Source organism: Ctenocephalides felis, unplaced genomic scaffold (genome assembly GCF_003426905.1).
Source record: "Ctenocephalides felis isolate EL2017-DRISC unplaced genomic scaffold, ASM342690v1 CF-g0.4_SCAFFOLD_01604, whole genome shotgun sequence".
NCBI classification, from domain to species: Eukaryota; Metazoa; Arthropoda; class Insecta; order Siphonaptera; family Pulicidae; genus Ctenocephalides; species Ctenocephalides felis.
Genome location: NW_020537758.1, coordinates 24324694 through 24446589, shown reverse-complemented (window position 1 = coordinate 24446589; position 121896 = coordinate 24324694). Strand labels below are relative to the sequence as shown.

Below are 121896 nucleotides of genomic sequence, written 5' to 3'. Positions count from 1 at the left end.
AATTATTCCATTAGTTTAGACAAATAGTCTAAAAGTAACAATAGTGTGTTTTTTTAATAAAAACTTGATATCAATCACCAATACATGGACTGCTTAAGAACATATTTTGATATATTAAACTGTATCTTAATTTCACTTAATCATGTATTTAAATTTTGCGCCTTTAAATATATGCACAGGTTCGTGGTGTTCTCAGCACCTGATTATGTCAACACTGCAGCGTCTACCTGTCAAACCGTGTTGGATCATTTTAGTTTTCTCATTAGTTTAGTTATGTTATTTCATCTATATTTATCTATAATAAGTAACATATTAATTTTTATTCTGTTGTGCATCATCATGTACGAGTGTCGTGTGTGTGTTCATATAGAAATACATCATCATGTATTATAATTGTTATTGAGGAAAACTGTGGGGCTATTAACATGAGTGAGTAATAATAATAAATAGTTTTATAACTTTACTTTAAATGTATGACAATGCTTTGTTGTGCCATATCTAACTACTCCATTTCTTAAACCAACGTAACAAATTGTTTGTTACTGTAAATCTTTCAAGTACAAACTCTAGCAATAGAACAGTACCGTTCGCCTTATATCTTTCTGCAAATCCGGGCACCCAACATGTCGCGGGGCAAAGGTGGATTAGATCCAACGATAGCAAAGATAGTTTCGGTTGTTGAACTCTTCACAGTCATTTTCTCCTATTCGTTGTCTTGGATGCATATCACCATGTCGGCGTTATTTCGATAGTAACTTTATATAATAGATTATAAAGTAAATAATTTATCTTCAAAATTGGGAATAAGATTGGGAATTAGAGGTCCCGGGTTTGATCCCGCTTCGAGGCGCCTGATGTAAAGCAGTAGTTACACCGATTTTCAATATATTGCTATTTATATTTACAAGTAAAAATAGCCTTTATCCGGCATTGCTGCATCATTAACACTTACGGGACGGCACCGATTTCAAAACAATTTACTGTACCGGCTGTAAACTTAATTTAATTGTGTATGTTATGCAATTTGTTTGATAAAAGTGTGTGATCATTGAAGGACATACATTTATAAGATTAATTTATTTTTGATCATTTTATAAAGAATCGCGACGTTCAAAACAATTTCCAAAATACATAGCTGGTTGATTTTGACATGTTTTACAATAAAATGTTGTTCGCCGCCTTCCAGAATATGCCACTGATTAGTCAGTATATTTGTTCATTTTTGTGCTGCCATAATGGTTCGTTTTTTCTATTATATTGTCTAATAATTCATTTGTAAAATATAAAGTAAAATAATCTATTGGATGTCTTATATTGCTTAGTATTTGTAGTCGGGTTGTTTGTCAAACTCGATTATTGAAGCATATTCGGCACATTCACTAATGTCTTTCCGCTCTTTATTTAATTTGTCGAACTTCTTCTTTTTGTTGGTTGGATAATATCATCATCACATTCATCACTATTTCGGTGCAAATAGTAATTTCGTAAAAATTGTCTGTATGAATGTCTATTTGAAACTCATCTTCACTACTGCTTACCAGTCGTTTTGCCATATTTAAAAGCGTTCGCTCGTTTCAAAGATTAAAAAAAGTAACTGAGTCATTGTTTATAAAATAGCCTCCTGTGCCTCACAAAGCATGTTTGTCCACTCAGGTGGACAGCCGTCCCCAAAGTGTTAAAATATTCGCCCTAATAGAGAAATTGTAATGAATATTTCATAATACATAGATGGGACAACTGTTTGGGTTGCCATCTTTAGAACCGAATAGTTTTAAGTCATATTATCACAATATATCACAGGACTTGTAAGTTCTAATTGTCGTTAAAAAATAATAAAAAAAAAAATATCTGAACAGCAATCAGAACTTAAGAGACCTTTAGGCTGCTGTACTGAATTGACTTAACACTGCGTTGGTTTTATGGCAACCCAAACAGCTGTCCCATTTCTATGTGATGAATTTTTTTAATACAATTTCTATAAAAGCGCGAATATTTATTGATACAGTAATGCCAGATCAGAGTAAATCACTAGTAAATAAAGACAGCAATTTATAGAAAACTGACGTCACTACTGCTAGACAAGAGGCTGTCCGAAGCGGGATATTTTTTTTTTTTATTTATATTTTTTAACAGCAATCAGAACCTTACGCGCTATGAGCTGTTGGGCTCAAACTTCTCCTCACTTCGTATTTTTTAGATGGTAATCCATCCATATTTGATGAGTTTGTTATAAGAATTAATCTAATAGGACTGACTTTTTATTAGTGCCGGGCAAGTGCTATTTTCACTTGGAAACATATTGCTATCTATATTTCCAAGTGAAAATCGTTGTCACTGCAGCCTGACAACAGCCTGCTCGAAGTGGGTATCGAACCCGGGACCTCTGATTCTGGTCCTGTTGCTTTTAACCGCTTACCTATGGGCGATCCTTTAGATACAGAATCTGGAAGATTTTTTTTATACATGGTTCTAACCAGTAGGCCTCGGAGGTACCCTAAGTTCTAATTGATAATAATTAAATAATTGCAAGTGACTTGATAGTAAAATCTATCCGAATAAACTATAATAACTGCTTTCTGATCACCGATCGTCGTTTATGTAACACTGTGGGAAAATATCGCGTGCAGTTTTAAGCAGTTGTATTTGTTAAATAGAGAGCTAATGGATTAATATTTAATTCTCATACAATGTTTTAATCAGATTATGCTCTAATTTAAATTCGTGTTTGTCTATTGACGGACACCGAGGACTATAAAACTTTTAATTGTTGATTTAGAAAGTTATATCCAAATAGGTTTAATAATTTTTTTAATACATTCAAAATTTACACCCGTATGCAAATTTTACACCGTTCAAAGATGATACTTGCAGCTTTCTTTGTACAGTTGCTTCTCCGTACTAGGTCGACTGGGTTACATAATTGTTATTACTATTTGCACATTTTGCATGTTTTATTAGCAATTTTATATTTGTTTAGTAAAGTATTTGTTTTGGCTACTTGTTTGGCATGTTGATTGTTAAAAACGATGGTTTTAAATACTAAAGGTTTCTTAAGCAGATATACGAGAAAGTATACCTTGTATCATCATATAGAATATTATATTATTAATTTCCCTTGTGGTAAGTAATAGTAATGGGCCAAAATACGAAAATGAAAATTTTTGCAAATCTTCACGTTTCAGAGATTACAAAAAAATTTCATAAATATTAGACAAAGTTACTGTATTTTTAATAATCTATTTAAAATGGATGGATTAACGATTGGGTTTCCATCTAAAAATACGAAGTAAGGAGAAGTTACAGCCCAACAGCTCATAGGACGTAAGGTTCTGATTGCTGTTAAAAATATAATGAAAAAAAAAAGGATTTTGAATAAATGTATTATTCATTTTGTGAGACGAGTTTCTAATATAAGTCATTTAATGAGTGACTAAATGGTACCTACATTTATTTATTTCGAACTATCAGTTTCCATATTAAAGTGATTTAATAAATAAATAACTATAAATGGCACAACCAGGCTAATATGCCAATCTGTGCAATCATACACATTAGTTAATTAAACTACGTCAATTATATTCATTAGACAAGTTTCTAATTTATTTTTACATCAAGCAAGGTTTATTGCATATTTAGCATTACCAATATTTAATCGAATTAAACTCAGTGGGTAAACAAGATAACATAAAACTAAATACATCGATCAAATGTGTATTTCATGTTCTTAATCTAACTCATTACTAATAGTTCCGCAAATTGAACACACGTACAGTACATTTTGTATTTGTAATAAATAAATAGCATACAAATGTGGATTTATAGGAAACTCACGAAGATCAAGATAAATTGTGGGAAGTTTGCACGGCGGAATGAGTGCAGATCAAGAGTTCAAACTTAGAATATTCTGTAAAGCATAACACGTATATTTTATGGATTCAGTTAATTTGTAATTGAATCTTACATTAGACTTTATTCATAAATTAACAAATTTTAAAAATATATTTTATTAGTCTCCAATACCTAAAGTCTTGTTTTTTATTATTTATTCCCCAGCACTACTAGTATTACGCTATTTGCTACCAGAGGATCGTTAAAAGACGATTAAATTCTCCAAACATAGTTGTATTAAGATCTACTGAATTGATTAAGATATTAGCATAGTTACTGTTATCAGTCCTTTCAATCTAGTGGCATTAAAAATTTATTACTTCAGAAACCTCTAACAGCACTGCTGCATGTTGACTATTTTTTTGTTGCAAAAGTCAATAAAATGGTTAACTTGTTTTTCTCATTGAGGAGGATAAACAGAAATTAGTATACAACTTGAAGAGAAATTTGTTTCTGACAGAAAATTTGATTATATAATTTAATATTTTATGTACATTTCAACTGATTCTAAATCATTACACCCCAAATTGTGAGTCAATTATTGATCTTCTGACATTTTCTCGGCTTCACCGATTTCAAAAATTTAAAAACAATTTGATGCTATCTTGGACTAGGGGTGATCAGTTTATAGCAAGACGATTAGCCGAACAGTTTTTTGAAGATTTCGAGAATTTTGGAAAATTTTGGAAAAATTTTTGTCAACGTTTTCCAAATAATCCTGAACTGAATAACTTAAAAACCGTCCGAAAGATGCTAGTTGGGAATCGTGCTGATTAGTTTTTGGTAAAGATCGGTCGGGATGTTTCTTCGTTATTATTTGAACAGTTTTATTTGACGATTCTAATGAAACTTCGTATGACGCAAAAGGCGACTCCGAATTAGTTCAATATTAGATTTATGCAAAAAAAATTTGAAATAGTGTTCGTGTTCGTTTTGTCTGTAGATGTTTGGGATTATCACTACAATTTCGTTGATTTATTATATGCCTATGATAGTAACTTAGTTCTGATATGATAGGTTCACTGCTTTATTTGCCTGAAAGTTTTCAACAAATGATTTAGACGAATAAAGGATGTAAAGTAAAGTTAAAAAACAAATAAAGTTTAATTATTAAATGTGTCTTAGACCAAAATTGCTTGATATTCGAGTTTAGTTTTTGGATAATTTTCGACATACATTTGTATAATTAGGCGATATTTATGAAAATACCAAGATACTGTAAGTTGAGCATGTTATAAATTAAAGTTCAGCTTAACTCCTACTATCGCAAATCTACCATTTTACTACAATTGCTATAAATAAACGTTCTCATAACGTGCCGGCTCAATTATAATTCCTTATTATGTTCGATTGATACAAACCCCGCACACAAGTACGGTATTTTATTATATCCATATTATCAACAATTTATTTTATTGGCGCTGTCAAAGTGTAATTACCTGTTTAGTACACGCATGTCGTTTTCTATGCAAATTCTTCTCGGTGCAAATCAAATTTTGTACTCAACTCTCAATGGCCATTCTGCGCAATAATGTTTTCACGGCGCGAGCTAGAAACTTGTGTAATTTATGTCGTTACCTACACCACCTTATTGTTAGAAGTATTTATATATAAATATATATATATATATATATATATGTATATATAAAATATTATATACAAAAGTTTTATCCCGGGCTGCAAAGGATTCATTATCATAATACTAATAACTACATAATGTTTATATCTATATCTACACCTGCATGCTATCCATAAGAAAATGTACGCAAAGCTACATATCAAATAATGAAAAAAATCACAATTTTACATAATTTATAATTTTATAATTGTATCTTTTAGTTTATATAATATTACTATTAAAAATTATATAAGCTGAATTCTATAAATTTCTTGCAAATAAACATATTTTTACTTTCCCGAAGAAGGTTGTTTTCACGAAAAAATCCGGCATGCTAATTTTATGTTTTGTCGACGTTTCAACTCATTCTGGATCGCTTGATACCAAATTTGGAAGAAGTATATATATGTATGTACGCCTAGTTTTTTTATATAAATACTAGAATATTTTCTTAATTATCAGTTTAAATGTTTCTCTCTCGTCAATTGAACTAATTGGGAATAAAATGTACTAGAAAGAATTTTGTTGTTTTTAGGTTTTATTCTAATTTTTTTTATTATAAAATTATCGAGTATTTCACATTTTACAATCCCGATCAAATGTGCCATTTTTTATGGAACTTGTCTACACACTTTAGTACATTTTTATTGAAGGAGGGCATCTCAAAGTCGACCGATTTGAAATCTCAAAATTTATAGCTCAACAAAAAGTCTTAATTCTTGAAATCATAGGGCAACTGGGGTTACGGTTTCAAAATTTAAATGAACAAACTAAAAACTGACCACAATAACCGAAAAATGGTCATAGTTTCACCAAAGCTTTAGATTGCCAGTTTGATCTGGGATATCCTGTATGTATATGTGTATATAAGAAACATATCGATAAGTATCGAAAATATAGCGTATTCCTTTCAACAGCTTTCAATTTTTTTGAATAGTGAAATTTTCACCTCACTTGCATTTTTGACAAATTATAATTTATTATTTACTTATTCCAACTTGCAGTATATCGTATGAAGATCCTTAATCATTCTGAGTCTGATTTATTAACTACATATATGCGACGATTTATTAAGCAAACACGGTAGGCGATTTTTGAATCGTTCGATGTTACAAAATAATATATAGTCAGGAAATATTTTATGTATGTTAATATATCTTATTACTTTGTATTCAAATCCGAATCAAAGAAGAAATGCTGTAATAAATGTAGATAATAATAATCAATAATGTAATAAATTCTTTATCTTGATCCTAGTGCCATTTGATAAATCGGTTTTATGAAAGGAACTGGATTCACTTAATATAGGCAATTCTGATATAATATCTTTTATATTTTTTTATAATGAGCGATGCGTTGTGTAACGTAAAAAATACTTGCGTATACAAAAATATCAAATACCATCATTACTAAGAACGATTCGAGAGTAGCCGGAGAAATTTACAAAGGAGACTCGATATTTTTTTCTCCTGATGACCACTTTTTATTTTATGAGTTGGATCATCTTTCGCAAAAGGCACTGATGATCATATACGAATATGAAATCCCTTTTCACTTCGATATTAATTACAGGGCCCCGGAGAACAAACTTTCTTCTTGTCAATAACAAGACGGCGAGGCTCTTCTTTTGCGTTCCTTCGAATCTACCTACATACCGTAACGGAAGATAATTACTTTTCATTGAATATTTATTCAACAATGAGCGTCGGATTAACAAAGAGATATTATCGAATCATGCTACTTGCGATTTTATACTTATTTGAATTCTCGGACAGTTATTAGGGCTACTTATTAATTAAAATTTGGTGTTGGTAATGGTAATGCATCGTTACACCCGCTTAAGGACATATAGCACATAACTTCAATCTAATTTTTTTATATAACTCTTAGGTATTTTTGAGAGCTTTGGAGAATAGTGTAGTTAAACCTGAAATTTGTCAATTCCAACATAATCATAGCAAACCAAGTCTGTCACAACTTGTAGATTAAATTAGCCTAAGACGTATTTGTTTATTGTATATAATTCTAAAACATATTATTGGTTTCGAACATTGAGGTGTCATATTCATAACTTTTTTGATTGCATCCTTTAACAAAACTAACAAAATTGTAATTGTCACTGCAATCGCAATATAATGATAAGTGTTCCAAAAATCAATGGAGACAAACCTCACCATATACCATTTACGTTAAGGATAAATATCCTTTGGTGTCCATTAATAATGAAATTATCCCAGAATCTGTTTTTGTTAAGTAATTAGTAATGCATTCGAATAGCAAATAAAATTTGATTACTCACATTGATAGTAAAACAAAACATATGGAAAAGAAAATGAAATTACTGTTCTAGTTAATTGGAGATAAATCCAGGAGATCACGAATTTCATCTATCCAAAGGAAAGAGACAAAAATTTTGAGGTGTATTGCAAAATGCATCTTGGTATATTAGTAACCTAATAATGCACAATTATCTTATAATTGACACTGTCCAGGAAGTAGTGATAAAAAGCAGAAGATGAATCCAATACGATTAGATCTAAATCATAAAGGGGTAAATCTAAATTATCATAAGAAATCAATATACTACTATATAAAGCGATAATAAAACCGATGTGGCTTATCGCGTTGAGTTGGGGCTGCGCCAGTAGATCAAAAATTTCAGCAATTTCAATTTCACCAATTGCAAATGCACATTGGTGTATTAGTAATCAAATAATACACAACGATCTGATAATTGACACAGTCCAGAATGTAGTGAAGACCAGTCGTAGAATCTATCATGATAAGATTATCAACCACAATAGTCAATAACCCTGCCTTAGTTATTATATTAGAACCATCAGCAATTAGAACATTGAGGAAGAACAACCCCTTAGACCTAATGCTAATGTTTTGATATGGAGTAGTCTACTGTGGTGACCTCCATCCCGTCATGTATGTAGAGTTATATTAGAACCATCAGCAATTAGAACATTGAGAAGGAACGACTTCTCCAATCTAAAGTTAATGCTTTGATATGGAGTAGCCCACTGTGTTAACCTCCATCACATCATGTATGTAGAACTCCAGTACTATTACTGGAATTCTAATAACCAGCACAATAGCATATAGTTTGTTTGTTTTTCTGATTGCTGTTCAATTATTGTTAGAATTATAATGATAATAGTAATAGGTCTTTTTACCCTCTTGGGTCATTTTCAATTACCCTTCGCTCAGTTCATGAGACGGTGCTTTTGCCAGTCGGCTGTCAGCTGTCAAGCATCTGTCAAACGAATATGAAGACATAACTATCATTCCATCACGAGTTCCAGGATTGACGTGGCCACTGATTAAATTCCGCATAGTTCGCACTTACTAAAACAGATTCAGCAGACGCATTGCGACAAAGGAAAAGCGTTATTATAAAGATCTCTCGAATGTTAAGAAAGGATCAACGTCTATCGGAATAATGATGATAAAATATTATCCATAAATAATTCTTTGATCAAATTTCTAAACTGAAAATTAAATTTTGCTTGAGATCAGTCAATTAATTTTTATGATAACTATCTCATTATCTAATAGATGGATTTACATTTTTAAAAATAATATTGAAGGGCTTTTTATATCAGGTAGATTATCCACTTCATGCATCTATGCCAAATCTTAATATCATCTGTCTATGTATCACTACGCTTCCTATCAATTTTAATACTGACTATACGGTTGTATAATAGCAAATTATAATCTATGAACCAGATATACATACCAACAAATCATGTATATAAATTCTGCAGGCTCCTCTCACCAGAACCTCCTACCTCATTCTGTATGCACATTCTGCCCGTTATGATATCAATGTGCATATAGTATATTTTAAATTTATATTTATATACATATATATATATATATATATATATATATATATATATGTGTGTGTGTGTACAGATAATATGTAGGAAAAAAATTAATAATTATTCTATACACCTAAGTCTGTTTTTACACGGGGATTGGTTCCAGAAGAAACCGTGTAAAAAAAAACCGTGTAAAAAAAGACATTGATCTTATACAAAAATGGGTAATTTGTCCTACTCTTTAAAACCTATTAAAATTAGTAAAAAACAAGAATTTTCAAGAACAAGAATTCATGTTTATTTTAATAATAATTCCTCTAAATTAGTGCTATTCACATTTGCTTTGACCAGTAAAAATTGTTTGTACGCGCTAAAGGGGAATTCACTTAAATCTTTAAGCTAGTGTTCGCAAATTATCGGTACTATCGATGGTTTCAGACTTTTTTCTTTCATAAATACTTTTTTGTGATATGAACATACATCGCAGAAAATTAAATTTGACAAAAAAATTTAAGTACATAAAATTTCAAATCGTGCTAAATGGAATAAAATCGTGTAAAAAAATTAAAAATATTCAATTTTCAAACCGTGTTATATCAAAACCGTGTACAAAAAGACCGTGTAAAAACAGACTTAGATGTATTTTATCATCATTTTGTTATTTGTCTTCGATTTAGTCATAAAACGCCCTTGAATATCTAGTAATTAGATCTGATTGCACAAATTTCTCAGACGTGGTATAAACAATATAATCACATCAACAACTTAGGGTGCGATAATGTAAAACGTGAATGGTCTAATTTGTTTGTGCATTTTAAAATATTATAGTTTATTGTCTTGTAGAAAATGACTTTGACTTCATATCTCTATGTCAATTACTTCATATCAAGGTTCTTTGTCTTTTGTTGTCGTGCAAATGATTATACGACTGTGCATAGGCATAACCCTACCTGACCCTTTATTTTAAGTGCAATTGCAACGATATTATTATCTAAGAAAAAAGAGCCCGGGGTTGTTGAAACGCAGAAATAGATCGCAGTACATATTTCACGCTCAATTATCTAATTATATTTGAGTCATTATAATTTTGTCGTGGTCACGGACAAATTTAATTACAGTAATTTATGTGTATAATGTTACTCTGTAATTTTGTACAATTTTATCGATGATTTATAATTACTCATATCAAAAGAGAAGAATATTCATGCACTATGTACCATAATCAGAATATATATATATATATATACTCGTATATATATATATATATATATATATATATATATATATATATATCTGAACACTAGTAGTATTGAGTTTGGAAGTTTATTGATAGCTTACATGTTCCATCATTATATTTCGTCTACTTCAGCAGCATTTACGATTATTGTTGTCTTATTACAATTTCATTGTTTTACGTGCCATAAAGAAACTATTAAATGCGAATGCTTTCCGGTTTAATGAGTTTAATGTCATAAAATTTTAACAATAACATCACATTATGCAATCAAACGTAAACAATTTCGAGATTCAAATAACCGGTATTGACGACAGCGATAATTTATTGTTTTATTTAGGATTTATGCTGCTCTTAATAAGCCAGATTTCATTTCGGAAACGATTTGTTAATACATTTTTAAGTTTTTGCAGTCTTGCACTTTTGTTTGTCTAGTTTTAGACCATAGAAATTTGAATAATGTTTTCAAAAATATTACTTTTCATGTGCTTTTTCGTGATCTAGTAGATAGAGCAAGATGGATTTAGAATCAGAGGTTTCAGGTTTGAGACCTGTCTTAGACATTCTAAATTTGAGTAGATATCGGTTTTCATTTGAAACTGTGTTTTGAAATATGTTTATATGTTTATTATATTTGTTAAACTATCAATTTTGTAGATATGAACGTCACTTTTTTCAAAAAAAGGGCTTCACATTTGCTTTTTTAAAAAAATCCAAACGTTGAGATCTGAGATCGCCGGCATTAATACAAAATTCGACAAAATGGTAGGTTACGTTTAAACACTTAACGATGAAGACATTGCTATTGCAAGAAAACTTGTTTTTTGGTATCAAACCAAATCTATAAAGATGCTAAAGAAAATTCTAGCATTTACTGGATTTGCTAGACCATACCCCAGTATAATTCACGATTATATGTTGGATCTTCGATTTTGCTTCGTACTTATGTAAATATATCGATTCAATTTTGTTTGCTTTCTGACAAAATAAGATACTCATATGCATACAATGGACGAAATGACATAGTGTAATTTTGCAAGAACTACCGGGAAATTTATTAGAGGTCAAGAAAAAAGAAAATTGACACTTTTCAAAGGTGATTCGCTTTTAACTTTTACTCTATTTCTAAAAATTAACAGACTTGTATTTATTAAAAACCTTTTTTCATTGTGAGACCGGCAAAGGTAATTTATTCTCTTTGGGCTCATGCCGTTTGTGCTGATCTCCCAACGATGACTAAACGTAACGGTCTTCTTAAAACTTTATATCTCAATATGTTTCTACCTTATGCCATTTTGTTCGTACTGTACGGAAAAATTTATAATTAGTTTCATTTTTTCATAATAAATATGTTATTATAGATCTTATATTATTAAATATCTATGTTACTGGTTATCAATGAACTTTCTCATTGAGATGAGTAAAAATATTTTTGATTGATTAAAATATCATTAAAAACCAAAGCACCATGCCATCTTGTCCGTATTCCCCCTACTATATCTATGTGTATGTGGTTTCAAAAAGAACACTTTGCTCAATACTTTTTAATTTAATTTATTGTTTCTTTTAACTATTATCAAACAATAATTGATAAAACAAACTTTTACAAACTATGCTATGAATTAAAGTCCGTTTTGCTCAACGTCTTTCGGGATCTTCAACTGGTGGTGCATCCTCATCAGGTTGGTCAGATGGTGCGTCGTCGCTTGGATCACCACCCTCGGCATCGCTTTCGCTGGCAGCTTCTTCCCCGGTTTCACCTTCTGCACCTGCATCCCCTGCTGTGGAAACACACATACAAACATATATATATATATATATATATATATATATATATCCTTTATTACTGAAATGAAGTGTTAATTTCCTTACCACCTTCCTGCGGTTGGGCGTGTTTCGCTTCCTCGTCTGTTCCCTCGTGGTTATTTTCGTATTGCAGAAGCAGTTCGTCGTCATCAAAAGCAAACCAATCATGACCACGTGGAGAATATTGGCGACGATAGTTGTAAGCCTAAAATTTATGTCAATAGTCATCCAAAAATTACAAGGCTTATTTTATAACTTGTAATGATACTCACCACGTAGTGATGATCGTTCAAATAATTTTTTTCTCCATCTGAAAAAATGGATTATTGTGTGTGGTATCATATTAGTCTTCCGTTTTAATCATACCACAGTATTTTGAATTATGAAGTTTACATCAATATTTTTTGAATTTTCAAAACTAGATAATTCACAATTCTACAGTTGATTTTGTTCAAACTTTAGTGTTCAATTCCTTCTTATAACGCTCAGGATTAATTTTCTTTATAACTTTGAAACATTTATTCAAATTTTGTTGATGATCATGCATGTCCATGAAGTCAAGATAATTTTATTAGCATTGCAACAGTTCTACCCACTATTTTATATTTCAATCTATACTATTTGTCATTCTATAATTTCATTTTCAAGATATTAACTTGTTTCAACTGGTTGATTGTATCTTTTAAAAATAATTAAATATTGTTATAATACTTAATTCAATTTGTGTTGAAGTTTTGATTAAATTAATATTATTACTTTTGTAATAAATTTAAAAATTATAGTAGGTACCTTGCGTCGATCCTTGTGATTCAACACCTAAAAAACCCAATAGAATGCAAATCATATTTGTATCTTTGAGGATATTAGTTCAAATTTAATATAATTCTTACCTTGATATCCATTAAGATTTTTTATAGCTAGAAAAATAATAAAATAAATTTAATAACTGATCAAGTATATTATTATTTCATTTGCCGCACGACTATATTTACCTATTTGGTGCACAAGTGGAGAAATTCCGTAAGATGGTCCTAAGAATAAAAAGAGCAATATTTTATTAGTAAATTATAAACCGTTTGTCAATCGATACTTTTTTTTTAAGCATTTGGATTTGTTCCATTAACGTTAATTTAAGCAAAGTTTAAGAAGTTTGTATGAAATTCAAATAATGTACAAAATACCTCGGTCTACTCTTACTTAAAAATATACTTAATTAGAAAAAGAAGTTTATATGTTGTTACCTCGACTTTTGTAAGTAACCATTGGATTTGTATTTTGGTGACCTAAAAATGTAATATATAATAACGTTATTTGTTATAATTTTGAATATTTAATAAATTCAATATGTATTGAAAGTAATAGAAAAAACATAAATATATCAAATCTTCCTACAATTTAATAATATTATTAATTTAATATTTATATTTTGCTTACCATATGTATAACCACTCGTTGGAAGAACAGAAGGATGGACTGAAAAAAATGTTTATGCAACTTGTAAAGTAATTACATAATTTATAATTACAGTAAACATTAAAATATCAATACCTTGAGGTGAACGACGATCAATAGGATTGACAGCTTTTTGGCCATAAGTTTTATTCAATAAATTTGATTAATTAGAATGATGGATGCATAAATTATTATACTAAGTTAAAATGAATTATTTACCTTGACCCTGGCTATATCCATAATTAGTGCTAAGTGGTTGTGGACCTGCAAAAATAAATATAATATTATATTTTATTGAAGATGGCCAAAATTATTATATGTTTTATTTTATTTAAATAAATGATTGAATAGAGATTATATATTAAACATATTACCTTGTGGATAACCGGTGCTAACGGGTTGTTGATTTGCTAAAAAAGAATTAAAAAATTATATAAGTTATATATATATATATATATATATATATATATCTCAATTTTATAAATATTTCTTTGATTTTATTACCTTGCATAGGATTTAGTGGAATTTGACCTAAAGATTTTTAGACAGTAATTAGCATCTTTGAAACAATATTCAAAACGTTTTATTTAAACTTTACCTTGCGGTAGGACAATTATCGTTGGATTTACTGGCTGTTGGTTTCCTAATAATTGGAAATATATTTATTACAACGAAATTTTACATGTCAATAATACTTTGTACAAGGTGATTACCTTGGGGTAGATATACATATGTAGGATTTGAAGGTGGCGGACCTAAGAATATAAAGAATGTCAATGCACATTCAATATATGTATATATATATATATATATATATATATATATATATATATATTTTATATATTTATAGATTGGATTTTTTTTAATAATTAAATTTAAATACCTGGATTTGTATGTCCAGATTGGAGAGCGGAAGGAGAAGTGCCTCCTGGTCAAACATAATAAAATTAAAATAATATATCAATTTAGATAATTCATATCAGTTATTTTACCATTACTGTGACCTGAAGGTGATTTCACCAATACATTTTCAACATATTCATGAGATTCACCTGAAATATTTGAATACAAACAATAATACCACATTATTTGAATCAAATAATGAAATTAGTTGAATTTTATCATAAAGCAAAGGCATCAGCATTTTATTTAGACAAAAATTGATTTCTGATTTATGTAATTCTCTTTATTTGTGCTTTCGATTAATGTCTTAGTTAAATTTTAAAATTAATTTTATAGCAATAAAGTAGCTTACCGTCATGGTGGTGTTGGGAATGCTTTCTGCCTGCATATAAAAATTGAATTTTACATATAGATACTTTAGATATAAATGTGATAAATATTTAGTTATGTTTATAAGGAGAATTGTAATATTTGGAGTATCTAATTACTTTCAATTGAAATGTGTCCAAAATAGAAACAATTATACAGATTAATTTATAGCACAATTTATATAGTCGATTTTGTATTTCTATCTACTATATTTATTATAACTTATTCTACTTACACTCAATATGCCCCAAACACAAAAATAGCAAAATTAAAACCTTGCTAGTGAATTTCATTTTTTCTTAACGACGTACTGAAAGGTGTTGATACATTGCATGTTTTTATAGTCCACTGCAATTAGACAGGATTGTGCACGTGAATATTAATATAAATCATTATAATTTACATTAGGTGACTAATTCTCCATAGACTACCATAATCATCATTAGTGATCTTTGGTCACTAAGTATTTAAGATTTTTTTCAAGTTTTCAATAGTATCTGTCTCGTTAAATTAAGAACTACCGAATTTTAATTATCCGAAAGAAAAGTTTATGTTTTCGTCAGAAAAGCCGATCTTGACAGACGAAGATGATTTTCTGGTGAAACTTTCTAGGGTTATAGAGTTCCTGGTCCAAGCGATATACCCTACATTAAACATTATTATAAGTTTACGACTATTTATCAGAATTTATTTATTTATATTCATATTAAACTATCTGTTGAACATAACTAACATGTTTGGAAAATTTACATGAATTTGATTGATCTGCAGTAATTCCTCGATTAATGAGATCATATAACCACTTTGTATACTGAACACTACAACTACTTTGGAAAATTTCTAAATAACTTTTAAAATGATTAAACGAATTAATATATCTTATATTTTTTCTAATAGTCAAACCCTGGTTTCAAAATCAGTTTAGTTTGTTCTAGTTTCAAAACTTCTTTGTTTTGTATATATGGTAAAATATAAATACTTATTTCAATTAAAAACAATAACTAATTAATTTCATAATTGTTGATACAAGGTGTGTACCGCTATTTGACGTCTTTGTTTAATTCAACAGCAATGATGAGATAAGGACTGTTTTTTCTAAACTATTTTACAATGTGTTGGTAAAATAATTTTCTATACTGATAAGGAAACTGCTTTTATATAAATATCTAATGGGCTATATAAAACGTAATATTAATCCAACACTGGATTTAAAATCTTGAGTAGAATTTATATTTATAGTTATGAAAGTATTTTGGGCTCTTCCACGAACCAGTGGATTAAGCTGTAGACTTCAGGCTCTAGACTCGACACCAGCATCGGATAACCTCATGTCAAGTAGTAAAAACGTGAAAACAGTTTTTACTTGAAAATATAGATAGCAATAAGTTGCCAAGTGATAATAGCCCTCCCCTAGTTTGCTGCATCAATAAAATAAAAACATCAGTATCACAGACATTTTAATAATAAATTCAATATAGCCATCCATTAACATTTAGAGAATAGTAAAAAGAATTTTTTATATTCCTTGATATTCTATCAAACAAACGTGAAATTGTTTTTAAGTAGTGAATGTTCCTATGTGTTGTTACATTATTTCAATTGCTTTGAAAAACAGCTGAACAATTGTCTTTAATAATTCATAATTCGTTACTCAAGAAGGCTTGGCTGAGAATTCTAATGCATATCACAATTAACATTTCCTTTAATTGCTCCGGACCACAAGACACGGTATCCTGGGGCGAACGTTGCTGAAACATTGTTAAGTGAATTTCGCAATTTTGCTATTTCGCATATTGAGGAATAAATAAACGTTAATTACCTTATTATTCATATTACTGTGATCCCACAGAACGCGAATGAGAAACGTGTGTAATTAGAATAAGATATATATGGAGAAGGCACAATGGATAAAGGATTATGTAGTAAAACCCAGTTGCTACATTTTTACTCATGTTTGTTTTTATTATTTATTTGAACGGCGATCAGAACAAAGAGTTGTATGAGCTATTCTGACGAACTACTTACAAACTTTGTTGGTTTTTATTGATGGCAATCCGAACAGTTGTCCCATTTCTAAGTGACCAATTTTATTATTACAAATTTTGACATACTGGCGAATTCATTTTTATTGATGAAGGGCTGATTTCACTTGGAAACATATTGCTATCTATATTTCCAAGTAAAAACCGATGTCACAACTGCTTGACATCAGAACTTGTTTGAAGAGAGTTTGAAGAAGAGGGTATCAAATCCAGTAGTTTTGTGGTACTATCCATTTATCTACGATCGAGACTTTTTACCCATATAAGCTCAAGTTTTAATTTTACTTCAGTAATCATAAACGATTTTGATTACAAGTCTTGTTTTCTTCAGAAGCACTAGTAATTAAATAAATTGAACAAGTGATTAAAATTGTTGATAAATTTGATGTTGACAATACCAAAGCAAATAATAAATAGCAATTTTTCTGACAATGGTTATATAACTATATGTCGTTCTGGTTTATCAAATTAATATTCCTAATTATAAAATTACTAGTAACTAACTCTGTATTACAGGGTCCTGTGATCCCTGTATTAGTTTTATACAAAAATGACTACACATCTAGTAATAAAATCAACAGCTGCTTATAAAGATGAATTAAGAAAATAGTTTAAAATAGTCGGAATTTTATATTTTACCATTTTGATAGTTTACAATGCTGATTAAATGTGCCTGCATTTGATATAACTTGCTAACACACTTAAGCATATTTTTTAAGGAGGTATTTTCAGGAGTTCAACAAAAAGTCTCAATTCTTGAAAGCTCGGGGCAATGGTATAATTTTGACTGTAGTTCTAGAAATGTTATTCACGGTTACGTCTTCAAAGTTTAAATGAACAAAAGTGATAAAAATTAACCACAATATCCAAAAAATGATCACAATTTCATCAAAGCTCTAGGTTGCACTTAAAAGTTCATAAATTACAAACAACGCAAGATCATTTTGTTTTTGTCTTCTCAGGACAGTCAATACTATCACTCTATTTTGACTTGACGTTGACATCTTGTATATATTTAAAAATTAATTAACAGCTAAATTCAAATGCAACAAATTATTATAAGATTTCCTTACTCGTATCGCTTCCACCCGGGCTCCGCGGTTACTTCAAACAATTATCGCCCAAAAAACATTTTACATCCAGCTTTTTTGCGAAATTAAGTCTTTTAATTTATGTTATTATTATTTAAAACCAACATTCAATTCGTTTCGAACAGTTGTAATAATTGTGTAAATCATACATGCTGTTGTTCTGTTTCGGCGTGATTGTAATTGTCGTGCTAACTTTCGCCTTAAGAAAGAAAGCGCCGTGGCCCTTTATCATCTCCAATATTGGGTCTCGCATGATGTAGACTTTGATTAAACTCAATTTATTCCGCACAAGTGCCCTCAGGCTAAATATTATATGTCATTTCGCCAATTTGAATATCCACTTATTCGTTGTAAGCAGTTTTTAAAACAAATCGACATCGAGAATCGGTATATGGTCATTTATACTTAACTAAAACTGCCTTAATGTCTCTACAATAATAACATATATAAATCGAATTAAGATTTTTAGATTTTAATTTTTTAAGGTCGATATTAACTTTATAAATGTTACTGATGCATACAGCTTTAATATGAATAAATATATCTATTTTTGGTTTACAACTTTGGTTTACCGGATTTACAACTTCCTTTACATTAGACTTCACTGATGCATTTTTATAACTTGTGCAGGATTCAATACATTTATAAATTATTGTAGATATGACAAATTTTTTAACAAAAACTTTATTCAAGGCATGAAATAGTTTAATTAAAATTTAAATATATACTTTTATTTGTATGCTTGAAGGTTCAGTATATAAAGTACAAGTTAGCCATTCATCACACCTTATTATTTCAATTCTATTAAATCTCTTCGTCATGATGTTTCAGTATCCTTTCCTTGAGATTCTTTCTGGCTTTTCTTTTCCGCGTTCTCGAATGTAATTAAAAATTGTTATATTACTCATTTTGAGGCGAACGAAGTCTCATAAAAATACTAAAGATGCCACATAATAAAAGAGACATTAACGCGGCCCGAGCTTTGTCAACGACAGCTTTGAAATTGCGCCGCTGAGAATTCTGATTTCACCGCCACAAATAATAATTACTAATTAAAATTGAGCTTTTTGCGAGATGAAGTGCTTGTTTGTAGTTAATGGGAAGATAGAATAACCATTAACCAATTAAACTGTGACGAAAGAAATCTGTAATAATTAACAATTCTGTGGTAATTGATAGCGAACTGCCCGAAGGACAGACTGGTTATGAGATTAATCCGAAAGAATTATAACCGCCCTATATTTTTCTAAGCAATGAATGAATTTATTAATACAATTTTTGCAATGCTGAAAAATGCTTTATTGATGCAGCAATATCAGACAGTTCTATTTTCACTCGGAAACATTTTGTTATCAAGTGAAAACTGATATCACTGCTGCTGATGCTTGACATCAAAGATGAATATTGGAATCTCGAATATGAAATTTATAGCCCTAAAAACTGGGCCACGATATTCGGAATATCATTTTTTGCGATTATTTATATGTTCATATATACAAAAAATTTGTATGTAAACGCAGCTTAGAATATATATCATAACTTTTGCAAACTCGGTTCTTATAGACATAGACAGTATAAAATATGTGGGCCAAAACTATTAGACATACATAACAAGAGGGTTGTCTTTTTGAGAATAATATCTTAGTCAAGATGTACGTCTAAAATAGACGTAAAATATGTTCAAAATTTAAAATAGTTCTTCACTGGCATTAAAGCATCAAAATAAAAAATTATTACCTACTTTTTACAAAAAAAAGCTTTAAATATTGATATATCAACTGTTGAGTTGCCTTTTAAAAGCGGTATAGTTAAGTACTTATTATTATTCTGATGGCTGTTCAAAAAATTAAAAACAATTATAATAATGTTGCGCCAATATGGGCTAGAGTTTTCTTGTTGGCTTCGCTTTATTTTTACTTCACACTTACTTTATTGTTATTATTTAATATTATTCAATTTTGTTTTAGGTTTAAGTGTTACCTGTTGCAAGTAGACCGATAAAACATGTGCTGCAAGAAAAATAAAAAAATGAAATTGACTTCTTTAGCAGATCGTCAGTGTGAGTACCTAATATATTATTTAATATATATATATATATATATATATATATATATATATATATATAAAATATAGTCACCTGCATTATAGTATATTCACTACTGTCCTATTCAGTATACTACCTTTTGGGCGTTTTCTTTAAGCAATTGGCTTTGCTATTGGCGGTTTTATGTTAATTTGAATGCCTTCTTAATTTTGTTGATTATTTATATTAATTATATATCATTTCTTTTGACTTATCTGTCCAAGATAGACATTATATGCTATAGTCACCTACAAAATTTAACGAGCAAATATTATTTGACCCGGTTAACTCTGTATAATTGGCTTTGCGACTCCTCTTCCGCGCTTGAAATCTTCCTGCTTTAGATTTATTATACGACGTCGCTGTAGCAATTTTGCATTATACTAAAGTTCTCATTGTTTCCTGGTCGAGTAATTTATATTTAAAGTTTTCGAGATATTTATTGTACGTGATTATATCATTTTGTTATTGCATAAATATGAATGAGAAAATACTGTAACCATAACTTTATCATTTTTGCGGAAGTATTGCAATTCGAAGCGTCGACGACTAGAGGATTATAAAAGTCGAAGAAATGAGCTATCATTCGGTTCTCAAGAATATTGTATTTACTTTAGTGATTGACCTCGATTTCGTGATAATTTTTATAGGAATTACATCACTCTGAACATTCGTTTATTTTTCCTTATTCCTTGAATAATTGGAATAATATACATACCCTTATATATGTTGAATGATTGCGATACTACATTTATCTATTCGTATTATTTTACATAAGTGGTAATTAAGTTGCTAAATATATATTACAAAACCGTAGGTGGCAAACAGATGTCGGATTATTTAAATCGCAATATTTTACAATTCTAATTCCCACAAAATCTCACATCCATAAATCACTTCATATATTTGTCAGTGTAGAAGAATCATTATTTAAACTACTCAACCGAATACAGAGTAGTATGTGCGCCGCGCTAATAATTCCTGGGTGAATGATGGTCGATTAGGAATATAATGAGTGTTCATTTAAGTCGGAGGAATGTTTCGTTGCGAAATGAGTGTTTCAATAGATCAGAGTAGCTATTAGCATATACCTATATTTATACAAGTAATTCAGAATGTATGCACGCTTTGTTGATGATGGGAATTTTGATTTGGGATCATGGTGAATAATGGTTTTTCTAATTTCCCGAAACATAAGTTTCCAATTTTAAGTTTTCTCTATATTTTAAGTGAATCTTTATCCTTTTACATCCAAATTGCACATATTGCACGAAAAAGTGTGTGTGTATGTGAGCCAAAATTTGACCTTTCGTCTTGTGCTTTAATGGTTCAAATTTAATGTTGCTTTTAACTAGTTTATTCATTATGATGTAATAAGTTTAGCGAACAATAAGCGTATAAGATCTTTATAAGTCCAAAAATATTGCTGCTATGTGAATATGTGCTTTTATACATTTTCATCAAAAAGTGAAATATTTTTTTACTTTTCCGGTCCATATAGAAACATTATATAGGACCTATATGAATAAAATAGTAAAATATATATAAATGGATATTAACATGGTGTTATTTACTAAAGCAGAACCCCATTTACATTTTTTGTACGATAGCAGACCACACATTTTTTTTTAGCGTAAACCTCTTTAAAGTAGTCATGGACCCCTAGGTCTCCACTCTAGAAATCACTGGTCTAAACGATCGTCCTATAATATTATATTCCTGCAAAAAGCTTTATTTTCACTTCAAATTTACTCCTAATATTGTTCAAGTAGTTCGAAATAAAAAATCCTGCATGGTATAATCGCAACTAGAAAAGATGCATAATGTCAATTCTAATTGATTAAGTTGATTATTTATAGTTATCAGGAATTTAATCAGTTGAAATTCAAGTTGTTGATGTAAAATCATATGCACTTCCAGTGCGGTATTACGTAGTAACGTAGACATGATAATCCAATAGAGAATTTCAAATGCGATAAATCATCTTAGATTATCAAACACTATTTTTTGGTTTATTTTGCATTCGATACAATTTTCATTATTTGAATTGATACAGTTCGTATTCGTAAATATTTTTTTTACTTTAGTCCTTCTGTTCAAATTGGGATGTACAATATAACCTTCAATGATGATTTACAGTTGATCTGAAGTCCTAATTCATATATATAACTTAAAATCCGTTTTCAAAAACTTTTATTTATTTCATACATTTAAAATTCACACAGGTGATAAATTATCTCAATATCTGTCGCGTGTAAAGTAATATTTAAGTTCTTTCTCTCGGTACTTGTGCGTACGTCGTCGTAAATCGCTTGAATGACCATTATTTGTGTAACTGCAGCGCTTGTTTATTATTGTAGGAACCCTTGATGTTCTTTTGTTGAAGTCTCTTTATAAGGTGTAGATGTAGCTTTAAATTTTAACTAGCCATAAAGTGTTGGAATAATTTAGTATAGGTTGTAGTTTTGTTAAATTTTTTACAACTGCTCGAAAGGGATTTGAAAACTTTGCTTAATATTCATTTATGATCCTCTTGATACTAAAATATAATAATGTTCTTGTTGGACAATTACGGATAATTTTATTAGAGTTTAAATCAAATATTTTAATAATATCCTATGTTGTGTTCACTAGCAGAAACGTCGTGACAAATTTATTTATGAATTTTTTAAATTATATCAGATTTTGATAGTTGATGGACGACGTCTCAAACTTACAGAATATTTGATAAATGTATTGAATTTAGTTCATACATGTTTTCAACAATTGAAAATAGTAAATTAATTCATTTATCAGATAGGGAGCGATTTGGGTTTACCTAATTATGTGCAAATTTAACTTCAGCATTTCATAAAATTAATGGCTCTATTTATTCCTATAAATATTAAATCATAAAATTAATGGCCTACATATATTTTGTCATTCAAATATTTTTTTCATTCCATTTTTAACTATCCGAAGGAGAAGATGATATTGTGTTCTCAAAGTTTCATGTCATTTTGAATATTTGACATCAGAATTGGTGCCAAACGATAGTCAAAAAAGTATGTGTCGGTTTATGTATATGAGCCAAAATTTGACCTACCGCCTTCCTCTTCCCAAAAACTGCTGAAACATTTTAAATAATTCGAAAGGTTTTATATGAAACTTTTTAAGATTAGTCTTTGCGACGATCTGCCAAGCTACTTCTATCCAATTAGCAAATAAATGCAAACGTTTTCGTCCTTGTCTTAGCGAAAAATCTATTTTGAAAGCTCAAAAACGGTTCAATCAATTGTTGTTGATTTTTTCTAAAATTTTGATGAAACTTCTTACGATGATAGAATTCATGGTCTTGGAGGACCTCTTGAAATATTATAGTTTTACGGTGAGTGGTTTAATCATAATAATTCCTCAAAGTTTGAAATAACAAGAGAACTCAAATTTTAAATAGTACTAAATCTTAATTCGTGCTGATTATATCGACTACCTATAAATTTCGATATTTTTCTTATGCAAAATGACTATGATACCTAATTATTTTACTATAAAATAGAACTCTTTTGAATCCATAAAGTACAATCCTTGTAACGCAAAACTTCTTTGATTTTATTTCGTTATGGGTTGGGAACAACATACAGAAGTTTTTCAATTCTGATTTTGATAATTTGCACTATTTCTTCGTAATCATTTGGCAATATGGTAATTTTCTTGGATTGAACGCCACTGCCCCAACTTTTTCTTCTTCTGGCCGTCGCTATTCTCAGCCGACACCTTCTACGTTGTGGGTGCGGAATTGTAATCATTGACAGTACAATCTTCTACATATGCATTTGCAATAAAAGATTCTGTTGCATTTCAAAACGGATCCTATAAATTTTATTGGTGTTAAACGACTATTGTCTAAGTTGATTCACTAAAACTACCGTATATAAATAAAGTACTAATTTACTCTAATAGAATTTACTATTGAATGGACTGTTGGAAAATTATTTCAATACCTTTTACCGCTAATATATTTATATAATACAGTATTAAAATGGATTAATCAATGTTTATATCCAATACCTGATGGAAAAATGGTTTGTGATTAATTTAGCAATAATAGAACACGCCAGATTCCTATTAATGGCGCTAACTTGTTACACAGACAGGTTTTTGAGCAATAATTTAATGATTACAACGTAATGTACAAATTAGACGGGGGGCTGGAATAAGAGTAGATTGAAATCATTACATATTGTATATGGAATACAATTATTATTTTACACACAATTATTTTCATTCCTTGAAATTTTTTTTTCAATTAGCATAATAGGCAGTACTGCCCTATGGCTGGTCCGTAGGCTAAGTCAAACTCCAACTCGATTCAGAAAAGAATAGGGTGAGATTTCCCATCGATATTCCAAGCTGCAGTACCCGAAATAGGCTATTTTCAATTGGAAACATATTTTCGATCTTTAACTTTACGTAGACAACGTTTCCACATTGTTTTTTATTTAATTTTCTCAAATTGTTTGATTGATTTCATTTTTGAAATATTCAACGAAATACAAGAAAGACCAGCTGTAGATAAGTCTAGTCCAGTTTTCTTTGGTCTATTTTCAATTTTCACTTATCATATTCCGCGTTGCCGAGTGATTGATATGCGAGGAAAGATTATGCCCGAGTACCTAGTACGTGTTCGTCTGGGTACAAGTGTATTTTATCGAATACATCATGCTTTTGTGAAAGCCACACTTGTTGTTGAATCAAGTTATTACTGGTGAACTGTATATATGTATCAAAGGAAAATATGTTACAACATCGTGTTCTATACATAGTTTGATTTTATTAACAATAAAATTTACAATTTTGTTAACAATATCCTTTTTTCTTAGAACGTAATAACTTATTTGCTCATTCTTTGATAGTGCTATTTATGTACTTAGTTTCGGAACTATTCTACAATTCATTAAATATTTGGTACACTTAATATCAAACTTCTGTTATTTTGCTTCAACGTCATCTTTCCTGTAGATACTAATTTTCGCAGAAGTCCCAAGTTGTCTGCAGTTTTGTCGTTTTCAGTACTTGCAGATTTTTTTATATCATAACATTTCGCAATTGGTTCGGCTATCAATGTCATCTAATATATTCAGGAGTTGGTAATCAGAATGGACCATCCTTCAAATCGGTGCAAACTGTGATACGGTGAAGATATGATGAGTTTCTCACTAAATAATGGGGCCAGACTGGAAGACACATAATATTATACCTTTTGTTAAATAGCATCAAGAAATCTGACCTGGCTTTAAGTTTGTTCCATCTTTTACGACAACCCAGAGTAAACTATGGGTGATAATATAAATACGTTGAAAAAAGTAGGGAGCTTTTGGACGCGATTTAAAGGCGTTTAGATATATTTGGGATGGTCCACTTAGGTTGCCAACTCCACATGTAAAAGTACATTTCAAAACTTAATTACTCCCGAAACTCAATATGCTAATTTTATGTTAAATATATACAGATACCAACCAGAATTTCATTAGCTGGTTTAGACTATCCTATATTTTATATTTAACTTAGAAAACAATAGTATAAAAATGAAAAAATTGTCAGAATAAAGTATACCCTTACCGATATATTTTTAAACCTATTCTTTAATTTTTACAAATGTTAATAGGTCAAAAACACATAATTTCAGATAAATACATTATTTTATTACATCGAGAAATGAAATATTAATTCTATGTGCAAATAAATATTTTTTTAATCAGTTTATTGTATCAGTCTCTGTGACTTGTGACTTGTGATGTCCGAATCGAGGTAAAAAGTTGTTTTAAGGTAAAATGCCACTTACAAATATCTTGAAATTTGAGAATATTATTTTTGTTTATATTCGAATAGCCAATAGTCAAAGTTCTGTACTCATGACGAGTATACTCAAAGTTTTAAGTCAATTTGAATCGTTTGACATCAAAATTAATTAACGATAATCAGAGAAAATGTGTGGGTGTATATATATGTGCCACAATTTGACCTATTGTCTACCTCTTCTCAAAAACTGCTGAAACATTCTAAATAATTCATTATATGAAACTTTTTAAGATTAGATTTTCGCGACCAAGCTGTTTGTTTTCAATTTGCAGATAAATGCAAACGCTCTCGTCCTCGTTTCAGCAAAAAATGCTGAAACGATTTTGAAAGCTCAAGATATTTGTCAAGAATTGTGCTAATTAGTTGTTGTTTTGAGTATACTCGTCATGAGTACAGAACGTTAATACACAAAATTCTGCCACTTCTCAATGACAAGTATATCGACCAATATCAGTGAACTGGTTAAAATAAAAATGATTTCATCATGATCATCCAAAATGATGCGACATAATTGTCATAGCGGTACAAGTCAACTGCGCTTGATACTATTTGCTCAAATCACGAGATGAGGCAAATCGTTTGAAGAGAGAACACCCATTATGGTGCATGATAGATTATTTTGATGCCATGCAACATAATTCTAGTCATTTTTCACCTGAAATTAGTGAGCAAGCCTTACATTTTATCTTTTCGTTGCTGCAACAACAGGACAGGTGACCATAATTCAGATCCAGGATGTATTATTTGTTAATTAACTTGTCGTCGATAACTTCTTCGCGAGCTTGTGAGATAATTTAATGGTCGTTCGGAATAAGATGATGTATGCATAGAGCAGTGGGTCGGGTCGGACGTCGGACGTTGCATCTGCATCTTGCGGGATGATATTAGATGATCGCTCGTGGCGTGCACTCTTTTGCTATGGGACTATCGGTTGTTTATGTGGGAATTATGCATTCATTTGTTATTGGAAACATTGCTAATTTTGCAATTCTTTTATGTACAAATTATACATCTGTCTGCATTATAATTACACAGGGTGTCCCAGACTTTGACGTCAAGTCTTAACTGTCCTGAAAAGAATTAGAAAAAATATATATCTCAATTATGAGCTTTCAAGTGATACCTAGAGCTTTGGTAAGATTGTGACCATTTATCGTTCACTGCGATTAATTTTTACCGATTTTGTTAATTTAAACTCGGTTGAACTAAAATTTTGCAAGATATGGGTATACTGCTAAGGGTGCAAGATTTTTTTCAATCAAGGTGCCGATGTTGGATATGTTAAAAATTATTATTTATATTATTTGTTATTTGTTATTTCCTTTTTTCGCATTATATTTGTCATTTCCGATGTCGTCTTTTTACTGGTTTTACTATAATTCACAAAGGTAACATTGTCAAAAAGATAAAATCAAAAATATATAAGGTTGTCTCTTTACTTATGTTGTTTTTCTCTTGGTATTAGGTAACGGACAATTGATTACTTTTTTGGTCTGTACATTGCATTTACTCTTATGTCCAGATAAAACGATTTATATGTTTGTATAAGAAAAGATAATTATATGAAGATATCCGTTTGTACCACACACAGTGGTCGAAAGGTGGTGTCTTGCTTATTCAAGAGTAGATAGGTATTATAAAATGTAATTCTTTTCTAGAAAATTGTTAAAAAACAGTTATTGATGATGGGAATAATATTGGTGTAAGACAAGTTTTGCAAAAAAGTTGTGAATAATGCATCTATTGTCTCAAAATTATGTTTGAACAATTCAATACTTTTCAGGACTATCATTATTGATCATTGTTAGTTTAACTTATTCTAAATTTTTTAAAGATTCTAAAATAGCAAGTTCAAGCTTTTGCTTTTTAGATCAATTTTCGTTAAAATTCATACATATTTGATGTATTGATGCACCTGACAATTCATCACTTGAGATTATTTATTTAACAAATTTGATATGAATTTAGATACTTTAACTTGTAAGATGCTTGATCGTATGGTTTTTTGAATATGTTGATCTGTTTTTTATCTTCTTGTTGGTGCTTTTCTTAGCATCTGAAGATTTTAAAGCATTACCTTTTAGTTGCTTTACTGTACTTTTATTTGGTGCAAACCAAATTGAATGCAAACTTGTTTAAACAATTTGATCCAAATCAAAAGAATAGATTTTTGTTATAACTTGCCGATTTTTTTATTTCTAAAAATTCCTGTTTAGATACTAGTATTCTTTATCCCGTTTTAGCTTCTATTACCATTCCAAATCCTAGTTTCCAGTGCCCTATCTAAGTTCCACTCGATGTTTCTATCATCGTTGTATTCGCCGGTTGAAAAGGGGATAGTTCTAAGGCGTATGAATTGTTTGTGCCGTAAACAATGAGGCATAAATTTTGTACTGAGGCAATTACAAATGCTATTTCTCGGTTCCTCACATTCCAAATCGATCACGATGAGAGGGACTCTTGCAAGAATAATGCGATATATCTCCCGACTCGAAAGCAACTATTACTATTACTAGTTAGTTTTGTTCGGCTGCTTTGAGCCATATCGAGGCAATCGAATTGTAGATACATCGGAGAAAACGTTTGCTTTGGGCACTCTGCAATTCATCAAATGTGTGACCAAACTAATATATAGTAGGCGTTTAATTTAATTTTTATTAACAACAAGTTTTGCCATAACATAGACTTGAATAATAACACTGTTTGCAAATTTCTGGTAGAAGCTAGAAAGGTTGCAGTAGTTTGTTGCATGGGTTAAGGGCTAGGAAACGCAGAAAATGCAGAGAAAAAATTGAGAGGAGAGGTTTTCGACATTTTCTATTATCGTCGTTACTTGCATTTTGACCCCCGAATTTAGGCTTGAGATTCGTATTCAGCGGTAAAAAAAACATAGCCAAACTTTTGTCGTACATCCACAAATGACAGTTTTTTTAGAGACATAAAAAATCTCAAAAAGCTCAAAATAGTCAATAATTTTTAAATGTGTAGTTACTTGTGAACTTTGAAATTTACATTATTTATACCCATAATAAATTTTTATTTATTTAAATAGTTCAAATATATTTATGTGTTACCGTTTATTATTAAGGGGCCCCATCTGCTGAGTCTTCACGTTTTCTTCGGCTTTTTATGCAATACTCATCAAATGGGCGGCGACCAGGCAGTTTCGCAAATACTCGCTTCGAATAGATGTTGATAAAGCACTGTAATTGAACAAGAGAAAGTTTTCGATATTTGTAATTAAACACCTCTGGTGTTCGCACACGGTTCGCTTTTTCTACTCACCCGTTGGGTGAATACTTAACACAAATACACATGCGAATTTGATGTTGAATTTACAAAATACTTTAAATTTTTGTCAATTTTTAATAATTGATTTGTTACTTACTTATACGCATGTTGTGTGCATTAAGCAAAGTCATTTTTGTTAATGATATTCGAAGAGACATTAAATGATTTCTTAATTCACTTTAATCTATATAATAATACTGCATTATAAATATGATTAAGGACCGGTGCAGATTAAATGCAGAACATCAGTATTTTACTCTAATTATACAACTCTTCCAGTTTCAGTTTATTTTCCCATAACATCTAAACTGACGTATTTTACATATATAATCCCACGCATATCTTGATCACAGGACATAAGTCGCATATCTTGAACAGTTATCGATAATTAATGAATCTTATGATTATCTCCAATCGTACTTGTCATAATATTATCCATTTCCATATAATTTTATCTAAAGACAATCTTTCCAGCCGCCATCAAGGTGAACTCGGCAAATGACATCTTGCTCTGAAAAATCTGGAACGTGTAATTATTTATGGCGTTCTTTAATCGTCTTTAGTATTTATGAAATTCAATCGCGTATCAGAAAAAATTTAGCCAAAGAAATTTATTTTATAATTATAAATCTTTCAAGAATCAGAAGCATAATCATTTGCATAGTAACTTTTAGGAGGTAAAGTTGGTTTTGCCAACCTTGATATTCGACTTGATCATTTTTTTCCCGACGTTCCAAGTCATTTTGGATCATTCGAAAGCTGGAAGAAGTATTTGAGCCAAAATTTTACCTTTTGCAAATTATTAACAAAATTTACTATATATCTTAAAAAAATTAAAAATTTGACATAATTTTAAGGAGTATTAAAGAAGTAGCAGTAATATTTATTAGTATTCATTATTATTAAGAATTATTATAATTGAGAAAGTAGCTGATGTTCATCTATATGCTGGTCTTATAAGAGCATTTTATACACCAATACCTGAAGTGGGTCACCAATTTGAAAATGGGCTCCGAATGCTAGAAAGCTGTGATATTACTGATACTTTTATTTATCTAGTTATCTAATGATCTCAATTATTATCATTGAAAAAGTGGCAGTAATATTTACTGATACCTTTAGTTATCTAATTATCTAATATGCTAAAATTCGAATCCCATTTTTAAAATGATAATCCCCTTCAGGTATTGGTGTATTAGATGTTCTGATAAAACCAGCATACAGATGAACATCAGGATCAGCAGATTTACATCCTTTCCCCAAATAAATCGCAGCGGTTTTATGATCAGTTGTTTTCACAGCTTTACTCAGAAAATAGTAGATACCAAATTTGAAACAACATTTACCATGTCCAAAGCCATCAAAATTAGTTTGGTAAACTTTGCCAGATTTTTTGAAGACTGTTTTGATTACTTTGAGACATAACTTCGAGCTCTGCTTCTTCATAACATTCGAATCTATATTCTATACTATAGAATATAGATTCTATATTATATCTATATTCTATACTATAGATCAAGGGTCGGCAAGCTTTTAACTGTGGTGTGCCGAGCCACTCTACCAATATGATTCAGGATGCCGCCTGAAATATATAACCAGTTTCTGGGGGAGAAGAATTATAACCAAATTTATCTTTTAAACATTTTTATTAACTAGTGGGGTGCATGGCATCGTGCCTTAATTCAAATTGCTAGAACTTCCCATACTGAAATTAAAACATATGTACACAGTATTAAAATCTCTATAAAATATCTGATAATTTGATGTACATAAGTCCAATGGGTGTAAAATTACTACAATGTTTGTAAACAATACTACAATGGGTGTAAAATTACTACAATGTTTGTAAACAATACTACAATGGGTGTAAAATTATTACAATGTTTGTAAACAATACTACAATGGGTGTAAAATTACTACAATGTTTGTAAACAATACTACAATGGGTGTAAAAATACTACAATGTTTGTAAAAATACTACAATGGGTGTGAAATTACTACAATGTTTGTAAAAATACTACAATGGGTGTAAAATTACTACAATGTTTGTAAAAATACTACAATGGGTGTAAAATTACTACAATGGGTGTAAAATTACTACAATGTTTGTAAACAATACTACAATGGGTGTAAAATTACTACAATGTTTGTAAACAATACTACAATGGGCGTAAAATTACAACAATGTTTGTAAAAATACTACAATGGGTGTAAAATTACTACAATGTTTGTAAACAATACTACAATAAGCGTAAAATCACTACAATGTTTGTAAACAATACTACAATGTTTGTAAAAATACTACAATGGGTGTAAAATTACTACAATGGGTGTAAAATTACTACAATGTTTGAATGGGTGTAAAATTACTACAATGTTTGTAAAAATACTACAATGGGTGTAAAAATACTACAATGGGTGTAAAATTACTACAATGGGTGTAAAATTACTACAATGTTTGTAAACAATACTACAATGGGTGTAAAATTACAACAATGTTTGTAAAATTACTACAATGGGTGTAAAATTACTACAATGTTTGTAAACAATACTACAATGTTTGTAAAAATACTACAATGGGTGTAAATTTACTACAATGGGTGTAAAATTACTACAATGTTTGTAAACAATACTACAATGGGTGTAAAATTACTACAATGTTTGTAAAAATACTACAATGGGTGTAAAATTACTACAATGGGTGTAAAATTACTACAATGGGTGTAAAATTACTACAATGGGTGTAAAAATACTACAATGGGTGTAAAATTACTACAATGTTTGTAAAAATACTACAATAGGTGTAAAATTACTACAATGTTTGTAAACAATACTACAATGTTTGTAAAAATATGGTAGTAAAAATGTATTATGGCAGATTAATAATGATTACTTCTCCTTTTTCAATACTCCGAAAAGTTATGTCAAAGTTTTTATAAGATCTTTATTAACCTTTAATTATTTTTAGATAATTTGCATAAGATTCGAGTTAACTCGAATATTCTCTTTTTGATAAAATCGTGGTAGTAGCATAAAAATTAGTCTTAAAAAGTGTGCACTTATATTTATTGTAAGGCCTATGCTTGTTTCACTCTACGTCTTTTTGTCGTATCTTGAACTTGAAGCGGCATAATGGTGTATAAATATGATCACTTCGATCTGGCGTCGTTAGACTTGAAATGCTCGCACGGCCTACCAGAACATTTGAATGCAAATCCGATTGCAACGCTCTCAAACTCGGAACAACATGCACGCATAATCTACATAATAATGCACTATCATAGATGTAATAGACAAGAGGCTGAGTACTTTTATTGCATTGATTTGCTTGAGATTTTATGCAATTAATTTTATGTTGTTAAGATATTTCTCTGACAAATATTGTCTTATTGTCACGCCGCAAAATATAATTTATTTGCTTTGTCCTTGAAAAGCTGTTATTTAATCAATACATAACAATAATTGTCTCAAATAAGCATATTTACGGCGTAATTTTATGTTTTAGCTTTTTGAATTAAAATTATGCAAATTGCATGTCACATATTTTATGCTGTTGTTATTATTTCCTACATCTGACTCTATTTCTAGAATGTTGCATTCATAAGAATCACAATCTCTTTTTATGATAAATTAATGATATGAGAATTTCTTAATTTTATATTTTTAACAAGTAGAGCATGACTTTGTGAAACGCAATGGCAAATTGGATCCTTTCGTACCGTAATTAATTTTTTTTTAATCTTTAAAAATTTTTGAAAGTTGAAAAAACTTGGACTTTTTTTAAAATCACTGATTTACCATTTTGCACTTGTTTTCCGTAACCGCTGGACCTGCCTTTGCTGGAAACTAATCATGAATGTTTTTTGAATCATTCAAATCAGTTGATCCGTGCTCTCGAAATCGTCTACAAAAATTTCTCTGCGCCCATACATAAATACATACTACTCTCACTCGCACACATACATTCATAAGGTATGCAAAAATGTTCAGAAACCTTTAAAACGTAGAGATATGTAAAAAAATTTCATTTTCAATTTTTTTGCGATTACTATAAATTACTCTACGGGAAGTTAATAAACTGACCATTAGATAAAAAAACATAATATTTCAAAATGTTATTATTATAATATTTTATTTCCAATACTTTTACATAATTTGCTTGTGGTTCGCTCAAATAGCAATTATGTGCAACTGATCTCTATCCACATAGTATAATTATGTCAAAACCGCAAAAGTCAATTAATTCATCTTTTATGTAGTAATTTCTACTGCTAACATCGATTTTATATGCAAATTGCATATTTATAGAGTAATTATTGGGTTTTTTACAAATGCGCTCTGGTTTTGTTGTATGTCTATAAAATAAATTCAAGTCTATAAATATATATTTATGCTAATATATAAATTTCATCATAAATAATTTGTCACACGTTTGAATTTGATGAAATTGTTGTAGCTGTTGTGTAACATATTGTTGTACTATGGTAATGTATTTTTTTCTTTGATCGGCTTTGTGGTTACATTTTTATATTGTGTCGTTTCGTTGAGATGGATGGATTTATAATTTATTTGTTGCATTTATTTGTTGTACCTCTTGAAACTTTCTAACCGTTCGTTTAATATAAATGTATTATGATAGATTTGTTGTACAAAATTATAGATTCTATATTTCCTAAAATTATTCTGATCGCAATGCATTTTCAAATTCACAAAACATTATAAAATGAGCTTACAAGTTCATGATAACAAATGAAGAATTATCTCAAAGAGGGAAAGTAGCTTCACAGGTTTTGCTATTATTTTTAACTACTAGTTTAGTATAGACTTGCTCTCTTATTATCATTTATTAGTACTTCTACTAAAGCATGTATTAAACTAGTTGTAAGGGGTATTTTTTGGCTTTAATTGATGAACTTGTGGAAATATTTAAATTATGAATTTAATCAATAAATAATCGATACATTATTTCATGAGTGATTCATAAGTGTACTAAAATGCTGCATCATTATGTGAGAAATTGTGTACAAGTTTTTTATTACACATTATTGAAAAACGTACCCGTGCCGTAAATATATACACAGATTATTATCTTAAAGCGCTGCCGATTAATTCAAATTTTAAACAATAAAACAGATTTTTCCAACTCCATATTATTTTAGTAAGTTCATCAATACTAGGTGCTCTATCGGTATACAAATTTTCATTAAAATTGAATCGAAAAATTATTAACGTTTAGAAAACAAATAGTTGTTTTAAATTAAGCTATATTTATTAATAATATTTATTCCACCAATAAAACTCTATTATTTATTTTATGAATAAAAATCATAAATTTTAATCATAGTTAGTTTTTATCTATAACATATTCATAATCTAATAGGAATTGTATGCTCTATTATTAGCTTTTTTTAACTTATTACCTAGATCTGTTTAAATATATTATATACGTTACCTAGATCTGTTTAAATTTTAACTTATTTATTTTGCAAAATAGTCCAATAGACCATTTAACACGTTTGATAAAAATAAGGAAACAAATGTTGAGACATGCTTAAACAAATGGGTGATGTAAACATTTAGCAGCATTTCACAACACAAAGGATGTCATGAATACTCTTAATTGGCTTCTATCATGCACTAATATTGCATTTATCAAATTAGAGCGGATAACAAATTTCTTAACCTGTTGCTTATATTTATTTATGTCCGTGTATTTTTTTGAGAATATAAAAGAGATATGCGAATAAATGCGCCTCTTATATGTATCACTCACACCGGCTCCATTGATGTAGGTCACTAATGGCAATTTGAGTGCCCGGATCGTTTTTCGAATCTGGTTGGTCTGGTTACGAAACTTCATGATATATTGGTCTGAATGAAATTGGCATTTTTATTTGTTTTTTTTTCTTTGTGCATTTTTATACACTTTGTTGTATAGATAGAATAGAATTGGTATTGGAGATTGTTGGTATACTTCCCACATGCGTTATAGACAAAACTAGTGTGCATCGTGTTTTGCGCCAAATTGCTGTACTCGATTTTTTGCAATTACTATAACTTCGCCTACAAGAAATTATAAAAATTTATTGAGTTTTATATTGCATATCAAAATTTCATTGAGAAGTTATATGTAAAGAAATCCTGCAATACCAAGAAGTAAATCCATTATCTAGAGTCTAGATTATTTTAATAAATAATTCATCAAGTGTTTTGCAAAATCTTTTCATCAGCAGTGATGTACCAATTGCAATTGCATATCATTACAAATATATCCGTAATACATCTGAAAAATTCAATACAGTGACCTGAGGACCTAGGAAATTTGAAATTTACTTATGGTGCAATTTTTTCCGAATGTTTTACGATTTATTAAAATAGCGTACTCTATCAAAATTGGTTTGTTATTTGTCAATTTTTTTTACAGATACAATAATTTTTATATATCTTATTAATTGCGAAAAAAATAGGGGGGGGGCGCTGAGTAATATTTTTTCTGGAAAGGGAGCGGTAGGTGAAATAAGTTTGGGAATCTCTGATCTAGACTTTTATAATTAGTTCTGTTGTAATTTAAAATGCACGATAAAAATTACCTAATGCGCTTTGAATTTTTAAATAATGTGCAATCCAGATTATAGTCCACAATCATAACCGTAAGTTTTAATTGTTGATTTATTAATTAATCCACATTGGAAACCACTTTCAACTGTTAATAGTCTAATAAATATGACACTTAATATGCAAGTTTGCGTCGTAAGACACCCACAACTCAATCCATATGAAGAATTTCGAATTGTTTTATTTATACTAATGAATATATCAGGATTGTTGCCAGGTTAATATCTGCACGAGCGATATAAGAAATGATTTTGATAATATTGTTATGTGATCTGGATTTTGCAGCTTTTGGAATTATAAGTTACCCTTGAACTAGTTAGTTTACACTTCTCATTTTTTTGCTCTGCTTCGCATCGCTTATAATATTAGCTACCAATTTCCTAAGTTTTATTTGAATATTATCACTTTGTTATTATATAATATAAATTTTAAATTAGTTTACCATTTAAATATTTAATATAGGCTTTGTTTAAAATGGTTTTAAAATACTAGATTCACTATTGATATACTCTTCATTGATACTACGATTTGAATTTTTCCTATCATATTCACTAATGACAGTCATCACCCAGAATTGATTGGTGCCATAGCTAGTTTGGTTTGAGCTTTTTGATTATATCAGATATAGTTTTTCATGCCAGGATATTTCATGATGAATGAACGAATGTTTATTGATATTTTTCCATGTCACTTATTTGTATTACAAATTTTCATTTGCATCTTTTATCTAGTGCATTGCATAGATGCTATCCTCCAATCTTTCGCACTCCACATGTTTTCAAATACTTACTTACAACCTGACGCTCCGTGAAGTATGGGAATCGATACATCATGCACCGATAGCCTTTCAACGAAGTCAACCTTTTATTTTAATTAATAAATATCATATGATTGATCTTCAACGTAATTGAATTGCTATTTCGACGTGTATATGCATGCGACCAACTTGCAATCGACATCTTTAAAGTGCCGTCGATGTGCAATCTATGATTTTAATAATAAAATTCCAATATTCGCAGCGGTTGGTCAGGCTATATAATTAAGAAGGCGGCAGGAAAAGATCATTTAGTTTGATTGATAAAGATAGACTGTGCTAGTAGGTAACTTTTTCTTATTTTACTACTTAGCTACAACCGTAATTATTAAAACAATTGTTTCATTAATATATTTTGATATGCAAAGACCCGATGATGGATCTCTCTATTTGAGATCTCTACATACGTTTTATCCTTGGATTTTATTCTATTCAAGTTTCTTGCAATAAATCTAACGGTGTTACAACCCTATCAATCATTTCTAATCGTGAATCTGTTCTTGAAATATCAATACGCTTTGAAGCTTTATTATTCTTGAAGAGAAAAAATAAATTGTTCCGTGCAATGCCGATCACATCTTTAACTATCACCAACAGATTGAAATATCGTTTCAAATTAATCTTAAATCCCTTGACATCCAAAGAGTACTTGACTCAAGGATACCAAGTGAATCGTAGTCCTGTATCCTGATGGATGAGATTAAATTGTCGATCGAGGAGTAGTCATTTTTGCAGAATGTTAGATTAAGTACTTATGCGATGTGGTGATCAAGTTGTTAAAAGTAATATGTAGACTTAAGCGTATATGGAATGTTTATACGATTTAATTTTTTGAATACACAACTTCTGATATACGATCACTTAATTATAACGTTACGTAATAATAAAATTGTTTAAATATTATAAAGAAATATTTTTTGCCCCAGCTATAATTTAGGGTAACCATACCCCCCGATTAAGTCGGTATAGTCCTGGAAGTCAACCTTGTGTCTTGGTTTTTCTACTAGCAGTATTTCTTCCGGATTTAGATTTTTTTCCCCCAATTTTTCTGGATTTTCGTAAAATATAGATTTGAATTCAATTTTGGCAATTACATGATGATAAAATTACAACTATCCTCAAAATATTTGAATGATATTTACAATGATCCTTATATTTGCAATCATTCTCATATGAAACAAAACGTTATGGATGAGAAAATTGCCGAATGCAAAATTTCAAATCCGGTTTGAATAGTTTCTTTCATTAATAATTTAGAATTTTACGAAAATAAGCAAAAATTACAAAAACGACCTTTTTGACTGCCTAGCACAAGTGCTAATTTTGATACGGTCAGTTTGGACATAAAATCTACCATTATGCCAAGTTTCATCAAAATCAGAGACGAGCTACGCGCGGGTTCTCCTTGTGAGTTCATTATAAAGAAAATTGAATAGTATTTTATAAAAGGCCTAAAAGGGACAAAATAAAAATCTAAAAATACAAGACGTTATTCATATATAAATATGAATAGGACTATTCTTGATAAATACATTTTATCGAATATCAACAAGTTGTAACTTTATGCAACAACTACTATCTCGTCTGTGGTTTGAAAAGAACACATTTAATTCATCCCTCTATTAATCTCCCAAACATTTGTCTCGGTTTTCAATACAGCTATATTCTTTTACATCAGTCTATCATTTCATATTTCTATTTTGATGACGTCCTGCAGAAGGTGCCGATTGTACACTGAAAGTCCAATCCAGTTTTCATTTCTCATATTATTTCATTTCAAGATAATTTGTTTCTAGTTCGTCATACATTGGCACAAAGTGAGTTCATTATTATACCGTAAAATGATTAAATCATCACATTTTGCCCGCGAAACTGAACGCTACAAGTCCATTAAATTTCATTGTTTTGCGGGTAAAAGTCTTCCGTCGCCTTGAAACAACAAATATAAATATGAGTGTCTGATAAAAATAGTAATAAAATATCAGTATAATAGACATTAGAGTTGCTGCTCGAAGTTAATACACTTAATGTGGTCCGCTGTCGCGCGAGATCAAGGTTTTGCTATTGACTAATGCCTCGTTTGTGCATAGGGCGCGCCAAGAACAAAGACTGATTAAAATAACTGAAGCTCATTTCGCTATTCTGATTCAATCGTCAGTTCATTGGATTTCGAATATCTTTTTGTTTTCTTCAATTACTTTCAAGTCTAATGTAAGGATAGTCCGTAACGAGATATTCATTATTATACTGTTAAGTTTGCATCACTCGATTTTGAATATGGGATGGCAAGGAATTTATTGCAGGGGCATCATAATTGAATGTTCGGGCGATCACATGTTTTAGTAGCGACTTTTGCAATATTTCTTTAGTATATTTAACAATGATCTATCAATGTATTTCTTTCGCTATAATGATAAATGCACTTTGCTGCACGGTTGAAGTCTCTGGAGCCAATTCTCGGAATGTCTTTACTGTTCGATCGAGAGTTTTACATATACAGTAGAACTCCAATTATCCGAACTCCGACAATCCGAATCGCCGATTATCCGAATCACTTTCAGAAAAAAAATTGACCAAAAAAAGTCTAAGTGCGCTATTATTCTTCCACCGGCGAAGCCAGTGTAGGCACATTGTTTGTTTTGATTTGACGGAGATGTTTACAAAACAATGATTTTTATTTCTAAACTTGTACATAAGTACATTTTATTTATATTTAAAACATGTGAAAATGTCATGTTTCTTTCATCTAATTCAATAAAAAAATAGTGCAATATCAAAACGTAACTTTTTTTCTCTCCAATGGCAATTTAAAAATCAAACTCCGATTATTCGAATATTTGATTATCCTAATGGGTCCCGGTCCCCATTAATTCGGATAATTGGATTTCTACTGTAAATCCTAATCTCCAAAAAGGTCTAACAACAAAGTATTAAGTTTATTAGTTCAACTTCACGTATGTGTTCTCTGAGAAACAACAGAAAGTTGCACTTATTATAAAATTGTTATATGAAATTTTGGTCATTTGCAAGTTATATTTTGGTTGTTAAACGCTTTATCGAAGGACAAAGATGGCAGTTCGTGATTACCAACTCATACGATTATTCAACACAAGAGGCGCGTAACATAACTTTTTTACTTTATGCCAGAATTGGCTTCTTTATGTATCGGTAGTTCTAAAAATATTTATGACATATCCTTCGTTTTGCGTACAGTGCAGAGCAATTTAATTTTACATGCCGCTAATATAATAAATTCCGTAATATAAATTATCATGCCGAACAGCATCGTAAGTATGAACATACATGTTAACACTGGTATGTTCACACGGAAATACACAATAATCAATTATAATATTGGTATATAAAATAATGCTTAGATACGATGGGGCATGTTGCACTTTGGCGAATTTATGGCGTCACGGTTCGCGGTACACAGGTACGCCGCGAGATAAATGCACAGGCCGCGTGTGTGCTCTCGCAGGTCACCTGGAGGCAGGTGTATGCAAAAAGCGATACTGGAATTAATAGAAAAGTTAATTCTGGAAAATATTTTTTTAATTTTGTTTAAGTTATGTTCTACATAAATATACAACAATACGTTTATTAAAAGGTGGCATTTCGAAATATTTTTCAGTTTCCAATAGAAGAGTCAATTGATTCATAAGGTCTTTCATTGTTTTCTTTAGCAATAGTTGCTAATTATGTTACCAGAGTGATTTGAAGCTTCCATACATTTTAAAAAATAAAAACACATTTTAACCAGTCAACTGTAATTTGACAATGACGAATATATTCGTCATGAAGAAGTAGCAAAATATCAATAAACATTTGAAATTTTTGAAAAAAAAAAATTATATTCTGAGAAGACAAGTTGTTTATAATATGTCGAGGCTATGACTGTACGATTTATGTTATTGTAAGTGACATTTTACCTTCAGGCAAGTTGCGTGAACTTTCCAAAGTTTGAAATAATATACCTAATCATTGAGATATGATGTAGCTAATTAAATAAGTCTACTACTACTACTGTCTATTTTACATTCCATCAAAAACCATTGTTAATTTCTTAAATTTACATGTATATTATACATAATTAAATTTCATATATTTTTAGTTTAATACGTTTTAAGTGCTCACAAAGCAGAAAAAATAGTAATAAAATATTTCAGTTTTGTAAAATAAGCCTTTAGAATACCAGCACAGTTTATCAGCTCGATTGACATTGACAAATATACTCGTCATGAGCTCTATTCTGATTTGCGAGCGATTTGATGTAAAAGCCACAGTTAACTGGTTAGTTGCAATTAAAATATGAATTAAAATTAAATGTATAGATAAACTTATGGTAAATTTTTAAGCACAATCTTCAAGATTGTTTTAGATCTTTGAAATCGAACAAGTTCTAGAAGCTTATAGATATTTCTATTTCAAATTTCCTATGTTTATATAGCTCTGCCAGCAGCTCTCCGTCTAAAATGTTCTCTTACAAAATGTATAAATATTTTTGCTCGTACATATCGTACGAGGCAGGCAAATGTATTATATTAGCCGCTCTCGCATAATATGTTATGTTCAAAACTCGTACAGAAACGTAATGCACGGGGTGTCTGCCAAGCGTTGTTGCATAATAACGAAGTTACATGAGATGTTACATAATCGAATATTTAACTTGTATGAGATCAGGTTTATTTTTGAAGAAAATTACTACACTGGGTCCCTTCGGTGTAAATCTACAAATGATGGGTCTCTAAATTTCTGCATTTATCAGGTCTTAAATCGTATAAGATAGAATAGATCTATGACATTCATAGTCATAATAAATAGTTGTCAAGTAGGTCCATGGTGGAAAATCACCAAAAATCAATGATTTTTTTTCCTTTCCTGGTTCATTAGGTCCATTTCCATTACCCTTTTATGCATTTTCCTTTCCGCTTTCATGCTTCCTGGTCCTGTGCTTCGGCTTGCAGTTTCCTGTATTTCATGTCTTTAGTAGTAACAGTAGCAATGACAATATTGCGCAGGACGGTTTACATGTCCAATCAAAACAAAAAAATATTTTAATATCATTCAAGATCATATTAAAAAAACGCCTATTACTACTTACCCCTGTTACATGAAGCACCTAGCTCCCCCACATATATCTCATATCAAATTTTATATCTCTAGAAATACCATCTCTATCGCCAGTTAATTTTGTAATTACATACTTGTGCATTATAAATCTATTCTACCAATGAGACTACTCAGACCCTCCTATCAAAAGAAGTTAAAAAGTTACAGGTCACGTTTCTCCACTTTATTTACCTAATAAACTGCAGAAGTGCGTTCGTGTTCATTTTGTATGACTAATAAATAACACAGTAATTGACACGTTTGAATACTTACCGAGGTTAATAGATTCTTAAAGTAATAAAATAGACGTACATTCCTTTGATATTTTGTTACGTACAATTATTACAATCGATAGCTGCACTATCGACGATCAACCGTGCGTTTATTTGAATTGCATTTATTTGTATAATTACTTTAGGATAAAACAGTACTACTATAAGTGCCACTTTATATCCCTTATTTGAAACCCATTCGCAAAAGACAAAATAAGAAATCATGAGCACAAAATTTTTTTAATTGTGGTATTAGTAGTGGCAATGAAATCTGATATATATTTAATGTGTATTTTTCAACCAAAAGGTCCTATACCCATAACCAATTAAAAACCATCAGAATTAGAGAAATTCTAATAATAAATATATATATAAGATAGAGATGAGCCAACCTTTGGGTTAACTTCTAAAAAGCTTCATAGTTAAGCTCGTAGGAATTGTTAAATTTTGATTTTGAAGCTTTTGAGTACCAAGAAAAAAAATTGGCACACTTGTATGTTCAGTTAATAATATTTGCATTTACAGTAGTTTTGTTTGAATAGTTATTGTTTACACAAAATGTTGATGTATATATTGCATATATAATATTGCTTATGTAACGGAATTTCTTCTATATAATTTTTTTTTAGCTATTTTAGACACATTCAAAGTTTGGAATATATTGTATTGTTTTTAATTTTTTATTAACTTCACATAAAATAAATTTGGCAGTTTGGCAGAACACACTAAAATAAATTAAAATGCGATCCATCTAAATGAGTTACCGTTTTCTATTTTTTAGTTTCTCTAATGATGAATATATTCTACGTTCTATATCTGACAATAAAGTAGTATTATGTTTTTTTTATTATACCAATACAAATACACATCCAAATCGTATTCGAATTTCATCTCGTGGCATTGTCAATATTCCACCAATCGACTACAATTCTAAATTATGCATGAATTAATTTGCACTTTGTTCTGCTAATTTTAGTTTGAGACATGAAGGTCGGTTTTAGAATAATCTAGTCATAGTAGTCCAATACTATTTTTGTAGATATTCATGAAGCTTAAGATTCAAAATTTCTTTGCAAGAATTGATTGATTTTTAGTAAGGAGCATTCATTACATAAATCATAACGCATTATATAAAAAATGTTAGTAAAAATTTAAATGTTGAGCATCTTAATAGTAGTAAATTAAATCATTGGTTCTATTATTGTCGAATGTTGATTAAGAAACTTTTTTAATACAATTTTTCAGATATTTTTTTCCTAATTTTAAATGGACACTAAAATAATTAATTATTCTACTAACGCCAGAATAAAGTAAAATTTCAAATTTTCAATAATAATAGTAAAATAAGCATACGCGCTAGAGATTTTTTTGCTTAAAAATGTTGTATTAAGTTTGGTATAAGTTTCAAGTTTTGTGAAATACTTTCAATTTCCTTATTGCATTCCTTAGCATATTTTTACGATTACCAAAATAAGTCAGATCTGTATATGGTGTTCTGTAAAATTCGTCTCAGTGTGTCGAATTATCTATTCTGTTTCGAATTTAGAATAAATAGCGCGTGTGGCCTGACAAATTTTATTCGCGAACGTCATCGCTCAAAGTCACGCCGTCGGCACGTGCGTCGTGCGTAGTCTGAGCCTCTTAATGGGCATCTTAATATTTATTTGAGTTTTTGAAACATTGTAATCATATTATCTACATTTTCATATATTAGCTTTAATTAATATTTGTATGTTAATTATAATTCGGTATGTGCCCTCCGTTGCGCGACTGTCCTATGCAGCACAATTGTACCATCCACAGCAAATGTAAATGCGCTCTTATATTTTCATTTTTCATTTAGATGAACTTGCTTTATCAACCGTTCACATGTACTAATTAATTACTAAAATGTATGCATAATAAACTATCATTTGCGATGTAAACTTATTTTATTACAAAAACGACGTTAAAGGATACCGTAATAGCGTACTTCTTGCGTATATTAATATACTCCAAGAAAGCTCAGTAAGACGATATGTTTACAATGCCTGTATCTCTTGTTAGCAATTGAGAAATGGCTCACAGCTATAGTAAGAAATATCTCTTTAGAATGCACGTACAGGTACGATTATAAATGCTGCGTTTTATTAAAATATTATATTACAAATAGATCGAGTCTTGGTGCAGTCAGAATATAATTGAGTAATTAAAGTTGTGGGATGTGTACGTGTAATCAATCAGATATCTTGAAATTCTAATCATGATTAGAAGTCGGTTTTACTTGATACAAAATGTGTTTGTTATTGAAATTGTTTTGGTATGAAGAATTTTATGAATTCGTTTCCAATAATTTTAAAATAACAAAATCTTTTAGGTATTTAAGGGTATTTTGACATACCTGTTATGTATATTCATAACATAAGTTTTTTTTAAAATACAAGTAGTATTTGCTGACATTTTTATTATATATATTCAACTATACCCACGAGAAGCGATTTTCACTTAAGGCTTTATTTGAGATCTTTAATCTCAAGTGGAAATTTGGCGGTAGCGGGAATCGAACCATCGAACCCAAGGCTAGTTGGTGCTAGCCCATGTTCGATCAGTAAATTTTTCATTCAAAAAAATAGATGCATTTAAAAAATAAATTGAATTTTTTAATACACTTAAATCCATTGATTGCAACCTGTGGGATAAAGCTACTATAAGGCGGGCGTGCTGCTGTTTCTAAAATACATTATATTTATCGAATTATTATTAAAAATATCGAAATATTTGAATATAAATTTAAAATATCAAAAAATCGAAAATATCAGTTGAGTAATTATAAAAATAAAATTATTCAAAAACTCGGGGGCAGGGTGCAGGGGGCGTTACGGAAAGAGTGGGAACCACTGCCTTGAATGGTATTCAATATGTATGTACGTATAATTTTTCAAACAATCAATTATATAAACAATTATTAACTTCCCGTAGAGCAAGTTATAGTAATCGCAAAAAAATCGAAAATGAAATTTTTTATATAGCTTTACGTTTCAAAGGTTTCTGAACATTTTGGCATGCCAAAGCAGTACGATTACTTTAAAAAAAAGTTCAAAATTTCCAAAATATGTCAAAATAAAGAAAACATTTTTTTTCAAAAAAAATTTTTTTTCAAAAAAAAGTAATTTTTTGTCGAATTTATATTTTCTTTTTTTCAAAAATGTTAACCGTTTTTAAAAAAGTAATAATTTTTGGTACGGTAAGTTCCAGCAATTTGCCTTAAGGCACGATGCCATGCGCCCCACTAGTTTATAAACTATTTAACATGATACACTACCCTGCGCTACAAATTTTTGTTCTGAATTAAAAATATGGTCATCTTAAGTTTATAGAGAAATTCCTAAAGCTTCGTGTTTTTAGTTACTTATTAATTGAATGATAAAAAACAAAGAGATCTACAATTGAAACACTTTGCTCATAACACAGTGGCATTTAATTTCAACATGCCAAGTAATAAATTGTATGTTAATCTTCATATAAAATATTTAATATAATAATCTAGTATTCATTCTGTGTATTTTGATGAAAAAATATTTGAAAAAAAATAATTTAATATATTAGCTTAACACATCCCCTAGCGCTGCAAGTTTTCTTATCGAATTTGAAATAATGAATATGGTCACCTTAATTCTAGGCCTGTAATATTTTATAGTGAAATTCATAAAGTTCCATGTTTTCAATTACTTATTAATTTAATGATAAAGTACAGAGAGATCTACAATTGAAACACTTTGCTCATAACAGTGTTACTTGATTTCAACATCGCGATTATACAATCGGATCGCTCCACTCCGGACTCTTAACTATACACTTTGTATTGAAAACAGAAATGCACAAGGAGCCCGTCCGTCCGTATCGGCAGACTGCCGGAGCGGGCTTTCGACTTTTTCTCCGATCGTCGTGCTCCACGATTTTGTTATTAATTTTCGTTCACACGTTTCCTACTATGAATTTCACCCGTAATTTTCATTTTACCTTACACAGTAAAATACATACTAAATACATATTGGCACTTAGTTTGAGGCCGATACATTGTTGAAATGCCATTAATGCAATAAACCATTATTGATTTTGAAATAATCAGTAACAGATAAAAAAGGATTTTGTTAACGGAAAGTTTGAAAATTCCATTATTAATAAGATGGCCATACGTCGCCGGGATAGTTCCGGATTTCCATTTTGTATCCCTGGCTTTTCTAAAAGCAAAGATCAAATTTTTCTACGAAACAATACGTTATGACTTGTCGAATATAACAGCCTAATTCTTGTTAGGAAACTATTGGGGTGTATGGCATCGTGCCTTAAGGCAAATTGCTGGAACTTCCAGTACCGAAACGAAATGTTCGAGGATTGTAACATTGTCTAATATTTATAAGAATTATATAAACTGAATTGCAAAGTTGAAATTATTTGTTTAAACTATATTAGAACTATAGTCAGAATTAAAAATAAAATCTGAATTATTTTCGATATTCAGAAAAATAAAAAAAAATATATATATAAAAAAGTTGAAACAAAATTTATTTTTCAAAATCAATTATTTTGTTAAAACAAGCGGAAAGTTCTTTGAATCATTTAAATCGGACGCTTAGTTCTCTCAAAAACTGCCATTTTTGTACATTTAGCTCCGTATCTTCGAAATAGCTGGGCCTGCCTTTGCCAAAAACTAATAAACACTTTTCCCAATCATTACTAATTGACTGTTTTTTAGATGATTTAAAACGGATGCTCCGTTCTCTCAAAAATTCGTTTCTACTTTCTGCACTTTTTGCTCTTTATCTCCGTAACTGCTGGACCTGCCTTTGCCAAAAACTAATCAGCCCTATCAATAGGAATCGCATGTTTTTTGAACCATTCAAATCGGTAGATCCGTGCGCCCGAAAAAGTGATGTGTGTATGTATGTATGGATACAATTTTCCAAACACACACACATCCATTTCTTTTTTTCTTTTCTGAGGTATGCCAAAATGTTCAGAAACCTTCAAAAGATCGAGAAATGTAAAAATTTTCAATTTCGATTTTCGGCCCATTACAATAACTTACCCTACGGGAAGTTAATAAAAAAAGAGCAATATAGCCTCAAGCTAAATTTAAATAAACTAGTTTTATACAAAAATGCTATATTATAATGTATGTATTACGATTATTTTGTTGAAATAATTATGGAATAAATCTTATTAACTATGTTATGTTTATATATGTAATTTTTATATAATATATTATCTAATTTAGTTAAATTTTAGTTCGTCTGTTCTAATCTATAACGAATTTATAATGTGTTATTTCATTCAAACTTTGAAGGAATCCAGATCTATTGCGTTTCACAGATAGCTATAAATTATAATCCTAATTATATAGGATTTCAGTGTCGACCATTATTTGAATATATTGCCAAACTCGTAGACCTTGGTTACGCAATACGGAACTGCGATAATGAATTCGTTTGAATCGACTCGCCATAGAAAATTTTATTGCCAAATTCAAAATTCAAGGTCGCTTATCTCAAACTAGATTCGCTGATTTTGATTTTACTATTGACAGTTATAGATTCTATTGATATTCTATAAATCAATGCCAAGATATTTAGTGAATGCTTGTTGCATTCAAACCAGTTGCATGGATACAGAGAGAAAATGCAAATAAATAATTTGAATAATTTTAATTACTAAAAAAAATGCATCTGTGCCCTTCACTGTTCATTCCCACTTTCTAAATCTTTCTAGGTATATATAGAAAGCATTTGATCATTCTTTCAATAAAAATCAATCGGAAAAGTCTGAGTTTGAGGTAATTTTGTTCACGTTGAAAAGCACGTTATTCCTAATAATAACACGCATATGTGGTAGTACTAAAGATAGAACAAATTTGTATATTTTTGCTATTCATGTAAATGATTGAATCGTTAAATTGCCATAACTGATCAGATGTCGCTGTAATATATTAGTTAGCAGACCTTGGAAGCGACAGTTATTTCTTTTATAGTGAATTTAGAAGTTTCTTCTAGATAATTATTATTCTATTTTAACAGTAAACTAGCGAAGGTTACCTTAGTCATCATATCATATATTTATTTTAGTGTAACGTAGTTGCATTATTAATATTTCATATTATTATACATGGGTAAATAGAATCAGTTTATAGATCTTGCAATTATATTCATGTGTGTGAAAAGCAGATGTACATTCTTTAATCATTTTTTTACTCATACAATTATTATATAAATATGTAATGCATATATATAAATAAATAAATAAATATATATATATATATATATATAATTTAAATTTCAATCAAAATAAGTACGTTTTATTGTGCTTAATGTTCTAAAATTAACATTAACATTAAATTTATCCAAATATGACTGTCGTGGCCGCTTATTCAGATGCCCAGTTTGAACATAGTGTATTCAATTTTAATAAGCAATATTTATGACCGTTAATCATCGATAATCAAAATAATTATATACTTTTCGACACGACCGCGTGATCGATAACGTTCCTTCTAATTGGTAATCTCTTCATAGATCGTACTTTGGATCTATTATCCTCTGATCGATCTCTTGTGCATGAGGTAATTTTGTCCTGTGGGTCAAATCGCGTGTAATAATAATTGGTATATTCAAATTCAGCTTGTGCAAACGCTAAATGTTTAGCGTAGCATTGCATACAGGCCCGCATTTTGAAAAGAATCATAAAGAAAAGATTCGAGAACTCTATTTTTAAAGGTTTGTTTATTGTATCCCTGTTAACTCAAAATGCAGGTACCATTTATCATATGCTTTCATTGTATATTTAGTCAAAACCTCTGGAGATTAAAAGCAAAACAACAAAGCCAAGATTTGGTACTTTCATAATTAAATCTATTTGATAACCTGAAGTATTTACAAAAATTTCTAATATATGATATGTAAATAAACAATTTTTTTTTTTGAACTCAAAAAAATATCATCGATTTTAAATAATTAATTTTCATTTTTTAAATTCCTGAATTTAAATATTAATAGAGACCAATATATATTTATTCCTGACTCTGCCTAATCTAACTGATGGATAATGAAATAGTGGGCGGTTGCAAAGATTTTTCAGCGGTCGCGCCGGTATGTGGCGTTTAATTTTATTACCGGTAATGTGTGTTATCACATTACAAAAGCATTGTGTCAGGCCTCAGGGTGTGCGCTAGTAACAGGGCCCACGCAACTTGATACCGTACGAGAAACATCTCGAAAATATTTTGACTATTTTCACAGTCAGAAAGATATATGATGTAGCAAAATTGTATTTTGCAATTACTATTTGTTTGGCGAATAAATAAACAGTGCGCTGTGATATAAAGGACAATTATCTGATAAAATGAAAATGTTATGGCAACGATATGTTGCGGGTCTATCTTCGTATGAATGGGTAGTGAGAACTTACAAAAAGCTATGTATTTGCTGTGTGATCATGCGGTTTACACATAAATTTTAACTTCACAAATATGTTAACAATGAGATATCAGAAATTTGCACCTATGATACAATTGTAATTTGACTTTTGTGCGTTCTGTAAGTTAGGTTTTATGTGTGAAACGCCTAGTTGTGCAGGAAATATATAGCTTGTTAATGCCAATTCATTCGAAAATAGACCCATAACATAGAGCTACCGTAACATGTCTATTTTATCGGAGAATTGGTCTCATAGTGTTCATGAAGCAAAATATCTTGCTAATTTGATAGAGGAACATCTTGAAAATATTTTCAGTCAGAAATAACTATGGTGTAGTGTTTTATTAATTCTAAATTATTATTTTAGTGGCAAATAAATAAGTAGTTCGTAGTGTGATTTAGTGTTCGTATAAGATATCTTGCTTATATAACCAGTTTGCCATTTAAATTTATGGTTTGTATTGCTACTTCATTTTGTCGTTAGTGTACTATACATAAGTATACAACTCGATAATCATATAATTTTATTTGGTAATAATAATTTTATTCAAGATACGATAAATCTTTATAACTTCATCAACTAAGCACAGTATCGTGGATATCAGCCTACCTTTTCGTATATGGAACGAAACCCGCCATCACTGATATCCATAATTTGTTCCGAGTTTAACATTGTAATTTATTTCCGTTGTTGATCCTGCAAACTTCTATTTCAAACGCATTTTCTTTGCTTATTTATGGCAAGTAAACCGTTTCATAACGTCTAAGATATCATTGATATGATACATTACCTAGTAAAATTCTCTCATCAATTCCTCCGGCTGAGTTGTGAAAACCGTTGATAATAATAATTTCATCTCGGTCTGGTACTCTAACAACGTTGTATATAGTGTCTGTAGGGGACTCTGTATGCAAAGAGCAAATGCAAATTATCAACTTGGCGGGTAAATCTATTGGACGTATCGAATCCATGTAATTCCTATGATTACATTGCGCTGGTAAAATAAACTATGATGCAATGTGCCAAATGCAGAGGTTTGTTTTATGTGCATAGTAATTACAACTGAAAGCTTGTATTAACACATTACGTCCCACACGATAAATTTGATGTGGATTCTCAGATAGTATTTCGCCTAAGTAATTTTGTAAAACAATTATGCATGTTGTTTAAATTATATTAGATTCCTATAAAGTGTATCTAAATTGGAGCGGACTGCGGCGAGCGATGATGCGCACGTTCGCCCTTGAGCAAAATGCGAACTGACACTCGATCTGACCGTATCGACGCCGCGTCCGCTATTATTACGGCATACGGTAGTGAGACGGAACTTTTGATATCTCGATACCCCATGGCATAGCTGAATCATTTTTCACTTTTATCCTTCGTTTTTCCATTAAACTGCCACTGCGCTGAAGGCAAGCATTTGTATATCGGTGCTGAAATAAAATGATCGAGACGATAGGTAACTAATGCACTTACAGTAATATAATGTCTTTTAATCTAGCCGCAGCGGCTTTATAGACAAAGAATTTCAACACAAGCGAAAATTCCAGAAATTTATATATTCTATAAAAATATCTCCTAACATATTCTCTAATTGCGTGAGATCGTTGTCAATAGCCAGGCGATGAACGCAACAGTCCCGCACATAGAGTAGTGTTTTATTAAAATAAATTCTTTAAATTAAAATTTGATATTGTAATTATTTCAAACAAAAATAGTCCTATTTATCCTACTCTGGTACGTTTTTTAAAAGCTCTAACATGGACGGAGAAATGAGACCATCCACCTTTGAACTCAGTACTTTTATAGCACGGTTTTATTTTAACAGGGATCGATAATTGAGCAAAATCCCAACGAATATAAAATACCATAAGAGCTATTAAAAGCAAACTTTATCAAATTTAAAATTGGTGAAATCGCTGTGCAATAGCCCAAAACTAATGCAATAGAGACAAAATTTTAACATTTTTTATTGGAGTAAGTCTGCTCAAAAAGTACCCGGAATTTTCGTTTTTTCAAAAAAATATTTATTTATTCGTCTACATTAATGTGGTCCCCTTCAAAGTAGTCCCCCCCAGATATAATACACTTATGCCAGCGTTTCTTCCAATTTTCGAAGCACCCTTGATATTCACTTTTTGATATGTCCTTGAGCACTCTCAGCGATTTTCTTCAATCGAGGAAAACCGCCGTCCTTTCATGGGTCTCTTCAACTTTGGGAATAGGAAAAAGTCACACGGAGCCATATCTGGTGAATTTTTGCACTTTGCAACACTTTATTTCATTTTTTACGCAAAATTTAATACAAATTCTTTGACTTTTCAATTCTTCCATTGTAAAAATCGCCGAGCTCAGAAAAACACGTCGAACCTTAGCGACTACCACAGACAAAGTAAACAGTGAATATAGCTGAAAATTTCATCATACTTTAGGGGCATGCAGTGCTGGATTTACAGTAGGGGCAATCGGGGCTACTGCCCAGGGCGGCAAATTTTGGGGGGCGGCAAAATTTGGATAGTGAGAAAAAAATTCTATACAATATAATCAACTTTTTTAACAACATTTTTTATTTCAAGAAATATAATGAACAAAACATAATACGATTACAATGCAAAATTTGGGTTGAAATAAACGATAACTAAAATTTATTATTTTGCCTTGCCTCCCTCTCCGAACGTAAATTATCAAATTAGTTAATAAGTTATCAAATTTGGCAATTTGGCTAATATAAAGATCCTTAAACAAGCTGGAAGTTTAAGAAAAATATGTTCTTCAGTTCTCGAGCCCTCTTAAAATGACGTATTTGTGCACTTCCAAGCTTATAGCGTCGAAAAAAGTATTTAACTAGTGACTCATGGCATTGTGCCTTAAGACAAATTACTGAAATATCCTGTACTGAAAATTACATTTTATAAAGAGCTTTAAATTTTATTGAAAAATGAAAAAAAGACTTCTAAAACACATTTTTGTATTTTGAAATTTTTTGAACTTTTTGCAAAGCAATCGCGTTGCGTAGCTGTTTCAGAGAAGAAATATCAAAACTAAATTATCATTTTTCGTAATTGCCTGTACCAAAAGCTAATCAGCACGTCTCCCCATCAATACAAATCTCATATTTTTTAATCATTCAAGTCGATTTTGAGAACACGGATCAACCGATTTATGATTCAATTCCTATTGATAAGGAGTCGTACTGAATAGTTATTGGTCAAGGCAGGTCCAACAGTTTTGATGATACGGGCCAAAATGCTAAAAATGATTATTCAGTTTTTGAGAAAAAGCGTCCAATAACATTCAAAAAAATTTACAAAATAAATAACTGCTTAAATTTGTGGGGGCAGGTTTAGCGGTTTCGATGATCCAATAAAAAAAATTGAAGAAAAAACATTTGGCGGACAAAAGTGATCATAAGACATATGCACATTAAATTATCAGATATTTTAAAGATATTATAATAATAAGTATAAATTTTGTTTCCATTTATATAAGTTCTGTAACATTGTTTATCCGTTAGACTGCGACGCGGCGCTTACGCGCTTCTATATTTTGTCCCTCGCAGCTAAAGCAGCGCCATTACTTTAAAAAAAGTTCGAAAGTTTGTAAAATTTCAGGGATGGGGCGGCATTTTTGTCAGTGCCCCGGGGCGCCAAATTTCTAAATCCGGCCCGGGGGGCATGTATACCAACACAATAAAAAAAAAATTTGACAATCAGACACTCCAGACCCGCGAAATTTAATTATTAGTAATTCCGGGTACTTTTTGAACACACCTCGTACATTCTATCACAAAAAAGTCTAGACTTATCAGAACAGTTGGTTATATTTCTTAAACGAATATCCTTTGAATAAAATGAGCACACAATTTTACTAATGGTAACTTGGGTTTGTATCAATAAAAGAATATATAAATATCTTTTCACCAAACGTAAACAATCGCAAATATGCAATTTTTTGTCGAAAATTGAGCATGAAATGAAGTTAGTATAGTTAAATGTTCAGAGAATTAGGATATCTTGCCAAAAAGAAAACAATCGCTTTTGATAGCACTTACTAGTTCTTAAGAAAATTTAGTAAATATTATATCGGGAATATAATATATATTTAATAAATCAATAAATGCAAGTCTCTTCTCTTGTGGAGACCTTTGATTTATTTTTAAAGTAATCCGAGTAGGAGTTAAATGCCAATCACCATTGACAGGTTCAATTTTTTTTTTCTTGGACTCAAATGTAATATCCTGCAGTGCTTGAAAAATAGTGCTATGATATTTTGTCCATTGCATAAGAATCATTGGTTCAAAAGAAACAAAAATTAATGAATCAAATCAAACAATCGCAAATATACCATTTTTTGCCAAAAATTAGGCATAAATATGGAAGTGGTACAGGTAAATGCGAAAAAATTATGATATCTTAGCACTTGCTAGTTCTTAAGAAAATTTAGTAAATATAATATCGGGAATATAAAAATTTATATATAAAAGTTTATTGATTTTTATTTAATAAAACAATTATTTTTTCCAATTGCATTCGAACACGTGTCTTCATCCTGGGTACGATTTGTTGACGTAACAGCCCGGGATTGCTGCGTGACCAATTATGACATCAATGCAATCGTTATTCGTTAAATTAATTATCGTAAAATAAAATTCGAAGAACGTCTGGCACGGATAAGTCGGTCAGTTGTATGAAGTTATGTCTTAATAACTAGTCTGAGACTGTACTAATAACGGAGTAAAACATTGCCGCCCTCTTCAACTTTGTTCGTCTTAATTTGATCCGTGAATGATTTTCAAGGTAAATTTCAGAGAAATTGTGTAGTTTGGTATTAATATTCTGCAGTTGGAATTGTTGAATTGAATTGTTGTTATTAGGATCAAATTTATAAGAAAATTATTTAAATAATAAATAAGTCCCCAGAAATTACTGAGTTAAGACTGTGACAATGACGATCGACATCTGACATGTTTGTGATTATGGCTTTCTTTATGGCATACAGTCGCAAAAACGTTAATAAAACTGTCCAATTTTTTAATAAGGCCAATGTGTCATTTACTTCATATGTACCATTTATATTCCATTATTGTCTGTATTTCCTCTATATGAGTGTTTTACTATAAAATAATCAGGATATTGAATCCAGCATTACAATATTCAATCTAAAAAAAATTACTTAATTTAGCAAATTATTAAGTTAATGAATCAGATTCAATTGAGATCAATGTGCCAGATTACTGTTCGAGTTGCATTTGCACAAGGACACAGCCTATGAAATTGAGAAATCTCGGCGGCTTGTCTAATAGGATAATATGCAGTGCGTGCGAAAGATAATTCCTTATATTTCTGCCAGAGATTTTGAAAGCAAGCTTATTTGCTATTACATTGGTATTGGTCAGATCAATGTGTGTAAAATAATTTAATAGACGAGCTTGCGATTAAAATTAGGGTTTGTGCTTTCATAACACTACAATTTTATTTTAAAAGGTATAAGCAAAATATGTTAATAACATCATGTATAATAAAAATTTTACAGAAATGAACTTAAATTTAATTGTAATTTATCCAATATTAACTATTGAATTAATTCGAGAAAATGTTAAAAAACTGCATATAAGAATTTATTTGCCTAACTGTTTTACAATCTTCTAATATATTACTTTTAGATTGTATTAATTTGACTTACTATATCAATAGCTTACTGAAATCGTTATGCACACTTTTTTAAATAAATATTAGGGATTTGATAGTTCTATTGTTTACCTGATATCGGGCTTGTATCAGATTTTTACTTTGCTCTTGGTTTCAATGATTTCCTTAAATATTGTCTTATCAATGATTTCAATGATTTTCCTTAAATATTGTCTTAACTGATATATTTTAATGTCTAATATTTATTAGTATGCTAATTAATAAAAGTTTATGGTTCAATGATAGTATTTTGAATTTGACTATCTCGATGATCCATTTAAACTTCTACATTTCAATATAATTGTATTGAATTGTTTCCAGTATATGCTCTAGAAAGACTTAAAACTTACAATGTCTGTAATATTAAAAGAAAAATAGATATCATATTATCATTTTGATTTTCCACTTGTATCAGAATACAACACTTGAATAAAATTATGACCAGACAGAATTATGTACATTAATTATAATATTTATGTATGAAGTATATTTTAAATTAATATTTATTTAATTAAAATATTTTTTTTGTTTTTTTTTTTTTTAGTTTTGACCCAATACGCGAATGGACGGCGACAGAAATAAATCGTTAGTTTAGTGATGCTGGTTTGCTTGTTTCTGGAGAACAACAGGTAATTAATTTTTTACACTTAATTTTATTAAATTTTATATTATTCAATATTTTCAACTAAATTCGCTTAGTCAAACACATTTACTGAGAGTATAGATTTTTTCTTACTAACTGGCGAAACAAATATGAAAAGTTTATGTTAGAAACATCAAGTTGAAAATTTTGAAATTCTTAATCAGATGTGTAATTTGAATTTTACAATACCGATATAATATTGCGAATTGATTATTCGATCCGACTGCTGAGTGTATCGGAAAATGATCGATTTCATTTCACTATTGCGGGGCGTACGTGTGCCATTATTCAGAATGGATATGGATATGGATAACTTACGGACTTCTTATTTCTTATTTTTGTTATGTAACAACAATAGGAATCAGTTGATCGCCTTAGATAATAACAAACTCCATACGGAGTCTAGAGTAAAATTTACTTCAATCGTCATATAGCTATTAGTTTATGAAGTGAACTAAATTTTTATAACTATTTTTTTATGAACTATCAAATATTTATTTTATATTTTACTATATGAATACTTGTTTTATAAACTATCATAATGTTTGACTAATGCAAGTTTGTTACTATATCCATATTTGTGTTATAAATAAAGCAATATTTGACTCTAAAATTCTACGTTCATCTCACAATCTCATCATCTGCCATTGATTATAGAAGATTGTATAATAGAATATCTAAAATGATTTTAAATTAATTTTAAACAGGAACATGAAATATACAATGTGTATTGATTACACACCTTTCTTTTAAATTATGTCGATGTAGTATTGATGCACAATTGATATTGTGTTTGTCTTGACTAGAAAAAGAAATTAAATGAACTTCGTTTGCCAATTATTAAATATAATATTTATCAAAAAACCTGCTTGAATTCTGGATTCTAAGAAAAAATTACGACCAATAAAGTTGATTTTTTTAAAAGAACTTAATATGTCTTTTGAATTAATTTTAGTTTTTGAATTAAAGAAAATGGTTTGAAAAAATGAAAGTTAATTAGATAATTTTAAAAACCAGTTTCTACCACTTTGAACACAATTATTATTAATAATATCTTTCTCAATAATTTATTGCTTGCTATATATTCCGCAATACACACTGATCAATCAGGATTAATTAAGTCTATAATTTCTTATAATTTATTCATTAATTCAGACTCACATGTGAACGCGTCAATATGTCAAATTTGATATTTATATTGACTATATATTTGCATAAACACAATCGCATAAAGTCTCTAAATTAGGATTCTCGATTTTAATCCGTTTGCCACCACACAATTAAAAAGTTTTAATTGTGTCATTAGTTTGATTTTAAATATATGTATATATATATATATATATATATATATATACTCAAATGTGGACGCGTAAAAATGTCACTGAATAAAAGCTAAGACTATAGCCTAAACATAAGAATTTTAAAATATGTTTCTTAAAATTATTTTTTTATTGATTTTGCTCTATTTTATTAAACTGATCTGCTGTATATATAATAAATACTTTTAAATTCATAATTCTAAATTTCAATTCTTTTAGAATAAAATTTTTAATAAAAATGTAATACATTTTATGATATGCGCTATATTACGCAATTAAAATACCTCAAATCTGGTTTTATAAAATTAGATACGCATTGAAACAAATGCATTGGTTTTATGATTGCGTTGATTAACATAACATTAAAATAAAATACCATTTTATATACACATCAATTTACATAGAAGATAATCCTGATTATGACATCTATCGCGTGCACTGATACTTTCGCCTAAAGGTTAAGTAATATTTAATTAATCGAAATTAATTTAATTAAAAATATTTTATTATTATTCTGGATCAATTATGATTGAAATTGGTTTAAAGATTAGACCGGATTTAGGCTACATTCAAATTAAATTTAATATCATATTATTACTGAGCATGTATTCATATTATACATCTTTCTACCTTTGGACCCTACGTCAAAATTAGTATAGTTTAGCTGTTATGGCGACTGTCGCTACCGGACCCTGTCACAACCGTACCCAGTCCTTCCTATTTAATTAAAGTATCAATTAAAACTGTCTCTAGTTATCAATTGATTCAATTTCTTCATCGAATTTCTAGTATTACCTCTCGATATAAGCTGACGTAAGTGACTCGGATCTTCGTCTTCGGAAATAGACCATAAGAAAACTACTAATAGATAGTAGGGTTTGGCCCTAGAGCGCTGACTGCGCCAATAATAAAAGCATTAAATTCTGCATTGTAATGCCTGGGTTGTGTATATTGAAATAATATTTAATGTTTTATTATAATGTCGACGCAATAGATGAGCCTCGGGCATATCGTAATATTGCGGACCGTTTCTAAATAACATGGCACGGCGTGCGGGGAATGGTCGACTATAATTTTAGGATAAATCTTTAACAGGCGCATATTCGAGAAGTTAATTATACAACAAATTAACTTATTGTTAATATTTATTATTAATAAAATTGCATTATATTTGAAACTGCTGTTCGCTACCTAATTGTATCGCTAAATGTAGTATTTATTGATGTAGAGAACTTCCGCGGACAGCAATGTTGAATTCTATGATTTGGAAAGCTGATTGATCATATTATTAAATATAATGAAACATGAATAATTAGGGTGCCATTTGGGCATACCAAAACACATGTCAACTCTTCTCACGTCTGTGTAAAATGTGGAAGCACAAGACTTCCATCTGCATAACCTAACAATAAGACAATTCAACCACTTGCGATCTTAGCAGCAAAACTAACTTAGCTATCTATGAAGGAATTGGAATCAGTTATAAATATTTAACGTCTAAAAAGAACTAAGATAAATCATAGTAGTACCACCATCTGGCATCTTTAACCAGCCCACAACGTAATAATGTGAACGATCAGTTGCCAATCATAAATACTTCAGACTTTGCAAAGAGATTTTGAAGATATGTTTAAACAGCTAATGGATCAAAAATCAAACCATACTTAATATGCTTACCATAATAGCTATGAAATAATGTGTAAGCTTCTCAGAAGTTCTCATTGAAACGATGCTTTAAACCACAAATTTATATATCTACGTCATTGTGGTTTCTTCAGTGTGCGGTCCACTTAGAAACAACTTAAAAATTTGAAGATTATAGTAGATTGGTGACTGACAGCCTGAAAAAAAGTTGACTCTGGTGACAACAAAACAAAATTTCTTCCTTTTATCTTCTGAAAAAAAGTAAAAGATATTGCCATGAGCAAATATACTGGGAAAGGGTAAAATATATAATAAATGATAAACAAAAAGGATACTGTACCGAAGTAGATAAAATGCTGCCAAATAGAAACTACAATTTACCAAACCAAAGAAACTCGTTTTGTAAATTGTCGTACTATAGAAATAATTTTTAACATTATTATATATACTGTTAAAAGTTAATAATGTTATACTAAAAAAATATTTTGTTCTTCAAAATAAAATATGATTTCGTAATATTGCAACATTATTACAACACCAATAATCTTTTGTGTAGAGATAATTAACTTTTAGTTATCCGACCAACAAATAATTTGGATTTAGAGTTATCCTACTTCCAAAGGTTAGCGAGTCAAATATATATTTTTGATTTTGTAGCAACTTTTATTTTATGATTATGTATTTGACACAAACGTGCAAGATAGTTCAGAGAAAAAGCATGCACGAGCGAATCAAAATGTAATGTTTGCAATCTTACACTATAAGAAATTACATAACATCGAGTAAACCGCATAAATATAGGTGGATAAGTGCAAATTTTCGATTAGTATTTACAGAGCTCGTGATAAGCGGAGGTCTCAATAATAGTTTATATATTTACATGATCTTCAGTTAGATGATGATGCATGGTCATTTAGAAAATTGCATCTGCAATGACTATGAGAACACGACGATTACTCAAATGTTTGAACACGTCAAAAGTTTATTGGAATCTCTTGGACAACAAAGATATATGAACACTCACCAGTTCAAAAATGAGTGTCTCCTTTTTTATTTGCTTTCATAATTCACAATCTGTCGTTAAAAAAGGAAATAACATTCAGTAATTTTGGTGGATAATTATATTAGGGGGAAGGTCCAGTGACAATCCGTTTTGTTGTTGAAATGGTGAGTGTCTGGTGTAAATTATTCGGAATTTGTCGCTTCGTTACATATCTATAAATCTGCAAAATGCACAATTTGATATGCTTCTAATTTAAATAATCAATATTAATCGCAAACCGTAAGGACTTGTCCTGCAATAAATGCCGCGTAAATTGATATCGCTCTTGCTCAATAGTATTTTAAATAACGAAGGTATAATTTGCATAACTTCGTCGAAAGAGGCGGCATTACTGTCTCCGTATTAAATATTGCGGCTATTAAGTGATTAAGTTAAATGTAAATGGCGCTTCGGAATAATTCAATTTTATATTTACATTGGAAAAGCTGTAATTATTGTATTAGATATGCGACAAGGTATTCTATTAGATACGCTCGGCGTCGATACTAAGTAAGTTTTGAGTTTCGTTAAGTATAGGATACGATATAGGCAAGTGTTTGCAGATTTGTAATATTTACGCGCCGTGTTGAAAATTATGGTCACTTAAGTTTTTTTACTCGATGCCATAATAGTAACTTCAGTTTATCAATAACGAGGTCCATAAAACTTAATGCAATCTATCAAATTGATAATGTGCTTACCTGAGTTTTGAAAAAAGTTATTAAGTTTATTAAAGTTATTAAAGGCACAAAGGTCCAATTTGAATTTGAGCAAATATATTGTGAAAACCAAACCAATTATTTATTACAACAAGTAACACATAACAAATAAACTACTATCAGACTAAGTTCAGTAAAACTGCTAATTCGTCATTGCTGAATTTTTTGTACTGTTTTTCAATAATATGTTATCTAGCTAGTTTTTTCTGCTCCATTGGCGGGGTAAAGTGGGACAGCCAGGGGGCAAACATGAATTTTATTGTTTTCACCTTTTCCAGGGTAAAAGCTCAGATGGCTCTTTTTAGCCAACCCACATTTAAGAAGTTATATGGAAAAGTAAGCATTTATAGAAGTTATACAAAAAAGTAAGCATTTATAGAAGTTATATAAAAACTGTTGAATCTAACTCAAAAATAACAATACAACTTATAAAACAATCAAATAACGTATACTTAAAAATTATATCAAGGTCTCGTAAACTAAACAACCATGCTCACAACCAAAAAAACTAGCAAAGGAAGAAACTGCTTTTGTTATGGATTTTTAAACATTGCTGTTTATCTCCCGAATACGTCTCCCGCTACATCGTAAGAATCAATGTGATGGCTGGTTGTACATTTTTTCCCTCTACTTTCAAATATTGTTTTTTTTAAATTCTTAACTTCACTTTTTATCCGCGGACCTTTAAATCCCACTCTACCCTACTATTCATATATTTTTAACTTCCCGTAGGGCAAGTTATAGTAATCGCAAAAAAATCGAAAATGAAAATTTTAATATATCTTTACGTTTCAAAGGTTTCTGAACATTTTGGCATACCTTAGAAAAAATGAATGTATGTGTGTGTGTGTATGTATGTATGTATGTATGTATGTATGTATGTATGTACGTGTGTGTATGTATGTGCGGATACAAATTTTCGTCGACGATTTAGGGAACACGGATCAACCGATTTGAATAATTCAAAAAACATTCGGTTCATATTGATAAGGAGACGTGCTGATTAGTTTTTGGCAAAGGCAGGTCTAGCCGTTCCGAAGATACGGGGCAAAAAGTGCCAAAAACGGTAACTCAGTTTTTAAGAGAACGGAGCGTCCGATTTGAATAATTCAAAAAACATTTTACTTGTATTGAAAAGATGAAGAATCGATAAAATTTTCATGAAGGTAGGTCTAGCGGTTTCGGAAATATGGAGGAAAAAGTAAAAAAATGAGACATTTGGCGGTCAAAAATGATTATTGGATATATGCACATCAAATTATCAGATATTTTATAGAGATTTTAACAATAAGTATACATTTTTTTAACATTCCTATGGGTTCCGTACCAATGCTTATGCGTTAGACAGCGACGCGGCGCTTACGCGCTTTATATTTTGTCCCTATGCAGATAAAGCAGTACGATTGCTTTGAAAAAAAGTTCAGATCTTCCACAATATGTCAAAATAAAGAAAAAAAATTTTTTTTTCAACAAAAAAAAATTTATTTTTTTATTTTTTTTTTAATTTTTTTTTATTAAAAAGTTATTTTTTGTCTAATTTATAGTTTCTCAAAAATCTTATTTTTTCAAAGTAAATTTTTTTCAAAAATGTTAATCGTTTTTAAAAAAATCATAATTTTTGGTACGGGAAGTTCCAGCAATTTGCCTTAAGGCACGATGCCTTAATTGCCTTAAGACAGAATTCCACTTACAGCTAGTTCATCCATTTTTTGGGCATTTTTACTCGTGAAATCTTTAAGCGCCTATAACTTTTGAACGAATCATCATAGGACATTGATGTTCCCAGATGAAATATTCGAAATCAAAAGATCTTTGACCCAGTATAACAATTTTTAAAATACCTCTTACCGTTCGCGAGATATACTCCAAAAACAGTTTCAAATTTTCGAATTTGAAACAGTTAAATGCCCATATCTCGGAAAATATTCAAAATAGGGTCATGATGTATATGAATGAAATATGCGCATTTAAAATATGTATCTGCAGGTGCAAAAATTTTTATGATACCTCTAACCGTTCCCGAGATATTCGCTAAAAACCATTCGCCTCCTTTTCAAATATTAAAAATGCGTTTTTCTCGAAAACTATTTGAAGTGCGATCGAAATTTTTTAATAGCATTTTCCTTATGTCATAAGGTATCAACGTTGTGAAAATCATCAAAATCGGAAACAAAAAATTTTCATCCAAAATCGGAAAAAAAACGTGACCCTAGCATCATGCTATAAATTCAGTTTTTTCTTATTTATTCGGCAACCGTTGAGAATATTAAAATGCAGTTTTTTTCACGTTATTCTAGCCCACAAGACAATTCACCTGACGTCTAATTGAAGCTTCTACGTGCCCGGGAAGTGTGTGAAAAATTAAAAAAACTAACTAATTTTTCGTCCATTTTTTGGGCATTTTTACTCGTGAAATCTTTAAGCGCCTATAAATTTTGAACGAAACATCATAGGACATTGATGTTCCCAGATGAAATATTCGAAATCAAAAGATCTTTGACCCAGTATAACAATTTTTAAAATACCTCTTACCGTTCGCGAGATATACCCTAAAAACAGTTTCAAATTATCATGTTTGAAACAGTTCAACGCCAATATCTCGGAAAATATTCAACATAGGATCATGATGTGTATGAATGAAATATGCGCATTTAAAATATGTATTTGTAGTGGCGGGATTAGCTCAAGAGTAGCGTTCCCGATTCACATGCTGGAGGTTCTGAGTTCGAATCCCCGGCAAGAATTTGAAAAATATTAAATTAGTTAAGTTTGAATAATAATAGAATTATGAATTGTAATAAAAAGATTTGTATGTAAAAATAATCAGAATGTATAAAAAATTAGAGAATTAGATTTAAAAATGAATTGAAGTAAGAAGAGTTTAGAAGATGAAATGAGAAGTATAGAAGAAGAACATAGAAGTGTTTAGAAGATACTAAAGAAGAATTAAGATAAGTTGAGAAATATAGAAAGAATAGGATTATATGAACAAGATAGTATAAAAATTGAAAGATTACATAGGATATATGATTGTATAGAATAATGTAGGTGGCTAAATGCTCGAGTAAGCGAGGCCAATGAAAATAAAAAATAAAAAAAAAATATGTATTTGTAGGTGCAAAAATTTTTATGATAGCTCCAACCGTTCCCCAGATATTCGCCAAAAACCATTCGCCTCCTTTTCACATATTAAAAATGCGTTTTTCTCGAAAACTATTTGAAGTGCGATCGAAATTTTTTAATAGCATTTTCCTTTTTTTAAAATTTTTTAATAGCATCATGCTATAAATTCAGTTTTTTCTTATTTATTCGGCAACCGTTGAGAATATTAAAATGCAGTTTTTTTCACGTTATTCTAGCCCACAAGACAATTCACCTGACGTCTAATTGAAGCTTCTACGTGCCCGGGAAGTGTGTGAAAAATTAAAAAAACTAACTAATTTTTCGTCCATTTTTTGGTCATTTTTACTCGTGAAATCTTTAAGCGCCTATAACTTTTGAACGAAACATCATAGGACATTGATGTTCCCAGATGAAATATTCGAAATCAAAAGATCTTTGACCCAGTATAACAATTTTTAAAATACCTCTTACCGTTCGCGAGATATACCCTAAAAACAGTTTCAAATTATTATGTTTGAAACAGTTCAACGCCAATATATCGGAAAATATTCAACATAGGATCATGATGTATATGAATGAAATATGCGCATTTAAAATATGTATCTGCAGGTGCAAAAATTTTTATGATACCTCTAACCGTTCCCGAGATATTCGCTAAAAACCATTCGCCTCCTTTTCACATATTAAAAATGCGTTTTTCTCGAAAACTATTTGAAGTGCGATCGAAACTTTTTAATAGCATTTTCCTTATGTCATAAGGTATCAACGTTGTGAAAATCATCAAAATCGGAAACAAAAAATTTTCATCCAAAATCGAAAAAAAACGTGACCCTAGCATCATGCTATAAATTCAGTTTTTTCTTATTTATTCGGCAACCGTTGAGAATATTAAAATGCAGTTTTTTTCACGTTATTCTAGCCCGCAAGACAATTCACCTGACGTCTAATTGAAGCTTCTACGTGCCCGGGAAGTGTGTGAAAAATTAAAAAAACTAACTAATTTTTCGTCCATTTTTTGGGCATTTTTACTCGTGAAATCTTTAAGCGCCTATAACTTTTGAACGAATCATCATAGGACATGGATGAAAGGATGAAATATTCGAAATCAAAAGATCTTTGACCCAGTATAACAATTTTTAAAATACCTCTTACCGTTCGCGAGATATACTCCAAAAACAGTTTGAAAAGTTTATTTCAAATTATATTATAAACACTTTTAAATGTTTTAAAATTCAATAGAGTTGAATAACTTCAATGACTCTGGTACATTTATACATACGACTTTAGGACTTCGCAAATTATTTCGATTTTTTCAAGTATCAGGAGCCCACGCGCACTCTAGATATAATGGCTGTGCGAGCCATTACTTTCTTACAAATATGTTATAAAGAACTATTATTAAAGTAGCAAAATGTTAAGTATATCAGATCCTAAATTGAAATAAGTTAGTAATAAGTTTAGTTATCATTGAATAAAAAATCGATAAAGATATATGTCAGAATCATTTCATAGCTATTCAACGCAAGTATATAGGGTGTTTTTGTACCGGCAGAGCGCGTACTAGCTTAAGTTTTTCCAACTTTTCTCCCAAAGTTCCATTTAGATTTAAATGAATTTTTGAATAATAGAAGAAAAATGTACAGGCTTTCGAATGATGCTAATATAAAAGTAGTCAAATAAGCTGCACTGGTAGAAAATGGAAAATGAAAAATCATTTTTACTTTTTCACGCACTAACAAATAATTTTTTCGCATTATCATTATCATTATCATTTATCAATTATCATTATCACGAGTATAGTATATATTGTTATACCCAATGTATCACTAATTAATTCGTTATAAGCGCGCCATGTTGTTCACTTAAGTAAGTTTTAACTTTGAAATAAAAAATGTTCAAAATTTACAAGAGTAGTTCGATAATTTTGGTTTCAATAGCAATTTGAATCATTCTGCTTCAAAACTAATTACTTCTTCTTGAAATATACGATTCGAGGAAAAAGCTCGTGCTCAGACATATGAAATATATGAAGTAAATGTAAAATTTAAATCTCACTGCATTTTTTCAGATACTCTTCGGAGTTTCCATATAATTATAATTTAATTTGTTCTCGTGCCATGTGGGATCCCCCGAGAAGAAATTGCTAAATAATCGCGCACTGTACAACAGCCCGTGCTTGATTTCGTTTTGCAACACGGTGTATCGAAACGGAACGCCCCGCCCGTCTTATTAATTTTTCTTATGGGTTCCGTAATCGATCTGCAATTGCCCGATAATGTCGAGATCGAGAGTTAATATTTGTACACGGTCAAGATCTCAAAAATATATTACAACTTATCAGCACTTAATAACAATAATTCTTCATGTCAGTACCAGGTTGTTGTGAAAATCCATTGAATTAGTTTCGAGCTACATGTGAACCTGTTATGTTATTTATTTAGCTGGCTGTTGAAGTTAGCCACAATAAATGATTAAAAATTCTTTTTATATTCTAATCATGAATAATGCTGGAAATAAATTATCTGATATTTAATATTACACTTGTAAAGAAAATACCAATTATTATATACATATTTCTAAATAAAGCTTTTACGTAGTGCTTGCTGCTATTATTTAAATCCTGAAATCTATCTTCTCTATATATATTTCAATCATAACATCAACTAATTATCGTTTTAAATACATAATTGACTTTGATTGACAAGTTGTGATGATTCAATCACTTGGTCGTAGCTGGCGGCGGTGTGTTTTTTAGATATTGGATTAGCATATTAAATATTTTATATAGTTATTAGAGATTATTATATTAAAGCGTATATTTTATATTTTACTTCTTATATCATTGCACGTGTGTATTGTCGGTTATTTTTCAAGCCTTTAAATTGGTATGAGCATAATTGATTAAGAAAAGTCTGGTGTGACTGGTGAACGATCCTTTAAATGTTAAGCTTTTCAATTATTATCAATAGTAAAATATTTGATTTCTTTGCTCAAAGCTAGTAAGAAACTATTGAAAATTATATAAATTGGTCAAAAATTATTTTTCATTCGTTCTCCTCAAATGAGATATTTTTCATCTGGTATCTACATATTATACTTGAGTGAACCATTCCATAAATCTAGGCAATCTGAGATAATGGCTTTGGGATGGTCCGCTCTGGTTACCAGCTCCTCATTTATTAAAATTTTTGGATATAGGCGTACAGTGAGCTAATGATTGATCTTCGACGACCAAAAGAATTTAATGAAAGTCCTATAACTGCAGTTTATCCTATGTCACCTATACTATTTTCTGCATTACCTATATTCGTCACTGATGGTTTATATAGTCGATAATTAAAAATAACGATCTACAATGTTGTTCAAGAAAGGCGTTCAGGCAACAAGCGTGTTATATTGGCACGATGCTTTATTATCTGCTCGCAAAGAATTCGCTTATGTTATTTTATTTCGGCTGCATTAACTCAAGGCTCGATACAACTTTCATTGTGTATTGTTTCAAGCACTTCAACATAACTCACGATCAGTTTATTTACATATAGATAAGACATCCATTACGAGTTACGTATTAAGTTTTATGGCAGCCGATAAAAATGTGAAATTCATCGCGAAAAGAATTTAACAGTTTTATAAAATCATTAAGAAACACGCACACCGGCACATCAGACAAAAAGAGATTTAAATGATTATAATTTGTTATGAAACATATATAGCCAAACTATTATACGGATTTGAACCCTCAATACAATATTTAACAAATTTCAACAAATTTTCTTCTTCGCTTAAAATGCATTTACCATTATGGAACGTACTTTATATAATATCAAACTTAAAGATTAAGCATCAAGGTATCTCAACTGTTATGAAATTATAATGTACAAGTCCGATTTCTCTTCAAAGATGTTATTAAATTAAGATAGATAAGTTATACTCTGAATGGAGTTATTAGTGCAGTAAAACCGTATGACGAAAGAATGCATATATAGAGTTGCCGTGCAGAATGATGGATTTTAGTCATTAAGCTAAGTTAACAACTCTTTGGCTTGACCCTAGGGAGGATTGATGATATAACTGGTTGTTGCCTTAGCATGGAAAAAGTCTAGCGCTGGTGGCAACACTCTTGCATAAAACGAAACCATAAAATAGGTCTTTCAAAAAAATGAACAGCTATCAGAAGTTAGGAGTTTCATAAGCTGTTGTGCTAATTTGACTTTATACTAGTCGGTTCTACAGATGGCAACCCATCCAGTTGTCCCACCTCTGTGTGTAAAATTATTATAATTTCTGAAATATGGTAATTTTAATTGATGCAGCAAAGCCTGATCAGGACTATATTCACTCACAAACGTACTCCTATACAAGACCTCTGATTCAAGATGAAAACAGGTTGGTGGAAGAATTATTGGATACTGATTTTTTTATGCTTGATACAAGGAGAATTTTGCAAAATCCTTGTTTACCACTTGAAGTTGGACTAACCGTGTTGATAAATTGACAATAATCATTTAGGGTCGGCATACATTTATTATGTTGAGTCGCCGCCGCGGCATGTATTGTCCGTCCAACTAAGGCTTTGACAATAAGATTTCTTGCGATTATTGATTGTGCTTTGAAAATAAGGTCGGCACCCGTTCTTGTAATCGTATGATTGTGAATTTGTCATTCAAGATCGATGATATGAATAAATAGAAACAACTCTTTATTATTTCATACTCTACTCTTTTGGAGTAATGTTGGCTGCCACTAGAATTATATAGAGAGGCTAAAACATTTACATTTTATATTAATTCTAGTTTTCCTATCTTGAAGTAAATTCTGATTTTCACGTCATGATGCTCATATTATCATAATTCACATAAACCTATTCCACTCCATTTTAAGATTATAAAATATATGACCATGATCAACGTGTTCGTTTTTGACAGCTAGTTAAGAAATCTTACTGTGATATATGGCATTGCACGCGTACTATGCTTATTGTAATTACAGGTTTTATGGTAGCGATTCATCTTGTATTAATCTTTCAGATCAGCAATATTAATTTGTCCTTATAACCATATTAGTTAATGTATAATTATATTACTAACACAAGCTATTTCTAGCAATAAAATAGTTGGTATTCAGAGGAAAACATAATATGACTGTGGGAAATTTCTCAGAACACTTTGCAAGTCGAATTTTAAAGCAATTGATAAATACCACTTTGATCAATAAATATACGCTCTATAACAGAAATTGTAATAATAAAATTTATCACACAGAGATGAAACAACTGTTTGGTCGTCATTTGTGAACCATAGTATAAAGTCAAATTAGCTTAACAGCTTATAGGACTCATAACTTCTGATTGCTTTTCAAACTATATAATAAAAAAATATATTAGCCCCTTGGATAATAGTGATAAACAAAATCGATGAAATGAAGTAGCCTCACAGCAACTTTTCTGCCTCGAGAAAACGTTTGGACGGGATGAAAAAGTTGGAGCATTGTTAGGCCAAATTTGAAGAAGATTATATTGAAAAATAAATTGCCACTTTTACATGGCATTTTTTTTCATTTGCAGACTAAGTACGTAAATAACGCAATTTGTTGCAGAACGAAAAATTTTCAAAAAAATTTAAAATATACCTAAAGGTTTCATGATCAAGCATCCCTTTGCTGAATGACCTATCCTGAGGCCTACTATAATTTTAATGCAACATCGATCTTACATCATGTAATATGCTAATTCGATAAATCATAAAGCACAACACTGGTTCAATTTTTGTTGTTATTAATCGCTTACAGGTTCTGCATTATGCACCTGATCAAGCGTTCGGCCGGTCTAACGGGAAATTTTCATCGTGGCCGCAGGGTGAGGCGATTCGAGTCGAGTTGCCGCGTACCTCTTTCTCGGCGTTTTGCATCGTTAATTGCGAACCATTACCGCGTTCTGCTTAATGATCTCATATCACTTTCGTTCGAAGGCCCACCCGTGAGCGCGTCAAATTCATGCTCCGATCGCCGATTTGCTGCGGGACGATAATGGATCGCTCGCAACTTGGCCATGTGCGAATGTGCCGAGATTTTTTTTCTGATTCTGATTGTTCTTCTCTCTGGCTATTTGTTAATCGAGATTTTTGCACGACTTTTACATGCTGGTAAGTGTATGAGGAATATCTGCTTGACGCCCTGTGATATCAATCATTCAATAAAATCTCGGAATAAAGATTATCCGTGAAAACATTGTTATTAACTATTTTTAAAATTTAATATATTACTTGTGTATAACGTTACAATAATTTATTATATGACTACAAAAAAATGTTAATTGATGAGACATAACAGCAGTCTTATAGCCAATGTTAGCAGCGCTCATCACCATGACTCTACCTCACATCAATACAACCGTTCTTAAACGTTCTTATCGCTTGTCGCACAGATATATCTATTTGACCTATAAGTATATGTATAAAACAGCTCTTAATTGACTATTAATAATGTTTATTTACTGTGAATATCGAAAAATGTTGGCCAGAGGCTTAGTTGCTTTGCACGTTAGTGGTGGATGCACATATCATTGCCTTGACGATAGTTGAAGTATTGAAGAATGAAATATAGCAAGCAGAAATATTATATTAATATTATTTCTATAAGCTAAATTAAATACTAAATATTGTGATAAGGATGATATTCAATGATAATATTTTATAATCTAACCAGGCGTTCTCTTCATCCTTAAAGGATATATTCAAAATACAGAAAAGAGCATTAAGAATAATTTTTTCCCTCAGTTCCTTGTCCTCATGTAGGAATCTTTTCCGACAATTTAACATTCTCACTGTTCCTTGTATATTTTTGCTAATTACGTTGTCATTCATAAAGAATAATCCTGAACGCTTCAACCTATCCTCCATGTTGAATTCCTATTATAAAACAAGAAATTTGACTATAAAAGGATCAACTTTTAAACTTGAAACATCTTTTAATACCATAGGAGTACAGCTTTTTAATCTACTCCCACTACATATTAGGAAACTGAATTATCGTCAATTTCATAATACTATTGTTAAACTTTTAAAAGCACAAAATTTCTACGATACTTCTGAGTTTGCCAATTTCGATATTAAACGTTATTTTGATAATGAAATGCCTACTAATAATAATTGATACTTTTTTTCCAACAGTTACAATTTTTTCCCTTTTTCAATGCTTTTTCTAATTTTTATTCTAAATTATTTTAACATTTTTCTACTTTAAGTATTTTATCATTACAATTATTTTCATATTATATATTCTTTTTTGATACTGCTCTTCATTTTTATTTTCCAGATATGAGACTCAAATAAAAATTGCATAACGGATATTTAAAGAATTTTTTTATCACAAGAAGACTCTCAAGATCTACAACAATTAAACTATTTGAATTTTATTACATTTTTTTCTTTAAGTTATTGTATTAGATATTACTAATGTTAGGCTTAATATTGTTTAATAGTTGTATTTTACTGTAATTAATTCAGTTAAGATAATTTATTTTCTGTAATTATTGAATTTATTCCTGTATCCGTAAATATAAATATAAATATAAATATAAATATAAATATAAATATAAATATAAATATAAATATAAATATAAATATAAATATAAATATAAATATAAATATAAATATAAATATAAATATAAATATAAATATAAATATAAATATAAATATAAATATAAATATAAATATAAATATAAATATAAATATAAATATAAATATAAATATAAATATAAATAAATATAAATATAAATATAAATATAAATATAAATATAAATATAAATGGTCAGTTTTTCTTCGGCATCCTTTTCTTTCACTCTGACTAAATGGTTAGGATAGTTTTTTAACTTAGTTTAGTTTTGATGCTAATGATCTGATTGTTTTTTATACACTTGCAAATTATTGTAGACTGTTTCGTTGACATTTTAGATTGAATGTAGGATCAATAATAAAACATGAATGAAAAGATATGGGTTATTTGAACTACGCATTCTAAAGAATTTTGAATAAAAAAAAATGCCTCAGTTGGAAGTTTGATATACTATTACTAACGAGTTGAGTCGTAGTATGTACATCGCTTTTCTATCCTGTGTTTATAAAGCATGAAAATTAATTTTTCTAATACTTATTATTTTGATATTTACTTTTACTAGTTAATTTCCGCAAGCATATTTTACATAATAATTAAATTTTAGCTAGTGCATTCTCAAAGATGACGTAAGACAAAAAGTGAAGTGTTCTGATTACACATTGGTTGTGTTTGAAATATGTAGCAACTGGGTTTTGAGTCACGGTGACGACCTGTGACACCGCGTTAAATGCGATCGGATAATGCAATGTGCCTGATGGAGAATTCGAAACGGATGATCTCAGTTGGTTTTAAAAGTACTCCACTACTGCGAATCGCTAAAATGATTGCGTGGGAAATAATTTTAGAGTAAACCAGAGCGGGACTGAAAGGTCCACCGGTAAAAAGTTTTACTATAAAGTAGACAAAAGATGTGTAACTAGCCATCGACATAAACTGGGAAAAGTCGTCATCTCTAAAAAAACGGCCATTTTGACAGAATTTTTATAAGTCTTTTTATAAGTTGTTACCTTTTCTGGCTTTGAGCTCTGTTGTATAGTCACAATACCTGAATATAATTTTTAAGTATACGTTATTTAATTCTTTTATAATCCAACAATCAACTATTGATTCATAAAATAAAAATATTGGTGTATTCTGAATATAAGTGTTGTTTTCTATAGAAATATTTAACCAACTGCAGCTCCTTTGTACCTTCCATCGAGTATCCCGTAATATATCAGTTCGTTCCGGTGACTCGGGAGTGTAGAAGCAATCGCGATGTGTACGAAGATCTTGTGATCGCGTAATAGATTGGTCATAGATAAATCGATTATACCCGTTTAAACGTATTGTAACGTGATCTTGTAAATATAATGTGGCGATAAGGGAATGACAGAACAAGCTGCTGCATTTTCGCAGATGAATGACTTATACACGATACCAAATGCGTGTTGTTTTGTATTAGATGTCAATAGTAGTTTATCAAGTCTTGGGCAAATATAAATTGCATTGTGTATATGGTAGCAGAAATATATAAAATATATTCCTTTTTTTAACTAGAGCAGGATGAATCAAGAAACATATTTCTATTTTGTATTAACAGCGATCAGAACTACTTGTCCTATGAGCAGTTTTTTGAATAATTAGCCTAATGTTTCACGAGAGGCAACCCATCACTTATGGCCACTCTATGTGTGGAAAATATATTAAATATATATCTGATAGTTATACGTTTAGGGAATGCAACAATGTACCAAATACATATTCTCATTTGAGACAATTTTTGACCTCGAATGAAAATCCGTGGTGGGTATTGGACCTGGAAGTAGGAATTGCCAGACCACATTAATTCCTGCTACTTCTCTACTTCTCGGCTGACTGTTTTACAATTTTAAGATAGAATTTCAATATTTCATTATACAATTTCGGTTTAATCTCATCAGTTCACACGCGATGTGTTTTCCCGATAGGTATCAACTGTTCACCTTCGGGTCCTGCTGTCTTCCAGGCATCTAGGTCATATATCACAATTCAACTGTTAGACAATTTGCGCGGAACGATTGTTACATTATTCGCTCATGAAATCATTCGAATATTTCTCAGAGTGAGATCCAACTAAATGACGCGTCGTTTAACTCTGGGATAATAATGCACATTATGCTAGAGCAAAGGTTTTGGAATAATAGACAAACATCTGGTGCCGTAATTCAGCAGAATTTTATATATTATACGAATTCTATATAATAATCAGTATATTATTTTAAATATTTGCAAATATATTTATATCACGTTTTAAATTACATCAATTTAGACACTTTACGATTTCTATTTGAAACTCAAAATATTTCCAATTTTATTGATTCATTGTAATGCTCTGTTATATTTTCAAAGACATTGTCACATTTACCGAGAATTTCTCGAATAGTTTGGAAAAGGTAAAGTGGTTGAAATAATTATCGAATATATTGGATAATAATACACATCATATGATACTAAAATCTTCAAAACATTATTTGTAAAGTACTCAAATAACAATATTGAACTATCTAATACAATGAATGAATACAATCTATTCCAGGAGATAAGTTTTGGTATTGCAACTGCAGGATATTAACTGGGAACTGAAAGCCAATGCTCCGGATCAGGAATCATGAAAGCAAAATTTATGAAAAGCAAATGCATAAAAATTAATGAAAAAGTAATTAATAATGATGAAATAGTAATGGAAATATTATATAAGAGTGAAAAAGGGAATCAATGGTTCATGTGCTCTCACACCACGGACCTACCTTCGAGCAGAAAAATTGATTTTTGGGTCTTGTTTGGGAATTTTATTATCGCGATTTTGCATACATTTTTATTACTTACAATTAGTTTATGTAGTGGAATTAATAATGAAAATAAAAAATAATAAACATTTAACTAGTTTAATTTCAGAACTTCATTGTAGTCGTTTGCATCTTAAATTATCTTACGTTTATAAGGATATCATCAATACAATTCCCTAATAGCCCCCTGGCTATTAGAGAGACCCGTATCAAATATGTCAGAAGAATGTTTAGTGTTGCCATACGGCTCGCGTTCCACGTCAAGTCAAGGACAGTTTTACGGTTGTTCCGCCGAGCACTGTCATTATGAGCGTTATTAAGATGCAAGTTAAAAATAATCACGCTTGATGTGTTTATTATTATGTACAGTTTAGATAATACTACGTGATTTCGCAACGAATAAATTCGTGTGAAATGTTTAACTTAAATAGGTGCGAGCGCGAGCGTTTATCTTCTACTTCACGGTGATGTGGTGGAGTGTGATGTATGAATCTCCGTACTATTAGCATTCATATAATAAAAATCTTTGTGGCTTATTATATTCAGGTATTTGCTTGTTCAATTGATTCATCTATCCATAGTTTATTTTATTAATAGATATAATTAGATTATTGGGAAACTATTGTTTTTATGTCACATCATTTCATTAGTTGAACTCAGATGATCCACATGACAACGATACCGTGAAATGCATCAAAGTTTGATATTAGAATCTTTATAACTTTGAAGAGAAATTCATTTTTTATTCGTAATTATACATGTTAAGCATATATATCTTTCTTATACTTACTAGTAAACCCTAAATCTAGTAATAGTAAACAGGTCCGTGAGCTGAATTAAATTCTAAACTCGTTTACCGGAAGAATAACGTGAGAGATTTCTCATTGCTATAGATGGGCTATTTCAAATTGAAAACATATTTTTGATCTATATTTTCAAGTAAAAATTTATATCTCTACTGCATGATATAAAGTTATACAGAGCGGGAGTTTAAACTCACAACCTGTGCACAAGACAGTGTAGCCATCGCCATTTTTTAATTGATGATGTTGAAAAAAGTGTTAAGATTTATTGAATATAAAAACAATGAATTTAAATCTGAAGCAATGACTATAAATTTGCAATTGCGATTTTATAGTGGACAGAAGAGAGATCAGAAACTATGTTGGAAAATATTCACTATAATGTTCTTAAATGCAATAGACCTAAGAATGATTTGGATTAATTATAAAAAAAAACTCTTAACAAGTGTTTGGCGAAATTTGTTACCGTAAATATGAGGTAAAATTTAAGGGTCATTATTTGTAATGCAAGATTTTTATATTCCGTTTTTTATATTGCGGGCGCTTTCCACAGATCATACCTGTTCACCGGGCGTGTGTTGTCTCTATAATTCCATATATTTATATTTTATTGGTACCAAATGATTGAAAAACCGTGACATATATATATATATATATATATATATATATTATTAATATTTTTAAAGTACAAAAAAGCACGAAACGAGTACAAGTTTAATAGTCGATCAATAATATACGCCTCATCCGCAAGTAATTTTCGAAGACGTCTTTATGTGTCCTGCCCGGTTAACAAGTTATTTATTATTATTTATAACATTTGCTAGAAAAATTTATCGAAAGATTTATCAGATTTACCTAGATCAAATTATGCAAATTTGAACCATCGTTTCTCGTATCGAATACAATGGAAATATCATAATCATTGTCAATAGTTTTCACAAAAGAATTGAGAATAGATGCTGTGAGTAATTTCTTGTGATTCATCATCATGCTCACGATGTGAAACTTTACAGCTGACCGCGTTATAATTTATCGTGCCATATTATTACAATATATGAAATGTAATACACGTGAGAAGATTTATCGAAAATATCGTTACAAATCACGGGATAACTTACGCTTGGCTTACAATTAAACTTTCATCTTTTTAGGCAGACCGCTGGTAAACGTCGCCATACGAAATTTTTTATCATAACCAAATGATATTAACCCATATTATAGTTGAGAACATTTTCATTATGAATTGTTTAATATTAAATATTTGTTGACTTAATTTCAACTCGTAGAAGAATCGAGCCATATAATAATGTATTGAAATAACGAATATTGAGAATATTAAATACGCTAATATGTAATAATTAAAGAAGTATGAAAAATGTCGAATGTTTATTAATAGCACAATTTTTCTCTACATATTCCATAAAAATAATTATAGTTGGAATTTATTAAAAATAAATATTTAAAATAATCGAGACAATTATTTTAAATTCATATAGAGACAACAAAAAAAAGCTGAATCCAGGACGAATATTATTTTTAGAATAATCCGGAAGGCAAACGTAAATCCAGGACTGACCCGATCAAAGTATGGTCATCTTACATTTTGGCATGATTAGAAAATATCTGTGACAAGCAATAAAGCAACTTTTCATAGAGAACTTGGTGCAGATTGATTGAATTTGTATATAACAATATCTTGCAAAACAAATTATTTAGTTTTTTTTTTCTTTTCACTCTAAATATTTGTAACTTTCTGTGTCCGAACTTCTTTACCTCGTGACATATGCATCTGAAAAGTTCAAAGCGTTTGACGCAAAATGCGTGAGAATTGTAACAATCTTTTAAAACGAGTGGAAATTTTACCGGTCATTAAAATTCACTTTATATACATACTGACTGACAAAGTGTTCAGATAATCCAAGTTAATGCACTTTTTCGGTTGATGTATTATAATATTCTGATTTCACTACTTACTCAGAAACAAAATATAAAATTCGGCGATGAGCATTTAGATTTAGCGGTACGCCGCGCTTGTTATTAATACGTAACTTAAAATTCAATTAAGATTTTTCTATTTGTTTCAATGTTTTAGTATTATTTCCAAATAGTTTACATACTATTTACCATTTATTTTTACATTATTTCACTCACTTTTTTAATTAAAGAAATTACTCTACATCCAAAGCAGATTTGCTGCTATTTAATGACAGATAGATTTTATGTTTATCCCGGTTTAGCGACATTATTTAGTGAAAAACTCAACAAATCCTCAAGTTCCATCACTCTGAAATTTTTGATAAATCCAAACAATTTGCACCATTAATTGTTGGTTTACTTATAGTCTTTGAATACATTAACAAATTTCAATAAAACCTAGTCAGCAAGACTTTCATTTTTTGAACAGTTTTCGAAACATTCAGAGAACGGTGCAGATTCATTTTAGAATAACTACTGCATGCTTACTAAATCAAGGAGCCAAATCTATTTTCTTTGTTTTTCAGCTCATTAAATTAGATTCTCATGGCTACTAAATTTATATAAATAGGAAGAAGGCGCTGTAGAATATTATGACATAATCAGTAATTATAAATGTATTACAAATTTTACGACAATTGATCGCAGTATTTCCCACCGATCTTACAATGTTTCCATATAAGCGTGCCAAGTATAGTTCATAACCTACTCGAGTTAATAAGAACTCTTCGTGATTAAATTGCAATGATCTATAGTATTGCTTAGAAATGTTTATACAATTATTTATTTTTGAATCGTTCCCTATGAACCTGAATATGGCAATCGATTGCATGATGTCTTAAGTACGATGTAATTTGAGTCTATTTATGCATCGTTACTAAGCGTTCGTTATATAAAATTTACATGTTTATGTATAAATGTATTCCGGGGTTAGAAAGTGAAGTTTTATTCGAACGATTTGCCCGGGCAGATAAAACTTATATGGGATCATTAGTGGTAATGGGCGATCATGAAAGAGCGAGGATGTTGTAAGATATTACTATTAGATGGTTATACCTTCTAGATATGTGGTAATAAATAGTCAACCAAACAGTATTAACACTGTTTCGGAAGTATTTGCTTCTTATATTACCATACATCGAAATACTATTTTATATAAATTCTATTTTTGCTATTTTTTATTCATTCATGTGAATTCTCTAAAAAATTGCATATATATATATATATATTATTCTTAGTTTAGTTGTTTTTGTCTCTTCTATATATAGACAACTATATATAGTTGTTGAGAATACTTTACAATGTTTTTTTATTATAAGCAAATATTCAATTCTATTACCAATTAGAATTATATGAATCTTAGTTTGGCGGCAGACTAAAGAAGCTCTTAATTAATGATCTGATGAAATAATTATCATTTTCAAAACAAAGTTAGATATTCGTGAGCTTTAAATCACTAAAGCAAATTATTGGCTTCCCAGGATGAGCTCTGTTAAAATTTCTCATTCTAATTTTATTCATGATTATACTATCATGTGAAATAAGATATAAGTGCTTCTTCAAAGGCGGAATTCACGCAATAATGGTTCTTTCAGAAAGCTTCTGTAAAATTGTTTGAAAAATAGAAGTGTTATTTGGGCTTCAATTTGACATTTTACCGCGTTACATCTTTTGATTTGATTAGGACATGGCCAATTATTTTGTTCTATTGGCTGAAACGAATAATTTTGATTTCAATTACTTTTTTTGGAAGCAATTGGTATACAAAACTAAGTTTATGTTCAAAAGCAGACCAGTGTTTTCTGATAATGTTTTACAGATATGATTGGAATATTAATGCTTCAATCTTTAGTGCAAGTCATCAGCCATGATTATGGTTATGATATGGTTGTTATATATTCGATATTGCCAAATGACACATTTCGAAACTGTGTTATAAGGGCTTACTTTGTGCCAAGGGTTACTTTTTGTGTAGTCTAAATAAATAAAAATAGCTCAAATACGTTTATATAATCAAAAACCGAAAATAATTTAATATTTAAATATACTTGAGCCCTCGCAATTTCTTTATTTTAGCTATATATTATTTATTTTTGATTTTTATATAACTTTGCGACAGGTGTAATAAAACAATTTTTAACGATAGCATAATAATTGATTACCGTAGCAGCAAATAAATTCAATTAAGATATAAGATAAGCATATCCCTCGTAATAGTTTGTCATTACATTCTGTATAATTATAAGCATCGTGATCATCGCTCGCTTCTTATTATTATCTCTTGTATGTTTTAATCAATGAAGGCGTACGTGTTCTGCTCCCATACAATAGGTGCAAATTGTTAATACATCGCTCTACCTCACACGTGTTTTATAATATCTTTGTTAGGCGCACAACAAACAGAAGAAATGTTTATCTTATCGCCTTTGGAATCGGCTGAAACAATAGACTTTGTACAACAGTAATACGAGTAGCTCTTTTGAACCCACAACTTTTCATCTGATACATATCTAATGAGCTTTTGCGAACTCGAAGTGATGACAAGTGAATTATGCTTGTTAAAGTGTTGATGGGGTGATGAGCTTTATGCGAAAATGGTAGTGATTTTTTTTAATTAATTTGCATTAATCATTTGTCATATTAGATATAATAAAATTAGTGCATTCGAATTGCTTTGTAACCTGCGATCAATAGATAAAATTTCTGAAAAGAAATTGGGGCAAATCAATAACCTGTACGCAGGCTAAAGAAACCAGAGAATTTTTTCCAATTGTATATTCCTTAATTTATTGGATTTGGATAGATTTTTATAAAATTGTTTTTCCATTTAAATAGAATAGTGCGGTCTAATTTGACTTTAGCAACTATGCAACTAAACTGTTCAAACAAAATCAACGGCATCAGACAAACAACTATCTAACTATGTTCGGTAAAATTTCCAGCTAAATAATCATTGTGCAAATGTTTTTTTTTTTTGCTACTTTTCAAAAATTTGTCACCTGATCCGTTTTAACTCATAGGCAGGGTAAAAAGAAATAGCGAGAGTGACAAAAAGATTCGTCATTTTATTTTTATTTTAAAATAGTTTTACGGAATAGCAAAATTTAATCAATTTGATGCGGTTTAATCACTAGGTTAAATAAAAAAATTAAAAATTATCTAAATATATATATATATATATATATATATATATATATATATATATATATATTGCTAACAAATGTTTTCTGAGTGGATAGATAGATATTAATTTAGAAATATGAACAAACAACGCTCTTTTTTGCACTAATTTATTAAATAATAATTTCAAAAACGTTTCGAGATTAGCTTTGTCTCATCATCAGTGTGTTATGAATTTAAAATCTAAAATATGGAAACCTATATAAGCATTATGTGTTATCGTTACACGTCGTTCACTGTTTTGAACGACGAAATTATTATTTAATAAATTAGTGCAAAAAAAAAGTTTTGTTTGTTCATATTTCTAAATTAATATATTGCTAAGTATATTAAACTAAAATATTTATCAACTCTTACTATGGTCTAGTGTTCGAACCACATTCAAGTTGTTTTTGAGATAGTAGTAGACCCTTAGTCTGGGGATTTTTAAGCCCCGCTCTACCTCATACTAAAATGTTGTTTCAAAGTAAAGTGTCTCGATGAGAAACATAAAAACTCAGGTCTATTTATACGAAAATAAAATATATTAAAAAAAAGTCAATTAAGTACTTGCTAAAATGACTTCATTAGTTCATAGAAATATGTATATTATGTAAAAACGAACTAAATTTGAGAATAGAAATAAATATAAAAATGACATACGGAACTAATTATCCACATTACGATCATACTTTTATATGGTACCTCCTAAGACTTCGTTCGGTATCATCGAATGCTCCTCGTTAGCATCTGCAGCCCACGATAAGTCAGTGTTTTAAAGCCAATCATCAATTACGATTATTTATCAACGTTAGAGAGCTATCGACAATGAGACACCGGAGTTTGTCCTTCCTCAAACGCTTCCAATTAAACTAGTTGCCTAACGTGCCGAGACTGACACTGACAAGTGAACGGAACGATACGTTTAGGATTCGTATCGGACGAACAGCAAATGTGCCCATGTGCTGGTACGGTTACAGACTTGAGGGCAATTCACGAAGGATGGATTAAGGATTTTTTTTATCAAATTTGAAAAATCTTATGTATTTGTTCAGTGCAAGCTTCGTTTTTGTAAAAAAAAAAAAATTGGACCGTTCGTGTAGGGTACTGCATGGCCAGCCGAGGCAGCCATTTCAATGAAATTATTTTCCATTATTCACCGGAAGGATTGTACTTTCAAATAAAAAAACAAATTTGAAAAAATATTCAGTAGTTTTTTATAGCATTTTCAAAACAAAAAGTTATTCGGCGGACCCTATATCTGGCGCCCAAATTAAGTCGTCACATTTCTGGAAATTTTATTAGTTACTCAATTGTAACTTCACTTTGCCTATCGCTGTGAGATGTGTTTAATCATTATTATTATTATGAGATATTTTTCATTAAAATCATCGTTGTTGCATTAAAAGTAAGCAGTGTTGATATCTATTATTACATTTACAATATTATCCACAATATTCGCAACGTAGAGACTAGGGTTTGTCGGTATTTTAACGAAAGTTATGGAATTCGAAAACCGGTTTTTTAGTAGAAAAAGTCGGTCTTCACTGTACAAATGGAAAATGACGAGTATAGCCCATTATTAAAGATAGATGCAAGCGTTTTGATTCTTGGAATCATATCGGTTCAATAGCATTTGGAATCTTATATTTTGTCTAATGTATATATATATATATATATATATATATATTAATTTAGATTTTTATACCAGTGTATATATTAATTTAAATGGGGATGACTTCTTGAAGAAGTAACTTTCTCTACTCAATCTTAAAAAATGGCCCTTGAAGCCATGAATAAAAGAACAAAAAACTTAAATTATTATATCAAGCTTTAAAAACAATTAACCCTAGTTCGGTCGCAAGTAAGAGAGTATTTTCTGTTTCGGAAAGTTTTGTGAACAAACAAAGGACACGTCTAAGTAACAAATCAATATATAGACGTTCTCAGATTTTTGAAATCATATTTTAAAAAATAATTAGAATTTTTAAAATTAATTAATTAAAGTTGATATTAACAAGTAAGCATTAACATGTATCTATATTTTTTTTAATTTAATAAATATTTTTGTATTCAAAAATGTATTATTTTTATTTATTCGGAAACTTTCCTTTATCTATCATAAACATACTTTTATTCTTATATGTGAAAATGATGCATAACGAATAATTTTTGATCCAGATAATCTATTATTTTTTGTTCTACTAATTAAAATTAAAATAATTTTATTTACTATCCATAAAATTAAACAATAAATAAATTCAGCCAAATACTGCTTCAAATCGCACTAAATTTGCGGATAAATTTTTGTTGTTACAGAATATTCGAGCAAAAATTTACTTACTATATAAAATTCGACAACCAGCTTAAACCGGTTTTTGTCAAAATTAAAATTCGAAAACCGGTTTTCTGGAATCTCGGTTTTTATATAAACCCTAGCAGAGACTATGACTTGTGTAAGGCAATATTTAACAGAAATTTTAAGTTTCTATTTCTTTATGTACTTAAATCTAATGAACTATTGCATGAAAGTACCCTGAAGTATTTCGAAACTTATAGAAATATTTAATAGAATTTATGATTTTTTTGCCGATTTTGAGAGCACGGACCAATTTGAGCAGACAAACAATTTCATCCAAAACAATATATTTGTATTGACAAATGAGACGTGCTTAATTTTTAGTAAAGGCAGGGTCAGCCATTTCAGAGTTACGAAGCGAAAGTGAAATAATAGCAATTTTTGAGAGAACGGAGCAACAGTTTAATTGATTCAAAAACCGTTTCCGTTGTATTGACGCAATAAAAAAAATTATCAAATTTATGGTGAGATTCATTAGTTCCGGAGATATAATAAACAGTTAAGAAGCTGTCATTTGGCATTCAGAAAGGTAGACATAGGTACATCAAAATATCATATATTTTATAGAGATTTGAATAATAAGTACTAACTTTGTTTTCATTTTTTTGAGTTATGCACCAAATTTTCTCAAAATTTAAAAAAATCTCAAAAAATCAATTTCTTTCAAATTTTTCAATAAATACAGGAAGTTCAGCAATATTTACCTCAAAGCACGATGTCATGCACCACTAATTAAATATTATGTCGGATTATTTAAAACGGAATATTAAACCTCTCGTATCTCCCTCTCAAAGAACTTCTTGGATAATTTGATGCACAATCCCGGTTCAGGGTAAATTGCGAATTGCGAATACTGTATTAAGCATGCGAACGGGTCAAATCTCCGCGGAATCGGCGCAATGCAGGGTCATCGGTTGTTGGGAAACTAACCCGCGGGCGAGGTCATATCGGTATAGTCGAGCGTACGCAAGGAGGACGCCGATGCAAGTGAACTGTGTTGGCGTGAAGGGATTTTTATGGTTGACTCAGGGATGCACATTCTAAATACATAAGCTCACTATACATTTATTTATTCCTGAGAACTACTATTAACTAGTAGGGTACATCCATCATGTGTATTAAGAGATTCGTCATCTTTTTTATGTAAAGCCGTGTGCGGAAGCATTCACTATAATTGCATCAAGTTTTCAATAGATAATCACGTCAACTTTCTAGATAAATTTGAGCCAACTTTGCAAGGTTAATATATAAATATTGCAAACATCTTACATATTTTCTCTTGAGCATTGCTCTATTGTTAATTAACTTTATTTCATTAAAATAACTTGAATGCGAATGATTTTTTTGAAAATTTTATATGTGCATCGGTAGAACGCAAGTTGATATTTACTAAATAAAATTGATTTAAATTTTAATATAGAATTAATTTAAAGGGTACAACTAGTGAAGATTACACCTTTAAAAATAACACATCAAAATTTCAAATCGATATCGCAAATAGTTTTTAAGTTACAGCCATTTAAAAAGTATACATGTAGTATATAGTACAACGATCATTTTATCTTTAAACGCGTTTTTCACGAAACAGCATTTTCAGAATTTACTGCAGTGATTACTCAAAAACGTATGATCCGATCACTATCAATTTTTTTTTACATGTTCTGTATATAGTTCTCCGTCAAGTGAACTATCGATTTTTTTATCGGATCAAATATCGAAATTTGGCAGTAGAAAAACGACCAAATTTTGGGTAAAACTCGACTCTTTTTAAAAAACGCCGCCATTTTGTCAATTTTTTATTAATTTTTTTATCGTAGTTCATTTTACAGACAATATTATCCAGTTTAACAAGATTTTTTTTTATTTCATCCACGTAGAAGGCCGGAATCACTGCAGCAGTTAAGGGCCTTTTTTTGTCGCGCCGTTGAAGATCGACGGTAACTTAAAAAACATTTAATTTTTTTCTTCAAAAATTTTACTATGTATTCTTAAAACATGTATAAATATATTTCTAAAACTAAATGACTGATAAAGTAGTTTTTTTAATATAAATTCCCAAAAATCACCTTTTTTTTAGGCGGTTACACTAGTTGTTCCCCTTAATTCAAGATCGAATTTTATGATCGATCGGGAACTTCGAGCAATATGTGCTCAGGAAGATATATTTTTCCTGTTCATATTTTAAGTTCAGTTAAATTATATCTTATCTTATAACATTTATTCATGAAAAAAAACATTGAAAAACTGTTATTTCAACAATTTCGTGGTGACCGAACTTTTTATTTTTGAAAAACAGTTTGAGTGTTCTGGTAAAATTCATGGATTACGGATTTACGGATGGTATATTTTCTAATTTGTTCGGAACTCGATCACCGTTAATTATTTTTGAGTTTTTTGAGTTTTTTTTAGACATTGCAACGGGTTTTTGTTAGCTTTACTTGAATAATTATCGAAATGGAAGCTATATTTAAAAAATAATCTTATACAGATTTTTCAAATGTCTATATTTGGTAGCTAATCAAATGGAAACATGTCACAAATGTTTAGTTACATCTCTCCGTCTTTATTCTAATAATCATATCATTATTTTCTTGTCTGGTAAAAATTGGATTATGTTGATGAACATTCTATTATACTTCTTGTGAATTTTAACTTTTATAATTGTAATTATACATTATTGTGAAGAATTTCTTGGGAACCTATTGAATATTAGATTTATAACTAGACTTACTGATGTGAACAAATAGCCATACATGAAGCTCTGATTTTTTTTATCAGAGTCTTATGTAAAATGATACTCAGAGCATGTGATTTTTTATTGAAGTTTGGCATAAAGTACTCATCACCTTGTGTTATTTTTTCTATAAATATTCTTAAGCCGAAGCTAAATTCTCGTAGGCGCCATCATTTACCTCGTTGACCGGTGATTGGCGAGACGAGCAATAATATAGCGACAGCGCACTACGGTAGATTGCGCGAAACATTGCAAAATCCATGTGCACAATCCGACACCGAGGCCATTAAGGAAAGGTGTTATATTATACATGTCGTTTGTGAAAAAATAAAAGATAATTCTTATGAAAAATCAATTGATGCGTACGCACTAATAATAGGTATTCATGTAGATGGCCAATCACTAGTATGCTCAATTATAATATATTTCTACTCCATATAAAAATTAAGCAATTAAATCGATCTGCATATTTAAACTTTTTTAAATTGAGGATAACAAGATATCTATTAATGATGGGCTCGCCCGTAGGTGAGCGGTTAAGAGCCACGGGACCTGAATTACAGGTCCCGGGTTCGATACCCACTTCGAGCAGCCTGTTGTCAGGCAGCAGTGACAACGATTTCCACTTGGAAATATAGATAGCAATATGTTTCCAAGTGAAAATAGCCTTCACCCGGCATTGCTGCACCAATAATAAGTCAGCCATATTAGATTAATTCTAATAACAAAAATCATCAAATATGGATGGATTAACCATTGGGTTACCAGCTAAAAAATACGAAGTAAGAAGTTTCAGCCCAATAGCTCATAGGACGTAAGGTTCTGATTTCTGTTAAAAATATAGAAAAAAAAACTATTAATAATAAGCAATAAAAATTATAGTAATTGTTGCAGCAGTGTCATAACATATGAATGCTTACCTAAATACAATAATTTCAAGTATGATAATTCCAAGGCATTGACCAGTCACTCACTTGTAATCCGTCATGCGAGATGTGGTAGTTTTGTGATATGCTAATTTTTGCATGGCCCAGAAGTGCCAATTACTTTTATGACTCATTACAAGGTGAAACACATGAAATCATCAAAAGTTGACAATATTATAAACACTTTGAGGCGCATTCTATATAAACAATTACTGGACATGGTAATTACTTGTATTTATATTTTTGATTTATGTTTGTATTTTATATGCATGCATGCGCATTAAAATCCAATTGCATAAATAAAAAGTTTTAGCGTTTAAGTAATGTAATACATTCTTACCTACTTAATGAATGAGGTAAAAAATTGGTATACCTCCACTATAAAATAGTTATTTTAATTACAATATTTACTATAATTTTAAGACAGTAATTATGTAGTATGATATACTGGGTACGGTTGTGCCATATTAGGGTTATGACAGCTGTTATAATAAAGTATACTCATTTTGAGAACGGGTGTGAAGGAAGGAAAATGTAGTATGTTTGTTTGAACAAATTTCCATTTTTTTGTTTAGTCAGGCCTTTACATTAGCATGAGCTGTAGACCGCAAAATTTAGCTCAGCCATGACGAACGATTTGTTGATATGGTTGTGACATTTTTTTCATGTTTTTTTTTAATTGATGACCAGACAGATAAAGAAAATCTTTCAATTTAAACAAAAGGAAAAAGGAAAATAAAAAGCAATGCAATAACAAGAAAAAAATCACAGCCAGCATCATCTTGCTGGCGATCAGTTCATTTCTTGTTACCTTTATTTAAAAAAAATATGCTTTGTTAAATATAGTTATATTATGTTCATAAACTTTGTTCAAATAATTATGTTGTGTTGTGACAATAAAAATAGTTTTAAACTATTTTGGTGTTTATCCAACCGCAGTCACAACCGTTTCGGGGATGTGTAATAACTATATTTCTTATAAATTTAGATAGATTCCTTATTTATTTATTTATTATATTTAGATACCGAGTGATGATAATAGTCTATCAAGATCCAGACATTCGTATAACAATTCTATAATTAAAGTACAATCTTCATAACTATGAGGATTGATATTAATTTTATCGCAATATGATCACATCCTAATTTGGTCGCTACGAAACACCATACCCCTGAAGTTAACGCTTTTTTTGCATTTGTAAAGTTATTTACAACGTAGTATAATTTTACTATCTTCATTGGCCACATCACATGTATGATTTACACTTGCTATATCGACTAGAAGAAACTTAACTTCTTCTCTAATAATCATGAATTATGACGATGTGATGTGTTTTTGTAGTAGATTCCGTGGTTTATGAATATTTTCTTCAAATCATTGCTAACAAAAATATACGTAAGAACCTATTGCGAAACTTTCCACTAAAATAACTGTACAAAAATTTATAATTCACAACATTTTATATTTATAGTCCAGACCAGCATAATTCCATGACATTCATTAAATTTATCTTCTCTGAAAATCAGGGTACTTTGTCATTGCTCAAATTTACTTGTTTAATTTTACTACATGTATCTTTCTCAAGTACTTTATACTTAATTCGGCAAGAATATAACATGATATTTAAAAATAAATGAATTAAATATGAAATTTATCAGTTTCTTAAATCTTTTAATGCCTGTATTTAAGTGATCGCGCGAAAACGATGAACTGTTTTGACAACCCACCGCAAAGAAATCTTAATAATCTCATTTTTTTCTGCAGTGTTACCTGCTCTAACAAGATTTTCACATAATAGACATGTTAGAACTTGGTATTGTTTTTTATATTTATGGAAAATTCTTGCCTTTTTCGATAGATTTGTTGATCATCAACAGCTTTGTTTCAATAATAGCCACATCGTAGAACTAGGGTGATCAATAAAAGATTTATTATGGAGAAAATGTCTGCAAATATTGGAATTATAGTAGCGAAACACTGATATTATCTGATGAAGACATAATAACTACTTCTTCAGCAATTAGTCTATAATCAATTTTTCCAATACCAGTTACATTTTATTATCTTATTATTCTATAATCTTAAGTATGTTGTATTTAATTAATAAATATATTTATATGCAGTTCAAATCAACGCGAAGCCTGCATAACGAGAATTCATTTAATGCGTTCGTTTATCGCATAATGAGCGAAAACTCTTTGAAAATTATTACGTGCACATAATGTCATAAATATACTTACAAATAAGCCTGAGGTATAGATTCAGAAGAGATAAAAACAATCGAAGAATTTATAACGTGTAATAACATCATGTGCGGCAAAAAGTTTCTATAAACCACATAAAGGATTTTTTGCAAGGTGCTGATAATATGTAAGTAATAATGATGTGTCATTTCGAGATAATTCAATACAATTTATAGATAATAATTTTAAGATAATCATCAAAATTATATATAGGGTGCCCCAGAACTCAACGTCAAGGTGATAATATTATTCGTAACTATTATAAACAAATTGGAAATAAAATTCCACGTACTTTAAAAATTATGAGCTTTTCAGTGCACCCTCGAGCTTTTGTGAAACTGTGACCATTTTTCGGTTATTCTGTTCATTTAAATTTTGGATCCGTAAATAACACAGTCAAAAGAGGCAAAATATTCTAAAGTCTGTTGGCAAGTTCTATCAAAAGCTAGCTTTTTTTCGGTATGCATATATTTGTACAGTCAATCAGAAAAAACAATATTATTTTAAATTATATGTTAGTCTTTAACGCTTTGAGGAGTTTATTCCCAATGAGATACCTTCTTTATATTAACCTTTAACTTTAAATCGAAATAAGGGTTGTAAAATGGCAAAGTACTTGATACTTTCATAATAAAAATAATCGAATAAAAAACAAATTTTTAAAAATAACACGATAATAGCTAGCTTTTCATAGTGTAACAAAAAGTCTTAATTCTTGAAAACGTGAGGCATTTGTGTAAATAATTTTGAACATGGTCATAGAAATAAAGCAATTTTGCAAATTTTAAATTCATAATTCAACAAAAAGTCTTAATTCTTGAAAAACTGGAGCATTTCGGTGAATAATTTTGACCATGGTCGTAGGCATTAACCACAAATATCGCAGAATGGTTACAGTTTCACCAAAATTCAAGGTTGCACTTAAAGTATCTAATTTTTCATGGTACATACGTTCAAAACTATTACCCCGTTTCAATTCAATTCTATTTCGTGTAAAATAATTATTTTATTTTATTCATAAATAGATTTTTTAGCATGCGTAATTTCATCATATGTAAGCATAATCAATTCAACATAATTTTTAAATATTTTGCATGCAGGTTTATATGAATCATTTAGAAACTACATCTTATCGATTTTTTCATTTGATCAAATACACAAAGGTGAAACAACGTAATTTAGAATTGTACTCAAATGTTTGATGTGCATTTATTTAACAATATATTGAGAAACAATATATAAATTTTTGAAAATTTGCAAATTCTTTAAAGTATGATTAATAGCAGCATAAAAGCAGAATTAACTTGTGTACTTGTTGCACACATCAGCACAAAAGCTTGTTTTGTACAAGAATCGAATTTATCGTGCTGTGATATGCAATATTTCATATAACTCAGATGCAATATGTGTAAGTTGTGTGATTATCTTTTATTTTCGCTTCAAAAGACACACTGATCATCTATTTCTCGTTGTTTTGTGCGTTTGTTTTGATTTTTATCCTAACCCGCAGCGGCGAGCGCGGCGGTAGCACGCACAGATGCCACGCACGCACTTATAGTTCGACGATGCGGATATTTCATTCCTTCTATATGTATGTTATCTTTTTAGTATCTGTTTAGTCTTCTATATTCATTTACTTTTGCGTGTTTGTATCATTAAATTATGTTGTGTTCATGCACACTGTATGCTGCTTTGCAATGATTTAATATTGTCGTCTATGTCATTTTTTGTGCATATTATGATGATAAATTGAATCAAGTCTGGAAGGATTCTGTTATTAAAAGATAAATTAATTGAGCGAAATCTTCGCGTAAGAGATTTTTATTACTGTACTTAATTTATGCAAAAAAATTCTCTTATACTCCTTGGCGTTTCTGTTCCACCTGGCCTGTTTCACACTTTCTCAAAAACTGACGAAAAATTCCTTCGATGGTCGTATTTTGTTTAAAATTATTCTTGCATATTTATATAACAATAATAATGCATTCCCGCAACCTGATATCAAGCTGTACATATTTACACTTGAAAATAAAGCCAAACTAGTGGTGTATGACATCGTGCTCCAAGGCAAATTGCTGGAACTACTCGTACCGTAACGAAATGTTCGAGGATTATTAAATGTTTTCAAATAGATTTTCATAAATTCTGTAATATTTTCTAATATTTATAAAAATTATATAAACTGCATTACAAAGTCAAAATTATTTAAAGTATATAAGAGATGTTTAGAACTTTAGCCAGAATTAAAATTAAAATCTGAATTGTTTTCGGTATACATTTTTTTGAAAAAAAAAATATTTTGAAATTATTTTGTTTTCCAGAAGCAATTATTTTATCAACACAAGTTTTTTGGATCATTCAAATCGGATACATAGTTCTCTCAAAAACTGCCATTTTTTGTACATTTAGCTCTGTATCTACTAAATGGCTGGACCCGCCTTTGCCAAAACTAATTACCACTTCCTCCAATAATTACAAATTGAATTTCACACGCACACATCTATTTTTTCTGAGGTATGTCAAAATGTTCAGAAACCTTCAAAACGTGAAGATATGCAAAAATTTTCATATTTGATTTTTGGCCCATTACTGCAACTAACCTTACGGGAAGTTAATGAATTTCAAAGTGAAAATTGCCCTCTTATGAATATGCATCACAAATAAAAATATTTGTTATGTAAATTTTATGTTAAATTTTTATCACAAAGAGAAAGGACAACCAAAGTACAAGTGCTACGTTGGAATTCTATACATACCTCATACTTTTGAGCTATTTTTGTATGTTATATGTATTTGTTTTTTTTTTAAGTCATACCCACTGATATAATCACTGTTCTATATTAATACATTAATAAAAAATATAATAATAATGAAAAAATCCACTAATGATGAGGAAGAATTCTATGTGGAGAAAGAGCTTTAAAATTTTTACCTTCTCGAGTTTTACTTCTTCTATATTTTGTTGCCTTCTAATGAAACCAGGTGGTAGAAAATGCATCACAGTTCTAATTGTTGTTCCAAAAAGTAGAGTAGAGTACAATATCCAAGTAATAATTAAAACAGCTGAATAATTCAATTCGATTGTTTATTTCCGTTCTTGAGCCCAAATGAGTTCAGTCAAAACGATATCTGCAGTAATAAAATAATATTTCGAAACCGATTGAAATTGTAGCTCCGGTACCTTATAAATTATTTATATCCTTCTTTTTCATCTCCGGACAAGATTCTTGTCGGCGATAAGTTGCAGAATTTAAATTTATGTGATCGGCGAGAATTCTCCGTAAGCCGCCGCCGCGTACCGTGTGTGGGTACTTGTGGCGCTTTTTAGCCGAAGCATTGTGAAGCAACAACCACCGATCGTATCGAGAAGCGACTATAAACATTAACATTAACCGAAACCGAAATGCGGCGTTGTCCACTTTCTTTTTCGTTCGAAAATTATTATTATAATCCTACTTATACCTGGTTAGGCAATTGTTATTTATGACAACGTTCACAGGGCAATGAGATCAAACGGTGGTCCCAAGATAATAATCACGGAAATTTATCTCAATTTTCTTGCAAGCATTTTATGTATTTTTTTATATTATGTAAGTAAAGATTTTAATCTTAATTTATTATGTAAGTAATAATTTATAATAATTTATTATTCAACTCATCGCAAATCAGGTGGAGCAACTGTGCTTTTCGTAGCAATAATCCATTAATTTCTAGGTTTTCTCTATTCTAATTCAAAACAATAGAAGAATGCATTCAAACTGAAGTAAACAATTATTAATTATTAGCTATATGTACTTGAATTTATATTGCATGGGCTTTTCATTTTACTTGGATAAACTAAAATTAATATAGACTAGTGGGGTGTATGGCATCGTGCCTTAAGGCAAATTGCTGGAACTTCCCGTACTGTAACAAAATTTTCGAGAAATATTAAATGTTTTGAAATAGATTGTTATTAATATTGTAACGTTATTTAATATTTATAAGAATTATATAAACTGAATGGCAAAGTTGAAATTATTTGTTTAAAGTATATTAGAACTATAGTCAGAATTAAAAATAAAATCTGAATTGTTTTCGATATACAAAAATTTTTTTCTGCACTCTTTGCTCTTTATCTCCTTAACTGCTGAACCTGCCTTTTCCAAAAACTAATCAGCACATCTCATTATCAATAGGAATCGAATGTTTTTTGAACCATTCAAATCGGTTGATCCGTGCGCCCGAAAACGTGACTGGAAATTTGTATCCATACATACATATACACACACACATCCATTTTTTCTAAGGTATGCCAAAATGTTCAGAAACCTTCAAAACGTCGAGAAATGTAATGATTTTCGGCCCATTACAATAACTTACCCTACGGGAAGTTAATAAAACATGATTAAAACATTTAAAAAAGGCAATATTTTTTTAAGAAGTTATGATGAATGAATGGATTTTACATATATTGCATGTGTAAGTTTATTATATTTTCACTTTTTACTTTTCACATAAATATAAAAATTGTTGATATTTTTTTATATAAAACAAAGGAAATATATTTACGTATCCAATAATACCGACATAAACCTCTGCTTTTCTCTTGCCCCTATTCCCCACGGAAACCATCGTTAAGCATTACTTTATGGAGGGAGGATCTAGAATGCTATTTCTTCCACTCTTGGCTTTTCTTTCCTTCCTAGTTAGCGTCATTTGCTCTCCTTATTTTTATGGAACAAAAAATTCTATGCCTGTTGATGTAAAACTAAACTTTTGCAATTAAGGTTTATGATCTAAGACTTTACTGGAAAGCTCAACTTAAAAGTGACCTGTAATCGGTAAAAAAAATATATGAATTTGCTTTAAGAGTGTAAGAGGCAGAAATTAGACATATTTAAACATCTCATAATAATAAAAACTGGCATATTTTGTTGACTAATTTTGCTACTCGTATTGATGTCCTATTTTAGAGTCTAGTATGAGTTTGATTAGTTTTAAAATTTAGGTTTCATATTTTACTATTCTTCCCTAACATAATTACTAGCATATTGAAGTTCGTAGCTTATCTAAAGTTGTCTTTATATTAAAAATCTTAACAATGAAACAATAAACCTTCAAATATTCAATGTACAAATTTATGTAACATATGATGATAATCACTTACTAGATTTTATTATGTCTATTGTTAATTAATAAATATTTTAGCACATTTTCTAGCAGATAATTGACAATGACATCAGTCATATCATTTACGCAGAACGTAAAAAATTGAATTAATGTCATAAAACTATTTCGCACAAGTCGACACATGTTCGACACCTTGATGGCTTCAGCTGATCGAGGTGATCCGGTACATAAAACATATGAATCATAGCCCCATGTAATGTGGACTTTGCATCGAATATTGAGTATTTGATGGGAAATAAAACAGTAATAATAATATTCACATGTTTATGGAGACATGGAGAATTGATTATTACTTCCTATTTACTGATCTTGGAAGTTTCACGCAAACATCCAGGTACAATTGATTTCGATGTTTTGTTGAAAGTGCAAACTCTTAAAACCATACCTTACTAGATAAATTATTTTTTTATTTATATTATATTATAAGCAGAACCTCGTATAAAATTTACTTTAAAAGATGGAGAGTACGTGAATTTTGTGATAATTTGTTAGCGATCGCATGATTTCAGAAATAAAATTTATTTGCCCCTCAAATTATAGTATAAAATATAATATTTTATTTGAGCAGAAATCAGAAGTTAAGGGTCCTCTAAGCTGCTTTGTTTATCCTCAACTATCTCTATTGAGAATTCCATTAATACTGATGATTTTTAATTTGATGCTACAATGCTCAAAAAAGACTATTTGAAATTGAATACAAGTTTTTCGAAGTGGGTATCAAATCTAGAACTTTCCTGTAAAGTATAACTATAGTTATACCTCAAATATGGTAGAAATAAACATTTGCAAACCTCATGTTAAGTTGTAATAACGTTGATTCATTTTTTAAAATTTGATCATTCACATAAAGATATTATTGTAGGTCTAAATAATATTGTTTATTTTATAATTTATCCTTTATTCACTTGCTCAAAATGCTACAGATTACATTCCAATAAATCTCCATAAATCAATATCAATTATTAGCGTCAATAATGATTATTTACTTTTCAATTAGTAATTAAATAAGCTTGAAGATTTGAATAATTAATGCATAATTTTGCAATACTAACTGTCGACGAATAAACGCTAATGTTATAATATTGCCTGGTTGGATGTAACGGTACTTTGTTAGTAGACGAGACATGCAAGTATTGTAATTAATTTTAATATTTACCATTAATGTGTGTATTATAGTACACATCATAAGATAATTTCATGTTTTCTCACATACGATATAAATAAGCAAGATTATTTGCATTTGACTATTCATACAGGAGACGCCGGGGGAAACGGAACATTTTAGATGATTTAATTGGAATTTGATATGTTTGATTTAATGTTGTTACATTATCGAAAAATGTTGCATTCTTGTAAACCTATTCAATATAAACTAATTTAATTAACTTCTCAGCTTCCTAGAAATTTTTAACAATGGTTTAAAGGGCATTGCAACACTAACATTAGGGCCTTTGGTCATTATACCCGGAAAATGATTTGATATCTGGCTCCTAATTCAACATAACGAAATAAATTGAATATTATTTGTCTTGTAATTTTTCTCATGTTTTGCTATTTTATTATCTTTTTAAATCATTACTACGGGATTTATTTTTCGGAAACTTTTAACAGTTTTTCTTTTTGTAGCTTGTATTACAAGTTAATTAAATTATTTTAAATATGTTGCAATCTTCATAAGATTTGGAAAAGTTTAATACGCAAGGGTAAAAAACATGTAAGTTGGCAAACTCAAACTTAAATTAAGCTGATGCGGAGAAGTTTTTTATTTTATTTTTATTTTATTAATTTGATTTGATGTCATTCACTCACACACATACACACACAATTTCAAACACACATATAAATTAATGAGATAAATATTATATTGATAGTTAGAAAATCACTTCAATACATGATTCAACAATTCTAATCATATAAAGTTGTGGTAGTTCTAAGGGTCTTCAATATTATCTTTTGGCAGCTTTTTCTTCACTCTTTTTGAAATTGGTGTCTGAAGAAGCTGAGTAACTACAAAGTTTAAATGATGTTCTTGTTTATAAAAATGTTTAACAATGTTGATTTTCATTACTATATTTATAAATTCAACATGAAGAACGTCGTTTAAGATCTTATTGCTTACGAACCATGGAGAGAAAAACAAATTACAATTAAAATAAAATTGCAGTCTTTTTTGGCAGGTACAGCTAGTATATAAATATAGCTTAAAATAAAAACGATTGTAAATCATTAAACTTCAAACAAGTTTATCATTTTTAGTTAGCTTAAAATAATGCATGAACAACTAAAACTTACTAATTACAACGTACATAAATGAGTTAACGCCTAAATTGACTGATATATTTCGTTGATTGATTAAGTGATTGATATATTTCTGTTCTTTTCTATTTTACACCGTTCTCCCGTATACTAATACGCATATGAATCATAATTAGAAGATAGTCAGCGCTATGGATGTTCCTTGGTTCGGTTCTCCTTTTACTTTCATGCAATTATAATACTGGCTATCATTGAAAACGAGAAAAAGATGCCCGGATACTGTGTCGGCTGTATTGTCGATGGATATATGGGTTAACTATTGCGTATTATTTATTATTCACTCGAAATTCAATTTAATAACATCGAAAGCAATAAAATACAAAGTTGATTTTTTATTTGTCATCATTATTTTTATGCTTTATGATTGCCTACTTATATCATTTATGATGGCTTTGAATTGTAACGCGTTTTTATGGAATACAACCTGTTATTATTGGATGATTAATTCTCTTTCCCCAGTGGTTAAGCCAATTTTCACTACTTTTCGGTGCTTAAATAGATTATAAATTGTCGTGTGAAGTCGGTTAATCATGTGTTTAAATTTTGTCAAAAGTACTCAAATATTGATTATTTTGTAACCTAATCGACCAATAACGCTACTTCTATCAAAGAAAAACTTATCTCCTCGACTTAACACATTTTTCTCGAAATTCAAATTAAATGTATTGAATAATTTTGCTACAAGGATGATATAATCATTCTCACCTTCAAATTAACTACTTATTCACTAGGATGACGTTATTAATTGTTTAAAAAATAGCATAAAACATTAAATAATTTTTGTCATAAAATTTTCTTTTTTAAACACTGTGATTCACTAGAGTTACAGAATAGTTCTTCACTTATTCACTGACAATGAGATGATATTATAGTTTAAACTCAAAAACAATATTATAAGTAACATACAATATACATTAATTAATTTTTCTTATATATTTGCTCTACATATTAGAATAAAATTTTCTATTAAGTTTAATATCCCAAGTTCAATTTTTTTATATTATTATTATACAAATAATCCTAAAAGGATAAAAAGTAAGATTTTAGAAATAAAAAGGGACTTTAAAATTCATCTGACCATTGATAGTGATTTTGAGACAAAACGTAGAATGATCTTTGATTTTAACCTGGCCCTGGTAGTATTCTGGCGGAGTTTTTTGTTAATGGAATATGGTTGATCCTCGAGGAGACTTTTGTACTTTAGTGTCCCTATTTCGTCATTCTCTGTGCTGATGTCGGTATCTTTGTGAATCCACTAATTTCGAACATACTTTGGGGGGTTTATTTTGAATTTTTATTGCGTTTGATTTGGAAGCATAGTTTTATGGACGTATATCTAAATCTGGTTAATAATGTCTATAAAGTTGATAAAATGAAATTCACGTACAATAGAAATTATTCTTTATTAATGCCTAACAACAACATAGATTACATGAAACTAGTAACACACAGGCATAATATGATATATAAATATTATATATTATATAATTCAAATATAGTACAATAACAAATTGCAATGAATAAAAACGATGCTTTATAATTTTTATTAGTGACTTGTGTTTCTAACTAAACTTGATATATGACCTAGTTTTCAAAGCTATGCCCTCATCTGTAATAAATCAAAATAGTATGTCAAGAAGCCATTTGCGTTTTATTTTATTGTCTTATTAAAATTATTGCTCATTTATGCAAAAAGTGTCATGAGCAACGGCTCACATGTCCACTTTTCTATGGGAATATAATAATTAAAAGCATTTTTCTGCTCTGCATCATATCTATATTGTGATTTATAACCATCCTTATGAATACATCTATATCTTAATTACTGTTTGGAATTAATTGCATTTAATTGGCAAAATTTATTTATTTTATTTATGAATATGTGGAATAAATTATTAAATATTAATTAAATTATTAAATTAAATTAAATTAAAAATTAATTTAATTATTAAATTATTATTAATTAATTGCGACATGTTCACAAGAATTAAAATTCGTTAAATTGTGAATTTAATAATTCTAGATTGAAATGAAATTTCGTAAATTAATGCAACCTTTGGTTTAGATCTGGTTAACAAGCGTTGTTATAAATATTAAGTCTCATTATTTTTTTCATGCTTTTAAAACGCGGAAATATTTTAACCATTCACTTTTGAGTGTGGGTCATTTTATTATTTATGGCGGAACTACTAGAAAATTAAGCAAAAGATTATCTTGCAATAAGAAATGTACTTATTGACTGCAGATTGAGCTTTTGGCTAAAGTGAATTAGTTTTTTTTATAGATATTTCATCAGATTCGGGATTTAGAAAGTCTCTCACTCAATACGATTATATTCATCCTGCCAACCGCGTTTCACAAAAGATTCATCATCATTTATCAGGTTTTGATTAAAGTTGCTACACTATAAATAGCTCATCGATGTCATTTATATGTTTTATGTAACTTTTACATGTACAAGTGAATAAACCTATTTATAGAATTGTCTGTGGTTTATATTCTAAGGTAAGATTTTTGCACTTGTAACCGATAATCCGATACCGAGCAGTAGTGATATCCGTTTTTACTTAAAAATGCAGATAAATATGTTTACAAGTGTGAAGATAACATCATAATAAGCAACAGATTGGCGTACTACACAGTGACTTGGAAAGCAACGATTCCCAAAAAATATATACACCTATCAGACGAATTAGTCATTGGAAAGAATATGAATAAGAAAACAATCAATCTGGAATTGCACGCCTTATTGAACACTAGATGGGAAAAGTATATACAAATCTATACGGACGGCTCAAAAACTGATGACGGCGTTGGCTGTGCTGTATACATACCAAGCCAGGATATACAGCTTCAAATTAAACTCCCAGATTGGGCATCAATATTTACTGCAGAATTGACGGCTATCAACAGTGCGCTAGATCTAATTAAGGAACATAATTTAAAGAAGGCAATAATTCTTTCTGATAGCATGTCCTCACTGCAGGCCTTAAATATGCCTAAAGATTATGGCAATCCTTTAATATTCGACTGTTTACAAAAAATAGAAAAGCTAAACAACAATAACTACAGGATCGAATTAGTATGGATAAAAGGCCATCACAATATCACCGGGAACGAGATCGCGGATAGCCTGGCCAAAGAGGCACAAAACTCAGCCTCTTTAATTAAAAAAGCTCCTGCCGTGGATCTGGAACGAAAGATCACAAAAATGGGGATGTTGCATTGGCAAAAAATATTTGATCTCGAATCAGCGTCAAAAGGAATATTATTCCGACCGTGTAAACCGATAGTGTCCAGAAACACATGGTTTGAAAAATTGAACTGGAACAGAAGAGAGATATCTACAATATGCAGATTAAGATTGGCGCACACAAAGAACAATGTTCATCTATTTAGGATTGGGATCAAACAAGACCCGTTCTGTTCATGCAGCACTGTACTGGACACAATAGATCACATATTGTGGATTTGTCCATTGTATGAAAGGCAACGAATATTTCTGTTTGAAAAGCTTCAACAGCGGAATGTGTCATTTCCTATAAATGCTAGGTTCATCATTAGTAGTAATAACATTGATTTGTACAGAATACTGATAGACTTTGTAAATTAATCCAATATAAGGTTATAGAGTAGGATGTTTTTAGGTTTGTTTATTGTAACTATTCTGTATTGGTATTGTGATTTTTAATTTTAATTTTCTTCTTAGTTTATATTTATATTTTTGTATTGTAATTTGTAATGGCTGTATGACTAAGGAGTCGAGGCCAGTGAATAAATAAATAAATAAAAAAAAAAAATGTTTACAAGTGAAAATATCTCTTCTCCAGCATTACTGCATCCGATTCAAAATACATAGTAATTGTTAAAAAATGATAATAATAAAAATATTTTAAATATAGATAAACCAATCGTTGGGTTGCTTTCTAAAAAGCTGCAACGCAGAATTTTCATCACAACACTTTTTATGAAACTGTTAAGTTCTGAGTGTTGCCATATATATTTCACAACAGTTTTGAAGCTTAAATATTTTGGACGATAACGTAAGCAATGGGCGTTTAAAATTTTTCCAAAATCTAATTACTTTTCACTGAAGATTGAGTACAGAAAACTCAATAGAATTATATGACGCTATAACTCAAAATGAATGTGAAAGGTGAAAAGTTATATAAATTGCATCTTTGGTCTAGATTTTTGGGTGGAATAAGCTATGTTATGTAAAACTAAATAAATTAACATACAAAGAGGTGAATCTCATTCTTAGATTTGCCATAAATCTTTCTATTACAATTCCGAAGCTTGTCTTGTGCAACAAGTCTGTCTGCATTGAATTAAGGAGAGAGCTAAAATTTTGCAGGCCACCTACAAACACGAAATAAAATGGTCATTTATCGACTAAACAATTTCCAAATGCAAATGAGGATGAATTATCTTTTCTTATTCAAAGGTGCGCCGATATTTATTTATGCATGCATGTTAGATTTACCTGTGAGAACTTATTGTTGATGCACGAGAGAATATCATACGGAAGTATAATATGAAAATTTGCCAAATTTTATATTGTATCATATATGTATAATACTTTTTATGATGTGGTATTACTAGTAGAAGTAAAATTAGTAAAAGAGGCGGGAAAATATAATATCTGTTACTAATTATTACATATCAAAGTCTATTGCATATATCATATTATGCATTTGTATTACATATTCAATATTGATGATATTTTCATAAACAAAATTTAACTACAGAGTAGATGTGTAATTAAGTAAAACTTTATCATATGATTATATGATATATTATTTATATAATAAAATAATTTGATTATGTATGATTAATATGATTTTTAGTACTTCGAATTCGAATAATGGAAAGCTTGTGTAATTGAAAATAAAATAACCAATAAAATTAAAATTAAATAATTTAAAATTTAACTGCCAATGTATTGAATTAACTTTACGTATTTCATTGCACAATATAATTGTGTTCTTGATGTATTATTTGTGAGCGTCTTTCAGAAAAATTAATTCAATTTTATGAATAATCCTCAGCGTATAAAATGTTTCCATACATTCATAAAATAAATTAGAAAATAATGGAAAATATTTATGACATAACAATAATACATATAAGAATTCTAAGAGGGTCAAGGTCTGAAATTTGAAAATAAGTATACATTTAATGTAATAGGCAGAATATCATTATAGCAGAATATATGTTTCTGTTTCTAATCATAACATTCTGAAGTCATTTCTTTCAATTAATATGTATCAATCAATTACCTCTGCACGATTATCTCCCTTGGCATATATCACATAGTACGAACAAACAGTACTTATCATTCCGTGAAGCTCGTTAATCTTTCGACAACAATTTGTCATATAATCAAACATAAACTACAAGCATTAAAAACCACGTGTGCATATATATAATAGTGCAAAGGTAAATACCAAATCGAAGAAAAATCAATGCAGTCCGTGAGAACCGATTGTAAGTTACATTGAATGTAACAGATAATCCTTATGTATAAAATATCTATTACAGCCGAACGCACCACTCATAAATAACTCCGAACAAATGATATTAATCTGCGCGCGCACGGTATCAAACGCCTGTACGTGATCCAATATTGAGCAACGGCCACCGGACCGACTCGAGGGCTTCGAGATACCTTAGATAATCTTTACCATAGTTAAACTTAAACGGCGGACGATCGTAAATATGTGGCGAACAGGGTACTTTGTAATACCAATAGCCTGCCACTTAACACTTATATTAATTTCCAGGATGCAAACGTATGCAACTTGATTTTATATTAATTCAAACATCTACATCTGAATCTGTTTCATTCAGTGCCAGTATGTACGCTCGAGGTAAAACCACACAAACAAGATAGATATTGATTTAATATTATTAAGGTACCATAATTTTTACTCCCCAAAAGAAACACAAATAAATCTTCAGACATAAGAGTAAAACTTCAACGTCTGACCGTTGATAGTGATTAGGTCTTCTATGGAGCCTTCATTTTGATCAAACTTTGGTAGTGTTCTGGTGTTGGCAATACAGTTCTTATAATAATAAGAACTGGAAGAATATATGACATATTTTTTACTTGTCTGAATGAGTCAGAATGAGCGGTGAAGTCATCATCTTCATGAATCAATTTGGAACAATTTTTCGTTAAGTTTCGAGAATGTTTGATTTGGCAAATAATTCTCATAGTTGTGAACAAGATATGTTTGGAAAAATTGAATATCAATATATAATTGCGATTTATGTCAACCAATACTATGTTACGTCCTAGTTTTCATACAAAATGCCACTAAATACTGGCAAAATGCAATGTATTTGCTGTGCTATCAGGCCTGGCAAAACTCCTTTGTACGGAAAGTTAAAAATAAAACCAATAGAACGAACTCATAATTTCATAGGCTATTGTACTGATCTTCATTACTGATTATAATACTTAATAGATTTCAGATAAATTAGTTGTAAAATCTGTGGATGTTTCTAAATAAAGTTATGGTCATTGAGCAGAATTTTGAAGTAGTTAAGGTGGAAAAATTTTAAGTTATCGCCGCCATTTAATTTCAAAATAAATTTTGAAAACCTGCTTTATTATATAATTTTATAAAAAAAATATCTTGTGAGTTGAATATATTTTTTTTTTCTCTCTTTGTTATAACAACTATGGTCGTTCTACATACAGAGTGTCCAAGAAATTAACGTCAAGCCAAAAGTGAGTGATAGAATTGACCATAACTATCCTGGAAAAAATAGACAAAAATATATTTGAAGTTGATTGAAAATTATGAGCTTTTAAGTGCAGCATAGAGCTTTGGTAAAATTGCGACCAATTCATGCGCATTAAGCTTGCGCGCGCAACAATAATTTGAACTGTTTTTGAGCGAAATGCACTAGAGAAATACGTTTTATTTTTAGGTTTTTATTTTTTAACTCGAAATTTTCCCATTACAAAATAATCAATTTTTTTTATTTTACAATTTTGATTAAATGCGCCAACTTTTAGTGAAATTGCCAACAAACTTTAGTACATTTTTTTAAAGAAGGGCCGCTCGAAGTCGACCGATTTTAAAAATTTTGAATCCATAGTTTAACTAAAAGTCTCAATCCTTGAAAATGCCTCATTATTTTTGACTGCGGTCTTAGAAATGTTAAATTTAAAAATTTAAGAACACTGATAAATATATAGATGGGATGTAGAAAAATACATTCATGATCATAAACATCTACACATATATTATATGTATTATAGATATATACATCTGTACATGCATATGTCGATGACATATATTTTCATAGCTTATAGTTCATCAATTAATTTAGTTTATATCGCCCTTTATTAAAAGTATTGTCTTTTATCCCAAAGCTATATCTATCAGTCGATTTTTTCTGGGTCTGTAGATATCTAATGATAAAGTTATGGTTGTTGCAACGCGCACTTGATGTATAGGCAACTAAATCAAGAAGACGATAGCGTGGAACACGTAATAAAATTATTATAATATCTTTGTAAATGTTTTCCGTGACCAGTTACAATACCTCATTTTGATGGCGATACGAAATACCTAAAGTATTATGCGACTACTACTTGAGGTTATTGTGCAATGTGTAATATATTGACTGAATTACAAAATTTCTGAGTGTTTTTCAATACGGTTTGCATTTGTATTAGAATCGCGTGCTTTCTGCAATACTAAATTAATACGAATATTCTTGACGCGGGGATCGTGCGATACTCTGACTCTTTGGGCTAGGCCGATACAGAGTCTTTCAAACATTTTCGCATCGTAGAATAGATTTTTCCATACCCTAATGATAAAAGTTTAACTTTCGGATTGATTTTAATTTTGAGCTGGCTCACCCGTAGGTAAGTTTGGATAGCTTTTGAAACAGCCATCCCAGGTACGAAACGCGCTTTGAACAGCTTAATGTTAAGCAGTATGACACTGTTAGATAGCAAATATATTTCCAAGTGAAATCATTACTGTTATAGAAATTGAAATAATAAAATTCATACGGCTGCCACCTATAAAAATAAACGTGGTTATGCTATATCATCACAACATCTCATGATGATGTGTGATCAGCACTTTTTATGAAGCACATATAATTATAATAGTAATATAAATATATATTGCAGCAATTTCCCGAGAGGCTATTTTTACTTCATGTCATATTTGAGATGTGTCAAAAATCTAATATTTTTACTGCCTTATATCTACCTGGTCAAGATGGGTATGCTATTCAGAACGAATGGTTTCTAATCCTCGTCCTTACCATGACCAGTGCGGAAAAAAATACCCTGATCCTCGTTATAAATGTTTTTACTCTGACAATGAGTGATTCAAGAAATGTGATGCTAAAAATGGATCATTCAATTTTGTACAATTATCATTAAATATATATATATATATATATTGTAATGTTTCGTCCATAGTTTTATGGTCTCGCGTTACGTTACGCGGCGAAACATGCTCAGAAAGCGTTGCGAATCGCAAATCAATCTTTAGGCAATACGACCAATGGTTCGCAGATCCCACGCCACGTCAATAAACGAACCGAGATGTACTAGTTAAGAGATTTGTGGTCAAATGCCAATAAAATACTACATAAATTAGTGCAAATCTATCTTGACTATCATAAATTCACTTTTGCATTTGCAGATATACTTCAATTAACATTAGATTTTGTTTGCTATTGAAAATCATTGGTAACTTTATATTTTAATATTTTATCATGAAGTTATCATTTTTTATACATTTTATTATACATAGTGTATAGTTTTCTACGTAAAATAAAACAATTTTTTTTCTTAATATTACTTAAAAGTGAGATTTTCTGTTTAAAATCACACATTTGTAATATCGCATATAGGGTAGGTCTGCGGGTAAAATATCATTAACTCAAAAATTTAGCAACACCATTTTTAAAAAAATCGGGCTACATCGCCGCTATCACAAGATAAATGGCCAAGTAGTCAATTTTTTAACATAAGTATTTTCTTGCGTTATCAGTTTTTTTAGCACTGTTGTTTAGTTTACAATACCTGAATATAATTTTTAAGTGAGGAATTTTAATTTTGTTATTACACCTAAAAATTAAATTCAATCGCCTTGGTTAAATAATACAGCAACTATTTTGTAAAACGTCTTTAAAATTAAAAATAAAATTGTGGCTCTTTTTTGCCTCCTGGCTGACCCTCTAAGGTCAGGATTTTGCTAATAAACATATTTTTACGAAGATAAATTAGCTGTGAATTTTACTGAACATGCTGATACGTTATAGATAGATAGTTGTAGTTGGTTTGATTTTCATGGTACAAAATTGGGCTTTTGTGCCTCACTTTGCCCTACACTACATCCCCCATCCATATGCAACATATTCTTTCTACATTTTGTTCTTGAAATTCAATTTCATTTGAAGACAATAAGTTTAAACAAAATCCTATTAATGATATTCAATCGATGATTGTCCGATATTCAAGACATCAGAACAAATAGCGGCAAAACCATTGTGTGTTATTAAATGCTAATATAATATAATAATAGCAACAAAACTCTTCCGATGTTTCGTTCAGCCAAAAACTAGTCCAGAGACCCCAGCCAGCTAGCTCTCGGGACCCTCGGGGCTTTCGATTGAACACGGGCGACCGTGTCTGTGTGGGTGTCGCTATTGTCTATATTTTTTATGACTAACAGAATATTTATCGTTATCTTATTGTACTGCACGGGTACCAGAAATAGAAGACCTCCCATAGAGCGCGCATTTGTTTTTTTTTGTCAGTACCTTCCTAAATTCTTTGCAATCTACATGGAAGGTAAACTGATTTATTTATTGGGTGTTACTTTCGAATGATTTCAATTATGTGCTTATGTAACACAATAAGTTAAATGCAGCATCACCGCCTTTTCTTAACACTTCGAGTAATATTCATCGAATTATTGAATACATGAGGTCTAGAAAGCAGACGAACTTATGGTTATTTGAGTAAGATTATAGTTAAACAAAGACCTCAGTTAGAATTGAAATTACTATAACTTACCCTAAAAAGAGTTTAAGAATGTTTATTATATATTAAATAGAGAAAAAATTATATTCATTTGAAAAAAAAAATTTAAAAGAAGCGTAAATGTTGAAAAGTAGCATGTTCTAAATATCACTAAGCTTCTAAAATTCTTAAAAAGAATTATCTTTGGATTTCCACGGCCATTTTCCAAATTCCATTAGATTTTATGCTTTTCTATGCAACCGATATATTAATTTATCATAAACATAAGTGTTATTCCGAAGCTTGTGGTAGTATATTTTATGATAAAATAATGTTTACATCATAAAATTATTCTTTTATGCACGAATAAACTGCAAATTTTCTAAATGAATATTCAATAAGAATAAACTCCTCCTGGCAGCCAAAGTGTTATTATATAACCAATTTCTTTGAGTACAATGCCGTTTCTATTGTGTTAAATAAAAATTAGCCATTCACATGACTTCTATCTCGTAAAGTATGGGAACAGACAAGAACATATCTATAGATTATAAATTGGTTCACAGATTATAAAATTGAATTTTACGATTGCTATCTGTACATTTATCGTTTCATAAATCTTATTTGATGAAGTTTATGCTTATTATGCATTTATTACAGCTTTAATGATCATTTTCTGATATTTTAATAGGATAATCTGGGATATACATAAAAGATTGCATAGCGTATCGATTGGGTAATCAAAAAAAAATTATGAGAAAATTTTTTTCATTTACTAACTTTGGAACGGTAGTATTATATTATTGTTACTATTGTTATATTATTGTTACTAAGTTATTATTTGATTATATTATTCATAAGCAAATTGTGTGGTTGACAGCCAGATTTTGAGCATTTACCATGATTGCTTTATTATTCTTCTGGGGTAAAATTGTAGAATTTTATAACTTTTACGCCGTTTGCGATTTTTCTCTCTTAGTGTTATCTTATGTGTAATGCCACCCAGAATGCACAATTACAAAATTACTTCTGTACAAACATATAACAAATTTAAATGATTAATTAATCTCGAGATTGTTTTTCTGAATTTGCAATTGCCTGTATCTCGATTCCTCTCGGTCGTCTAAAACGTTCGATGGTCATTAATTTATCACGTAAGACACGAAGTAATAAATGAATTTTGCGAAGAGGCGTCACAATAACATGCAATTTTATGTACGGCAGCACACTTTCGGTAATTATTTTAATTGATTGGTGTAATTATCGATAATACTCGATTCTCTCTTGTACCGGTTATTTTCAATAATTACAGGATAATAATTATAGCAATCAGTTCCGTAAAAACATTCAGTTGACTCATTTTACAGAAATATTGGGCACAGTTTCATTAATGAATACGGTTTCGATAGCTAGCTAGTGTTGTGCATAGCAAGATAATCAGTATATGATAGTTCAGCAGTTAGTTTCAATTTGTTAAAATTCAAGTGTCAAAATTATTTATTTATTTATTTACTAAACCGGCTAGGGGATTAGCCGTATTATTACAATCCGAGCGCATAGCGAATATCGAAATTTTTGCGCGAATACCGAGAATAATACAAAGTAAAATCCGAAGATAAGGTAATTTACGTTTATACAAAGATTAGAATGATTAATAGGTCTGGGGTTGAGCAATTCGCAGTTATCTTTCTCAAAGGCTTGCGGCATCTTATTTTCTTCTTCTCCACGCCATGATTATGTTGAATGTTAAAAATGATAGAAAAGCCATGAATATGCTAACAAACAACGATGTACCTGCATTATAGAGGAGACAGAGGAAATGGGTTAAAATATAATTTATAAATTTAGAATCTTATCATTCGGATAATATGTATACATTTTCTGAATAACGATCTGTCCATATTACGAAAACATTCATTAGTTGTCTTGACTTCATATTTTTTATGCAACTATACCACGGAAGACGATTTGAGATTATATTTGAGATCTCTAACCTCAAGTGAAAATTTGACATCACGCTGCCTCATGTCGGTCTAAAATGTGTATAAGAAAATAATATACAATACTCGTAAATCTTGATTAATTTATGATCTTTTCATTTGAACTTTTTTGTCACAACCTTCCTCACAAGTTAAAGGCAATTTGGTAAAATTTGACTTTCTCAGTTTAACCTCGCGTAATTAAGTGTTATCATGGTGTTATCTTCTTCATGGTCTTCCACTAGTTTTGCATTTGCTATAAATCATCTATGATCAATGAACCTAGTTATCGCATATGGGATTAAAGCCGTCGGTCATTCACAATATAATTTTTAATATCTCACAATGTTTCGCAATTTGTTTTATAGGACACCAACTATTCTTTCTCGATATTTCTCGTCTTGATGTTAAATCTAAATATATTATTTATTGCAAATCGCTTAATCAACTTCAATAACATGCAAAGTGATGATTTTATATTATCACATATTTCTGATAACGAATACAATGTAATAAATCATTACCTCGATCGAAGCGTTTAATTCCACATGTTATGTGAATTTTTCTTTCTTCCACCGCATAAATCACATCATGTAAATATCATACAAAATGCTTGTGTTTCGCAAATAGTTATTAATTCTATAAAGTGACAAATAAATCTTGGTGTGTCTATAGATACATCTCGGCGATATCAAATTTCACGGTTTCTGCTGCAATTGCAAACTAATTGCCTGATTTCTCATAACTCAGCGCGGATAATTTACATAAGCAAATATTTGCTCAATAAGGACGCAGTAGGATCACACATTTTTCTAGAAAGATACTACAGTAATCATCATTTTTATATATATTTTTTTACCAGCAATCAAAACTTAGTAGTATTATTAAAATTTCTGTAATAACATGAATGATAGGGTGAGGGCTAGCTTCCCTGAGAAACACATTGCTATCTATAATTTGAAGTGAAAATCGGAGCTACAGCTTGACAAAAGATTGCTTAAATCGAAATCGAACCCGGGATCTCTGACTCAAAGGTCCTGTCGTTTTAGCCGCTTACAAACGAGCGAGCCGAGTGATCAATAAGCCACATTTTTCAATAATTTTATATAATCTTTATTACGGAATATGTATATACTTTTTACTCTAATACTTTATTATAATTTGAAAGCAAGATGTCAGATACTGTTTTGGTTCTTCAGTACTTATTAATAGGTTATTTACTAGCAGTCTGAATTCCATATATTGCTAAATCGCTAGGTATATGTGTATATTATATATATATATATATATATATACATATATATATAACATTTAGTTCTCTATGTAAATAAAGAAACGTTTATTTAATTAAGCAGTAGATTTATGTGACACTTAACAGGTTGTCTTATGGTCGATTCTTCTTAGACAGAAATAGATTTTGCTAATTACATATTATTCGTGAAAGATCATAAACGTTTGTGCTTTTAATGGGCTGCCAAGATTTTATCTTTATCGTTCATGATTGAAAACTGGTGTTTAGTTAATATATTCTAAAATCCAATTATATCCGTTGTTTGTGAAATATTATACTTATGTATAATATATCAATGTTATGGTCATTCGATGCGGCTGTCTTTTATTTACAATTCCTTTTAGAAGATAAATACGACTCTAATTCATTATGTCCGTCGTGAGTTATTTTGCAATTATAGAAAATCGTAAGAGTATATTGAATATTGAATACGTTCACTTTTCGAGTAGAGAAACAGTACGAAAAATTCTAAAACTAGATTGACATATAAAGGGCTTTTATGAAATGCTTCCGGGCTTTAGCAAAACTTTTCTTAACTTTCTGAATATGTACTTAGATTTTCACACAGATTTACATAAGGTGTAAGACTATGATGTCCAGAATTCAAAAATTTTATATATTAGCTTCCAAAAGAAATTTCAATGGTTACCAATACATATAAACTGCAACAAGTCTGATGACCATGCCACCTTGATTCTAACATGTTATTCGTTTAGTAAGAACTTTATAACTTCCGTTCTTAAACTTTAGCTAACTTCTAACACATAAGTGTGTTAAATTTTGTGCGTTATTCCTCGTTTTTCCTACAAATGCAATATGTTGGACAATGTAAAGTATATAATGCGATCAGGTGTGATATCGAGACTTGTGTAGAGTCTTAGATAATTTACACTATTATTTAACTTTAGTGTATGTATGTTAGTGTGTTGAATTTTGTGCATTATTCCTCGTTTTTCCTACAAATGCAATATGTTGGACAATGTAAAGTATATAATGATATCGAGGTGTGATATCGAGACTTGTGTAGAGTCTTAGATAATTTACACAATTATTTAACTTTAGTGTATGTATAATATCAGTGTGTTTAATTTTGTGCATTATTCTTTGTTTTTCCTACAAATGCAATATGTTGGACAATGTAAAGTATATAATGCGATCAGGTGTGATATCGAGACTTGTGTAGAGTCTTAGATAATTTACACTATTATTTAACTTTAGTGTATGTATGTTAGTGTGTTGAATTTTGTGCATTATTCCTCGTTTTTCCTACAAATGCAATATGTTGGACAATGTAAAGTATATAATGATATCGAGGTGTGATATCGAGACTTGTGTAGAGTCTTAGATAATTTACACAATTATTTAACTTTAGTGTATGTATAATATCAGTGTGTTTAATTTTGTGCATTATTCTTTGTTTTTCCTACAAATGCAATATGTTGGACAATGTAAAGTATATAATGCGATCAGGTGTGATATCGAGACTTGTGTAGAGTCTTAGATAATTTACACTATTATTTAACTTTAGTGTATGTATGTTAGTGTGTTGAATTTTGTGCATTATTCCTCGTTTTTCCTACAAATGCAATATGTTGGACAATGTAAAGTATATAATGATATCGAGGTGTGATATCGAGACTTGTGTAGAGTCTTAGATAATTTACACAATTATTTAACTTTAGTGTATGTATAATATCAGTGTGTTTAATTTTGTGCATTATTCTTTGTTTTTCCTACAAATGCAATATGTTGGACAATGTAAAGTATATAATGCGATCAGGGGTGATATCGAGACTTGTGTAGAGTCTTAGATAATTTACACAATTATTTAACTTTAGTGTATGTATAATATCAGTGTGTTTAATTTTGTGCATTATTCTTTGTTTTTCCTACAAATGCAATATGTTGGACAATGTAAACTGTATGATGCGATCAGGTGTGATATCGAGACTTGTGTAGAGTCTTAGATAATTTACACAATTATTTAACTTTAGTGTATGTATAATATCAGTGTGTTTAATTTTGTGCATTATTCTTTGTTTTTCAAACAAATGTTAAATGTTGAGTATGGTAAAGGATATAATGCGATGAGGTGTAATGTTGAGTTGACACCGAAGGACATTTGCCCTTATTGTAAATGGAATTTGGTGAGGTTTGTCTTATTATTATATTGCGATTACAGTGACAATTATAGCTTTGTTAATTTTAATGAAGGATGAAATCAGAAACGTTATGAATATGACACCTCAGTGTTTGAAACAAATATGTTTTGGAATTCTATACAATAAACAAATACGTCTTAGGCTAATTTATACAACAAGTGTTGACAGACTTGGATTCCTGTGATTATGTTGGAATTGACAAATTTCAGGTTTAACTACACTATTCTCCAAAGCTCTCCACTTATATAAAATAATAGATATATAAAAAATTAGATTGAAGTTAAATACTATGTGCTCACAAGAGTCACTGAGAATTTGCACAATAATTAAACTTTAGTGTATATATAATATTAATGTACTCAGTTTTGTCTTTGTTTTTCTTACAAATTTAAAATGTTGTATATGGTAAAGGATATAATGCGATGTAGAGTCACTGAAAATTTGCACAATTATTCAACTTTAGTGAATATATACTATTAGTTTACTCAATTTTGTGCATTTTTCTTCGTTTTTCGTACAAATTTAAAATGTTGTATATGATAAAGGATATAATGTGATAAGGTGTAATGTAGAGACTTTTGTAGATTCATTGAGAATTCACAAAATTATTGAACTTTTATGTATATAATATTAGTTTGTTTAATTTTGAGCATTATTTCTCGTTTTTCGTACAAATTCCTTACTTAATGCTTCTCTAGCTAGTTCAGGCCTCTACTGGTGGTGCTTTCACTTCCTGGTCTGTAGCCTCTGATCAGAACACGAGACCTCGAGACCAATGGGGAATGGTTTTTCTTCTCCCCCGCGTCCAATCGTCGACTATTTTCTACGGCACCGCCTTCTGCGTTTGGCCGACTCGCGCTGCCTCTTACTGCGCCGAAGCGCGGCCGCCGTTCCCCCGGCGCTCGCGACTCTCGGGTTAGCCTACTGCGAGGGACATGGGAATAACTACTGCTATTCCGCGACAAATGCGCTTACGGTATTCCACACATTGCGCGCACTAGGGAAATGTGTAATTTATCATAGACAATGGAAATATTCCGTAATTTTCCTAATGTTTCATTTAGATGGTCTATTTGTTAATTTATCATCAGAAAACTATATTTCGTGTAGAACTGTAACGAGGATTAACTCACAGTTTAGTCGTAGAAAACCGCAGCCATACGGTGGCTTTCCACACATTGCGCAGCCATTTTAAACTGATAACTGATTTTAAAATTTTCGAATATTGGATTATTAACTTCTCGTAGGTTAAGTTATTGTAATGGGCCGAAAATCGGAATTGAAAATTTTAACATTTCTCGACGTTTTGAAGGTTTCTAAACATTTTGGCATACTCCAGAAAAAATAGATGTGTGTGTGTGTATGTATGTATGGATACAATTTTTCGCCCACGTTTTCAGGCGTGCGGATCAACCGATTTGAATGGTTCAAAAAACATTCGATTCCTATTGATAAGGAGATGTGCTGATTAGTTTTTGACAAAGACCTGCCAGCAGTTACTGAGATAAAGAGCAAAGAGTGCAGAAAATAGAAAGCGAGTTTTTGAGAGAACGCAGAATCCGATTTGAATGATCTAAAAAACATTCAATTAGTAATGATTGGGAGAAGTGGTTATTAGTTTTTCGCAAAGGCCCAGCCATTTCGAAGACACGGAGCTAAATGTAGAAAAAATAGCAGTTTTTGAGAGAACTAAGCGTCCGATTTAATTGATTCACAGAACTTTCTGCTTGTCTTAACAAAATAATTGATTTTGGAAAAAAAAATTCTTGTTTCAACTTTTTTTTTTAATTTTGTATATCGAAAATAATTCAGATTTTATTTTTAATTCTGACTATAGTTCTACTATACTTTAAACAAATAATTTCAACTTTGCAATTCAGTTTATGTAATTCTTATAAATATTAGACAATGTTACAATATTTATAATAATCTGTTTGAAAACATTCAGTATTCCTCGAACATTTCGTTACGGTACGGGAAGCTCCAGCAATTTGCCTTAAGGCACGATGCCACCCACCCCACTAGTTTTAATTTTCATTAAGTTGTGCAATCATTTAAAAATAGAAATTATTGAAAAAAGTAAGTAAATATAATAAATAGCAAATTAAAACAGAAATAAATAAATGAAAGTAAATCTAAATAGAATAAACAACTATGTAGACGTATGTTGAAATGTACTTTATTGCCTCCAAAATTATTTCAAACTATGTACAAATTATATTTTATGTCGCACAAAAAAACTGAAATTGCTAGTATACATGAACTTTATAGGCTTGATATTTTCCTATAACAACTATAGTTGCATTTCCACTCATTTTGATTATGTATTTCCGATTATCTCTCTGTGATTACAGACAATTGCATAAGAATTCGTATGTAATTCTTATTTAATCATAAATTGCACGAACGGGCGGCACGTGTCACGATCATTACCTTAACATAAGTTCATCGCACCAAAACAATTGTAGATAGTTTTAACAATCACGATAATCATACAGAAAATGAAAATTTTAATTTTTAAGCTTTTGCTTATCCACGCTTGACGAAAAAGACAAAAGATATTCATAATTAAATTGAGAAACCATTTAACAGTGGTAGTTAATCTATGTTTCTCGAATATATGACTTATTTTTTCTATAATTTATGAATTTGCAATTGCAATTATAATTATATATGTATAGAAACTTTTTGTATAAATTTTTCCCATATGAGTATTTTAATGATTTTTGTGGAAGTATTTGAGGTGTTCGTTCTAACATCTCTGTCGAATCCTTCTAATGTATATATTCTTTCTAATTTTTAAATGAAAAGCTATCACATATTCCTTTACGTTAACAAACCCATATAAATCAAATGAGGATGTAACCTTTTGGAATGACAAACAATTCGCACAATATCACTATTCATTGCATTATACTGAATGTATCATCTATTTTCTAAAAAAAATGCTAAACTTTTAATATTCAACTCAATTCGCTATTTTTAGAATGCAAAAAGCTCATGACGAAACACAAGCATAGACTATTTTTTTCATAAACTGCACTTTAGAAATTTAATAGCGGCTTATATTTATTACGATCATTAAATTATCCATTCTCGAATCGATGAGAAGATAATAAAAACTAAAACTTACAACCGTTTTGGTATAATTTATATCTTAAATTACTATGTCAAGGATGCGCGCGTTCAGTTATAATTTAAAATAGTACCTGTTGGCAGGTAACCGATTTTACGATCATATGATTTATGATAATATTAAATTATGCTGCATAGAGACCGAAGTCATAATGTTTTACAATCGCAACTTTCACAATCAAATATTTTTTTAAAAGCCACTCAATTCTTTGTAACTTGAATATTTGTTTTATAAATTGAGATTATGTTTAGGGAGGCTATATAATAAGTAAGTTATCGCAAACTAACTTTAGTTACATTTAGTAATTTTTGTAATTTAAGATTATTTTTTCAATTAGGACCTCCTAAAAGAAAATACTAAAGTGTGTTAGCAAATTCCATCAGGGAGGGCTTTTCGTAATCGACCAATTTTGAAAATTTTAAATTCATAGTTTCACAAAAAGTCATAAATTTGGGCCAATTGGGTCATTATTTATGACCTTTATTATAATAAAGTTATTCACAATTAGGATTCCAAAGTTTAAATACACTAAAAAGTCTTAAATTTGGGCCAATTGGGTCATTATTTAAGACCTTCATTATAGTAAAGTTATTCACAATTATGATTCCATAGTTTAAATAGACAAAAGCAATAAAAATTAACCACAATAGACGGAAAATGGTCAAACTTTGACCAAAGCTCTAAGCTAGCACTTAAAGCACTTAAAAGCTCAGAATTTTTTAACTATTTGAGATTTAAAAAAAATCATAAAGTTTAATTTTAAAAGCAATAAAAATTAACCACAATAGACGGAAAATGGTCAAACTTTGACCAAAGCTCTAGGTTAGCACATAAAGCACTTAAAAGCTCAGAATTTTCTAGCTATCTGAGATTTAAAAAAAATCATAAAGTTTTATTTTTAAAAGCAATAAAAATTAACCACAATAGACAGAAAATGATCAAACTTTGACCAAAGCTCTAGCTTAGCACATAAAGCACTTAAAAGCTCAGAATTTTCTAGCTATCTGAGATTTTAAAAAAATCATAAAGTTTCATTTTTAAAAGCAATAAAAATTAACCACAATAGACGGAAAATAGTCAAACTTTGACCAAAGCTCTAGGTTAGCACATAAAGCACTTAAGAGCTCAGAATTTTCTAACTATCTGAGATTTAAAAAAAATCATAAAGTTTTATTTTTAAAAGCAATAAAAATTAACCACAATAGACGGAAAATAATCAAACTTTGACCAAAGCTCTAGGTTAGCACATAACGCACTTAAAAGCTCAGAATTTTCTAACAATCTGAAATTTAAAAAATTTCATAAAGTTTCATTTTTTTCATGAAAATTATTTTTATACCACCCTATATTTTCTAATATAAACTAGTATTTAATTCTCTTTGTATAACGATTAAAATAATTTTTTTTTCAACCCAAAAAATATTGTATGTGAGTGTAACAGGAAAGGAAGCATTGTATATATTGCCAGTTATCTCTGTTTAATCAATTCTATAAAAATCATAGTACATATACCTGAAGTGTATGGATTTAGTTCAATTTGTTTCAATCAGAATGATCTGTTAACAACCTGTTCACAGCAAACGCGTCTTCATTACTAGACCTTATAACTTTAATATCAATTATTAATGTATACAATTGCAAATAATCGATATCTCCTTTATTCTCGTCCATCAATACATTTAATGAATTCATTTCGTAAGATTATTCAGTACACAATCACACCGCAAAACAGAGGAAACATTTAATATCTGCATAGGTATTAAATCGAAATCATCAATTTTCAGCGACGTCGGCAATTGAATGCGCGCGGGAGATTACCGCTCGGATAAATGCGCCTCATTTGTTATCATTACGTCGTAAGTTGCAAAATGCTAAGCACTCTTTCAGAGACAGGGAACCGATCCTTGTTTCTTCTCTGTTGATGAGAAAAACGATGGTTTCGATACCTTTGGAGGTGGTGGCATTTGGGAAAATTGATCCCAACATCACTCTTGTTATCGAAACGTTACGCGGGTTACGTAATTTTAACAGGAGTTAATGCGTGGGAGATAGAATCAGAGTTGAAGGATCAGAATTCAGAAAAATACTATTTGTTCACTCTTACAATTCATAGTGACCTAAACATCAAATATGTACAGAAAGTTATCAAGGAGAGATGTACCATATAAGAAATATCATCAAAAGAGCGCATACCATCCAAACACTCTAATAAAAGACCTGCTAAACAACTTCCTACGAGAAGATTAAAAAGAAAGTGGCCGCAAAATTTAATAAATTAACAATCAATATATTTATGTAAGGAAATTCCCTACTGGGGAAATTTCTAAGAGCCCTGTACCCATCAGCAAATAACCTCACTAATCAAGGTTCAATTTAGATTGGTTATAAGAAATAAATAAATAAAAAAAATTGTTCACTCTTACATTTGGTATAAAAGAAATCTAAAAGTTATCTGAATGGCATAAGTTTGTTATTTATATAATTATGTATTCATCAACGTATTGATTTATATTTATAAATAGTCGTAATTTAGTTTCATAGTCCTTGTATAGTCTGTTTAAATTGAGTCATCAGATTTTAAATTAAAATAATCTAATCTACTTGTCTAGTATTGTTGCAATATTCTACTCACCAGTGATTATTATTTACCTCATGGTGTAGAAGAAATTTTTCTAAAAGCTTTCTGTTTTGCTTAAGGTCCTTACAATCTTTTTATTTATATAATTTGCAATATATCCTTGTATAATCTCGATTTGCGGGTGATGCTGATTATATTTTACATTAATTAGTTGAACTGATTTTATTTATGATATCGTAGGATTCTAGTACATGCAAGTATCATATAATAATTTCAAGCTGCCTACTAAATAATAATAAATAAAAAAATAAATGAATAACAAGAATCATATCTGTTGTGTCATATTGTGTGTTATTTAATAAAGTTAATTAAAACAGGAAAAGAATTTCCAAGTATTTGATTATACAACTTTTTGGCCATTAGCGCACATTGCGAATATGGTCCTACGGGTCATTTTGATATCAAGCAATATTATATTAAATTTTCTCTTGGGGTTATAGATCTCAAATATATTCTCTTGCAAAATTCCTCTTTTGTGGGCATTACATACAAGTCAACACTATCAGATATAAATATCTAATATATAAAACATAGTAATATAAAAAAGATTGGTTAACCACTAGGTTGTTCTCTTGAAGAAAATAGGAGATGAATGTAAGTTAACAAAAACAGCTCAAAGTAGACGTAATTCTGATCGCTGTTTCTTTATTTCTTAAAACAATCATGCTTGTTCGTCTCGAGTTCTATGAAATTTTGCATGGTATTATAGTTGATAATCAGAACGAACTTCTTAAAATACTAAAGGACTATGAGAAGTGGATTAGTAAGAGAATTGTATGACCTGGGGGGATTTGAATATGCACAAATGAGCATAGAGTTATGGATCCAACTTAACTATATTATCATTCTAACATAAAAAACCTTGTTAAGCACGAATCCTATTTTTCTAAACTTTATCTGATTTTTATAAATATATCACATTAGTCCTCGTAGGCCATTAAGTTTTTTTTGTTTAAAATTATGTTCAGAACTGCGGTTTATCGTGCAAAATTTTTTGAAATCCATATTTTTCTCTGGCTCCATACAATTTGGCCCGATTTATATATACACACCAACATATATGTATATATATATATATATATATATTTATATATATATATAAACACACTATCCTTCTTTCAACTAAAATTTCCCCTGTTTTTATCTTTTCATCTCTCGAAAATTCCTGATTTTACATTATTTGGCGATACACAGACTAACTTGAAAAATAATTAACCCATAAATTATCAATATATAATATCTATAATTAATCAAATCAATATATAATATATATAATTAAAACGATATATATAATTAGGTCAATAAGAATTAGTAATTCTGAATTTCTAAGCAAAAACTAATATTGAATAGGCTTCTTATTATTATTTCTTATTATCCCTTGCATGCAAATAACTAAGTATAATATGATTTTTCTTTATTTATCTGCATATATCAACCGTAGATGTATGCCATGTACATTTCCCGGAGGACTCCGGGGCGCCGCACCGTCGCACCGTCGCACCGTCCCTCGTCGCGTTTCGCGGCAGCGCCTTCGGTAACATCTGCATTACCGCCGCTCTATGACACGAGCGCGTATATCAGCAAGACACGGTAATTGATTGTATTATAATTCAAAATGACAGTGTCATTGCTTTGTACGCATGCAGCTTAGCCGGTTTTAACAAATGGCACCAGACCGCACTGTCGTCTTCGGTTGCGAGCCACCATCAATAATATTTGTTAAATTAATACATCTCTATTGTATGCACCGGTCCGAGTTGTAAATCATCTCGTTTGTTATTTCCATCATTATTAGATGATGCCAATCAATACACGCGATTGAATAAATCTTAGAAGCCGATGCAAAACGGCAAATGTTGTTAAATCGCTGCCTTTCATAGGTAGATAAAAGATTCTGCAAATGAAATCGTAAGGGTTAAACCATACAGTACGGATTCTCATACAATATCAGCGTAATGGGTCATTAAATGCTTGAACGATCTATAAATGTAACACTATAAAAAACAATTTATATTAACCATCGGGACTGGACCTGGTTCAGAATTCCCGGGTTCGAACCCGCCGCCATCAGCCTGTTGTCAAGCTGTTGGGGTTTTCACTTGGAAATATAAATTACAATATATGTTTTGATGTAAAATTAGTTCTGATACGGCATTGCTGCTATTTGCCCTATAACAGAAATTGTAATAATAATTTATCCACATAGATGGGATTACTGTTTAGGTTGTCATCTATAGACTTTTTATATATATATATATATATATATATATATATATATATAATTTTATTTGAACAGCGATCAGAACTTATGGGTTCTATGAGCTGTTGTGATCAATATCTTACAAACTATGTTTGTTGTATTACAGATGGCAACCCAAACAGTTGTCACATACATCTCTGTATGATAATTTTTTTTATTACAATCTCCGTGATATGGTGCAGCAATGCCGGTTGAGGGCTGCCTTTCATAGGTAGATAAAAGATTCTGCAAATGAAATCGTAAGGGTTAAACCATACAGTACGGATTCTCATACAATATCAGCGTAATGGGTCATTAAATGCTTGAACGATCTATAAATGTAACACTATAAAAAACAATTTATATTAACCATCGGGACTGGACCTGGTTCAGAATTCCCGGGTTCGAACCCGCCGCCATCAGCCTGTTGTCAAGCTGTTGGGGTTTTCACTTGGAAATATAAATTACAATATATGTTTTGATGTAAAATTAGTTCTGATACGGCATTGCTGCTATTTGCCCTATAACAGAAATTGTAATAATAATTTATCCACATAGATGGGATTACTGTTTAGGTTGTCATCTATAGACTTTTTATATATATATATATATATATATATATATATATATATATAATTTTATTTGAACAGCGATCAGAACTTATGGGTTCTATGAGCTGTTGTGATCAATATCTTACAAACTATGTTTGTTGTATTACAGATGGCAACCCAAACAGTTGTCACATACATCTCTGTATGATAATTTTTTTTATTACAATCTCCGTGATATGGTGCAGCAATGCCGGTTGAGGGCTGTTTTCACTTGGAAACATATTGCTATCTATATTTTCAAGTGAAAATCGTTGTCACTGCTGCCTGACAACAGGCTGCTCGAAGTGGGTATCGAACCCGGGACCTCTGAAACAAGTCCCGTCGCTCTTAACCGCTTACCGACGGGCGAGCCCTATCTATAGACTTGACCAGAATTAAGTCAAATCAGCATAACAGCTTATGGGATCTTGATATGTGATATTCAAAAATAGAAACATTAACTATCAACCAATCAATTGCTTTCTAATAAAAATACATATATTAAATAAATAGAACAATCTTTCTGAGGCCTTCTAACTAGACATGTAGTAGAGTTACAGTTCCAATTGCCGTTTAATAAAAAAGGTAAATTAAATTTTAAATATTGTATATAACGAACACATATATGAAGCATTTTGAATATTTAACAGAAATAAAATAATACTTTCAAACAGTGTTATTGATGTTAAATAATTTTTAATAAGGAGCTACTTCAATTATCGGTGAATTGATGCATGCTAAATTATAAACATGATTAAATCTAATCTGAACATTTGTTTATTTGTAATATCTTACCTTAGAAAATGACGGTGCTTCAGAAATCAAAAGCCTGTAGTTAATGTTTATTTCAATAACTTCCCAAAGAAGCTGGAAACGATTAAACAGATTTGTTACCATAATTATTAATTCATCAATAATAAGTATGTTTAAATACGTATAATATTTCTATAAATGTAAATTTCCTTTAATATCGTTAAGGTTTCGCAAAAATCTTCTAACTGCAGGCATCGTTCTAACAAGATGCATCAATTAACGACCAAAGCGAATCATTTGCGAATGATTCTCACGGTTTATTTGCATAAATTTTTCGTTTCTTGCACAGAACGACAAGGTCGTCAATCGTGTATCAAAATGTATTTCCTTTCGCGTGTATTAGGAACGTTCACTGTGCGTTTAATTGAAATATATAACTCAATAAACACTTCAGCAAAAGGCTTCCAGCTATGCGCAGGTTGATGATAATCTAGGTGTCTTCTCTTGAAAGAAAAGCGCCCTCAAGGATAAATAAACTAGTAGAGGACTATAGTTTGTTCTCGAGATTCGTTTTGTTCAGATGATAGCCTTAGTTTGTATAAATCACCACTCTTGTATATCGTTTTGTTCATATTCGATTGTACAGATAATCTCTGTAAGAGTCCAGACTCGAAAAGAGGTCACACGGAAGTAGAAGAGTCCATGAAAAGCTCTGGTTTAGTTCTGTGCTTTAAAGCGTTTTGTGTGCAAACACTTCGAAATAAAAAATTTTATTTGTATCAAGTTTATATGTTTCATAATGTTCTAATATTCTGATATTCAAAACACCTGATGTTTCAGAAACTAGGTATTTACAACCTCCAGGTATTCACAATATTCATAATATCAAGTACATGGTATGTATTAGAAAACAAACAAAAATAAATATATCTTATGCATTAAGAATATTTTCATATTATTAACTGGATTTATTTTGACTATGAAAATGAATGATAAATTACCAGAAAACAAAGCCGTTATTAACTTCATTTAAAATATTCTGTAACCGATCATGCATCGAGTATTCAAAAAAAAATTATTTTAAATCTGTAAGATGGT

General features: G+C 30.1%; 1 protein-coding gene and 1 long non-coding RNA gene across 5 annotated transcripts; one reads left to right on the top strand and one right to left on the bottom strand.

Annotated features, from left to right (window-relative positions):
• Positions 1-295: 295 nt before the first annotated feature.
• On the top strand, positions 296-74270 carry LOC113372987. Of its 2 annotated transcripts, none has more exons than XR_003366828.1 (3): positions 296-429; positions 20204-20295; positions 74059-74270. It is a non-coding gene; the product is annotated as an uncharacterized LOC113372987 (long non-coding RNA). The 2 variants fall into 2 exon arrangements; XR_003366827.1 differs by lacking the exon at positions 74059-74270 and adding an exon at positions 55945-55973.
• On the bottom strand, positions 12138-15402 carry LOC113372229. 3 transcript variants are annotated; one of them, XM_026612551.1, is made up of 18 exons: positions 15339-15401; positions 15087-15116; positions 14824-14883; positions 14715-14759; positions 14545-14586; positions 14430-14474; positions 14336-14362; positions 14206-14241; positions 14051-14095; positions 13928-13960; positions 13814-13852; positions 13621-13662; positions 13372-13410; positions 13270-13296; positions 13169-13195; positions 12652-12689; positions 12446-12584; positions 12140-12354 (listed from the first exon to the last, which is right to left on the bottom strand). In XM_026612551.1, the coding sequence occupies exons 1-18, from the start codon at positions 15394-15396 to the stop codon at positions 12212-12214; spliced, it is 915 nt and encodes a 304-aa protein (XP_026468336.1). In that variant the 5' UTR covers positions 15397-15401; the 3' UTR covers positions 12140-12211. The 3 variants fall into 3 exon arrangements, with proteins under 3 accessions (XP_026468338.1, XP_026468336.1, XP_026468339.1); XM_026612553.1 differs by lacking the exon at positions 15087-15116 and having other exon boundaries at positions 12138-12354; positions 15339-15402; XM_026612554.1 differs by lacking the exon at positions 13928-13960.
• Positions 74271-121896: the final 47626 nt, after the last annotated feature.

Bases quoted from the DNA above. Each gene is read 5' to 3' on its own strand.
- LOC113372229 (XM_026612551.1), bottom strand. From the start codon at position 15,396: ATGAAATTCACTAGCAAGGTTTTAATTTTGCTATTTTTGTGTTTGGGG. The intron at 13,297-13,371 runs GTAAATATAGTC...TTATTTTTCTAG, and splicing joins TCCACTTGTGCACCAAATAG to CTATAAAAAATCTTAATGGA. The intron at 13,196-13,269 runs GTAAGAATTATA...TGGGTTTTTTAG, and splicing joins AAATCTTAATGGATATCAAG to GTGTTGAATCACAAGGATCG.